Source organism: Girardinichthys multiradiatus, chromosome 5, assembly GCF_021462225.1.
Source record: "Girardinichthys multiradiatus isolate DD_20200921_A chromosome 5, DD_fGirMul_XY1, whole genome shotgun sequence".
Classification (NCBI taxonomy): domain Eukaryota; kingdom Metazoa; phylum Chordata; class Actinopteri; order Cyprinodontiformes; family Goodeidae; genus Girardinichthys; species Girardinichthys multiradiatus.
Window position 1 is genome coordinate 53,406,562 of NC_061798.1, and position 118,392 is coordinate 53,524,953.

At 43.5% G+C, this 118,392-nt stretch overlaps 1 protein-coding gene across 8 annotated transcripts; it reads right to left on the reverse strand.

Annotated features, from left to right (window-relative positions):
* Positions 1-3,849: 3,849 nt before the first annotated feature.
* Positions 3,850-88,277, reverse strand: LOC124868400 (equilibrative nucleoside transporter 1-like). Of its 8 annotated transcripts, none has more exons than XM_047365629.1 (14): positions 88,084-88,273; positions 85,476-85,771; positions 85,041-85,225; positions 84,617-84,698; positions 81,565-81,737; positions 76,187-76,326; positions 47,037-47,171; positions 46,788-46,885; positions 46,180-46,261; positions 46,020-46,087; positions 36,826-36,934; positions 36,648-36,733; positions 36,341-36,540; positions 25,855-26,324 (listed from the first exon to the last, which is right to left on the reverse strand). In XM_047365629.1, the coding sequence occupies exons 3-14, from the start codon at positions 85,064-85,066 to the stop codon at positions 26,213-26,215; spliced, it is 1,311 nt and encodes a 436-aa protein (XP_047221585.1). In that variant the 5' UTR covers positions 85,067-85,225; positions 85,476-85,771; positions 88,084-88,273; the 3' UTR covers positions 25,855-26,212. The 8 variants fall into 8 exon arrangements, with proteins under 8 accessions (XP_047221590.1, XP_047221591.1, XP_047221585.1 ...); XM_047365628.1 differs by having other exon boundaries at positions 85,476-85,787; XM_047365632.1 differs by lacking the exon at positions 25,855-26,324 and adding an exon at positions 34,518-34,715 and having other exon boundaries at positions 85,476-85,787; positions 88,084-88,277.
* Positions 88,278-118,392: the final 30,115 nt, after the last annotated feature.

A 118,392-nucleotide genomic window follows, 5' to 3' on the forward strand; every position in this document is an offset into this window, starting at 1 on the left:
ATTTCCTGTACACGCCTGTGCACGGTGGCTCTGGATGTTTCTACTCCAGACTCAGTCCACTGCTTCCGCAGGTCCCCCAAGGTCTGGAATCGGCCCTTCTCCACAATCTTCCTCAGGGTCCGGTCACCTCTTCTCGTTGTGCAGCGTTTTCTGTTACACTTTTTCCTTCCCACAGACTTCCCACTGAGGTGCCTTGATACAGCACTCTGGGAACAGCCTATTCGTACAGAAATGTCTTTCTGTGTCTTACCCTCTTGCTTGAGGGTGTCAATAGTGGCCTTCTGGACAGCAGTCAGGTCGGCAGTCTTACCCATGATTGGGGTTTTGAGTGATGAACCAGGCTGGGAGTTTTAAAGGCCTCAGGAATCTTTTGCAGGTGTTTAGAGTTAACTCGTTGATTCAGATGATTAGGTTCATAGCTCGTTTAGAGACCCTTTTAATGATATGCTAATTTTGTGAGATAGGAATTTTGGGTTTTCATGAGCTGTATGCCAAAATCATCCGTATTAAGACAATAAAAGACCTGAAATATTTCAGTTAGTGTGCAATGAATCTAAAATATATGAATGTTAAATTTTCATCATGACATTATGGAAAATAATGAACTTTATCACAATATGCTAATATTTTGAGAAGGACCTGTAATGCATTGCTTACTGAAAATTGATTGGTTCAATCGTGGTTCAAAAGACCTTTGATTAGAAAGCTGATCAGAGATGGGAAAACAAACAAGTGCAAAAAATGAGACTGCTTAGTTATAATAGACACACATTTTAAAATGACAAGCAGAACTAAAAAGCTCTAAGATGATCCATCAAAGTTACCTTGTAGTATCGTAACAATTTGAAGACGTACACGTAAAGCCACATTTTTAGCAAGAATGTACCGCTTATGAAATAAATATTAGTCAAAAACACATTCGCTAGGGGGGCTTGTGGCTCAGTTGGTGGAATGAGCACCGTGTGCACAGGCTATAGTACTTGATGTGGTTATCCTGGGTTTGGTTCCCGGTCTCAAGTCATTTGCTGCATGTCTTCCCCTTCTCTCTCCACACACTTTCCTGTCTGATTACTGTGCAATAAAGGCCACTAGTGACAAAAAACACATTCACTAGAGAGAAAGAGAGCAACATTTTATAGTGTGATGAATAATCTGTTAATTATTCTTTTGAGTCTAGGAACCACGTACAGTTTTTTAGATGACCTCAAAACACTCAATATAAGCCAAAGTACGCTGTAAAGCATGGTGGTACCAGCATCACGATATGGGGGAAATTTCTCATACTATGATTTTGGTCCTATTTCTCACATAATTGAAAAGGCCATGTTGTCTTACGCTAAAGAGGAGATGCCCTGAAATGGCTTTTTCAACAAGACAACAACCCAAAACACACCAGCAGGTGAGCAGCATCTTGATCCAGGCCAAAAAGGTTAATATTATAGAGTGGCCAGTTCTGTTTCCAAACCTTGATCCAAATAAAACCTAACTTGTGGGTTTTATTTGGATTAAAAAGGCATCAAACATGCCTTTTTGATACAAAACGCAGAACAGTGCAATGTTGTCCAAATGTCCTGTGCTGGGGTACCTGTGCCAGAAGTTGGTTTAATCCATGCAGCACAGACGTGAAGCACTTCTGAGACACAGTGTTTATACAACTAAATATTCCCCCAGACTCACTCCTCATTATTGAAGGAAAATGTAACAACTCAAACGTTTTGGATGAATTCAGTGATTTAATGAGGGAATCATATTTACTGCGGACAGAATCTGAAAAATTTTGTCAAAGGCGAATTATTGGTAAACGGTAAATGACCTGTACTTATATAGCGCTTTATCAAGTCTTTATTAAGTTTGTTAAGCTCACATCTTGTTTTATATTGTTTTTCATTTAATTCGAGTCTGAGACTGTGTAAATGGAATTCTGCCATTTTCTTCTAAAAACATTTTAAATGTCCTAAATGTATTGTTCTAAATGTGTAAAAAGTCTCCCAACCATTGAGAATTTTATTGTGGAATATTGTTAGAATTCAATTTGGGTTTCCAGATTTCTGTTTCAGGATTTTGTGGGTGTGTCTGAAAGGGCGGCCACGTGTTGTGCCTTCAGCATAACCTCGCCCCTGCTGCTCCAGCGGAATAAAAACATAACGTTCGGTAGCCTTGGTGGTTCTCCCGCTCACTTGCGAGTCACAGATGGCGCCAAAGACAGTTTGCTGCTTGCCAGCTTATTAATTATGCCTCATTCACCTCGTTCATGCATCTTCCCTGGATGCTACAAAGTGCAGGGTAGCAGCTTGGTGACTAAGTTTCAGAGAGATGACCACCTGAACAAACTCTGGACCGATTTTGTAAAGAGGAATGGAAACATCAAGATCACCACCAACACTTGCCTCTGCAGTGCCCACTTTTCCCCAGACTCTCATCTTCCCTGACGACGCAGCCCTCAACATCGGCATCGCCGGCATCTCCTAAGGCAGGATTATACGTCCGACAAATGGAGCAAGACTCTTTGTGTGCCTAATTTAAATATTCTAAGTGCTGCCAGCCAACCGAACATTGCCTCTTTTTCATTACTTTTGAGACCTAATGTTATATGCTTAGCTGTGTTTTTAATCATTCAAATTTGGCTGGGTGATTAATAACACATTTATTGTCGCTTTACGTGGACTTTCAGCTATTTCTTACGGTTGGCACAGCACTTTTTTGGATGGTGTTAAACTTCAATCCCCTTGTTAGTAGTGTTCATCAGGTTTTCCCATGCTAATGTAATTTTGCAATGCCTTTTTGTTTTTATTTAAGGTGTGCATGTGGAAGTCTCGGTGTTTGAACTGCTGTGCTGAAAATATTCTTGTTTTGAACAGAATAAATCTGCCCTGTCAGCTGCAACATCTTAGTCCTTGTCTGCCGGTTCTTTGGTCAACAAGGACACACAATGCAGAGTACGTTCAGAAAGAGGAGCCAAGAGACCTCGGTTACACTCACCTTCCCCTGATCCTCAGCTTGCTCAAAATCTTCATCAGCTGGTTCTCTGATTTTCTGGGGAATTTCTGCATCTCCAGGATGTCTTTCTTTTGAACAAGAAAGTTATTTTTCTCTGCGTTGTTTTCAAGTATTGTTGAATTCATTTGAATTCAGATATTTGACTATTTCGTTGTGTTTTCCCCATTTTATTGATAGCTGACAGATATTTAACCTTCTATCTAACCCTAACGCATTGAAAGTGTTTCAGCCAACCGCAAGAATGTGTGGAATTTCATTGGTGTCCTTTATTCTTCGTCTTCTTGCGTGCCGCTCGTAAGCAGGCTTTTTCGAGCCATGTCGTTACAATTTAACAGAACATCATGAAACACAAGTAGTTACTCTCCCATTGATTTTAATCGGGATATTTTGCAATGAGTGGAAACAAATGAAACGTAATGGTACGTGTTTTAAAGGCTGGCTGCTGACGGGAGCGCCAGGCTCCAAGGGGGTAGAAGTAAGGCGAGAACGATATGCTACAAAAAAACCCAGGCTGTTGAGAAATGAGTAAAAAGGAGTAATTACTGAATGAGTAAAAAAAAGCCATTTATAAACAGATGTCGTGTTTAAGACTGCATATTGCTAACGGATCTATCTTCTGACCCAATGTGCAGCTGTGACTGGTTCTGTTTAGGACAGCAAGAAAGACTGGAATGCATTAAAATAGGGAAAGGGGCTATCTGGATGCGGGCGTGCACCTGATGGTGTTCTGTGCTTAACCTACCATCCCAAAATCCTTCATGACTACTGTGTAGTTAAAGTTTGACGACCAGGGTAAGGGTTCAACGCCATGCAACCATGACTTTGAAAGGAAGAAAGGAAAATAAACAGGTGTTTGTAAAGAGTTTACAAAAAGGAGATATTTTATTTCTTAATTTTGATACTATACAATATTTATCCATAAATCCTTATGAATACAGTTTTGAAAAAGACATTTAAATCCTACATTGAACAATTTTTAGAGAAGAATCATCAAATATGATGCTTCCTGAGATGCCCTTACAAAGCCCGACTCTTAATATTTGACTGAACGTGTTTTAACTGGAGCAATGTTATCTGCTGGCAGTTTACAAATTAGGCTGAAATAATTTTAGTTTGAGATTTTTGTTTGTATCCTTTGCAGTGTTTAAACAATTATTCATGAACCAATCAGCTGAAACTGTTAATGAGCTGCAGGTTGATGATCTTGTAACTGCAGAGCTGTCAGAGCATGCTCAGTAGCGGGTAGAGAACCCGTGGATCTCTGGTTTGGAAATGTCTCTCTCATTGGAGAAAATAGCTTGGTCAATCCGAGAACTTGGACTGCCGACGTTCTTCAGCCACAGTTTCCTGCAAAACACACAAAGAGGGTGACTCATCAGCATTGTTTGTCTAAGAAACTAATAATCTGATAAAAAAGCTGAATATCTAGAGACTGCACATGCTGCCTACAGAAACTGAAATGTCAGAACAAAAAAACTGGATGTTCATCTCTCAAACTCTATATCTTTGCCCACCTGACCCAACCTGACTAAGACTCACCTTAACTCACCCACCTGACCTGCAGGTGAGATATACCACAGTTCCGTCCCCTAATCAACAGCAATCCATTCACTCTTTCTATTTTTGTTTTACGTGACAGCTGATTTTGCACTAAGTCCAAAAAAGGCCTTTCTGACAAATTCATTTTGAGGCTCGGTGTAAAAACATGAAATGAAAAAATAGGCCGCAGGATGTGATTGGTTGGGCTTAGGTGACTCTGAAATTATTGTGCACGAGCTGAAGTGTGAGTAATGTCATGAAACCATGGCTGTACTGGAACAACACATCAATTTAATGACAGGTTTATTCATTTATTTTTAATGTTGAGGTTGCAAATAGACAGTTAGACATGAGCCAAGGTTAAAGGTTAAAAGCCTCATCTGGTCTGGCTCTGTGTCTACCTGTGACACCTTTCTGGAGAGGGGAATCATCCGAGCTTCTGCTGGCAGCAACTTAATGCTCACCTTCTACAGATGATCCACATGGCCCTGTCTTTCAGTGTTTAACCCTTTCTCTCTCCTAGACATGGCTACTGACTGAGCTTCTACTGTGACTAACTCTATGTTCTCTCTTTCAGACTCTAACCTTGAAAACTGGCTCGTGGTTCATCTGCTTAGCTGTCTTTCTCTCCTAGATGAAGCCTCTAAAGGAGCTACAACCATTAATGTTTCACTTTTCCTTCCCATACAAAGTACTCCTGGATCAGTGCTTCTCTGTTTTCACGGATACAAGCGGCCGAAATGAGTTTCCACTGCAGGGTGTCTGGGCTCTCCCTTAGAGATAGGGTGAGAAGCTCTGTCATCTGGGAGGGACTCAGAGTAGAGCCGCTGCTTCTCCACGTCGAGAGGAGCCAGTTGAGGTGGCTCAGGCATCTGTTTAGTATGCCTCCTGGACGCCTCCCGGGTGAGGTGTTCCGGGCACGTCCCACCGGGAGGAGGCCCAGAGGAAGACCCAGGACACGCTGGAGGGACTATGTTTCTTGGCTGGAGTGGGAACGCCTTGGGATTCCCCTGGACGAGCTGGCCCAAGTAGCTGGGGAAAGGGAAGTCTGGGTCTCTCTGCTTAGGCTGCTGCCCCCGCCACCCGACCCCGGAAGAAAATGGATGGATGACAATATATAGGTTGCGTGCTAGGGACAAGCAAATTTATGGAGAGTGGCCCATGTTCTGAGATGACTGTACTTCCATAATCACACATTGTTATTAGCTGCAAGATTCTCTTTTGAAGAAATATGTAGTCTATATGTGAATATGTTTTATGGACTCAAAAAAAAAAAGAATACATTGTGGAAGTAGGGTTGCGAAAGCATCAGATATCAACCTTATTGTAGTGTTCAAGTAACGAGTTAATAGATTGGGCAGATTTTGACAGGGGTGCCATCAGGAGTGAGTTCTGATCTAATTGAGAGAGCATGCAGTTAGCATCCCCCGCCATTATAAGGTTATGTGTTGATATATTTGGCAAATTTGAAAATAAATTATTACAAAATATTGGGTGGTCCCAGTTTGGGGCATTGAAGCAGCCTAATATTACTGCTAGTGAATATAATATTCCAACTCTGAGCCAGTTTTCAAGGTTAGAGTCTGAAAGAGAGCACATACAGGTCCTTCTCAAAATATTAGCATATTGTGATAAAGTTCATTATTTTCCATAATGCAATGATGTAAATTTAACATTCATATATTTTAGATTCATTGCACACTAACTGAAATATTTCAGGTCTTTTATTGTCTTAATACGGATGATTTTGGCATACAGCTCATGAAAACCCAAAATTCCTATCTCACAAAATTAGCATATTTCATCCGACCAATAAAAGAAAAGTGTTTTTAATACAAAAAACGTCAACCTTCAAATAATCATGTACAGTTATGCACTCAATACTTGGTCGGGAATCCTTTTGCAGAAATGACTGCTTCAATGCGGCGTGGCATGGAGGCAATCAGCCTGTGGCACTGCTGAGGTCTTATGGAGGCCCAGGATGCTTCGATAGCGGCCTTTAGCTCATCCAGAGTGTTGGGTCTCGAGTCTCTCAACGTTCTCTTCACAATATCCCACAGATTCTCTATGGGGTTCAGGTCAGGAGAGTTGGCAGGCCAATTGAGCACAGTGATACCATGGTCAGTAAACCATTTACCAGTGGTTTTGGCACTGTGAGCAGGTGCCAGGTCGTGCTGAAAAATGAAATCTTCATCTCCATAAAGCTTTTCAGCAGATGGAAGCATGAAGTGCTCCAAAATCTCCTGATAGCTAGCTGCATTGACCCTGCCCTTGATAAAACACAGTGGACCAACACCAGCAGCTGACACGGCACCCCAGACCATCACTGACTGTGGGTACTTGACACTGGACTTCTGGCATTTTGGCATTTCCTTCTCCCCAGTCTTCCTCCAGACTCTGGCACCTTGATTTCCGAATGACATGCAGAATTTGCTTTCATCCGAAAAAAGTACTTTGGACCACTGAGCAACAGTCCAGTGCTGCTTCTCTGTAGCCCAGGTCAGGCGCTTCTGCCGCTGTTTCTGGTTCAAAAGTGGCTTGACCTGGGGAATGCGGCACCTGTAGCCCATTTCCTGCACACGCCTGTGCACGGTGGCTCTGGATGTTTCTACTCCAGACTCAGTCCACTGCTTCCGCAGGTCCCCCAAGGTCTGGAATCGGCCCTTCTCCACAATCTTCCTCAGGGTCCGGTCACCTCTTCTCGTTGTGCAGCGTTTTCTGCCACACTTTTTCCTTCCCACAGACTTCCCACTGAGGTGCCTTGATACAGCACTCTGGGAACAGCCTATTCGTTCAGAAATTTCTTTCTGTGTCTTACCCTCTTGCTTGAGGGTGTCAATAGTGGCCTTCTGGACAGCAGTCAGGTCGGCAGTCTTACCCATGATTGGGGTTTTGAGTGATGAACCAGGCTGGGAGTTTTAAAGGCCTCAGGAATCTTTTGCAGGTGTTTAGAGTTAACTCGTTGATTCAGATGATTAGGTTCATAGCTCGTTTAGAGACCCTTTTAATGATATGCTAATTTTGTGAGATAGGAATTTTGGGTTTTCATGAGCTGTATGCCAAAATCATCCGTATTAAGACAATAAAAGACCTGAAATATTTCAGTTAGTGTGCAATGAATCTAAAATATATGAATGTTAAATTTTCATCATGACATTATGGAAAATAATGAACTTTATCACAATATGCTAATATTTTGAGAAGGACCTGTAGAGACAGTGGACAGTCACTGGCGTTAACTTTGCAGCAATCCCTCATACTGAGCATGCATGTAGCGACAGTGGAGAGGAAAAACTCCCTTTTAACAGGAAGAAACCTCCAGCAGAACCAGAACCAGGCTCAGTGTGAGCGGCCATCTGCCACGACCGACTGGAGGTTTGAGAGAACAGAGCAGAGACACAAAGAGACCAAAGAAGCACTGATCCAGGAGTACTTTCTATGGGAAGGAAAAGTAAATGTTAATGGATGTAGCTCCTTTAGTCGTTTCATCTAGAAAGAAAGAACAGATAAACTCTGAGCCAGTTTTCAAGGTTAGAGTCTGAAAGAGAGCACATAGAGTTAGTTACAGTAGAAGCTCAGTCAGTAGCCATGTCTAGGAGAGAGAAAGGGTTAAACACTGAAAGACAGGGCTATGTGGATCATCTGTAGAGGGTGAGCATTAAGTTGTTGCCAGCAGAAGCTCGGACGATGCCCCCCTCCAGAAAGGTGTCACAGGTAGACACAGAGTCAGGCCAGGTGTAGCTTCTAGGAAGAGAAAAGAGAGAACATAAAGTTAGAAGCTGAAATAACAGCAAATAATGCAAAATTGGAGAGTAGTGTGAGAATGTATCAGAGAGGGTGAAAGTGGTCATTATTTCCTCCAGCAGCCTAAGTCTATAGCAGCATAATTACAGAGCTACAGAGACTGAATCAGAATAAGGCTGCAGGTCCAGATCATGTCAGCCCTAGAATCCTGAAGGTCTGTGCAGAGCAGCTCTGTGGGATTCTGCAGCACCTCTTCAACCTTAGCCCGGCCCAGAAGAAGGTTCCGGTGTTGTGGAAGACCTCCTGTCTTGTTCCGGTACCAAAGAAAACTCACCCATCAGTCCTCAATGACTATAGACCTGTTGCCCTGACATCTCACATCATGAAGGTCCTAGAGAGACTCCTGTTGGCCCACATGAGTAAACAAACAGTAAACCATCAGGACCTCCTTCAGTTTGCTTATCGCTGTGGAGTTGGAGTTGAAGATGCCATCAAACACCTGCTTCAACAAACCCACTGTCATCTGGACAAAGCCAGCAGCACTGTGAGGATCATGTTCTTTGATTTCTCCAGAACATTTAATACAATCCAACCTGATTTGCTTTGTCAGAAACTCCAGAAGACTCAGGTGGAGGCCTCAACAATCTCCTGGATCAAAGACTACCTGACAAACAGACCACAGTTTGTGAGACTGAAGGGTTGTGAGTCTAACCAGGTAGTCAGCAGCACAGGAGCACCACAGGGGACGGTAATCTCACCATTCCTTTTCACTCTGTACACTTCAGACTTCCAGTACAAGACAGACTCCTGTCATCTGCAGAAATACTCAGATGATTCTGCAGTCGATGGATCAGAGATGGACAAGAAGCTGAGTACAGGAAGGTGGTGGACCGCTTTGTGGCATGGTGTGGAAACAATCATCTCATTTTGAACGTGACTAAAACAAAGGAGATTATTGTAGATTTTAAGAGAAACAGGAATAAGTCAAAAACTATTTCTATCATGGGAGAAGAAGTGGAGGTGGTGGAGGAGTATAAATACCTCGATGTTCATCTGGACAACAGACTAGAGTGGAGATGCAACTGTGAAGCCATCTACAAGAAGGGACAGAGCAGACTGTACTTCTTGAGGAAGCTTAGGACCTTCAGTGTTTGCAGCAAGATGCTGCATATCTTCTATAAGTCTGTTGTGGAGAGTTTGATCTCTTCTACCATCATCTGCTGGGGAAGCAGCATCAGAACCAGGGACTTAAAAAAGCTCAACAAGCTGATAAAGAAGGCTGGTTCTGTTCTGGAGACTCCTCTGGAACCTCTGGAGATCATTGTGGAAAGACGGATTCTTCATAAAATGAAGAACATTATGGAGAACCCTGATCATCCTCTTCATGAGACTGTCCTACAACAACAGAGTGTCTTCAGTCAGAGGCTTCTTCAGATCTGCTGTAAGACGGAGCGCTACAGGAGATCCTTCCTGCCCACAAACATCAGCATCTACAACGACTCTTTGAAGAAACCTTCATAATATGAGCTACAACAACATTTAATTTCCCTTTGGGATTAATAAAGTATTTTTGAATTGAATTGAATTGAATCCCAATCCTTGTGGTTTTTAGTATAACAATGACCATCAATGGGACCCTTTGTGGGGTTCCTTGAGACGACATTGTTGTAAATAAGCGCCGTTTAACTAAATAATCTGAACTGAAACTATCTGTGTAGTTATGCTGCTATAGGCTTAGGCTGCTGGAGGACATAATGACCACTTTCACCCTCTTCGCTACATTCTCACACTACTCTCCAATTCTGCATTATTTGCTGTTATTTCAGCTTTTAACTTTGTTCTCTCTTTTCTCTTCCTAGAAGCTACACCTGGCCTGGCTCTGTGTCTACCTGTGACACCTTTCTGGAGAGGGGCATCGTCCGAGCTTCTGCTGGCAACAACTTAATGCTCACCTTCTACAGATGATCCACATAGCCCTGTCTTTCAGTGTTTAACCCTTTCTCTCTCCTAAACATGGCTACTGATTGAGCTTCTACTGTGACTAACTCTATGTTCTCTCTTTCAGACTCTAACCTTGAAAACTGGATCAGAGTTTATCTGTTCTTTCTTCCTAGATGAAGCCTCTAAAGGAGCTACATCCATTAACATTTACTTTACCTTCCCATAGAAAGTACTCCTGGATCAGTGCTTCTTTGTTCTCTTTGTGTCTCTGCTCTGTTCTCTCAAACCCCCAGTGGGTCGTGGCAGATGGCCGCTCACACTGAGCCTGGTTCTGGTTCTGGTGGAGGTTTCTTCCTGTTAAAAGGGAGTTTTTCCTCTCCACTGTCGCTACATGCATGCTCAGTATGAGGGATTGCTGCAAAGTCAACACCAGTGACTGTCCACTGTCTCTACATGCTCATCCAGGAGGAGTGAATGCTGCAAGTCTCTGACTGGATGCAATCTGCTGGGTTTCCTTAGATAGAAAAACTTTTTATCCAATTTGAATAAATAACTGAATCTGACTGAACTGTTCAATGGTTAGGATTAATTGGAATGTATGAACCTGACTTGAAATCTATATAATTCGATGGAATTGACTGAGCCCATTTTAAATCTTTCACACAATGCAACAGGAAACAACACTCCAATTATTCTTACCTCCGCCTTCCTCCCTCCCTGTTGGTTGGAGTAAGGGGGAGTCAGGTTTAGCCTAAACCGGCTCAGTTATGGTTGAGGTGCAAACACACCCTCCATTTCTGCTACCTGTATGACCCCTTCTCTTTTCCAACGGTTATAATCAGTCTGACAGAGAGAGGTATCCCAATCCTTGTGGTTTTTAGTATAACAATGACCATCAGTGGGCTCTAGATGGACAAACTTTATCAGTTTATTATTTTACTTAGTACCCCTGCACATAGCCCATTCTAAAATGGCCAAACTCTAACATTCAGTAGTTTAATCTAACCTCCCCAACAACCCTCACCATTCCTAACCCTTTGTGAAGACCCTTGAGACGACATGGGTTGTGAATTGGCACTTTATAAATAAAACTGAATCGAATTGAATTGAATTGAATTAAAAAATGAATAGTAAGTTTAGTCTAGTCCTTGTAAAAACAAAAGCCAGAATCAAGTCTAGAGCAAACCTTGATTAGAGAAGCAATGCAAAGAAACACGAAGAAAGCTAGAGCCAGTGATGATTTTGACAAAGTATTAGAAACAGTCTGTGGCTCAGTAGGAAGAGTAGTTGTCTTGCAATCAGAAGGTTGTGGGTTCGATTCCAGCTTCCTCCTGCCATATGTTGATGTGCCCCTGGGCAAGGCACTTAACCTCAAGTTGCCTATGAATGTGTGAGCGTTAGTGAGTGCGATTGGGTGAATGTGGCTCTAGTGTAAAGCGCTTTGAGTGGTCTGTATGACTGGAAAAAGCACTATATAAGTTTGGTCCATTGACCATTTAACAATAGCACAGGAAATACCAACAATATTCAAGTAATTAGTACATTGGTGCGTTTGATCTAGGAGGGTGGAGTGACTCGATATAGTCCCTGGCACCTTCAGGTGAATTCAGCTGCATCGGTCTTCCCTCACTGGTCATGATAAACAGCTTGACTGGTATGTCAGTCACTGTTATGTTAACTTGCCTCCCATCTCCTGCGCTTTGCATATCACAAGCTCCCCGGTTTAATAATTGTGGAGGCAGTTAACCACTAAACTGGGTTTTTTGCTGTGGCCCAGCATCACCATTAGTGTCTGATGTGCCCAGTGTACGTCTGGAGCCTTTTCCAGTGTTTCCTCCCCAAAGACATCCAGATGTAGCTGAGTGAAAAATACTGTAGGGTGTCTCTTCTATACCCTCATGGAAAAGCCACAAGTCTAGCATCATTGCGGGAGCTCCAACCTTCCAAGTCAATAAGCTTAGCTTTCAACTTGCCATTCTCTCCAGCCATTGTAGCTAGCCTAGCCTCTATTACTTTCAGATCTTCACTCATGGCAGTGGTAGTGGCTGGCTTCCTATGACCAGATATGCTGGTTGTGGGTATAGATGGTGGTTTCAAACCAGTTTTGTTTCAAGTTTTGTGAACACTGCATTGAACTCCGCTAAGAGTGATTTCTTGAGATCCGCTAGCGTTGTTAGCATAGCCATGATGGCCATGTCCTACTTTTTCTGCTTGATCTTTTTTGACCTACATTGTTTTACAGGCTTTGGTTGCAGCTCTGAAAACCCATGATAACCATTCTTTAGTTCAAGAACATGTAGTTAAGTTATAATAAAGTAATAATGCTAAAGGTGGGAGCCTTAAAAAATGCAACTACTCCCTCTCGTCTTACTGTTTACCCAGAAGTCCCAGAAAAACGTCTTGGTCAAATTAAAATAGCTATAGTGTAAATCTGACAGCTGTATGAATAACTGTGAGCTTAAGTGTAACAAGTCAGCATAGTTTACAGTCATCTGATCAGCATTTGTATGAAGGTAAGAGTTCTCTGATTGTTCGGTCTGGACTTACATGTTGCTGACTCTATCAGCAGGTCCTTGGATCTGGCCAATCACAGTCCCCTGTCGGGTGTTCTTCACCCAGCCACTGAGTCCCAGACTGCGACCTTGATCCTCGGTGTACTAAAACCGGAACCAGAACACAGTTGGTCATTCTGGATCAGCATTTCTCAATGTGTCTTTAAATCTGTCAGGAGCTGATTGGGTCTGAATCCCCTGCAGGAACATTGATCGCTGTCAGTGTTATCAGCCGATCAGCTAATCAGCCCAGTAAATAAATCAATACCAGCTACAAATCTCTGATCGTCAGCTACAATGAGAGCTTTTTCTAATTGTCTGACCCAGATGAAAGAGAGCATGAAGATAGAAAACAGATCATGTTTAGATGTTTGCTTTTCCTTTATGGATGTGTGCATAGATGAGCAGGCAGAAGTTGTCTAGAGCTAAAGAAAGGAAGAGGTATTAGAAACATTGTTTTATCCATCACCAGCAACAGCTGCTTGGCGGTCACAGATGCAGGAAGTTATGTTACGCTCTGAGAGGCAGAAGATCAGTTGTTTTCCACACTTTGCTCTTGGGAATCTTTTAGAGTTTCACACAATTTTTATTTCTTTCCAAAAATTAACAGCTCTTGATCTCACTGTCGCCACCTGCTGCTCAGGAGGAGTGAACACTGCAAAGATAACTATTTGATGAAATTGGCTGGAGAGAAAACGTTTTACCAATATTTAGAATGGACTGAATGTCAGTGTTTTAAAACCCGGATTGAAACGGAACCTGTGTAACTGAATGGGACATTTGTTGTGAATTTATGCTATATAAATAAAATGTGTTTGAGTGATGGCTGTTTGTGAGGCAGGAAGTGATGTCATGTCTGAGAGGAAGTGAGCTCTTTCTATGTTCAATGCTCTTTGTTTCTGATTGCCGTTTGACTTATAGAGGATATGCATCTATGTTTGTTGTATATCCTAAAGTTTGAACAAGCATCTGAACAGGTAATCAGTCAATGTTTGAACGGATCTCATAAAGTTACACTATTCTGAGTTTTAATTAATTTTATATGTTTAAGTATAATTGATCTGATTTAACAGCTGGGCAGATGGAAATTCACGTTAGCATGTTTAGATTTTTACCACAAATCAAATCTAACTAATGAACAGTTTCACCATTAACTCAGCTAATTATTTGTCTGGAAAAATCACATCTGGAATAAAAATTCACAGGAAAAGCAGGTAGCTACCAGTAGTTTGTGAAGAAATTCAGAGACTTTGATAAATGTCATTAAAGCCATCAGAGGTGTTTATGGCCTGCAGGCATTTAAAAACACAGACTGGAGCCGATGACCTGGATAGGAATGATGAGAAAGGAGGGTGCGAGAAATTTTACCACTTAAAAGGAGAATAAGACATTGTTTATTGGTGGGATGAGGTCAGAAAAGGCCTTTCAGAGTGATCTGGGTTTATTACTTTTTTTCAGCTGATAACCTAAACAAGCAGTGAATAAATATAAACCACCAGATTTCACTAGATGGTTCATAGAGATCTTGGAGTGATCATTATGAATCATTGACTTTATTTATTAATATTTTGATTTTCTTGCCCAGATTGCAGTCACATGGTCCAAGTTGGTTTTTGCTGCTCCACCCTGAACAAGGCATCCTGGGAATATTTCAGCTAATGCACTGTTTAAAATTCTGTGCAAACCAGAGGTGCTGTTGGATCCATTTTACTGAGGCCGTACCTCAAAACATAACATCTGTGTCCCAGTTCTGAGTACAGTAGGAATTCTGGAAATATCCAGAAGCAACTATAACAACCATCAACAGTAGGTGATATGCCTAGTTTTAGACCAGCCCAGGAGAAATGCTGAACCATGTTAAGCATAGCTCAGAAAAATAATATCGAAGCAAGTAGCAGGTTTGGTCCCTAAGGGAAGCATCTACAGTGCACTGACCTGACCTGCTGCTGATGCAGCAAACTTTAACAAGTATAGAAACCAACAAAGGACAAAGAGCTGGCTGGTAAGCAGTAAACAAAAGCAGAAAGACTGAGGGAACTGCAGGACCCCACGGGAAGTTAAACCAGAAGAGCATCATCATGTTGTTCATGATGATGGTCAGAGAGGAGAGTTCACCTGAACAACAGGTGAGTGACGAGGCAGTCAACAGTCGGACCCCTCAGTCAGCTTTTAGCTGTATTTACCTAATGATGATGGTAAAACACAATTTACTGAATGATGTCGTAATTAATAGATTAAATCTTAAATGTAGAACCAAAATGTTAGAAAATAATTCCCAAGATCATCTCTGTACACCGAAAAACATGGCACTGAACAGAACTGGAAAACGGGAAACATCTACTGATACCAGTCTGAGACATGTTAGGCAGGGCAGCATAGTGTCAGATATATCTCCATATTCAGCCAAACATTTGAGGAGAGAATCTGTTTCCATGTAATTGATGTTGGTTCCCCCCTCTCTGTTCTCTGCCATGTTTCTGCAGTGGATTCTAGCATAACACTTAACATACAGGCAGGGGTGAAAGTAGTTTTAAATTCTTGCTGGTACTCATGGGCGGAGCTAGAGGGGGGGCTGGGGAGGCACTGGGGGCATATATGCATATATATACAGTACAGACCAAACGTTTGGACACACCTTCTCATTCAAAGAGTTGTCTTTATTTTCATGATTATGAATATTGTAGCTTCACACTGAAGGCATCAAAACTATGAATTAACACATGTGGAATTATACAGGTCCTTCTCAAAATATTAGCATATCGTGATAAAGTTCATTATTTTCCATAATGTCATGATGAAAATTTAACATTCATATATTTTAGATTCATTGCACACTAACTGAAATATTTCAGGTCTTTTATTGTCTTAATACGAATGATTGTGGCATACAGCTCATGAAAACCCAAAATTCCTATCTCACAAAATTAGCATATTTCATCCGACCAATAAAAGAAAAGTGTTTTTAATACAAAAAACGTCAACCTTCAAATAATCATGTACAGTTATGCACTCAATACTTGGTCGGGAATCCTTTTGCAGAAATGACTGCTTCAATGCGGCGTGGCATGGAGGCAATCAGCCTGTGGCACTGCTGAGGTCTTATGGAGGCCCAGGATGCTTTGATAGCGGCCTTTAGCTCATCCAGAGTGTTGGGTCTTGAGTCTCTCAACGTTCTCTTCACAATATCCCACAGATTCTCTATGGGGTTCAGGTCAGGAGAGTTGGCAGGCCAATTGAGCACAGTGATACCATGGTCAGTAAACCATTTACCAGTGGTTTTGGCACTGTGAGCAGGTGCCAGGTCGTGCTGAAAAATGAAATCTTCATCTCCATAAAGCTTTTCAGCAGATGGAAGCATGAAGTGCTCCAAAATCTCCTGATAGCTAGCTGCATTGACCCTGCCCTTGATAAAACACAGTGGACCAACACCAGCAGCTGACACGGCACCCCAGACCATCACTGACTGTGGGTACTTGACACTGGACTTCTGGCATTTTGGCATTTCCTTCTCCCCAGTCTTCCTCCAGACTCTGGCACCTTGATTTCCGAATGACATGCAGAATTTGCTTTCATCCGAAAAAAGTACTTTGGACCACTGAGCAACAGTCCAGTGCTGCTTCTCTGTAGCCCAGGTCTGGGGAATGCGGCACCTGTAGCCCATTTCCTGCACACGCCTGTGCACGGTGGCTCTGGATGTTTCTACTCCACACTCAGTCCACTGCTTCCGCAGGTCCCCCAAGGTCTGGAAACGGCCCTTCTCCACAATCTTCCTCAGGGTCCGGTCACCTCTTCTTGTTGTGCAGCGTTTTCTGCCACACTTTTTCCTTCCCACAGACTTCCCACTGAGGTGCCTTGATACAGCACTCTGGGAACAGCCTATTCGTACAGAAATTTCTTTCTGTGTCTTACCCTCTTGCTTGAGGGTGTCAATAGTGGCCTTCTGGACAGCAGTCAGGTCGGCAGTCTTACCCATGATTGGGGTTTTGAGTGATGAACCAGGCTGGGAGTTTTAAAGGCCTCAGGAATCTTTTGCAGGTGTTTAGAGTTAACTCGTTGATTCAGATGATTAGGTTCATAGCTCGTTTAGAGACCCTTTTAATGATATGCTAATTTTGTGAGATAGGAATTTTGGGTTTTCATGAGCTGTATGCCAAAATCATCTGTATTAAGACAATAAAAGACCTGAAATATTTCAGTTAGTGTGCAATGAATCTAAAATATATGAATGTTAAATTTTCATCATGACATTATGGAAAATAATGAACTTTATCACAATATGCTAATATTTTGAGAAGGACCTGTATACTGAACAAAAAAGTGTGAAACAACTGAAAATATGTCTTATATTCTAGGTTCTTCAAAGTAGCCACCTTTTGCTTTGATTATTGCTCCACACACTCTTGGCATTCTGTTGATGAGCTTCAAGAGGTAGTCACCTGAAATGGTTTTCCAACAGTCTTGAAGGAGTTCCCAGAGATGCTTAGCACTTGTTTGCCCTTTTGCCTTCACTCTGCGGTCCAGCTCACCCCAAACCATCTCGATTGGGTTCAGGTCCGTGATTGTGGAGGCCAGGTCATCTGGCGCAGCACCCCATCACTCTCCTTCTTGGTCAAATAGTCCTTACACAGCCTGGAGGTGTGTTTGGGGTCATTGTCCTGTTGAAAAATAAATGATGGTCCAACTAAACGCAAACCGGATGGAATAGCATGCCGCTGCAAGATGCTGTGGAAGCCATGCTGGTTCAGTATGTCTTCAATTTTGAATAAATCCCCAACAGTGTCACCAGCAAAGCACCCCCACACCATCACACCTCCTCCTCCATGCTTCACGGTGGGAACCAGGCATGTAGAGTCCATCCGTTCACCTCTTCTGCGCCGCACAAAGACACGGTTGTTGGAACCAAAGATCTCAAACTTGGACTCATCAGACCAAAGCACAGATTTCCACTGGTCTAATGTTCATTCCTTGTGTTCTTTAGCCCAAACAAGTCTCTTCTGCTTGTTGCCTGTCCTCAGCAGTGGTTTCCTAGCAGCTATTTTACCATGAAGGCCTGATTCACACAGTCTCCTCTTAACAGTTGTTCTAGAGATGTGTCTGCTGCTAGAACTCTGTGTGGCATTGACCTGTTCTCTAATCTGAGCTGCTGTTAACCTGCGATTTCTGAGGCTGGTGACTCGGATGAACTTATCGTCCACAGCAGAGGTGACTCTTGGTCTTCCTTTCCTGGGTCGGTCCTCATGTGAGCCAGTTTCTTTGTAACGCTTGATGGTTTTTGTGACTGCACTTGGTGACACTTTCAAAGTTTTCCTAATTGTTCGGACTGGCTGACCTTCATTTCTTAAAGTAATGATGGCCACTCGTTTTTCTTTACTTAGCTGCTTTTTTCTTGCCATAATACAAATTCTAACAGTCTATTCAGTAGGACTATCAGCCGTGTACTGTATCCACCTCCTGCACAACACAACTGATGGTCCCAACCCCATTTGTGAAGTGAAAACCATTTCAGGTGACTACCTCTTGAAGCTCATCAACAGAATACCAAGAGTGTGTGGAGCAGTAATCAAAGCAAAAGGTGGCTACTTTGAAGAACCTAGAATATAAGACATATTTTCAATTGTTTCACACTTTTTTGTTCAGTATATAATTCCACATGTGTTAATTCATAGTTTTGATGCCTTCAGTGTGAAGCTACAATATTCATAGTCATGAAAATAAAGAAAACTCTTTGAATGAGAAGGTGTGTCCAAACCTTTGGTCTGTACTGTATATATATATATATATATATATATATATATATAATATGTGTGTGTCCAAGTAATTAAAACATATCAATATTTTACTTTACTGAACGCTGTCTGTATAAGGCAAAAATTAGAATAACTTGACAATGTAGAATATATATATATATATGAAACAATCCTTTGCTATGAAACAATGATAAACGATTTTCTGATGCATAACTTTTCATCTTCAGTTTCCGTCTTTTCTTTTGAACAAAGACGTTATTGTTCTCTTCTTTTTGGTCAAGTTTTGATTTCATTTAAATAAAAAATTTGAAAGTTCGGTTGTTTTCGCGGTTTTTATTTAAAGGTCTGTAAATGGTGATTTATTGTTCATCCTGTCCTAAAGCAATGTCTGTGCACCACCTGTGTAAAATTTCCCAGGCTATTAAATCGAAAGTACCGATCTCCTTGGCAACGGTTCTGTTTTGGGGGTAAGTGCACATGCGCTCTCATGTATCGTATGTGAAACCTCTGGTCATAAGTGGTGTTTTCGAGCTGCACTGTGTTGTTGTAATTCATCAAAATAACATGAACCACAACTAGTTTCTCTCCCTTTGCTTTTAACTGGGGTATTTAGCAGCGAGCAGACAGACATTAAACATAGCGGTGTTCGTTTTAAAGGCTGGCCGTTAACAAAACCCTCAAGCTACGAGGGGAGAGAAGCAAAGCAAGTGCAGGTCGCACAGCGCATGCTCGCCGACCAGATACTGAGTGTGGAGCGGACCAACCCGGACTCCTTAGTTATCGTCGTTGGCGACTTTAACAAAGGTAATCTCACCCACGAACTCCCCAAATACAGACAGTTTATTAAATGTCCGACCAGAGAGGACAACATTCTGGATCACTGTTACACCACCATTAGAGACGCTTATCACGCCGTCCCACGTGCTGCACTGGGCCAATCCGACCACATCATGGTCCACCTGATTCCTGCATGCAGGCAGAAACTAAACTCTGCAAACCTGTTGTGAGGACGACAAGGAAGTGGAGCAGTGAGGCTGTGGAGAATCTCCAGGCGTGTTTAGGCTGTACAGACTGGGATGTGTTCAGGACTACTACCAACAGTCTGGACGAGTACACAGAGGCTGTGACTTCCTACATCAGCTTCTGTGAGGACAGCTGTGTACCATCATACACCAGGGTGAGTTACAACAACGACAAACCCTGGTTCACAGCTAAACTCAGAAGGTTAAGACTGGATAAGGAAAAGGCCTTCAAGAGTGGGGACAAAGACATATACAGAGAGACAAAGTACAAGTTTGGCAAGGCAGTGAAAGAGGCCAAACGACTGTACTCTGAGAAGCTCCAAAACCAGTTCTCAGCCAACGACTCTGCGTCTGTCTGGAAAGGGCTCAAGCAAATCACCAACTACAAGCCGAAAGCCCCCCACTCCATCAACGACCGACGCCTCGCCAACGACCTGAACGAGTTCTACTGCCGCTTTGAAAGACAAAGGGACAGTCCTGCAACCATCTCCCACGACGCCCCCCAACAGCTGCAGCCACAATCCACCACCCCCATCTCTCCAACCTCAAGAGGGGTCTTGGCACCTCCAACCCCCACCCTGAAGTTCCCCCCCACCAGCCCCCTACCCACGCCGAGGACGGCTCTTTCCATCCAGGAGAGGGACGTCAACAAACTCTTCAGGAGACAGAACCCCCGGAAAGCTGCTGGTCCGGATTCTGTCTCACCAGCCAGCCTGAAGCACTGCGCTGATCAGCTGTCTCCAGTCTTCACAGACATTTTTAACACCTCACTGGAGACATGTCATGTGCCAGCCTGCTTCAAGTCCTCCACCATCGTCCCTGTTCCCAAGAAGCCAAGGACCACAGGGCTTAATGACTTCAGACCCGTCGCCCTGACCTCTGTGGTGATGAAGTCCTTTGAGCGCCTTGTGCTCTCACACCTAAAAGACATCACCGACCCCCTCCTTGACCCCCTGCAGTTTGCCTACAGAGCCAACAGGTCTGTAGATGATGCAGTCAACCTAGCCCTTCACTTCATCCTCCGGCACCTGGACTCCACAGGAACCTACGCCAGGATCCTGTTTGTGGATTTCAGCTCTGCCTTCAACACCATCGTCCCAGTTCTGCTACAGGAGAAGCTCTCCCAGCTGAGTGTGCCCGACTCCACCTGCAGGTGGATCACTGACTTCCTGTCTGACAGGAAGCAGCGCGTGAGGCTGGGGAAGCACGTCTCTGACTCCCTTACCATCAGCACCGGTTCCCCCCAAGGCTGTGTTCTCTCTCCTCTGCTCTTCTCCCTGTACACCAACAGCTGCACCTCCAGTCACCAGTCTGTCAAGCTTCTGAAGTTTGCGGACGACACCACCCTGATCGGACTCATCTCTGATGGTGACGAGTCTGCGTACAGATGGGAGGTGGACCATCTGTTGGACTGGTGCAGCCAGAACAACCTTGAGCTCAACGCTCTAAAGACAGTGGAGATGGTTGTGAACTTCAGGCAGAACCCAGCCCCACCTGCCCCCATCACCCTCTGTGACTCCACAATTGACACTGTGGAATCTTTCCGCTTCCTGGGAACCATCATCTCCCAGGATCTCAAGTGGGAGCCAAACATCAGCTCCCTCATCAAGAAAGCCCAGCAGAGGATGTTCTTCCTGCGGCAGCTGAAGAAATTCAACCTGCCAAAGACTATGATGGTGCACTTCTACACAGCCATCATTGAGTCCATCCTCACCTCCTCCATCACCATCTGGTACGCCGCTGCTACAGCCAAGGATAAGGGCAGGCTGCAGCGTGTCATTCGGTCTGCTGAGAAGGTGATTGGCTGCAGTCTACTGTCGCTCCAGGAACTGTACACCTCCAGGACCCTGAAGCGGGCAGGGAAGATTCTGGCTGATCCCTCCCACCCCGGTCACAGACTCTTTGAGACTCTCCCCTCTGGCAGGAGGCTGCGGTCCATCCGGACCAAAACCTCACGCCACAAGAACAGTTTTTTCCCATCTGCCACCAGCCTGGTTAACAAAGCCCGGAAACCACCCTGACACTCTCCCTTTCCCCCACACCCCCCCTTTTTTTGCTGACAGGACACTTGTAACTTGTAACTCTATGAGTTACATTAACGCTCAGCTTGGACTCCTGCTTTACTTGCACTGCTTTACTTGCACAATGATCACCTGCACTGTTGTATTGCTCTTGCATCTTATACTGCTCTATATTTACTCTCACTCACTTAAAACTGTGCACATATATTTATATTATATTGTAGATATGTTTATACTGTTTAATTTGTATTGTATTGCACCGACTACGCCAAAACAAATTCCTTGTATGTCCAAAAACGTACTTGGCAATAAAGCTTTTCTGATTCTGATTCTGATTCTGATTGAGGCTCCATCATAGCAGAACAGTTCAGACACAATTTGGAATGATGGAAAAATAACTATATTTATGTTTTAGACTGGCTTTTGGAAGCGGATCTGATGTTCTTTGTGTGCTCCTGAATTTTTGCAGCCGTAACTGGTTCTGGATGACGGCTTCATAGCAGACAGCCGTTCCTCCCTCTTCCTGGTACTGAGTACCGGTGAAGAATCTTTTAGTGGTACGCAGTACCGGACTGTACCGGCTCACTTTCACCCTTGCATACAGGTCTGCAGGCTGTTTGAAGTTCCATAATAGCTGCAGGGCAAAAGATCAGAGTGAGGAAGAAAGAGGTTCTTTGTCACATCGTTTTAAACAGCTGAAGTTACTATCCTGTCTCTGTAAACAGGACCGACTGTTGGTCAGAGGAAAGTGTTTCCTTCACTGGTGGACAGAGCAGAAAAATCTCAAGCAGAGCAGCATGGAGGGAGCAACATGCAGAAGCTTTCTATTCATTGACTCAAGATTAATTATATTGGGAGATACATATCGGGACTGCTCTTTTTTTAATATTCAGTACACAACCAGAAAGTAGACCTAGGAAGACCTAGTGGTTTTTGGACCCAATCTACCCCTGGCTCCCTCCAGTGGGACTGGATTATTTGGGCCATATAAATTCCAAGCAGCTTTTGTGTGTCTCTGCAGTCTTATGTTGAACGGAGTCAGCATAGTCAGGAGCATAGAGGCTCTTTGCTTGGTGGGACAATGCCTACCCTGTGTCCTGACGCTCAGAGCGTACCTGGTAAGAACATGGTGGGTCAGAACAAAGTCTATCTGATGAAGTATGTATTCAGTGACTAACAGTGGGCATAACTGTTTAATGCCTTGGCTAGTTTCAGTCCCTTTGTTGTTATTCTCTAGTTGGAGCCGCCTGGACCCTCACTGTCACATTATTTATACATGTTCTTTCCTTCCAGCCTTATGGCTGTATTTCAGGTTATGGTTCTTTAACCAAGGCTGCACCCTGGCCTTTGTGTCTAGATGTCCACAAAGTTTTTCTCACTGTTGGCTGATTGTCATCTTCTCACCTGCTCTACTCAGCCAATCAGTTCCCCAATATGTATACTGCACCATCTCGTCTGAGGCAGCCGGGTCGGCACTTTAATGAAATGTAAGGATTAGGTTTATGTTCCTGGTGGAATGAGCAAAGGGTTTTCCTCAGTTTTTATTCTCAAGATGCAGCAAACCTTTCACCAGTCGGTAGATTTTCATATTCAGAGTTTCATTGTTTAATGAAAGGAAACTGATCTTCTACAGAAACATGGTGACATCAGAACAAAAACAAAATCCAGGTTCTAAGCGTTCAGTCATTTTAACCACCTGAATCCTCCATCTGTCTCTGCCTTTTAGCTTTCCTGAGTTTGTGTCTTATTGTGAAAAATAACCCCTTTACATTGCTTGTGTAAAGCCCAGGACGTGTTTCAATACACATTTGACTGGGTAATTTCACCTTTCTGGGGCTTTACTTTCATGGGTAGAAGGTCCTACTCTGGGATAGGAGTTTTCAGATTGCCCCAGGATGGTTAAAGGGGCGGGGTTGTGTGCAACCGTTGTATTGCTAGACTAGCAGCAGTAATGGCAACACTGAGTGTACAAATTTATTTTTTAAGTTTTTACACCATTAATTTGACGCAAAAAGTAGACCACAAACGTCATCTGTGCAGTCAGTTCATCAAGAATGAGCCGACTTTGGAGTTTTTTTTTGTGGATATTTTGAAGCAGTGGAGCTCCGCTTACAGGCTGGTTTGCCTGCTAAACTAAGCTAGGCTAAGCTAACCAGGCGGGTGGATGGGGACGTATTCCTTTGAATAATCACCAAAATCATGTTTTTGATTCTCACGTTTGTCTCTATGCAGGATTAAAGGGATGATCCTAGGCTGTATCTCAACTGGTTTCCGTCTGAAAAAGATGTTCATTTCAGAGGGTCGGGAGTAGATCACTTCTCCTGTTCTTGGGCTTGTAATGACTCCAGGTGCAGCTGATTTGTTGTATTATATTGATTATTATGGTAAAAGAAATGGACGGAACTTATATAACAATTCTCCAGTCATACAGACCACTCAAAGCACTTTACACTAGAGCCACATTCACCCAATCGCACTCACATTCATACACCGATATGCAGATCGGTAGGCAACCTGAGGTTAAGTGCCTTGCCCAGGGGCACATTGACATATAGGAGGAATTGAACCCACAACCTTCTGATTGCAAGACAACTACTCTTCCTACTGAGCCACAGTTGCCTCATTATATGGTTTTATACATGGTCCTATATGAATTGTTCTGAATTTGTCAAGATTTTTGTTGCAGCATTTGTAATGCTTTAACAATTTACTCATTTTGACTGATTAAATCAGTTTTACTGAAAAACGTAAAAACATCGCCGAGATGTCCGTGGCACAGAAGAAACTTACCATCCTGAAGCAAACACCTGAACGAGCAGAACAAACTCAGTGTCAGTCTCATAACATTATTCACAAAACTCATCATGTATGACATCACTGGTCACGTGACTCACCCTGCACGTTCCCAAAAATCTCAAAGTCGACTGAAATCTGTTTGTTTTCAGACATGACGAAGTTAAAGACACAGATTATCAGCACACAGAGCAGCATGTCTCTGCGGTTATTTTTATCCTGATATATGAAACTGCTCTAAGAGCAGTCGCAATAAAAGCATCTTCCTGTTACAGTCTTCAGAATAAAAGCATCAAAGAGAAGGATTTTACTCTGAAGGTCAAAAAAACCCTAAAATTCCTCCTCCTCCCTCCTTTATCTCTACAACAAAGGCTTGAGATTTAATTCTCTGTTTACCTGAAGGGGAACCGGAGTTTGGTTCTGGAGTAGTTATATGGACTGAAAATGTCTTTTATGAGCAGATTATTAAGGACAACTGAGCAAAGCTGCACCCGAGCAAGGTGAAATGAACTGTGCATATGGGCATGGCTTTAATCATGACAGACAGGTAGTGTCATGATCTACAGCTATTTGTGTTTTTGTTCTTGGTTGTGTTTGTTTTTGGTGTTCTCATTAGGATTCCTCCATATCAGTGCATTTCTTTGTATTAAATCTCTTAGTAGTTGTCCCATTCTGTGCTTTTTGGTTTGGATTTTATGTTTTAGTCCTTAGCTTAGGGTGTTTACACCTGCAACTGAGATTTTTTTCAAGGTGCTGAAAACCCTAAACATCTGAATGATCCTTTGTTCAGTCAAAACCAGGTGTGACTGTAGATTGTGATGTTTTCACACACACAACATCATACAGACTTACATTTTTCATCTTTCAAACATCCAGAACACTTCCTGACTTGGATTCATGCTCTGATATCTAGTCCATCAGAAAACAATGACATGTTTTGTTGGAATATTAAAACAGTCAGTAAATAAACCTGATATAAGTTGATATAAATCAATAATAATAATTCAATCTACAGCACTTAAAGTATCCCTATTAACTGGCTTCCTGGTAAACAAAGAACTGATTTAAAAAAACATATCAAAGAAAAGATTTGGTCTTCATAGCTGGAACCAACTAAACTCTGGTTCTTTCAGCATTTGTCTTATCAAGCTTTCAGTTGGGTTCAGTGAGATAAAAAAGTTCGAATGGTTTATCTGAAATGGAGAATCAAAGGGTAGGCACTTATAAGCTGAATAGCTTCAGCCTAACCCACCTTTTTGATATTTGTAACACTTATGGATTAAATCTGAAATAATAAATGTACTTTTGTATGTTTATGGATTGTTGATTGATCTCTAACCCTAACAATTTGTGCTCAAGACCAAATAACTAAAAATGAATGAATGAAGGTTCATGTATTGTAAAGACTTTTGAATCTTTCATTCATTTTTATTTTTTAATGTTGATTTTCTTTGTGATTTTTGTTTGTTTTATTTTTATGCTGTGTCTTTGCTGCTTCTGCTTTTCTACATTTTTATTCTCTTTTAAACACATTTAGTACATGACAGATGGATGAAATGATCTTTAAAGAGACAGCAGACTTAATGTGTGCTGACCTTTGGATGTTTGCTATAATTGGTAGAGATTGAAGTTTAAAAGTATTTATTTCCTAAGGGTCACTTCAGACAGCATGTCAGGTCCAAGTGGGTTTCTGCAAGATGTCATCTTGTTCATCTTCTGCATCACATCAGTCAACATATCTTCACAGTCAGACCCAGTCTGACAGTAAATCCAGTTATAGAGGATTGTTTTAAGTAGAACAGAAAATCCAGTCCATTAAAAACACATCGGCCAGCAGTAAAATGAAGGTGTCCCAGTTAAACCAGTGCTCTGAATAGGAAGGAGACAGCAGCTCCTGAAGCCAAACCCAGAGCCAAGAAGAAAGCCATGATGGCTCCTGCAGTTTCCGCTTCATGAGGAAGAACGTTCCTGCAGAACATCAGAACAAAATTTCATCACATGATTAGAGATGAACATTTAAAGGTGTAAGAATTGATCTGTGTGCAACATAAACCTAATTTAATATTAAAATACAATATAATACAAATTAAATTCCTGTTGTTTTCAGCTATATTGCTGATGAGTATTTCGCAGGCTGGTCACACCTGTTTATATTATGGATTCTCATTAGCTACTTCATGGTACCTCAGCCAATTGCATTTGAGCACCTCCATGTTGCCATGTTTAGGCACAAGGAAACCGGTCTACGCAAAACATACAGTTTGAGCTGTGGAGGGAATGAAAAGAAGCAAAACTGAAATAATTTCTACAACCCAAAATCCCAATTTACCTCAAAAAGGCTTAGAAACCACAGAGACAGGAGGTGACAGGACTGTCACCTGATGCTGAACATATTAACACACCTTAAAAATTTTTAATAATTAATAGCTTAGTAAAAAACTGTTGTTCCACTTTCAGTATTTTACCTCTCAGCTATAATTTGATCAGCAGCAGCCCTCCTGACAGAGAAATGGGTTACCGGAGAAACACAACGTTATATACAAATCATTTATTGATGTAGATTTACTGCTAAACTCACCAGGGGAGTTTTTATCAACTCTCCTGGTGAGTTGGTGGTTCTGGAGGTTACTTTTTCTGTGTTGAGCCACCCACAGTGCTCTCTCTGTGCACTGTACAGGCTGACAAGCCCGGCTGCTGTAAATGAGGAGCAGTGGCCTTTAACCTGTTAACTTCTACTGGTTTAGTGAAGGCCCACCTCTTCCACAACATGTAGATTCTTGGTAGAAGGACTACATGGTATACAGATGCCTCTATACTGAAACATGGAATAGAGGTTCCATTGAGCTCTGCCTCATTTGTCCACCAGGTGGGCTGGGGTTAGGGTAATTGAAGTGAAGTGAAAAGAGACATTCCTGAGACTTATCTGACAATGGAGAAGACCCAGCCTTACCCTCTGTCTCTATCAACTCTTTGAATTTTTGAACAGGATTAATTTGGACCAGTACTGAAAAGTACTGATGGTAAAGTGGCAGCCGCATCAGAGTGACATTGGGGTGCTGGTGCCATCCAGAGGTCATTTTGGCGATGGGCAGGGGAATGGATTCCAGTCCATTACAGGGCAAGATAGAGACACAAACACCAATTAACCAAACAGTTATGTTTTTGGACTGGAAGCCAAAGTACCTGGAGAGAAATCATGCATGCATTGGGAGAACATGCAAACACCATTCGGAAAAAGCCCTGGCCGGGATCCGAAGAATCGAGAAACAAGCACACAAATCACAAGACATCTAACAGTGACACTTCTAAGTGACATATTATTATAATTCTGGTATATCCTTTTTAGACATGATTGTCCAAGCAGCCCCAAACAAAGAGGTACTGGTTGGTGTCCAAATCTTCCCACCATTGGTGTCTGCTTTGTCAAATATTATTTCAGGCTTTTAAGCTACAACTTCCTCTGATGTCAAATGAAACTAAACATGAAGTTGTATATTTAGAATAGACTAGAATAAAAAAAAACTTTGTCTGTCCCAGATAGTGATGAATTTTTTTTTTGACAGGGCTCCTACAACAGCATTACTGCAAATAAAATAAACATGTTAAGATGATTAAAAGCAACAGTTAAAAATGTGTAAAAGTACTGTTCTTATTTTAAAATGTCCAAGGTGGATATTGAGAACCAAATAAATGACTTTTTGTAAATTACTTTCCAGGCCAGGGGGACTTTAAACCTCAATATCAGCACCTCTCTAACAGCATGGTGGGAATATCGAAAAATGACAGGGTCTTCACTAATCCCATGCAGACGTACACCCATCTGGAACAACCCTGACATCCTACAAAAATATAATATGATAAACTTTCAGATTGAAGGAGTAAGATAATTGAATACCTGGAAGATATATTTAAAGGAATTCAGTTCGTGCCGTTTAACAGATTAATTATACAACATGGGATGGACAAGAAAACATTTTTAGAATATCAACAAATTAAATCTATAATAAAAAAATAAATTTAGGCTCAAAAACATTGGGTTACAAATGCCATCAAGTACACTAGAGTTCCTAAAACTCAACCCCCCCAAAATAATGTCTAAAATATACAGGACACTGTTTAATATAGATGAATCAATGTCCCTTCCCATTTTGAAATGGGAGGTGGATTTATCAGTTAGCTTTGACCAAACATTTTGGTCTCAGATATGTTCCAGAACTTTTAAAATGACTAGTAACCCCAGTTTACAATTAATACAATATAAAATCCTTCATAGAGTATACTATACAGGTCAAGGGATGTTCAGGATGGGTTTTGCACCATCTAATACTTGCTTACACTGCACAGGCAATATACCAGACAATTACATCCATGCACTATGGTTATGTACACCTGTTCAGAGGTTCTGGTGCCTGATATGTGAAGACTTATCAAAGTGTCTGAGATGTAATATTTCACCTTCCCCCTCAGTTTGCTTGTTGGGCAACTTAGATTATGTCACCATAGAGACAAATACAGTTTACATGGTTTTCACTGCCTAATGTATTGCTAAGAAAACTATCCTCATGAATTGGAAAAATAAAAACCTTATTAATATTAACCAGTATAGAAACCTTCTGTTGGATTATATAAGTCTTGATACAGGTTCTGTCTCCACATCAGATTAATCTCTCTGGCCTCCTGTAATCGACTCCATCATCTAGTGAGGGTGGAGCACCTTTGGCTTCGTCCTGTGGGGCGTTGTGGTGGATGCGGGAGGGTGTCTGGGTTTGGGGCATTTGGAGTATCCCTGGGAGGTCTGGCACTGGGGGCTGTAGTCCCAACTGGGGTGGAGCTTTGGTGGCTCTCAGGAGTGGCATCTGGTGGCTGCATGCGATGCTTTTGGGAAGCCTGTGCTGGTGGACATAGGTTACTGGCCTGGTAGCCTTGCTGCTCCTGGGCGGGTGTGGGGTGGGCTTGGGGGCTCTGGGTTGCTGGGGCTTGTCACCCCCCGGCTGGGGTCCTGGCTGGGCCAAGGGGGCTTGGGTTTGGGTGGGTATATTGCCAGGATTTTGGGCCAGACCATGCTCTGGCACCCGGCACTGGCCCGGGGGCCTTCAGTGGGTATAGGGGCCTGCTAAACTGGCGGGTAGGTACAATCTCATTGCAGGTACTCTCTCCTTCAAGGAGTGCATTCTGCTGGCGGGGTGGATAGTCTGTGGGAGGGGGTGGGGCGGAGTCAACCTGGGTGTCTAAGGTTTTCTGTGTTCTGGGAGTTGTTTGAATGTTGGGGTGGGTGTTGGTTTTCTTCTAGGGTGGAGGTGGGTGTTTGGCCTTGGGTGGGGATGCGCATCACTTGGATTGGGGTTTTCCAGTTCCGATTGTGGTTCCTTGTCTGGGTTCCAGTTCCTGACACTGGTCCCGGTACTGTCTGGGGGAGGGGAGTCGGTGGGGTCTGCATGGTTAGGGCGGGCGGGCTGGCCAGGGTTAATCTCTGGGAGGACTGGTCTCATCTTGGTGGGTTTTGGTTTTGGCTCTGTGGGTTATCTGGTGGTGCATCACAGGGTCTGCGTGACTGCCTGGCTAGCCCTGGGGGTTTCGATTCGTTTGTTTCTATGGGGGTGCCTGTGCCTTTGTTGGCTCTGAGCTTGCATTTGGGTAGGCCTGCCATTTTGGGTCGGGTGTTACTTATTGGCGGCCTCGTGTTGGTGTGGGATGTGTTTTGTTGCCCCGCTTGCCTGGTTGTGGCTGCGGTCCGGTGCCGGGCATCGGGGACTGGATGCTCTGTTGGCTCTGCCCCATGGGTTTGGGGGTGGTTGGGCCTATTGGTCATGTGCCATACTTTGTGTGGCGCATTCTGGTTGCGCTGGGCCGGCTGGTCTGCTCTTTTTTCTGTAGTGGGGCCGCACTCTTGGTCACTGCTGCGCGTGCTTCCTGCTGGCGCTTTTATTTGGGGGTCGGTGGCTTCTTTGGGCAGCGGACTGGGTGTCGGGGCTGGGGATCGGGTTTGAGGGTGTGGGTGGTTGCCGGGTAAGTTTTTCCTGTTTTGGTGTTGGGTCGGGAGTTCCGTTATGGGCGTTGTTAAATAAATGACACTGCTTCCCATAAACAAAGACAGTTTACATCAAAAAGAAAAGTGAGTAGGCAGAGAGGCGGAAGCAGAAAGCTTTCTAACTAAAGTTACAAAAGTTATTTTAGTATTTTTATTTTCAGGATCTCTGGCTGAAATCACTTCTTCCTGTCTCAAATGAACACATATGGGTGATAGCATGATGAGTCAGAACTGTGAAAGAGAAAAAAATAATTCCCAAATACCACACAAGCCCAGTTCAAAAACAGTCTAGATAAGGAAATGTTCTTGGCGTAAGGAAAATTAATTGTTTTCTTATTTGAAAAGGAGCACGTAGGCCTGTTTAGAAATAGTTCCAATATGGCAATACGCCATTCCTTGTATCAAATGTTGGGACTTTGGACTGTTGTGATTTTTTGATGATGTTTAAGCAGGTTGAAGATGTTGCTTTGTAATAAAGTGCCCTGTGATTGGCTCTGAGAGAAGAACAATTTTGTTTGTTTAATTTCATTATTTAAGACTATTTTGTGCCACTGCCTTCTCTGATAGAATGTAATGAGAGAAAACCATGGTTAGAAAGAGGCTCTTTGCCTCTGAAGAAAATCATTCGGATCAAGCAGTGGTTAAACAATGTTCAGAAACATTTGTGATACATTATTTTTTTCACCTGATATGTTTACATTTATCAGACAGAGAAACATACATTGTTGGCCAATAATTTTCTTTTTGCAGGTCTACAGTAGATATGGAAGTTAAAATAGGACATTTGTTACTTCTATCATTAAAGCAGTGATGTTAACTGTACATCTTTACATTTGTTTTTTTAATTTTACATTTATTTTTGGCTTTTTGAATCCAAACATAATGCTCATCTTTGGAAGAAATGCATTTTTTTAGACCCAGTGGGTTATTGAGAAACAATAGCAATTTATTTAAAAATATATGTTCATATGTACAATGTACACTACAAAGGTTTTAGAAACCCTTTCTCATTTCATTGTTTTCTTTATGTTTATGACTGTTTAAATTGTACGTAGATTCTCACTGAAGGCATCAAAACAGTGAATGAACACATATGGAATTATGAAGCAAACTAAAAATTGCAAAATAACTTTAAATATGTTTTATATGTTAGATTCCTTAAAGTAGCCGCCCTTTGCTGTGATGACTGAAATATTAACCTCTGGCCGTCTCTCAATAAACCTCTGGGAAGTTCTTTCAAGACTCTTTGGAAAACCATTTCAGGTGACCACCTCATGAAGATCATGGAGAGAACGCCAAGAGAGCAAAGCAGGAATCAGAGCAAAGCGAGGCTATTTGGAAGAATCTATACAATATAATAATAATATAAAAATGAACAGTTATTTCACACTTTTTGTTTACTACATAATTCCATGTGTTCATTCATAGTTTTGATGCCTTTGCTGAGAATCTACAATGTAAATAGTCATGAAAATAAAGACACCCATTAAGTGAGAAAGTGTATCTAAAACTTTTGACCGGTAGTGTATCTATATTAGAATTCAGTATTTCATATCTTGAAATGTAACGACAGTGTAACATCTAAATAAGATGTTTGTTTTTGGTTCTTCTTTATGGTAACTCACTAATTCTGAAAGCTTTTATTAACCAATCTGGGACAAAACAGCAAGGTACCAATGTAACCCACTGCTGTGTTCACCTGACCTAGTCCTCTATCACATTGTTCCTACCTTTTCCTACCTGTTCCTGCTTTCCGTGAGGGGTTCGAGGATGAACCGCCTCAGTTTCCAGAACCTTGACCACAGCACCACCACAGATCATCTGGGCTCCGCCACAGCAGTTCATCATGACTCCGCCACCGCAGATCTTCAGGGATCCCCCTCAGCTGATCTTCAGGGCTCTGCCACCACAGATCTTCAGGGCTCCATCGCAGATCATGGGTTCAAGTCTCCGGAGCTCCTATGTGGTTCAAAACCTGTTGAGCCACTCCTGGCTCCCAGAAGGTCCTCTATGCTCCGTGGCCGTCCTCCAGACCACCTTTTCTGAGGAAAGTCTTCACTCCATGGCCAACCTTTAGAATTTCATGGACTTTGTAGGGGCATCTAGTATCCACCTTTAAGGGGGGGCAATGTCATGATCCACCTGTGTTAGGTTTGTGTTTACTTTCCCTGCACAACCAGATTCCTCTCTGTGTATCTCAGGTTATTAGACTTTGTTCGTTTAGTTTTTGGTTCTTCCTGGATTCTTGTGTTAGATGTGTTTAGTTATAATTCTTTATAGATTTGGTTTCCCCTTGTTTATATCCTCTCTTTATTCCCTTTGTTTATTTAGACATGTCCTGTTTCCTCCCTGCTTTCCTGCTCATTTGTGTTTAATTAATCATTCTCCTCCTGTATTGTTCAGGCTCCTTTGTTCCCACCTGTTTCTGATTCTTCTGATTAGCTCCCCTCCTAGTCCATTGATTCACACTCTCACTCCCTCTGTATTTATGCTCCCCTTTTCACTGTTTGTCTCCGGTTCCTCATGTTATCTCCTCGTCTTGACCCCGTTAACTCCCTGTTCCCATTCTGAGATCTACCCTGTGTGCTCCTTGTTCCTGTCCTGCCGTGGATCTTGTCCAGCTTGTTTGTAAGTTCTTGGTCATTAAATCCATTATTCACTTACCATGCTTCTCCCTTGCTCTTTCCTGCACTTTCTTCCTACTCTGTTTGAAGCAATTGACATATATCACACTATCACAACCTGCCTTCCCTATTTTCTCTCTCTCTCTCTGATGAGCTGCATGTTGCTGCATGTTTGATATGTTGCGGTTGTGGAAACCTAAGTGAAATTCCTTCTTTATGGCACAAACCTGGCCAATAAAGTTAACTGTGACTCTGATGGTGACGTGGAAGTTTGTGCTGCCTTGCTTACATCATCCTTGTCTGTGACATCAGAACTGCAATGAATGCTGGGAGGTGTAGTTTGATCAGCCCTTCTTCCAGTAAAATGGCCCAACCATATTTTGGGACAACTTTGGGTTTCAACAGCATGTTGATTTCTCCACTCACTCCAAAGGTCATATTTTGGACCTGGTCTGCTGCTCATGTGTAACTCCTGAAAACCGATCTGCTGCTGATTTTTCCACTGCAGATCACATGCTGGTATCATTCAAGTTGAGTTTAACTTTTTCCACAGCTAAACAGTCACGTATCATCTCCTGTCACAATCTCATGACTCACATCAGGAATAGACTACCTTCTCCATATCAGTCACTCCTCCTCTCTTGATGAACTGATTGCACACCACAATGGTCTCTATACTCCGCTGGTTTCACTTGCTCCTTTAAAACTTGAAGTGTTTCTTTTTCCCACTCCACTCCCTGGTTTTCTCCTCTGCTACGTCTACTCAAAGTTGAGGGATGTCAACTCGAGCAGCTTTGTAGTAAAACCTGTCTTGCTGTTCAGAAACAACTGTATCACTCCCATATTTTTATTATAAAGCCCCCCACTCCTCTGTTAAATCCCAGTACTACAAAGCTCTTATCAGTGCTGGTGTTGGAAATACTAAAGCTGTTTTTATTGGTCAACAACACATTGTCTTCATCCATCTCAGTGTGGCTGGGTTCATCATCAAAACAGGACAGGTCCAGACTGCAACGAACAATCAGGTCTGCAGAGAGAATCATCAGGACTGACCTTCCCTCCATCCAGGACTTATACAGGTCAAGGGACAGGAAACGGGCAGCTAACATCTCTTCAGACCCCACACATCCTGCACACAAACTGTTTAGGCTTTTACCTTCAGGTGGTGCTACAGAGCACTGTTTACTAAAACCAGCTGCCACAGAGACAGTTTCTTCCTCCAGACTGTTTCTCTGATGAACACTTGACAGTTAGAGCTCCAGAACAACACCATGCATACTTGGACTGATCTCACATCATATTCTATTGGAAAGTCAATTGTGTTTATATGTACATTAAAAAAGATATTCTTTATTATTGTGATCAAAGTGTACCGGAGTTAAATTCCTTGTTTGTTTGCACAAACTTGGCAATAATGCTGATTTTGATTCTAATATTTGGCATCACCAAAATGTGACATGTTATCAATAAGCATACTCGACGTGTGTTGAGTATGCCTTTTGACGCAAGTCGAAACTGGGAAATGCAGCACATGGGACGTGGAATCTGAGGAACCCAGTTCTGCGGTCAGGTTCTCCACAGCAGCTGACCGTGCTCAAGAGGAGGTGCCTGGATCAGAGGCATCATGTGTTGGTTGCAGGACATGAGTCCACCTGGGCGCTCCGCAATGCTGGGCTGCGCTCACATTGTTCAAACCATGAGGGATATCTGCACCGAATTATAGAAAACCAACAGCTTCTTCAGTGACATCAGCAACTCCTTGATAAAACTGGCTGAAAATAAAAAGGTTTTGTTCCACAATGTCTTCATTAAATCCTAATGGTGCTGTCTGCTGCATTGGGATCAATTATAGGTGCTGGCCCAGGGTCTGGTTCATCGTTGTGGACACCTACATCTGGCAGAGGCACACCACAAAGGTTTGCTACCTTTTACAGCAGGACTTCACCACTCTTGTCTAGGCAGCGCCCTATGGTGCGTTTCTTTAACAGACCGGGCACGGCCATGCAGCTCCTGTTCTGAGGTTCAGGGATGACCGTTAAATACCCGACCTGTCAGTCAGCTCCCTCTGAAAAGCTCTGGTTGAAAGGACCGCAGGGTAGTGAGAACTGGTACTGGAACCGGGGATGCTCCAGCTGTGCCAAAGCTGCCATCGTTTTATATTTATGCAGCTTTTTATGGACATGTGTGATTGTCTTCAGCTTAGGAATCATCAAACCTGACTTGTTAGGAGTTAATCTGCTGATCTGACACCGTTTTATTCTCAGTGAGAATGAAAGTGTTCCTTAGATGATTCTCATGCATTTTATGCTCCTCAGCGCTCAGACGGATGAACATCTAGATCTACAGATGAAGAACAGTTTACATTGAGGCCGTTTCCATCATTTTCTGAGGTGTGTTACGTTATGCTGAATGAGGCTAAATGTGGTTCAGTTTCATCATTCGAGTTTAACCCATAAAAGCTAAAACATCAGGTTCTGATGCTTCATTTTAAAGAACTGAATGGGGTCATGTTTCAGTGTATTTAGGTGAGTTTTAGTGCTTTGAGGTTTGATACTGTCGACTGAAAAGGTTTGTGTGGCTGTTGCACCTTTTCACGACAGGTCAAAAGGTTTTGTATATTTAAGCACTGTTCATTTTAATACATCCTGACTTGTGCGTGAAACATGGCACTGCAGCGTTTTTTTGTGCATACGTACTGTTTGTACATGAGGCCCCAGTGCACTAAGGTGCAGAAACGTCTGCATAAATTACATTCATTATTACAAATGGGTATCTGTGAATGAGGACACCAAGGGTTGGCATGAGAACTAGAAAGAACAGGTAACAGAAGAGAGGGTAGGTCGGATTACCACACTGGTGAGCTATAACTATCTGGCATCTGCATCAGGGAGTCTGCTCCTCTCTATGCTCCTTTCTATGCTTTTCCTGATTAGCGTAGATCATCTGCAGTTGCAGATCTACGCGAGCAGACCTGGCTGTCACACCCTCTAATGAAGAGATGAGGAGAGACATACACACTTACACATGGGCAGCACACAGCTCTGTGGATATGACAGTTTCAGTGATCAGCACTGAACTGTTGAAATGTTCTCTGTTCTTCCTAATTTGCCGACTGAGAATATTGAAAATGTTCAAAATTAAGAAAACTTACACATCTTGGTACACAGATCGTAATCAAAGGTCCTGGTTTAAAGATAGCGCATAGATTCCACCACTCCACCAACCCTAACCCTAACCCAACAACACCACCCCATCCACCTCAGATTGTTCATCCTCAACTTTTTGGCTAATTGTTCTAGCGAAGTAACTTGTGTGTTTTGTCAGTTTCTTACTTTGGTCCGTAGCACATGCAGAGACTGGCCAGGTAGCCGTTACTGAAGGCGAATAGAACAATGAAGGCAATAAAGAAGCCGTCATGTTGGAAGAAGACGGGCAGATGGAGGCGAGGCTGAACGTTACAGAGCATAAAGAGCGGAATGAAGAGGACCCGAGCCACAATCGAAACGGGTAGGACTAGGCTGTCTCTACCAGGCTGCAGAGAAAGAATCATCATGAGCTTACTTATAACTAATCTGGCCATTGGAAACCAATCAGTTTATTGATTAAACAAAGAGGAGTGAAGACCGGTCAGAAACTCACCCACATGCAGACTGCTGTTAGGCTCCGTCCAGTCCAGTCACACAGGTTAAAGAGCAGGAAGCAGCTGACGGGGATAAAGTACACCTCTGTGGAAAAAACAGGAAGATTAATCCTCAGAGCTAGGTGTCACCTGAGGCGGGTGAGTAAGAAGTCATGAGACCACCCAGTGATGACTAACCCCAGGAGCCGCCTTCAGCAAGCGTTGACTGAGTGTCAGCGGTGATGGCGGGAAAAGTGCCGATGGTGACAGTGAAGGTGAAGCAGACTGAAAATGCCAGGACCCAAATCTGAGGATCAAAGGTCACAATTTAAAGGAAGGTCAAATGTTTTTCAAAGATCAGAGCCAAAGGTCACATGTCTGGATCAGAGTTTGTCCTTTCTGGGTTCCTTTAATAATGACAAACACTGCAGGTGTGAAGTGACCTGCATTGTTTTTGTATAAGATAATTAAAATGAAACAATGTTGCAAATTAACCAGAAAAATCCAAAAAATCTCTTTAAAATTTCATTAATTCAGCAGGTGATGTAAACTCCACTCTTTTCTATTAGATTTTTTGGATTTATTTGGATTGGAGGCTACTGTGATTCACTGGGAAGAGTAGTCGTCTTGCAATCCAAAAGTTGTGAGTTTGATTCCAGCTTTCTCCTGCCACATGTTGACATGTGCCCCTGGGCAAGGCACTTAACCTGAAGTTGCCACTGATCGGTGTATCGGTGAAAATTGATCTATAATTTCAGGCCATTTAGATTTTACTCCAAAACTGTGCTATTTTTTTTATGCTGATTGATCAAGTTTGTTATGCTTGACACAGAGGCAATGGAAATAACTGAAGGGAAACCTGACTGCCTACAAGAGCCCCTCCACCCATCCTGAACAGAGTCGTCTCCTGGCCAACCGTCTGAATGGCTTCTACTGCAGACATGACAAGAAGCCATTCACACCTCAAATCATCTCCTCCATATCCCATTCAGGAACAAATTTGACCCGTAAAACAACCAACCCCCTACCTTCAGATCCTCTGCCAGCACTAAAGATCTCCGAGGAAGAGGTAAAGAGGCTCTTTGAGTGCATGAAAACAAAGAAAGCTGGAGGACCTGCTAACGTCTCCCCATCATGTCTGAAAGCCTGTGCACATCAACTTGCTCTGATCTTCACAAGGATCTTCAACAAGTCACTGGAGAAATGTGAGGTCCCCTCCTGCCTCAAACGATCCACCATAATCCCGGTTCCCAAGAAACCCACCATCCTAGGATTAAATGACTACAGGCCTGTAGCTCTGACGTCTGTGGTCATGAAATCCTTTGAGTGGCTGGTGTTGAAGCACTTGAAAGACATCACAGGCCCCCTGCTGGACCTCCTGCAGTTTGCTTACCGAGCAAACAGGTCGGCAGATGATGCTGTTAACTTAGGTCTACACTTCATCCTGCAACACCTCGACCACCCAGGGACGTACGCCAGGATCCTGTTTGTAGACTTCAGCTCCACCTTCAACACCATCATACCAGACATCCTCCACCAGAAGCTCACCCAGCTCAACGTCCCAGCCTCCACCTGTCAGTGGATCAACAGCTTCCTGATGGACCGACAGCAGCAGGTGAGACTGGGGAGCATCTTCTCCCGATCCAGATCAATAAGTACTGGTGCCCCCCAGGGGTGTGTTCTATCCCCACTCCTCTTCTCTCTGTACACAAATGACTGCACCTCATCGGACTCGTCCGTGAAACTCCTTAAGTTTGCAGATGACACCACTGTCATTGGACTGATCCAGGACGGTGATGAGTCTGCATACAGACAGCAGGTGGATCGGCTGGTACACTGGTGCAGTCAGAACTACCTTGAACTGAACCCACTCCTGACTGTGGATATGGTGGTGGACTTTCGGAGAACACCCCCCCCCCATACACCCCCCTCACCATCCTCAACAACACTGTATCGGCCGTGGACCACTTCAGGTTCTTAGGAACCACCATCTCTGAGGACCTGAGATGGTCTTCACACATAGACACTGTTCGAAAGAAGGCCCAGCAGAGACTGTACTTCCTGAGGAAACTCAAGAAGTTCAACCTTCCACAGGAGCTGCTGGTCATCTTCTACACTGCCATCATTCAGTCTGTCCTGTCTTCATCCATCTCAGTGTGGTTTGGATCATCCACAAAACAGGACAGGTCCAGACTGCAACGAATAATCAGGACTGCAGAGAGAATAATCAGAGCTGACCTTCCCTCCATCCAGGACTTATACGGGTCAAGAAAAGAGCTGCTAAAATCTCTGCAGACCCCACACACCCTGCACATAAACTGTTTAGAGTTTTACCTTCAGGTGGCGCTACAGAGCACTGTTTACTAAAACCAGCCGCCATAGAGACAGTTTCTTCCCCCAGGCTGTTTCTCTGTTGAACTTTCAATAGAGTACAGAACAACAGCATACAGATGTTGCAAATGCACCTATTTTATTAGATATGTGTATATTGTACATTGTAAATATGTATATTCTGTAATGCAGAAACAAAACCAAAGAGCAAAGTGTACCAGAGTCAAATTCCTTGTTTGTATGTACGAACTTGGCAATAAAGCTGATTCTGATTCTGGAATATCAATGATACATATAACCTACCATGGACGCTGTTACTAAGCGGCTTGATAGCCTCAAAGATGAGATGATGACTGAATTCAGGAAGCAGGAAAAAGCGTGATCAGGTTTGTTTATTCTATTCTGGATAACTACAGAGCCATTTCTAATCGACCATTTCTAGGGAAACTACTTGAAAAAGTGGTGTATCATCAACTTCATATGCATTTAATCCAAAACCCTTTATTTGATATGTTCCAGATTGGGTTTAGAACCAATCAGTACAGAAACAACACAGGTTAGAGTTGTTAATGATCTGAAAATTAGTCTTGACCAACATAAGGTCTGCCTTGATTCTCCTTGACCTTAGTGCAGCTTTTGACACAGTTGACCACGCTATACTCCTTAAGCGTCTTGAACATCTTATAAGTCTAAATGGTCCTGTTTTTAATGGATTGCATTCATATCTCATGTGTAGAACATTTTCTGTTTCTGATTGCGTGGTCCACAGGGATCTGTTCTGGGGCCTCTCTTGTTCAATTTATCCATGCTTCCCCTTGGTTTCATTATTAGACACCATGGTATCTCTTATCATTCATATGCTAATGATACACAGCTGAACATATCTGCTTATACTGATAACATGAGCCCTGTTAACAATTCAATTCAGTTTTATTTATATAGCACCAATTCACAACACATGTTGTCTCAAGGCACTTCACAACCGTCAGGTTCATACATTCCAATTAATCCTAACCATTGAACAGTTCAGTCGGATTCAGTTATTTATTCAAATTGGATAAAAAGTTTTTCTATCTAAGGAAACCCAGCAGATTGCATCCAGTCAGTGACTTGCAGCATTCACTCCTCCTGGATGAGCATGTAGAGACTGTGGACAGTCACTGGCGTTAACTTTGCAGCAATCCCTCATACTGAGCATGCATGTAGCGACAGTGGAGAGGAAAAACTCCCTTTTAACAGGAAGAAACCTCCAGCAGAACCAGAACCAGGCTCAGTGTGAGCGGCCATCTGCCACGACCGATTGGGGGTTTGAGAGAACAGAGCAGAGACACAAAGAGAACAAAGAAGCACTGATCCAGGAGTACTTTCTATGGGAAGGAAAAGTAAATGTTAATGGATGTAGCTCCTTTAGTCGTTTCATCTAGAAAGAAAGAACAGATAAACTCTGAGCCAGTTTTCAAGGTTAGAGTCTGAAAGAGAGCACATAGAGTTAGTCACAGTAGAAGCTCAGTCAATCGCCATGTCTAGGAGAGAGAAAGGGAAGACAGGGCTATGTGGATCATTGGTAGAAGGTGAGCATTAAGTTGTTGCCAGCAGAAGCTCGGACGATGCCCCTCTCCAGAAAGGTGTCACAGGCAGACACAGAGCCAGGCCAGGTGTAGCTTCTAGGAAGAGAAAAGAGAGAACAAAGTTAAAAGCTGAAAAAAAAAAAGTTATACTAAAAACCACAATGATTGGGATACCTCCCTCTGTCAGACTGATTATAACCATTGGAAAAGAGAAGGGGTCATACAGGTAGCAGAAATGGAGGGTGTGTTTGCACCTCAACCATAACTGAGCCGGTTTAGGCTAAACCTGACTCCCCCTTACTCCAACCAACAGAGAGGGAAGAAGACGGAGGTAAAAAATAAGGAAGATAGCTCAGGATAAACTAAGCCACTCTAACTATAAGCTTTATCAAAAAGGAAAGTTTTAAGCCTAGCCTTAAAAGTAGACAGGGTGTCTTCCTCACGGACTAAAACTGGGAGCTGGGAGCTGGTTCCACAGGAGAGGAGCCTGATAACTAAAGGATCTGCCTCCCATTCTACTTCTAGAGACTCTAGGAACCACCAGTAAACCTGCAGTCTGAGAACAAAGTGCTCTGTTAGGAACATATGGACCAATCAGATCTCTGATGTATGATGGAGCTAGATCATTAAGGGCTTTATATGTGAGGAGGAGAATTTTAAATTATATTCTGGATTTAACAGGGAGCCAATAAAGGGAAGCTAAAATAGGAGAAATATTATCTCTCTTTTTAATTTTCATCAGAACTCTTGCTGCAGCATTTTGAATCAGCTGAAGGCTTTTAACTGCATTTTGTGGACATCCTGATAGTAAAGAATTACAATAGTCCAGCCTTGAAGTAACAAATGCATGGACTAGTTTTTCAGCGTCACTCCTGGACAGGATATTTCTAATTTTGGCAATGTTCTGGAGGTGAAAGAAGGAAATCCTAGAAACCTGTTTAATATGGGATTTAAATGACATGTCCTGGTAAAAAATAACACCAAGGTTTTTTACTTTATTATCAGAGGTCAATTTAATGCCATCCAGGTTAAGTGATTGACTAAGCAGTTTATTTTGGCTTGTTGAATGCCTCACTGATGTTAAAAACTGGCTGTCCAGGAATTTTTTAAAGATGAATGAGGACAAAACTGAGATCCTTCTTGCAGGCCCTGACAATCTGAAAAATCTCACTTGTCCTCTTTTGAACTCTCTGTTGGTTAAACCACATGAGCATGTTAAGATCCTAGTTGTGACCTAAGATTGCAACCTCAGTGTTTAAAAACACATCCATAGCATATCATGGCCTGCATTCTATCACCTCAGGACCATTTCTAAAATTACATTCCTCTTGTCACAATCCGACCTAGAAAAAACTGATTCATGCCTTTATCTCTAGTAACTTCTGTCTTGAAATTTCTTTACTGGTTACCAGTTGAACTGAAGTATTGATTTTAAAATATTTCTAATTGTTTTTAAACCTTTAAATGGTCTGAACCCTTCTTATATTTCTGAGATGCTCATATATCCATATAGGCCATTAGTGTTATTATTGTGGGCTGTGTTGTCGGCACTGCCTTTGTCTGTCTGCTGATCATCTCTGTGCTGAAGCTATTCTGATGATTGCATTCACCTGCTCCATCCCAGCCAGCTCCCTAATCATGCCTCACCCGCTCCACCGGTTCAGCTGGCTTTATAAGAAGCACACTGGCAGACAAACAGCGCCAGATTTCGAAAGCCTCAGTGTGAGTACATGTCCAGCGTTCACTTAAATCACCTTTCTTCCCCATTCTGATGCTCGGTTTGAACTGCAGCAGATCTTGACCATGTCTACATTTTTGGGACCCACAGCCATGGATTTCAACTTTAAACTCTGGTGCATACTTTTCTGGAACTTTCCAAATAAATTGCATTTAACAGACTTTCAGCACAACTTCAGAAGGGGGAAAGGGGGTAACAAAGGACTTCCCATGATGCCACTGCCCGCATAAAACCCCCCACCTTCCCACAAGTCTTTCTCTTCCACACCGGTGATCATCGAGATAGGAGGGGGACAAAGTGCGCTAATGTCTTTTGCTGGCAAAAAGACATAAACTCTTCAAACTGGATCCAAAAGTGTCATAAGATCACGCGATCATATGCACAAGATAAGTATGAGTGGAGCACTGTTTGTGTACCTGGTGATTTCATTCATGAACGGGGAAATTAAGGTGTAAGAGTTGCTTACCTTTTCTCTCCGAAGCCCCCGCAGAAGCAAAACTGTGTCGCAGAGAAATCCCCAGTAGAGAAGCTGTTTCTACAAGCCGAGTCTGAAGGAAGGACAACGGCCTGCACCGCTGTGTTTACGGTAATGAACAGCTGGTTGACGGACAGAAGGAGCCGTCTTTCAAGCCACAGCTCCGGAGGTCAGGTTAGCCGCATGTTGACTGTGGACGTTTCTTCAAACTTCGCCCTTGGACAACATTTCCTCACCATGGTCAGAGGTTAGGTTTGGGCAGATTAACAGTTAGGATGAAATAATCTGAACGTTTTCATTTATGAAATTTGTTTTTGTGAAACTCGGCTATCTTAGTGCTAGCAGGCTATCTGCAGCAGACGTGCCCTGTTTGTGTTCTGTGTTTGTGTGTTTTAAAGTTAAGACAAACTTTACTTGAAGGGTGATTTTAAACACAGAAGATTGATCATAACGCGCCATCCGCGCTTATGCATTTTAACCCTTATATTAACCGAGGTATTTTAAAGGTATGTGTTTGTTTCTTGTGCTAAGCTATCCGCTTCTTTGTTAGCTCAACTGCTAACTGAGGATCAGCTCCTCCAAGTCCGAGGCCATGGTTCTCGACCGGAAAAGGGTGGCTTGTCCTCTTCAGGTTGGAGGGGAGTTCCTGCCTCAAGTGGAGGAGTTCATGTATCTCGGGGTCTTCTTCACGAGTGAGGGAAGAATGGAGCAGTAGATGGACAGACAGATCGGTGCGGCTGCCGCAGTAATGGGGGCGCCATAACAGTCCGTTGAGGTGAAGAGAGAGCTGAGCCGAAAAGCGACGCTCTCGATTTACCGGTCGGTCTATGTTCCTATGAAATGCGCTTCCCCCGTAGGGTGGCCGGGCACTCCCTTAGAGATAGGGTGAGGAGCTCGGCCATCTGGGAGGGGCTCGGAATAGAGCCGCTGCTCCTCCACATCAAGAGGAGCCAGTTGAGGTGGCTCTGGCATCTATACTGGATGCCTCCTGGACACCTTCCTCGGGAGGTGTTCCAGGCACGTCCCACCGGGAGGAGGCCTAGGATATGGCCCAGGACACGCTGGAGGGACTATGTCTCTCGGCTGGCCTGGGAACACCTTGGGCTCCACCCGGAGGAGCTGAAGGAGGTGTCTAGGGAGAGGGACGTCTGGGTGTCTCTGCTGAGTCTGCTGCCCCCACGACCCGGTCCCGGATAAAGCGAAAGACGATGAGTACGAGTACAAGTACTTCATTTAATAAATTATTATTCCATCCATCCATCCATCCATCTTCTACATATCCAAAATGGTGTCGTGGGGACAATTGTTCCAGGAGGGACCCCAGCTATCCCTTTCCTCTAGGACATTATTCTGCTAATTCTGGAGGATCCGAAGGCGTTCCCAGGCCAGACAGGGTATATAGTCTCTCCAGAGGGTCTCCTCCCAGTAGGACGTGCCCATAAGACCTCTGAAGGTAAGTGCGTTGGAAGCATCCTAATCAGATGATCGAGCTACCTCAGCTGACTCCTTTTGATGCAATGAAGCAGCATCCTTGTATACTTGCTGTAAGTTTACAAGTATACCCCCATATTCCCCAGCACCCCCTACAAACCTTGGAGGACATAGTCTTAGACCTTTTACAGATCCAAATGTAGACCGGAGAATTGTACTCCTATAACCCCCTCAACAATTCTGCGAGAGGAAATATCTGGTGAACATTTTCATGGCTAGGACAAAAGCCACATTGCTCCTCCTGGATCTGAGGTTCAACAATCAGTCAAAGCCTCCTCTCCAATACCCTACAGTAAGTTTTCCATGGGAAGCTGAGAAGTGTGACCTCACTAATTGGAACACAGATTCTGGTCCCCTTTCTTAAAAATTAGGACCACCACACTAGTCTGCCACTCCAACGGTACTGTCTCAGTCCTCCATGCGACACTGAAGAGGCATGTCAACCATGGGTGCCCCACAACGTCAGAACCTTCAATATCTCAGGCGAAATCTCATCCTTAACTGGCAGAATGCCACCGGGGAACTTTTTAACTATCTCAACAACCTCTGCTACAATGATGGAATTGCATTCTCTCTAGTTTCCAGGCTCTGTCTCCTCCAAAAAGGCATGGTGACCAAATTGAGGAGATTGTCAAAGTGCTTCTTCCACCCCCTGACGATGTCCTCAGTCTGGGTTTGCAGTTCCCGTCCCCAAGCGTACACACTTTGGGATGGGACTGTAAGTATTATTATCGTTATTATTATTACAGACCATTGTTAACTGCATAGTCTGAGACCAACATACATTAAATGATGCAATCTGCTGGGTTTCCTTAGATAAAAAAACTTTTTAACCAATTTGAATAAATAACTGAATCTGACTGCACTGTTTGATAGTTAGGACTAATTGGAATGCATGCACCTGACTTGAAATCTGTATGATTCGATTGAATTGACTTTGTAAAGTGCCTTGAGATGATATGTATTGTTAATTGGCACTATATAAATAAAATTGAACTGAACTGAAATGCCAAAAGTACTTGTCAGTCATGTTCTTGTACCACAAATTCCCTTATCCATTGGTTTATAGACCTTTCTTTGTCAACCAGTGTTCAGTCATATTATAATAATGTTGGACCATCCCCAAACTATTTTCACAAAGTTATACCATAATCTGCTTGTGTTAAAGGTTTTGAGTTTTAGTTACTTGTTTGTTCTCTCTGCTCACATTCTTCAGTTGCTGTTAATTCAGTTCATTCATATTGATTAGATTCATTCATTCATTCTTGTGTTTAGATTACCTTCTTGGAGTCGGTGTTAGCTGCTTTTAGTTTGTATTTCCATGTAAAACTGGTTTGCTACCTGGCTACTACCAGCTCCATATCTGATTCCCTGCCTGTGTTTCGTGACTTTGGCTGTAAGTTTACCATTTCCCATCATTAAACATTCTACTCACCATGCGGCTCCCGTCTGCACTTTGGTCCAGCAAAACCCAAACCAGACTCAACATGAAATTGTCCAAAATTTCTTGGTGGGGAAGCATAAAGGGTTTCTTTCAAAGGAAGCTTTGTTTTTGAGTATATTTTGATATGAACTGTAAACCTTTTTATATAATTTGAACTAAGACAGCTGTAGGGGGGGGCAAAGAGCAAAATCTGAACGTTTGTGGTCTTGCTTTAAATATATGATGTAGGACATTTATTCTGAAAGGAGAATCCAGATTTTTTTTTTTTATGTTTCTGTCAATACTGATTTTGTTGAATGAGTGATTGATTATAAATAAGTTGGTAATGTGGATTTAGTGTCTGACCTTTTTAAAAATCTTCATCGTGGAGGTGCTATGAAGTTCCTTCTCATCGGCTGCTGCATCTTTAACTTCTGAAGAACAACATCTCTGACTTAATAATCTGAATTCCTTCCTCCAGACAACATGAACTATGATCATCCAGTTATTGACATGAGCTCCATACCTATGTTCATCAGAATAACTGTATTCTGCTCATCGTCCGATGTTTGTTTCCTGATTCTCTCTTGATAAAACTGGAAGAACTTCTGAAATAAAAGTTTTTTTTACACATTAGCTATCAAACTTAGAAGATACGGTTTCACATTAAAAACAGCCCAGGACCATTCAACATGATTTATGATCCATGGTCAGACACACAAACAGATTCTATTCTTCCTGATAAAAAGAGGTTTCCTGATTAATGGAAGCTGCTCTCAGATCTCTGGTTTTACTTTTGTTCCACATAAATAACGGCACATTAAAATACTGAAATATGATCCTGCTGATGTGATGCTAATCAGTGGAGCTCTGTTCAGCTAGTCACATTTAAAATGAGCCTGTTACTGATAACCTGCCGAATGGTTCACTATCTAACATTTAATTTGGCTTAAAGAGTTTTTGCTTAAATGTTTCCTAAAGTTTAACTGAAAATTATGAATATTATTCTTCTGTGAAATCAAAAGTGCCCAGTAAGTTTTACAGACCATAAAATAACTGTAGCTTCAACATGTTTGAGACAGAAACAAACTAAAAAAAAGTAGCTAAAAGTGTAAGTGTAAAGTCTAACTTTACCAGTTTGGGCAACAGGATATAGGACAGGATGGACAGGAAAACAACAACACAGGCTACGATGAAATAACCGAATGCTGCATCCTCCAGTTCAGAGCCGCCTGCAGGAGATCAAAACTCCCGATTAAAATGTTCATTATATGTAATGTCACATTTAAACTGTTGTCAAGCATTTATATTAACAAGACAGACAAAACACATTTCCATTTAGGGTGATGTTGCAAATCAGTGAAGAAAGATTATTTAACAGACTTGCAATGGCGCAGATCATAGCAAAGGCAGCAAAGGTTCCGGCGAGTCCTTGACCACTCATTATGGGAGTCGTGTATGAAGTTGGAAGCAAACCCGCCATCCCAAAGAGACTGCCCTGCAGTACCGCCCCAAATGCTGTAAACCGAAAAGCAAACAGGTAAACAAATAAATAAGCCGATAATTCAAATCAGGTATTTTATATAGTGCCAATTCACAACAGATTACGTCTCAAGGCACTTTACAAAGTCAATTCAATCATACAGATTTCAAGTCAATTACATACATTCCAGCTGATCCTAGTTATTAAACAATGTAGTCAAATTCAATTTATTATTGGTTAAAAGTTTTCTATCTAAGGAATCCCAGCAGTTTTTATTGAGTCAGCGACTTGTAGAATTCCCTCCTCCTGGATGAGCATGTAGAGACAGTGGACAGTCACTGGCATTGACTTTGCAGCAAATCCTCATACTGAGCATGCTTCCTGTTAAATCCAGAATAGAATTTAAAATTCTCCTTCTCACATATACAGGTCCTTCTCAAAATATTAGCATATTGCGATAAAGTTCATTATTTTCCATAATGTCATGATGAAAATTTAACATTCATATATTTTAGATTCATTGCACACTAACTGAAATATTTCAGGTCCTTTATTGTCTTATTACGGATGATTTTGGCATACAGCTCATGAAAACCCAAAATTCCTATCTCACAAAATTAGCATATCATTAAAAGGGTCTCTAAACGAGCTATGAACCTAATCATCTGAATCAACGAGTTAACTCTAAACACCTGCAAAAGATTCCTGAGGCCTTTAAAACTCCCAGCCTGGTTCATCACTCAAAACCCCAATCATGGGTAAGACTGCTGACCTGACTGCTGTCCAGAAGGCCACTATTGACACCCTCAAGCAAGAGGGTAAGACACAGAAAGAAATTTCTGAACGAATAGGCTGTTCCCAGAGTGCTGTATCAAGGCACCTCAGTGGGAAGTCTGTGGGAAGGAAAAAGTGTGGCAGAAAACGCTGCACAACGAGAAGAGGTGACCGGACCCTGAGGAAGATTGTGGAGAAGGTCCGATTCCAGACCTTGGGGGACCTGCGGAAGCAGTGGACTGAGTCTGGAGTAGAAACATCCAGAGCCACCGTGCACAGGCGTGTGCAGGAAATGGGCTACAGGTGCCGCATTCCCCAGGTCAAGCCACTTTTGAACCAGAAACAGCGGCAGAAGCGCCTGACCTGGGCTACAGAGAAGCAGCACTGGACTGTTGCTCAGTGGTCCAAAGTACTTTTTTCGGATGAAAGCAAATTCTGCATGTCATTCGGAAATCAAGGTGCCAGAGTCTGGAGGAAGACTGGGGAGAAGGAAATGCCAAAATGCCAGAAGTCCAGTGTCAAGTACCCACAGTCAGTGATGGTCTGGGGTGCTGTGCCAGCTGCTGGTGTTGGTCCACTGTGTTTTATCAAGGGCAGGGTCAATGCAGCTAGCTATCAGGAGATTTTGGAGCACTTCATGCTTCCATCTGCTGAAAAGCTTTATGGAGATGAAGATTTCATTTTTCAGCACGACCTGGCACCTGCTCACAGTGCCAAAACCACTGGTAAATGGTTTACTGACTATGGTATCACTGTGCTCAATTGGCCTGCCAACTCTCCTGACCTGAACCCCATAGAGAATCTGTGGGATATTGTGAAGAGAACGTTGAGAGACTCAAGACCCAACACTCTGGATGAGCTAAAGGCCGCTATCGAAGCATCCTGGGCCTCCATAAGACCTCAGCAGTGCCACAGGCTGATTGCCTCCATGCCACGCCGCATTGAAGCAGTCATTTCTGCAAAAGGATTCCCGACCAAGTATTGAGTGCATAACTGTACATGATTATTTGAAGGTTGACGTTTTTTGTATTAAAAACACTTTTTTTTTATTGGTCGGATGAAATATGCTAATTTTGTGAGATAGGAATTTTGGGTTTTCATGAGCTGTATGCCAAAATCATCTGTATTAAGACAATAAAAAACCTGAAATATTTCAGTTAGTGTGCAATGAATCTAAAATATATGAATGGAAAATTTTCATCATTACATTATAGAAAATAATGAACTTTATCACAATATGCTAATTTTTTGAGAAGGACCTGTAAAGCCCTTAATGATCTAGCTCCATCATACATCAGAGATCTTATTGGTCCGTATGTTCCTAACAGAGTTTGAGTTGAGTTTGAGTTTATTTAAAAAAAAAAGGGGGGACAATGCATATTTATGGACATGTCCATGTAAATATGCCAGATTATAGCCAACGGCTAATTTCCATCTGTAGTCCCTTCAGCAGGTTGAATCAACGACATAAAGTACTAAAATCAATAAAACAACAGTAACAACAATTAGAATAGTAAGCCATCATGACTGTGAGCAATGTAAGCAGGTAGAGTAAGTACACAGAGAGATAAAAGTTCCTTAAAAACAATACGATAAAAAATAGAAAAAGAAGCAAGAACAATGAAAAATATAGTGGATCATAACATACAGGCCAAGTGTGTCAGGGCACCGTATGTATTTTACTAGTGTTAAAAAGCTAAAATTAAATATCAAAAGACTGATTGAAGTGCAGAGTGCAGAAAGTATATGCCCGTAATAGACAAATATACAAGTTTAGTCATGGTTGTGGCAACAGTACTGTTCTTCCAATAGCCAAGCTTTAAGATGTTTGGTAAAAGAAGTCAGAGTCAGAAGTTCATGTGTTGAGTTTAGTTTTGAATTTCAGGTGCGAGAAGCACGAACAGAAAAAGTGGCTTGACTAAAGGCAATCTTTCTAAAAGGAACCACACAGTCACCACTAGCACCAGCACTTATTGATTGTTTGAGTTTGTTTCACAAACTCCTGTAACGGAGAAGGTGCTTTGCCATGAAAGATTTTCTAAATCAAGATAGCATCGGTGTGTTTAATAATATTGTCCCAGTTTAAGCGCTCATGTTTTTTTAATATGTGACAGTGAAGGTACGTTTTTGGTTTTTTATCCAATATTTTCAGAGCTTGTATATAAACTGTTTCAATCGGCTTTAGTGTCGTCTTACAGGCTGATGCTCAACTTGTTATGCAATAGGACATGTGGGATATGATCATAGTATCAAAATACAATTTTGCTGACTCAAGGGTTAGATTGTGTCTAATAAACCTAAAGTTGGACAAGTTAAATTTAATTTTGTTTACAATATTTTTTATCTGTTGTTTAAAAAGAAGTTGAGTCAAGAGTGATTCCTAAGTATTTAAACACTTGTGCAACATCAATTGTTTTACCTTGCACAAAAATGATAGGATCAATGTCACTATTTGCTCTTTTTGAGAAGTACATACACACAGTCTTGGATATGTTCAAGCATAGTTGGGATTTCTCAAGCCAGTTATAGACATTTATCATAGCATCTGTCAGCTTAAGCGCAGCGTGTTTTTTGTCCTTTGCATGAACATACAGAACAGCATCATCAGCATACATTTGGCGGATTACATTCAAAGGACAACAACGTGGCAGATCATTTATAAACAAACTGAAAAGCAGTGGACCTAGCACTGACCCCTGCGGTACCCCAAGATTGTTTTTGCGTGATGTTGACTTCATGTTCTGTATCCTAACACCCTGTGATTTTGCAGATATATATGATTCAATCCAATTCAGAGTACTTGGGGAAATGTTAAAACTAGACAATTTAGTAAGCAGTATCTGGTGATTAATGGTGTCAAACGCTTTTCTGAGATCTATGAAGACAGCACCTACACCACCTGCATCCAATTTTGATTTTATGTTTTCTAAAAAGAAACAAACTGCTGTCTCAGTAGAATGATGTTTTCTAAAGCCAAACTGCATCCTGTTCAAGGCATATGGACTATTGTGTGGAGCGGACCAACCCGGACTCCTTAGTTATCGTCGTTGGCGACTTTAACAAAGGTAATCTCACCCACGAACTCCCCAAATACAGACAGTTTATTAAATGTCCGACCAGAGAGGACAACATTCTGGATCACTGTTACACCACCATCAGAGACGCTTATCACGCCGTCCCACGTGCTGCACTGGGCCAATCCGACCACATCATGGTCCACCTGATTCCTGCATACAGGCAGAAACTAAAGCTCTGCAAACCTGTTGTGAGGACGACAAGGAAGTGGAGCAGTGAGGCTGTGGAGAATCTCCAGGCGTGTTTAGGCTGTACAGACTGGGATGTGTTCAGGACTACTACCAACAGTCTGGACGAGTACACAGAGGCTGTGACTTCCTACATCAGCTTCTGTGAGGACAGCTGTGTACCATCATACACCAGGGTGAGTTACAACAACGACAAACCCTGGTTCACAGCTAAACTCAGAAGGTTAAGACTGGATAAGGAAAAGGCCTTCAAGAGTGGGGACAAAGACATATACAGAGAGACAAAGTACAAGTTTGGCAAGGCAGTGAAAGAGGCCAAACGACTGTACTCTGAGAAGCTCCAAAACCAGTTCTCAGCCAACGACTCTGCGTCTGTCTGGAAAGGGCTCAAGCAAATCACCAACTACAAGCCGAAAGCCCCCCACTCCATCAACGACCGACGCCTCGCCAACGACCTGAACGAGTTCTACTGCCGCTTTGAAAGACAAAGGGACAGTCCTGCAACCATCTCCCACGACGCCCCCCAACAGCTGCAGCCACAATCCACCACCCCCATCTCTCCAACCTCAAGAGGGGTCTTGGCACCTCCAACCCCCACCCTGAAGTTCCCCCCCACCAGCCCCCTACCCACGCCGAGGACGGCTCTTTCCATCCAGGAGAGGGACGTCAACAAACTCTTCAGGAGACAGAACCCCCGGAAAGCTGCTGGTCCGGATTCTGTCTCACCAGCCAGCCTGAAGCACTGCGCTGATCAGCTGTCTCCAGTCTTCACAGACATTTTTAACACCTCACTGGAGACATGTCATGTGCCAGCCTGCTTCAAGTCCTCCACCATCGTCCCTGTTCCCAAGAAGCCAAGGACCACAGGGCTTAATGACTTCAGACCCGTCGCCCTGACCTCTGTGGTGATGAAGTCCTTTGAGCGCCTTGTGCTCTCACACCTAAAAGACATCACCGACCCCCTCCTTGACCCCCTGCAGTTTGCCTACAGAGCCAACAGGTCTGTAGATGATGCAGTCAACCTAGCCCTTCACTTCATCCTCCGGCACCTGGACTCCACAGGAACCTACGCCAGGATCCTGTTTGTGGATTTCAGCTCTGCCTTCAACACCATCGTCCCAGTTCTGCTACAGGAGAAGCTCTCCCAGCTGAGTGTGCCCGACTCCACCTGCAGGTGGATCACTGACTTCCTGTCTGACAGGAAGCAGCGCGTGAGGCTGGGGAAGCACGTCTCTGACTCCCTGACCATCAGCACCGGTTCCCCCCAAGGCTGTGTTCTCTCTCCTCTGCTCTTCTCCCTGTACACCAACAGCTGCACCTCCAGTCACCAGTCTGTCAAGCTTCTGAAGTTTGCGGACGACACCACCCTGATCGGACTCATCTCTGATGGTGACGAGTCTGCGTACAGATGGGAGGTGGACCATCTGTTGGACTGGTGCAGCCAGAACAACCTTGAGCTCAACGCTCTAAAGACAGTGGAGATGGTTGTGAACTTCAGGCAGAACCCAGCCCCACCTGCCCCCATCACCCTCTGTGACTCCACAATTGACACTGTGGAATCTTTCCGCTTCCTGGGAACCATCATCTCCCAGGATCTCAAGTGGGAGCCAAACATCAGCTCCCTCATCAAGAAAGCCCAGCAGAGGATGTTCTTCCTGCGGCAGCTGAAGAAATTCAACCTGCCAAAGACTATGATGGTGCACTTCTACACAGCCATCATTGAGTCCATCCTCACCTCCTCCATCACCATCTGGTACGCCGCTGCTACAGCCAAGGATAAGGGCAGGCTGCAGCGTGTCATTCGGTCTGCTGAGAAGGTGATTGGCTGCAGTCTACTGTCGCTCCAGGAACTGTACACCTCCAGGACCCTGAAGCGGGCAGGGAAGATTCTGGCTGGTCCCTCCCACCCCGGTCACAGACTCTTTGAGACTCTCCCCTCTGGCAGGAGGCTGCGGTCCATCCGGACCAAAACCTCACGCCACAAGAACAGTTTTTTCCCATCTGCCACCAGCCTGGTTAACAAAGCCCGGAAACCACCCTGACACTCTCCCTTTCCCCCACACCCCCCCTTTTTTTGCTGACAGGACACTTGTAACTTGTAACTCTATGAGTTACATTAACGCTCAGCTTGGACTCCTCAGAATCAGAATCAGAATCAGAAAAGCTTTATTGCCAAGTACGTTTTTGGACATACAAGGAATTTGTTTTGGCGTAGTCGGTGCAATACAATACAAATTAAACAGTACAAACATATCTACAATATAATATAAATATAAGTGCACAGTTTTAAGTGAGTGCTTTACTTGCACTGCTTTACTTGCACAATGATCACCTGCACTGTTGCATTGCTCTTGCATCTTATACTGCTCTATATTTACTCTCACTCACTTAAAACTGTGCACATATATTTATATTATATTGTAGATATGTTTATACTGTTTAATTTGTACTGTATTGCACCGACTACGCCAAAACAAATTCCTTGTATGTCCAAAAACGTACTTGGCAATAAAGCTTTTCTGATTCTGATTCTGATTCGGGTTAAGATGATCTACAATTTGCTCCGCTACTATTTTTCCAAAACTTTTGAGACTGCTGGAAGTATGCTTATCGGTCTGTAATTGGTGGTTATTGCAGAATTACCTGACTTAAAGACTGGTGTAATGACAGAGCACTTCCAGGGTTCAGGGAAGGAACTTTCATTTATGGATTTATTTACAATAGTAGTTAAGGGTGCGATGAAAGATTCTTTGTGATATTTTGGAAATGTTACATCCATACAAAATGCATCTTTGGCTTTAGAGCTTTAAAGGCCACACACAGCTTTATCAACTAGTGACTGTGACACAACGCACAAATTAAGAAAGGGTTTGTCAGCGTTTAGTGACATTGGTGGGGGCCATTCTATCTGGGGACAATTGCTTCGAGCCAGTTTCTTAACTGAGTCTATAAAATAATCGTTCAAAGTTGTTGCAATGTCCCTTGGATCATGAATGACTTTCTGCTCTAGCTGTAGCTCGGTAATTTCTCTGTGCACTATACCATTTCTGGTTAGTTTTTGTTATGTTTGGCCAGATATCTTTAGCATTTCCTCTTGCAGTACTAATTACATTAATAAAAAAAATAGCTTTTGCGGATCAAGTTTCCTTTTTATTATTTTATTTATTTCTAAGAGAAGTACATGTCTGTCTATCGTTCACCCTTTTCCTTTTAAGTGATATTTTAAGAGCATGATCTTGTTTTTTCAGTAATGTCCGTATGATTTCATTCAACCATGGGAGGTGATTCTTTTTTAATGGTTTTGCTTTGATTTTTCTAGTAAATGCAGACATTGTGTCCTGGATAACGGTCATGAATACATCACAATTGTCACTAACATGATTATGGGTGAGATAGTTATCCCAATTGATATTGTTTAGCGCCTGAGTCAAAATTGGGGATCTCCCTCCTTGGTACTCTCAAATGTTCTGATATTGTTTTCTTAGTATAAGAGAATCTATTTTTAGATAGAGAACAGAATGAAGTTATGGTCTGACAGACCTGTGATCATATTGAACATCATATTGAATTCTGTCACACTTATTAGAAAAGACGAGATTTATGCATGTTTCAGAGGAAATAGTTAGTCTAATAGGACCTTTAATTAATTGAGTAAAGTTAAAATTAGTCAATAATGATTTTAACTGTCTCTGAACCGATTTGTCAAGCCAATTTATATCTAAATCTCCAAGCAAGATATCTTAATTTTTTGTGTCACATTCCTTAAGTAGAGCCTGAAGCTCCGCATAGAAAGCACTTGAGGCTGATGGAGGTCTATACATCCCAATCAGCGTTATCGACATTTGCGGAGCGAGAGCTCTTTTAAGACAAATACATTCAAGGTTGTGTACACTGACCCAATCTATCGGTTTGCACTTTAAATGTTCCCTTACATAAAATATTACCCCTCCACCCCAATGTCCCACCTTGTCTTTCCAAAAGATATTGAAGCCTGGTATATGCAATCCAGCCATCGGTAAATTTATATTTAGCCAGGTCCAAGTTCGAATTACTTAGTAAGTGATTAACTTGGTCACACTTGGGCAAAATGCTTCTAATATTTAAATGTCCACCAAGCAGACCTCTTGGCTTATGTTGTGGGTCCCAGATTACCTTAGCTTGGTTAAGGGTGCAGTATAGATTTGCAGATCGTTGTTTTTTGAACACAGGATTCCTGGGGCATAACCTACTCTTGGACTCATTCACTGCAACACTGCTGATGGAGTCTGAAAGAACTGCTAGCAGTGTTGGAGGTCCCACTGGTAGTGATGGCAACCCATCTAGCTGAGGTGGAAGTCCAGTTAGCGGAGGTGGAGGCCCAGGCAATGGACGTGAAGGTCCAGCTGGCTCAGGTGGAGGCCTAGGCAATGGAGATGGAGGTCCAGCTACCTGAGGTAGAAGTCAGGTTAGCAAAGGTTGGGGCCCAGACAGCAGAGTTGGAAGCCCAGCTAGCTGAGGTAAGAGCCCAAACAACAGAGGTGGAAACCTAGGCAGCGGAGGCGAAGGCCCAGCTAGCTGAGGTGGAAGCCCAGGCAGCAAAGGTAAAAGCCTGGGCAGCAGAGGTGGAAACCCACACAGCAAAGGTCGAGGCCCAGCTAGCTTAGGTAGAAGCCCAGCTGGCTGAGTTGGAAGCCCAGCTAGCCATGGTGGAAGTCCAGTTAGCTGAGGTGGAATCCCAGCTAGCTGTGGTAAAAGTCCAGTTAGCTGAGGTGGAAGCCCAGGCAGCAGAGGCTGAGGCCCAGACAACCAAGGTGGAGGCCCAGTTAGTTGAGATGAAGGCTCAGGCAGCAGAAGTGACACAGGACCAGGATTTATCTCAACATCACCAGCCAAGATCAATATCAATAGAAACAGTACAATTCCCAAGAGTGGTTTAGAGGATTGTCCATTTTTATCCTGAGATGGCCTTGCATGGCCATCATCCAATATTTTGATAAACGGAAAGTGTTAAGACCTCTTGGTCAGGCAGAGAACCTGATTTTCATCCATTCTTTGAGGACAAGTTGCGCACACCAACAAATATAAGAGTATAAAGGCAAATAACAAATAGGTTGATGACGTATCCCATGATCTTTTTGTGCTTTTAAAAAGCTAGGGTAGCAAACACACAGGACCTGCCAGACAGTGTGACTGCACCACGGCAGCCATCTTGTTGTTGTCTTCCACTCTATTCCGACACCCTTGCCTCCAAAGCAATTGGTTCTCAGACTGCAGGTTTACTGGTGGTTCATAGAGTCTCTAGAAGTAGAATGGGAGGCAGATCCTTTAGTTATCAGGCTCCTCTCCTGTGGAACCAGCTCCCAGTTTTAGTCCGTGAGGCAGACACCCTGTCTACTTTTAAGGCTAGGCTTAAAACTTTCCTTTTTGATAAAGCTTATAGTTAGAGTGGCTTAGGTTATCCTGAGCTATCTCTGTAGTTATGCTGCTATAGGCTTAGGCTGCTGGAGGACATAATGACCACTTTCACTCTCTACTACATTCTCATACTACTCTCCAATTATGAATTATCTGTATTTATAGCTGACATGTTCTTCTCTTCCTGTTTTTTAATTTCATAAAAGCTACACCTGGTCTGCTATTTATGATTACCTGTGACACATTCCTGCAGGGGAGTATATTTAAGGTTTTTTAAGTTGTTGACCATTTCTCTTTCAAAGACAGATTAAATGAAGAGAAACTATAGCAGGAGAAATATGATCTCTATTTATTATTTTCATCACAACTTCAGCTGCATCCTTCAGTTGAAGACCTTTAACGGTATTTTATGGACTTCCTGAGAGTAAAAAATAATAATAGTCCAGCCTTGAAGTAACAATGCAAGGACTCATTTTCTGAAGAACCCTGTGAAATTTCTAATTTTGGGAAAATTTGGGAAACAAAAGAAGGAAGTTCCATGAAGCTGTTTAATAACATGTCCTGATCAAAGATAAAACCAATGTTCTATACCTCTTTATCACTCAAGGTCAATTTAATCTTCTTTCTACTTCTGTTTATGTCAGCCTTTCCCTATCAGGGATTACAACAGTGAGTCATTTGTCTTCTGCATCTTATTCTCTTACACCCACTCTCTTCATGTCATCTTTCACTCCATCCATAAATCTCCTCTTTGGTCTTCCTCTAGGCCTGCTGCCTGGCCATTCCAGCCTCAGCATCCTTCCGTTGTGCTCACCATACTTCTCTTTACATGCCCAAACTATCTCAGTCTGGCATTTCTGACGTTATCTCTAATATGTTTAAAATGAGATGTCCCTTTGATGTACTCATTCCTGATCCCTTCCATCCCCGTCACTCCCAAACCTCAACACCTTCATCTCTGTTACCTCAAACTGTGCCTCCCGTCTCTTCTTCAGTGCCACAGTCTTTAAACCATGCAACATTGCTGCTCTTACCACTATCTTAAACACCTTTCCTTTCATTTTCACTGATACTCTTTTATCACACAACACACCTGACACTTTTCTCCACCAGTTCCTCCCTGCTTGGACACGTTTCTTCAACTGTTTTCCTAAGTAATTAGATTTCTTTATCTCTGTTCCCTGTCCCCTCATGACTCCACATGGGTCCCACTCATTCACACACATGTATCCTATGTTGCTCCAGCTGCATTCCTCTGCTTTTCAAGGCAAACCTCCATCTCTCTAGATTTCCCTCCTGTTACCTGCTGTCACCACAGATCACAATGTCATCTGCTAACATCATAGTCCATGGAGGTTCCTGTCTAACCTCCTCTGTCAACCTGTCTATCACCACAGCAAACAAGAAGGGGCTCAGAGCCGATCCTTGATGCTCTGTAAGAGCTCATTGAACAGCCTAGTAAAAAATTATACTGCCGCCCATGAGGCAGGCACCTTATGAATTTCTCCACTGTGGGACATCTTTATGGACCAGCAGCAAAGTAAAAAGAAAAATACAAGCATAATGGTACTTACAAACATAAAAGACTATAAAAATCAAAAAGTAATAATAGACTGTACAGTAAAGGAAAAAATACAACATGAGAAAAAGAAATACTGTACAGTCATTAAAAAAGGCATGCTTAGATTAATGAAATGTGCAACTGAGTAGTGTTGGAAAATATTCATGCTATACTTATAGGATCTGTATTGCTATGCTCAAGTATGTTTAATAATGTGTGAAATAAAACATATTGTGTAACTTAGAGGCCTGCAAACAGGCTTCTCTGTGTGTGTAGGACTTAGATATCATCTGCCCAGTAACAGAAGATATTTCTGTATGTAAGACTTCTGCCCTGCAACAAGAATATATTTGTATATGTCTGTAGATAAAGGCCAAAAGTGGAAAAACAGGAAGTGCTGAAAAGGCAGCTGAATGTCAGAGTGCCAGACAGCTCCGATATGAAATCAGACGGTCAACTGACACTTGATTAAAATGTATTTTTGTTCACGCCTTGTTTTTGAATATAAACTGCTGTTCTGGGGGAAGTAATCAGAAGTTTCAGAAGTATTCGGACGAGCTTCTCCCTGTACAGGCATCTAAAGACTGCGCAGTCTCCGTGTTTCTTTTATTACTTTGTTTTATTAGTAACAGTATAGGATGTCTTAGCTTTACCAAACAAACGAACACGCAGGAGTTAAGGGAACAACCCCATCAGTAGTGGGATCTGAAAATGTCCAAATGTGCATGTATAATTGTGCATAAAAAAACAACAACAGAATATTTACAAAAATTTAAAAACGGTACAACTGTGATTGAGCAGTTATTGAGTTTGTTGAGACCGGTGACTGTTATAAAGTCTTAACAGCTGCTGGACGGAAGGACCTGCAAAAATGCCCCTTTGTGCAACTAGGATGCAGCGAGGAGCTCTCCAGTTCTGCAACAGCTTCATGCATGGGATGTGAAACACTGTCCCACAGTGGGGTGGGAGACATTGTCCAACAGTGATGTTAATATTCTTTCTATGTCTCCCACCACCTGGATCAAGGGGGCATCCTAGGACAGAGCTGACCTTCCTGATGACCTCATCTAACTGCATTTGGATATACCACTGATATTGGCCAGAATCCAAGAAGCTCTAAAAAGCATGCCCAATAAAAAGGCTCCAGGCCCAGATGGATTCCCAACAGAATTCTACAAAGAATTCTGGAATATTTTAGCTCCAATATTCCAAAGAATGTTGCAAGAAACCGAGGAAAATGGCAGACGTCCACCAAATATAAATTCTGCCAACATCTCTCTCCTGTTAAAACCAGAAAAAGACCCAATACTACCTGCCGGCTACCATCCCATATGCCTTTTTAACGTTGATCTCAAAATAATCTGTAAAGCCCTCACAAAAAGACAAGATAAGGTAAATCCTCTCATAATACATCCTGACCAAACTGGTTTCATAAGAGGGAGACATTCATCCACAAATTCACGCAGATTACTTAATTTAATAGACTATTCGTACAGAAAAAATATTGAGACCAATATATTATGTCTAGATGTAGAAAAAGCACTTGATAGACTTAACTGGAAATTCTTGTTTGCAACCTTGACTAAATTTGGCTCTGGAAACTGTTTCATATACTGGTTAAAAATATTATACATTTCCCCAGCAGCATGTATCAGGACAAATAACCAAACATCTTCCAGTTTCTATCTTCAGAGGGGCATCAAGCAGGGATGCCCACTTTCCCCCCTCATTATTTGCTCTTTTTATTGAACCACTAGCGGCAGCAATCAGGCAAACTAAAGATCTGACCGCTGAGTGTGGGTGCTGCGAGGTGGGCATCGCTGAGTGTTTGCATCAGGCTTCTCGACCTTATACTGGGGTTGGGTTTGCTTGTCTTCTAGGTGGTTCCTGGTGGGTGGTATGTGCTTGGGGTTGGTGGTCTTCATCGTGCCCCTACCGACGTATGGAAGGATGTGTGGTGTTGCTGTGGCGTTGGCTTGAGGAGAACTGTGGCTTGGCTTGGCTCTCTTGTTTTTGCTCGGCTGGCCTGGATGTTGATGGTTCTGAGTCTGTTCGCTGTGCATGCTGTGGCCTTTCGGCGGCGCCCTTCGGCTTGCTGGGCCAGCGTCTTTCCCACGGTGGTGGGTGGGCGTGGTGCGTCGCAGGGTCTTCTTGACTGCCTGGCTGGCCCTGCTGCTTTTGGTTTGTTTGTCTGTGGGAGGGTGCATGTGCTTATGCTGGCTCGCAGCTTGCATTTGGTTGGGCCTACCATTTTGGGTCAGGTGTGGCTTATTGGCGGTCATGGTGTTGGTGTGGGATGTGTTTTGTTGGCCTGGTTGTGGCTGTGGTCCGGTGCCGGGCATCAGGGACTGGGCACTCCATTGGCTCTGCCTTGTGGGTTCGGTGTTGGTTGGGCATCTTGGTCATGTGCCCTCCTTTGTGTAGTGTATTCTTGTTGCACTGGGCCTGCTGGTCTGCTGTGTGGTCTGCTGTGTGGTAGAACCTCTTCCCCAGGTTCATAGCTCGTTTAGAGACCCTTTTAATGATATGCTAATTTTGTGAGATAGGAATTTTGGGTTTTCATGAGCTGTTTGCCAAAATCATCTGTATTAAGACAATAAAAGACCTGAAATATTTCAGTTAGTGTGCAATGAATCTAAAATATATGAATGTTAAATTTTCATCATGACATTATGGAAAATAATGAACTTTATCACAATATGCTAATATTTTGAGAGGGACCTGTAGTAATGCTTTTGTAGGTGTCAGTAACAGCTTAAATTGGACAACACAAAATAATTTCAATAATAAAAATGAATGAATCAACTCAACCTGTCTTTCTCTGATGCTGAAACTAGTGGGTTTGAAGAAGCTTTGAAGACGGAGGCTCATCCATGAACCTGATGGAGAAGAATTCTTCTGGTAACAACGAGTGGTTTCTTGAAGGAAATACGACTTAATCTTCAGTTTTCTTCCTTTAAGTGACAGGTACTGATGCTCCAGACTTTGATGGTTAAACAGGATCTTTGTTGTCATATGTCTCCGAAGACAGTAGTTTCCAGAGGCTGAAGAGTTGAAGGAAACCCGGAGACATAAATGAGGTTGATTCAGGACTTCCAGAAGCCTGAAACTTAGAGCAATCAGCTGTTCACCGATCAAGTTCACTTCTGTTGTCTGGATAAAAAGGCTTTAGATGAAATCAGATTCTTAATTGTGAGGCACAGTCCTTTCTGGGCTCACGGGTTGATCCTCTTTTTAATGCAGTCGATCAGTGGGGCTGTGTCTCTGTTCCTTTTCCATCCAAGCTTCTTTTCTCCATCCGATCTTGTTCGCTGGTCTTCTGCGAGGAAACAACAACGTTTCTGCTCTCATCATTGTTTTTATAGCGCTTGATGCCTTCACCGGTCAGGCCCTTATTAGTCTTCTTAATTATTGCGCAACCTATTCAGCTCAGCTTCTTGATTATTGCTCAATACTTTAGTCATGGTCATTGTGACCTACTGATTCTGCTTCTCAGCCTTGGAGATGCCAAAAATAGCCACGCTGGTCTGTAGTCGCATCCTCCCATCGCTGTCAGCATGCAGCTGGCTCTCGTTACTCCTAGTCATCCTCCAGTTCTTTCCCTAATCTGCTCACTTTTAAACTTTACACAGTATTACACATTTCATTCTTCAGCTTCCAGCATTCACTTTAAAACACCGTTGCAAAACCATCACTTCATTCTTTTTATTCATGCTTTACAAATGATTAATGTTATATTTCTTTCATATATAGCTGATTGAGAATGTCAAACCTTAATGTTTTTTCCTCTAATTCTCAGTTCTTAACCACATTTCAATCATACATCTTTTAACTTGTTAATCTAAGATTACTAATTTTATTCAATACATCTGAAAGAATATAAAATCATCATACATCATTTCTTTGGATATACTTGTTCATATTTTTGCAAAAGATAAGACAGATAACATGTGGCAGATAATATGTGGCTCCACACAGGCCTCTCCAGTCTCTCAGCTCCAGAATATGAGAACATGCTTGTTTCACTCCTCACTGCTTCAACTGTGTTTTAATAATTATTGCATGGATTACACATAAGGATATAAGGATATTTATTGTAACTTTTATGGAGTTAACTGTGAGCAGTTACTAAATGTTGCATAGATTACATGGAAAGATCTCACCTTATTTTGACAAACCCCTGTATGTTTTATGCAGGTGTAGAAGCAAGCAGGGTGTTATCTTGTAATCTCTTCATCCTTTCTTTCTCTCCTCCTTTCTTTTCTCCTTCTCTCCCTTTTTCCTTTTTGCCCCACCTTTCTCTCTTTTGTGCTTCTTGTTTTTTTCCTTTTCATTTCTGTCTCCGTGTCCATAACAACTGAAATAATCCCAAAGAAGTTTCTAATAAAGTTTATTTTATAAATATCAAGCAGAGCTTTAAAGCGTCGCTGTAATGCTCCACTTGTGAAAGTAAATCTGTTGGGCTTTTTCTTGGCATTCACACAACAGTTGTGAGCTACTCTGCCGGCCAGAGTTACCAATACATAAAATAAATGTATGATGGTAAGTTTATTACTGATGTCATATTTTGTCTATAGCAACGGTATCAGTGTCAAAATTAAGACTTCTGTGCACCCAGCGGTGGCTACTTCCTTGTTGCAGGCGATCATACAGTATCTATTCTGCAGCCAGCTACTGATCTGGGCTTCTTCGTGACACTCAGACAGCAATTCTGAGTGCTACTCTGCCAGAGAGGACAAGGTTACAAAAATTAAAAAAATAAAAATTTCTGTGCTTTATGATTAAAAGGTTGATTTGCTTGCAGAATCATTGGGGATTTATTGGATTGGACGCATTATCCTGGTGCCATTAAACTAGCTGACAGTTCAAAATATACCAAAAATAAGAATACAAGTCATGCTTTTATATTTAGAGGGAAATAATAACTAGGTTCAACTTGTAGGCTATATGCATTAAAATTGCGTGACAAGTTTCTTTTAATTTTGATTTACTCATCTTTATTTTTATTTATTTTTGTTCCAGAGAGGGCGCCATGTACAAAAGAGGGGTCCACATGGTCACAACTAGTCCGCCAACCTGAGCCGCCCCGGGATGAAACAGTCCTATTTACTCACCTTTATACAAGACAAATCAAGATGATGTGACTCATTTATAAGAGGAAGATTAATGAACTGCATAACATTAAAGGAGGTATAGCGGTATAGTAAGGCCCCCACCAGGATATATGAAGCCCTTTAATGACAAGAGGAGATTCTGATCTGCCCCGGATGGTCTGAGAACTGTGGTAACTGCTGTTTGGTAGGACAAGCTATGTGTTTTTTTCCACTTCTGCATAGCCTGCAGTAAGAAAGACAACTTGGACTGAGACACATTTCCTGGTGTGGATTAACACCACACAAACTGAGAGAAATCCTCTGGGGGTATTTTATTTAATTTTATGTGTTTTTTCTTTCCTTTTTTAAGTTTATGCTTTGGGTCCATCTTTTATTTCTGTAAAATGTTAATTCACCTCAATGTATGTGGAGACCTCGGCAGCCCGATCTCTGGATGCTTAGGCTGACTCTAGGGACATGGAATGTCACTACGTTGGGGGGAAGGAGCCTGAGCTTGTGCGAGAGGTTGAGAGATATCAACTAAAAATAGTCGGGCTCACCTCCACGCATAGCGTGGGCTCTGGAACCCATCTCCTCGAGACTCTCTTCTACTCTGGAGTGGCCCACAGGGAGAGGCAGTGAGCTGGGTTGGGTTTGCTTGTTGTCCTCCGGCTCATGTTGGGGTTTAACCCAGTGGATGAGAGGGTTGCATCCCTGTGCCTTGGTTGGGGATAGGTCTCTGACTGTTGTTTCGGTCTACGGGTCAAGCGGTAGTGCGGCGTACCTGGCCTTCTTGGCGTCCCTGTCAGGGGTGCTGCATAGTGCCCCTCCCAGGGACTCCATTATTCTGCTGGGGGACTTCGACGCCCACGTGGAAAACTATAGTGACACCTGGAAAGGCGTGATTGGGAGGAATGGCCTCCCCAATCTGAATCTGAGTGGTGTTTCATTGTTGGACTTCTGTGCTAGTCACGGATTGTCCATAATGAACACCATGTTCAAGCATAAGGGTGTTCATCAGTGCACTTGGCACCAGGACACCGTAGGCAGTAGGTCGATGATCGACTTTGTTGTCATGTCTTCAGACCTTTGGCCGCATGTTTTGGACACTCGGGTAAAGAGAGGGGCTGAGGTGTCCACCGATCACCACCTGGTGGTGAGTTGGATCTGCTGGTAGAGGAAAAAGGCGGACACACCAGGCAGGACCAAGAGTTTAGTGAGGGTCTGCTGGGAATGTCTGGCGGAGCCCTCGGCCAGGGATGTATTCAACTCCCACCTCTGGGAGAGCTTTGACCAGATTCCGGGTGAGGAAGTTGTCGATGCTGCTACCTGTAGCTGTGGTTGTAAGGTCTGCGATGCCTGTTGTGGTAGCAATCCCCAAACCCAATGGTGGACAGCAGCAGTAAGGGATGCTTTCAAGCTGAAGAAGGAGTCCTATTGGCTGTGGTTGACCTGTGGGACTCTTGAGGCGGCTGATGGGTACCGTGAGGCCAAATGTGCCGCGGCCCGGGCTGTGGTAGAGGTAAAAACTCGAGCCAGGGAGGAGTTTGGTGAGGCCATGGAGAAGGACTACCGTTTGGCCACAAAGTGATTCTAGCAAACCAACCAGCACCTCAGGAGAGAGAAGCAGGTCGTCACTCCTCTTCAACATTGGGTGGTGGTTGGGGACAGTGCCTCTGGACTGGCAGACCGGAGTGGTGGTCCCCTTCATAAGAAGGGTGACCGGAGGGTGTGTTATGTTCCGGGCATGTTCCACTGGGAGGAGGCCCAGGGGAAGGCCCAGGACACGCTGGAGGGACTGTTTCTCGGCTGCTCCTGCAACCCGGTCCCTGATGAAGCAGAAGATGATGAGTACGAGTATGATGAGTTAATTCACCTGAATGTACCTTATCTGTAAGTTGTACTAATTTCAAAATTAATTTAATACATGGTTGAATTTGACTGCGTCATCAGTCACTTTCTACTGCAGCAGTTGAATCCTAGAACTGGTTCAATATTAGCCTGAGACATAATGATTTAAATTCTGTAATCTGAGAGAACTGTTACAGTAGGTTTCATTTTGTTTAGGTGAAGTGAAAACACAGAATAGTTCCTTTATTTTATGACTGTTGAAGGCCATGGAGAAATCTGTTATGGTTTGCAAGATATTGGACCCCAGAATGCAGACGAGCAGGCATTGTGATGGTAAGTGAAAATAGGTTTAACTACGAAAACTCACACTCAGCAGGAGGCAGGAACTAAACAAACGGGCAGGCAAGACTGGCATGATCAAAAAGACAAGACTTGGTTTGCGAACAAGACATGAGCATGAGAAATGTTTCCGCCATGACTAACTGAACAGGTGTGTATATATGGAGTGAAAACAAGGGGGAGCAAGGAGACAGATTAACTTGGACAGGTGAACCGAATAAACTTAATTAACAGAACAAAACGTGACTGGAGCAAAACAGAGACTCTTGAACACAAACTAGAAAAATATGAAGCAAAAGCATAACCAGATCCAAAAACCAAACTTGACAAAACATGAACAAGACGACAAAACAAAAGCAAGACCAGGAAAATAAACAGAAACATGATTCAAAATCTAAGAAGAATAATAACAAAAGAACAAGTCAAAACCTTAACTGTGAAAAACATAAGAAAAAATCAGAAACCAAAAACCAAACAACCCCAAATCATAACAAAATCATAATTGCTCTGGGAATTTTCAATAAAACTTTATTTTAGGGGAAAACAAATTATGTCAAAAATATCTTTTATAAAGTTTTAGAAATTGGAAATATTAACAGGATGCTCTTCTTCTGCCTTGAATATTACTACTGTCAGGATGTGGTTTGCGGGCGGACAAAAGTGCAGACAAGAGCTGGGCAGCAGCATGTTGTAAAAGGTGTTCAGCTTTATTTCCAGAGGTTATCAAAGAAACCAAACAAGGCACTGCAGATACAAATAAAGTCCAGATCCAAAAACGTACAAGAGGTTCTGCAGGAACATGGAAAAACTCAGCACAAATACGTGGGTTGAGAACGGGGTATGACAAACACAAGGAACCAGCGATGAACAGAGACACCAAACCAACTAATATCCTGGGGAAAGACAAAGGCAGGTAATCAAGGGAACTGAGAACAGGTGTGACAAGGAGGCAGGGAAGCAGAAGGAACAGGTGAAACAAATACAAAGACTGAGGATGGGCAAAGTAACTAATAAACAATAAACAGAAACACAGACCAAGCAAACCTATAGACAAAGATAAATAATCAAATGGGGAATAAGAAAACTAGAATAATCATGACTAAAGTAAACAGAGAAACTAGAGGGAACATAGGAACAACAATAACAACCTGAGAACAAACAAAGAACCCATAAAGAAAACCTGAATACAAAAGTAAAGAAACCTAACCACACTGACTGAATTAACTGGAAAGGAAACAGAAAATAAACTAGTAAACAAGAAGAGTGCAAAGGAACAAATAATAAAACACAATTAAACACAAAGATACTAAAGAGAAATAAAACTAGAGAATCCAGGGAAGACCAAGAACTATAATAATTACAATAATAATAATAATAATAAACCATACAAAGTAATAAGAAAACAACCATAAAAAAATTTAAGAAGTAAACACTAGGAGGAGGAAGAGAGAGAAAAGAAAACATGATACAAAAACTAAAATAGAAAAATCGAAGCAAAAGGTGAACAAACACAAAGCCACAAGCAACGTCCAAAAATGTCACTCCGTGACAACTACTAATAATGCTGCAGCTTAAATGTGAGACAAAAAATGTTTGAAGCTAAATATGAACTTGCTCCACCATACTTTAACAGTAGAGCTATTACTTTAGAAGGTTGTCTGCAACCTTATTTCAAGCTTTTTCTCCAGATGCGAGCTGTTTGCCCTTAGCAGGATGCAATCGTACTACACCAGCTTCAGCAAGGTTATTGGATCAGCCAAGGAGGAGACATCGAAAGTCAAACAGGGGCTGTTCCTAGGTGCTGCTGGCAACTCAAACAATAGCCACTAACTGTCGACGAGTTCCTAATCTGCCAGACGACTCCACTCCTGAGGGACATCAGCCCAAGCCAATGAGCTAGAGCACTGGACCTGCCCCAACGATCACAGGAAAGATCACGCCATGAAGGACAGCAGCCCACCACCAAATCAAAAGAACTGTAAGCTAATCACTGATTACATGAAACTCAATAACAGTGGAAAAACCCACGGGACATATAGCAGAATGTTGCAGAAGCTGGAAAACAAGCTTGACACCATGCAGACAAAGGGTGGTGAAACCTATTTATGGAGAGTTGTAAATGTTATCTTTCAGAATATACTTTGTTTTACATGAGGTATAGTTGACCACATAAAGGCCGCTGTGTGAGTGTGGGGATAGGAATGTGTAAATTGTCTTGCAGAAGATGATGGTAAGATTGCACAATAAGTAGGGGTGATGACAGAACAGAGGTCTCCTGGAATGCAGCGCTGAATCATCAGGGAATGTCAATAGTCTAAGCTCGACCCGCTGACTGGACACTGGCTGTTTGGGGAAGAAGAGGAAGAAGAAGAAGAGCGAGGAGAGAGGAGAAGAACTTGACTGTCGACGAGGGATTAGACTACGTCGAAGAAAAACAGTTTTGGTGCAGCGCGGGAAAAACAAAGCATAGAAATATATCGGATTTGGAAAAGGTGGATTTGGGCATAAACTGGTATGTGAATGGTTCGGTTGGAAATGGAGACCGGAAATGAGGAAGACATGGATTTTAAAGGGTGGACGCCAGTGGGGAGAGGAAGAGGGAAGGGACGTGGAAGAAATAAAATAGATGAAGGAAAGGGAATTGGTGATATTCAAGGTAGTAAATGAGAATTGGAAGGAAGTTCAGAAGAAGAAAGGATAGTTAGGAGGAAAGTTATGAGGGAGGAATTTAAAATAATATTAAAACTTAAGAATGAGGAAGAACAGGATAACATCAGCCCCATTGTGTTGTCAAGAGAGATAAAAAAAGAAAATTGGAGATGTTGAAATGGTAAAGATTTTGAGAGATGGAAACTTATTGGTAGTTTGTAAAAATGAAGAACAAAAGAATAAGGCTTTAAAGGTGGATAATATCTGCAAACAAAACTGTTGGAGAAAAAAATCATGGGAGAAAATAAAAATATTAGAGGAGTGATTTATGGGATCCTTCTAGATGAAGATCTTGATAAATTTAAGAGAAGTATTATAGGTGCAAAAGTGAATAACTTGAAGAGATTGTCAAAAACAATAAATGGAGGAAAAGTAGGAAGTATGTCAATACTCATTGAATTTGAAGAAAAAGAGTTGCCACAAAACATTAAAATAGGTTATCTCAGCTTTCAGGTTAGACCTTACTGGTCCTTCTCAAAATATTAGCATATTGTGATAAAGTTCATTATTTTCCATAATGTCATGATGAAAATTTAACATTCATATATTTTAGATTCATTGCACACTAACTGAAATATTTCAGGTCCTTTATTGTCTTAATACGGATGATTTTGGCATACAGCTCATGAAAACCCAAAATTCCTATCTCACAAAATTAGCATATCATTAAAAGGGTCTCTAAATGAGCTATGAACCTAATCATCTGAATCAACGAGTTAACTCTAAACACCTGCAAAAGATTCCTGAGGCCTTTAAAACTCCCAGCCTGGTTCATCACTCAAAACCCCAATCATGGGTAAGACTGCCGACCTGACTGCTGTCCAGAAGGCCACTATTGACACCCTCAAGCAAGAGGGTAAGACACAGAAATAAATTTCTGAATGAATAGGCTGTTCCCAGAGTGCTGTATCAAGGCACCTCAGTGGGAAGTCTGTGGGAAGGAAAAAGTGTGGCAGAAAACGCTGCACAACGAGAAGAGGTGACCGGACCCTGAGGAAGATAGTGGAGAAGGGCCGATTCCAGACCTTGGGGGACCTGCGGAAGCAGTGGACTGAGTCTGGAGTAGAGACATCCAGAGCCACCGTGCACAGGCGTGTGCAGGAAATGGGCTACAGGTGCCGCATTCCCCAGACCTGGGCTACAGAGAAGCAGCACTGGACTGTTGCTCAGTGGTCCAAAGTACTTTTTTCGGATGAAAGCAAATTCTGTATGTCATTCGGAAATCAAGGTGCCAGAGTCTGGAGGAAGACTGGGGAGAAAAAAATGCCAAAATGCCAGAAGTCCAGTGTCAAGTACCCACAGTCAGTGATGGTCTGGGGTGCCGTGTCAGCTGCTGGTGTTGGTCCACTGTGTTTTATCAAGGGCAGGGTCAATGCAGCTAGCTATCAGGAGATTTTGGAGCACTTCATGCTTCCATCTGCTGAAAAGCTTTATGGAGATGAAGATTTCATTTTTCAGCACGACCTGGCACATGCTCACAGTGCCAAAACCACTGGTAAATGGTTTACTGACCATGGTATCACTGTGCTCAATTGGCCTGCCAACTCTCCTGACCTGAACCCCATAGAGAATCTGTGGGATATTGTGAAGAGAACGTTGAGAGACTCAAGACCCAACACTCTGGATGAGCTAAAGGCCGCTATCGAAGCATCCTGGGCCTCCATAAGACCTCAGCAGTGCCACAGGCTGATTGCCTCCATGCCACGCCGCATTGAAGCAGTCATTTCTGCAAAAGGATTCCCGACCAAGTATTGAGTGCATAACTGTACATGATTATTTGAAGGTTGACGTTTTTTGTATTAAAAACACTTTTCTTTTATTGGTCGGATGAAATATGCTAATTTTGTGAGATAGGAATTTTGGGTTTTCATGAGCTGTATGCCAAAATCATCCGTATTAAGACAATAAAAGACCTGAAATATTTCAGTTAGTGTGCAATGAATCTAAAATATATGAATGTTAAATTTTCATCATTACATTATAGAAAATAATGAACTTCATCACAATATGCTAATTTTTTGAGAAGGACCTGTATATCCCTCCGCCACTTCGTTGTTTCAAATGTCAAAGGTATGGACACATGGCAGCAGTTTGTAAAGATGCAGAGATGTCCAAAATGTGGTGAAGATCACAAGTTAGAAGAATGTAAAGAAGAAGTACAAGAAAAATGTTGTAACTGTGTTCATTGTAAAGAAATTACAAGAGGTTATTATTGAAATAGAGAAATGGGCGTTACAATGGGGATTTAAGTTTTCAGATGAAAAAATCAAAGTAATGATATTTAATTAAAAAAAAATAAACAAGGAATTAAAATTAAAATTATATAACCAAGAATTAGAGCAAGTAAAGTGCATAAAATTTTTAGGATTATGGTTTGATGAAAAACTAAAATGGAATATACAAGGGTCGGACAATGAAACTGAAACACTTGTCATTTTAGTGTGGGAGGTTTCATGGCTAAATTGGACCAGCCTGGTAACCAGTCTTCATTGATTGCACATTGCACCAGTAAGAGCAGAGTGTGAAGGTTCAATTAGCAGGGTAAGAGCACAGTTTTGCTCAAAATATTGAAATGCACACAACATTATGGGTGACATACCAGAGTTCAAAAGAGGACAAATTGTTGGTGCACGTCTTGCTGGCGCATCTGTGACCAAGACAGCAAGTTTTTGTGATGTATCAAGAGCCACGGTATCCAGGGTAATGTCAGCATACCACCAAGAAGGACTAACCACATCCAACAGGATTAACTGTGGATGCAAGAGGAAGCTGTCTGAAAGGGATGTTCGGGTGCTAACCCGGATTGTATCCAAAAAACATAAAACCACGGCTGCCCAAATCACGGCAGAATTAAATGTGCACCTCAACTCTCCTGTTTCCACCAGAACTGTCCGTCAGGAGCTCCACAGGGTCAATATACACGGCCGGGCTGCTATAGCCAAACCTTTGGTCACTCATGCCAATGCCAAACGTCGGTTTCAATGGTGCAAGGAGCGCAAATCTTGGGTTGTGGACAATGTGAAACATGTATTGTTCTCTGATGAGTCCACCTTTACTGTTTTCCCCACATCTGGGAGAGTTACGGTGTGGAGAAGCCCCAAAGAAGCGTACCACCCAGACTGTTGCATGCCCAGAGTGAAGCATGGGGGTGGATCAGTGATGGTTTGGGCTGCCATGTCATGACATTCCCTTGGCCCAATACTTGTGCTAGATGGGTGCGTCACTGCCAAGGACTACCGAACCATTCTTGAGGACCATGTGCATCCAATGGTTCAAACATTGTATCCTGAAGGCGGTGCCGTGTATCAGGATGACAATGCACCAATACACACAGCAAGACTGGTGAAAGATTGGTTTGATGAACATGAAAGTGAAGTTGAACATCTCCCGTGGCCTGCACAGTCACCAGATCTAAATATTATTGAGCCACTTTGGGGTGTTTTGGAGGAGCGAGTCAGGAAACGTTTTCCTCCACCAGTATCACGTAGTGACCTGGCCACTATCCTGCAAGAAGAATGGCTTAAAATTCCTCTGACCACTGTGCAGGACTTGTATATGTCATTCCCAAGACGAATTGATGCTGTATTGGCCGCAAAAGGAGGCCCTACACCATACTAATAAATTATTGTGGTCAAAAACCAGGTGTTTCAGTTTCATTGTCCAACACCTGTACATATTCAAAAAGTTGTTGATAAATGTAAGAACATTTTAAATATTATGAGATGCTTGGTTGGCAGTGACTGGGGCCCAGATAGGAAATCACTAAAACAGATTTACACAGGAATGATAAGATTTAACATAGACTTTGGTTGTATAGTTAAGCAGCTAAAAACACATTGGGTTAAATTAGATATTATCCAACATCAGGCATTAAGATTATGTACTGGAGCATTTAAAACTACACCAACAGCAGCAATAGAAATAGAAATGGGAGAAATGCCGTTAAGAGTTAAGAAGAATAAAACTAGAAATAAATTATTGGTTAAATTTACAAGGTAATAACTTGGATCATCCAATTTGGGAAATTTTAAATCCGTGTTCGGAAAAAGAAAATAAAGAAATTAAGAGTTTTGGATGGACAATTGAAAAGAAAATAAAAGAATTTAAAATGATTGATATAGAAATTAGTCAAACAACACCAATATCAATTATACCACCATGCAACAGTAGATATGTCAATAATGGAAAAGAAGCAAGATAAATCTTACATCGTAGATAGTTATTCAGTACAGATACATTTAAATAATTATTATTGATATTGTCAAAATAAGGTGAGATCTTTCCATGTAATCTATGCAACATTTAGTAACTGCTCACAGTTAACTCCATAAAAGTTACAATAAATATCCTTATATCCTTATGTGTAATCCATGCAATAATTATTAAAATACACAGCTGAAGCAGTGAGGAGTGAAACAAGCATGTTCTCATATTCTGGAGCTGAGAGACTGGAGAGGCCTGTGTGGAGCCACATATTATCTGCCACATGTTATCTGTCTTATCTTTTGCAAAAATATGAACAAGTATATCCAAAGAAATGATGTATGATGATTTTATATTCTTTCAGATGTATTGAATAAAATTAGTAATCTTAGATTAACAAGTTAAAAGATGTATGATTGAAATGTGGTTAAGAACTGAGAATTAGAGGAAAAAACATTAAGGTTTGACATTCTCAATCAGCTATATATGAAAGAAATATAACATTAATCATTTGTAAAGCATGAATAAAAAGAATGAAGTGATGGTTTTGCAATGGTGTTTTAAAGTGAATGCTGAAAGCTGAAGAATGAAATGTGTAATACTGCGTAAAGTTTAAAAGTGAGCAGATTAGGGAAAGAACGGTAGGATGACTAGGAGTAACGAGAGCCAGCTGCATGCTGACAGCGATGGAAGGATGCGACTACAGACCAGCGTGGCTATTATTGGCATCTCCAAGGCTGAGAAGCAGAATCAGTAGGTCACAGTGACCACGACTAAAGTATTGAGCAATGATCAAGAAGCTGAGCTGAATAGGTTGCGAAATAACTAAGAAGCCTAATAAGGGCCTGACCGGTGAAAGCATCAAGCGCTATAAAAACAATGATGAGAGCAGAAACGGGGTTGTTTCCTCGCAGAAGACCAGCGAACAAGATCGGATGGAGAAAATAAGCTTAGATGGAAAAGGAACAGAGACACAGCCCAACTGATCGACTGCATTAAAAAAGAGGATCAACCCGTGAGCCCAGAAAGGACTGTGCCTCACAATTAAGAATCTGATTTAATCTAAAGCCTTTTTATCCAGACAACAGAAGTGAACTTGATCGGTGAACAGCTGATTGCTCTAAGTTTCAGGCTTCTGGAAGTCCTGAATCAACCTAATTTATGTCTCCGGGTTTCCTTCAACTCTTCAGCCTCTGGAAACTACTGTCTTCAGAGACAAATGACAACAAAGATCCTGTTTAACCATCGAAGCCTGGAGCATCAGTACCTGCCACTTGAAGGAAGAAAATTGAAGATTAAGTCGTATTCCCTTCAAGAAACCACTCGTTGTTACCAGAAGAAACATCTCCATCAGGTGCATGGATGAGCCTCCGTCTTCAAAGCTTCTTCAAACCCACTAGTTTCAGCATCAGGGAAAGACAGGTTGAGTTGATTGATTCATTTCTATTATTGAAATTATTTTGTGTTGCCGAATTGAAGCTGTTACTGACCCCTGCTAAAGCGTTACTAATTAAAGAAAGCATATAAAATTCTAGTTAAATCGTGGACATTCAATTATTTGAGTCACCGTATTGTTGGTTTTTCATTGGTGGTAAAAAGTCTTGTTGCCTGGTTCTAAGATATTTTAGGAGGTTTTTATAGGTTGCCTTGGTCAAGTTTGTTAAAACAGCGCCCTTAGGGCTCGTGCTGAGCTACTAAAATTAACTTAGCCCATATACCAAGAGCCAGTTGTTAATTAGGGAATGAGCAGCCGTGAACAAAAGTGACTGTCGAAGGTGTGGATGACTGCGATAGGCTACTCGGTCGCCCGGACTACCAGTTGAAGAAGGGCGAGACTTTTGGATGAAGGCTGTCAGAAGCTAGGCGAGACATTTCCCGACACCAGCTTAAACAGAACTTTCAGTAAACCTGCTTAGAAAGATCTTTCAGGTTTAGGGAAGTCCGGACCCGTTAGATGGAGAGCTGGGTTGAGCAATTCCTTTAGACATAGGGAAGTAGGAGGGAGGGGTTAGCTCATCGGACAATGAAAATATATTCAAATATATACAGATGCATTCAAAAATAAATGGAAAAGTAGGAATAGCTTTTGTAGTACCAGAATTCAATATAAAAAAGGAAAACCAATTACAGACGGCTTATCAGTATGCACAGGAGAAATGTTGGCATTATTATTAGCTTTACTATGGGTAGAAGACATAAAAACATTAAAAACAGAAATTTGCTCAGATTCAAGCTCTGCATTATTAACTTTAAAATATAATCAATCAGATAGTAGGATGGACATTTTATTAGAAATATTTTATACATTATACCGAATAAAAAAAATGGGCTTGATAGTTATATTTGTGTTGGTTCCAGCACATATTGGAGTAGAAGGAAACGAGAGGGCAGATAAAATAGCAATGAAGGTAATTCAAAATCCTATTAGTTTTATAGTTAAAACAAGTAAATCTGAGGGAAAGAGTATTGTTAAAGGAACGCTAATGGAAAAATGGCAAAAAAGGTGGGATGAAGGAAAAACAGGAAGATGGTTTTGTAAAATTCAGAAGATAGTAGGAGAAAGAAGAAATGGAAGACGAAATAGAAAGGAGGAAAGAGTGATAACAAGGTTAAGATTTGGGCATACAGGACTTAATTATACACTTTTTAAAATTCAAAAGCATAATACTGGTAAATGTGATTACTGTGGAAAATATGAAACAATAGAACATGTTATATTAGAATGTCATAAATATGAAAGAGAAAGATATATGAGGAGAGAGTTTGAAGGTATTAAGGAAAAGGTTAATTTATTAGATATTTTGAGGAAGAATTTAGGGAGTAAACATATACAAATAGTGATTGGATTTTTAAAGAAAACTAAATTGTTTCATAGAATTTGATTATAGTAGATAAATTTGTGAAAGTATGGAGGATATAGATGGGTAGAATACAACGTAATGTGTATGTATATTTGTATATATATATAGGTAGGATTTATTTATTTATTTAATTTGTAGAATTTAAATATATATAGTGGGTCGCGGGGGAGCTGGTGCATATCTCCAGCAGCCCATGGGCGAGAGGCGGGGCACACCCTGGACAGGTCGCCAGTCCATCACAGGGCAACACACACAAACAACCACGCACACACTCATTCATACACCTAAGGGCAATTTAGAGTGACCAATTAACCTAACAGGCATGTCTTTGGACTGTGGGAGGAAGCCGGAGTACCCGGTGAGAACCCACGCATGCACAGGGAGAACATGCAAACTCCATGCAGAAAGACCCCTGGCCGGGAATCGAACCAGGGGTTGCAAGGCAACAGTGCTACCAACTGCGCCACCGTGCAGGGCTGCACGGTGGCGCAGTTGGTAGCAGTTGCAGCAAGAAGGTCCTGGGTTCAAATCCCAACTGGGGGTCTTTCTGCATGGAGTTTGCATGTTCTCCCTGTGCATGCGTGGGTTCTCACCGGGTACTCCGGCTTCCTCCCACAGTCCAAAGACATGTCTGTTAGGTTAATTGGTCACTCTAAATTGCCCTTAGGTGTATGAATGAGTGTGTGCATGGTTGTTTGTGTGTTGCCCTGCGATGGACTGGCGACTTGTCCAGGGTGTACCCTGCCTCTCGCCCATAGACTGCTGGAGATAGGCACCAGCTCCCCCGCGACCCACTATGGAATAAGCGGTAGAAAATGACTGACTGACTGACTAAATATATATATATATATATAAATAGATAGACCGACACGAACCACACTCCATACCAGTAAGTGGCAGTAATGCTCTATAAATGTTGAGATGTTGACTGCATGGTAACATTACTCTGGTTAATATAAAATTATATAAAATTATAATCATAATAATGTTGAATAGGCTTACAGTTGTTGATGATGATTTTCACCACGGTTATAGAGAAGAAAGGCAGCGGCTTCAGGGGAACTTTGACAAGGACGGCAGTGATGATGAAGACAAACAAGATGATGAAGAGACTTCCCATCACACGCAGACGCTGAGGAATGCTGACAGAACAACAGGTAGAAGGGGCGAGTTTCAATCCAAACAAATCCAGCTTAATTTGTAAAGCACTTTAAAACATCATAAGACAAAATAATTGAATGACATGTTAGCTGCTGTTGAAACTAAGCTAATGAAGATGTGAACAATTCTGAAATAAAGGGAACAAACAACCTTTTGGGTTTTCAAAGGTTAACATGGGTTTTTAGGGCTCTTTTTTGGTTCCATCAATCTGTTCTCTATCTGTTCATTTTGAACCTGATCCTTTCCTTTGACTTTTCATTACTAATTCTTGTCTGTCTAAATTTTATAGTAATTCCTCCTTAGCAGCTTTGCTCTGATATTTTTAAGAGGTGTCATTTCATTTAAAACATTGTCTGCATGATGTATGTTTGCTTGGTTGTGTCACCCTATTTAGTATACTGTGTATGGGTTTTAGTTGAAAAAAGTATTTGTTTGAGATAGAGGGTGTTTTTAATTCTATGAAGAACTAAGAGTTGTGGTTGATTGTCAGTACTTTGTTGTAGTACTCTTAATTAAATTAAATTTAGTTCAAAATACTTTAATAATCCCAATGGGAAATTAAATGTTGGAACTTATATTATCCAAGTTTCTTCAAAGAATAGTAGATGCCGATAGCTGAGGGAAGTATGGAACTCCTGTAGCAGTCAGTATTACAGCAGATCTAAAGAAGCCTCTGACTGAAGACAATGTTGTATGACAGTCTGATAAAGAGGATGCTCAGGACTGTCCATAATGTTCTTTATTTTATGAGGAAATCTCTCCACCATCATCTCCAGAAGTTCCAAAGAAGTCCCCAGAACAAAACCAGCCTTCTCTATTAGCTTGTTGAATTTTTTATGTCACTGGCTCTGGTGCTGCTACCTCAACAGATGATGGCAGAAGAGATCACACTCTCCATAGCAGAGTTCTAGAAGATATGCAGCATCTTGTTGCAAACAGTGAAGAACCTAGCGTCCTCAAGAACTATAGTCTGCTATGTCCCTTCTTGTAGATGGCTTCACTGTTGCATTCTACTCCAGTCTGTGATCCAGGTGGACACAGAGGTATTTATACTCCTCCACCACCTACACCTCTCCTGAAATTTACAATCTCTTTGTTTTATTCATGTTCAAGATGAGATAATTGTTTCCACACCATACCACAAAGCGGTCCACCAGCTCCCTGTACTAAGCTTCTGGTCCATCTCTGATCCACCCCACGACTGCAGAATCATCTGAGTATTTCTGCAGATGACAGGAGTCTGTCTGGTCCTGGAGGTCCGAGGTGTACAGACTGAAGAGAAATGGTGAGAGTACCGTCCCCTGTGGTGCTCTTGTCCTTTCTTCCTGTTAAAAGGGAGTTTTTCCTCTCCACTGTCGCTACATGCATGCTCAGTATGAAGGATTGCTGCAAAGTCAACGCCAGTGACTGTCCACTGTCTCTACATGCTCATCCAGGAGGAGTGAATGCTGCAAGTCACTGACTGGATGCAATCTGCTGGGTTTCCTTAGACAGAAGAACTTTTTATCCAATTTGAATAAATAACTGAATCTGACTGAACTGTTCAATGATTAGGATTAATTGGAATGTATGAACATGACTTTGTGAAGTGCCTTGAGACAACATGTGTTGTGAATTGGAGCTATATAAATAAACTGAATTGAATTGGCTTGTTGAACATCTCTTTCATCAAAATCTTAGTAAATGATTTGATTTGTGATAATAAGATTGATTTATTTTTCCTCACAGAAACCTGGCTGCAGCAAGAGGATTATGTTAGTATAAATAAGTCAACCCCTTCTAATTATTAAAATTTTCACATTCCTGGAAATACTGGGCACGAAGGAGGAGTAGCAACCATCTTTCAGTCCGATTTATTGATTAGTACCAGGCCAATTATTAGCTACAACTCTTTTGAATATTTAATCCTTAGTTCAATCATCCAAATTGCAAAACACTAAAACCACTTCTGTTTGTTGTCTTGTACCGTCCACCAGGCCCTTATTTTCAATTTTTAGATCAGTTTTTACACTTCTTATCTGATATAGAGTTAAATACAGATACGGTCATTATAGTGGGGGATTTTAACATTCATACTGACACTAAAAGTGATAGCCTAAATATAGCCTCTGATGCTATTTTTGACTCAATTGGCTTTACTCTAAACATCCGCAGACCTACCCACTTTTGCCTTTATACTCTGGACCTTGTGTTGACCTATGGCATTCAGTGTGAAGAAATAACAGTATTTGCTCATAGCCCTGTCCTGACTGACCATTTTTTTAATAACCTTTGAGTTTAATGTAACAGAATACCCCACACCTGAAAGAAAATGTCATTATAGTAGATCATTATTAGACAATGCTGTAGCAACCATTTAAAGAATTTGTTCCATTTTTAAATTCCTCATGATCACAGAAAAACACAGTGGAGGGGAGTTATTTAATTTCCCTTTCACAAATCAATGTTCGTGTTCATAGTGTTACTTCCTCATTGCGTGCTGCATTAGATAATGTAGCCCGCTTAAAACAAAGGTAATTATTCCTGCAGACTGGCTGTTTTAGTTGAGAGCTGCATATTTTAAAGCAAAATGGCACTCTATACAGCTAGAGGAGTACACCCTAATCTTGAAAAGTAGTCTACTGTTATATAAAAAGATGTTTTGCCAACCTAGAACAGCTTATTTCTCATCATTAATAGAAGATAACAAGAATATTCCTAGGTTTCTTTTCAGTACAGTTGCTAAACTTAGAGTCATAGCTCTGTTGAGCCATCCATTCCCTTGGTTCTCAGCAGTTATGACTTTATGGGATTCTTTATAAATAAAACTGATCCTATTAAAAATAAAATCATTGGCATCCCCCCAAACATGATTACTTCATCCTCAGTAAGGGTTAAGGTTAGACAGTATTGGAGATAACTTTTAAACCCGATCTGTATTTGTCTGTTCTGATCCAGCGGAGTTTTCCGACTCATCAAAAATATTAGCCTCATCTAGACAATTTTGTTAGACTCAATCCCAGCCAAATTATTTAAGTAAGTTTTGCCCATGATTACCACCCCCACTTTAGTAAATTGATCAGAACTACAGGCTTTTAAGGTTGCTGTAATTGAACCTTTATGTGATAAACCTCTGAATTTCCACTATTATGCTGATAACCCTCAGCTATATCCCCTTGGTGTTATCTTTGACTAGGGCATGTCATTTAGATTTAGATTCAGATTCAATACTATTATTTATCCCAAAGGGGCAGTTCTGTTTGGCATTCCACCTGGATATTACAGACAATCACAATCACAAAAAATAGCAAAAACAACCTTGTTACTTTACACATTATGAAATGCCTCCCAAAATGCCTTGCCCAAGTCACTTGGTGGACCAACTGACTTATCCTAGATGCATTACTCTAAAACACAAGCATGGTTCAGCAGCCTAACAGCCAAAGGGATAAAATAATTTAAAAATGCATTGGTTCTCCCAAGCGGCGTGCAAGCATTAGGGTACATTGTGTAATATTTCATGTGCCTCTCCAACACAATGTACAAAAGTCCCTTTGCTGAACACTAATTATCTTGCAGCAAACCTTGACAGTGCTGTTGTCAAGGTTTTAAAAACTTTAAAAACTGCATAATTTTCCTTACACTCCACTGTTATGCACTACTTTGTGTTGATCTATTATATTAAATTCCAATAAAACACATTCAGGTTTGTGCTTTTATTATGACGAAATGTGGAAAAGATCTAGAGCTATTCAGTCTTTTGCCATATAAGAAAGGTTTCTAGGATTTCCATCTTTCACCTCCAAAATATTGCCAAAAATAGGAATATCATGTCCAGGAATGATGAATGCTGAAAATGCTGAAAAACTAGTCCATGCATTTGTTACTTCAAGGCTGGACTATTGTAATTCTTTACTATCAGGATGTCCACAAAATGCAGTTAAAAGCCTTCAGCTGATTCAAAATGCTGCAGCAAGAGTTCTGATGAAAATTAAAAAGAGAGATCATATTTCTCCTATTTTAGCTTCCCTTCATTGGCTCCCTGTTAAATCCAAAATAGAATTTAAAATTCTCCTCCTCACATATAAGGCCCTTAATGATCTAGCTCCATCATACATCAGACATCTGATTGGTCCATATGTTCCTAACAGAGCACTTTGTTTTCAGACTGCAGGTTTACTGGTGGTTCCTAGAGTCTCTAGAAGTAGAATGGGAGGCAGGCTCCTCTCCTGTGGAACCAGCTCCCAGCTTTAGTCCGTGAGGCAGACATCCTGTCTACTTTTAAAGCTAGGCTTAAAACTTTCCTTTTTGATAAAGCTTATAGTTAGAGTGGCTTAGGCTATCTCTGTAGTTATGCTGCTATAGGCTTAGGCTGCTGGCGGACATAATGACCACTTTCACTCTCTGCTACATTCTCATACTACTCTCTAATTATGAATTATCTGCACTTATTGCTGATATCAATTTCTCATTAATAAGTGACACACACACGCCCTTGTTACTGCCCTTTTTGCTTATTTGGTCAGAAAAAAAGAAAACTATCACAGGGAGTAGCATTTACTTAACACAGATGTGCCAAATGGACTCTTCAAGGTGTGCCCACAACAGAAAGGAAGAAACTAGCCAACTTAAGTTGGTGAAACCTAATATAACAGAAGCTAATCGGTTTCCAACGTTAGGGAAGATACTAATACGCTGAACAAAAACTTAGTTTCACTATTAGCTGTTAGTGGAACTGTGCCCATCACTGACTATAGATTTTGGCTGCTAGAGGACATAATGACCACGTTCTCCTACTACTCTCCAATTTTGCATTATTTGCTGTTGTTTTAATGGCTTTTAAGAATTGTTTTTTTTTTTTTACACTAGTGGCCTTTATTGAACATTAGTTTGACAGGAAAGATGGTAGAAAGAGAAGGGGAACATATGCAGTAAATGGCCCAAGACCAGGAATTAAACCCAGGACCACTGCGTAGAGGACTATAGCCTCTGCACATGGTGCATCTGCTCTATGTTCGTTTTCTCTCTTTCTCTCTTCATAGAAGCTACATCTGGCCTGGCTCTTTGTTTAGCTGTTACACCTTCCTGAAAGGTAATGGAATATTGATCTGTCCATATGACTGGATTGAACTGACTGTCTGTTTATAAAAAATCTTTGCCTAAGAGACTTAAGAAAATATTTGTTGTGAATAATCTGACTTGAATTGGTATAGCAGTCAGTGCTATGGTGTAGTACTCACAGTGAATGCAGGAAGGAGTTGAGGCAACTGCAGAGCAGCAGCGGCAGCATGGCACAGAGCGTCATCATGTTATTGAATTTGGCCTCTAGAATGCTGTGATTGTCACCTGCTTCCTTGCTCTGATTGGCTGAAACCTCAGTGGACAAAGGTTCCTTCAGACGGCTTTGAAAATACTGCATGGAAACAATTAGACATCTGTTCATGTACAAACAATTTCAGTCAGGACCACAAAGAATGAGTTGGGAAATTAATTAATGCTTATTTAGTAACAGAACCTTTGTCATGGTTTTGAACCTGAATGCTCTCGCTACCACTTTTTTAAGGGTTGACCATGTATTTGTTGATCTTTTTTTTTTATCACCCTGGATGTCATAAACACAGACCTTTTGGAGGCTGAGGAGTGTGATTCCCCTATAGTTGGAACACACCCTCCGGTCACCCTTCTTATGAAGGGAGACCACCACCCCGGTCTACCAGTCACAATGTTGAAGAGGCGTGTCAACCATAACAGCCCCACAACATCCAGAGACTTGAGGTACTCAGGGCGGATCTCATTTACCCCTGAAGCCTTGCCACCGTGGAGCTTTTAAACCACCTGGGTGACTTCAGCCTGGGTGATGAAAGTGTCCAACCCTGAGTCCCCAGCCCCTGCTTGCACCAGGGAATGCGTGACGCCAGGATTGAGGAGATCCTCGAAGTACTCCTTCCACCACCCGATAATGTCCCTAGTCGAGGTCAGCAGCTAGACAGTGGGGGTTTACAGAGTTATCCTTATTTAGTAAAATACTCTTTAAGAAAATACTGTTTTCTATATTGGAAACTAATAACATTTCTGGATATTTTATTCTTAATGTCTTAACTAGTCATCACATGGGGTAATTGCCTACTAAAATGGTGATGAGGAATGTCTATGGACCTAAAAGATGGTGAACAGTAGGTAAATATTTTATCTGCGTGGCACTTTGTTAGCAGTTGTAGCTAACAAAGGAAAGCTTATAGCTTGTTCACCACTTCTTTAAAGTGAAACATGTACCTTGAAATACCATCAATACAAAGATTAAAATGCATATAAGCGTTGATGGCGCTTTATGGCCAGTCTGTGTTTAAATCCACCAATCAATTAAGTTTGTCACAACTTTAAACACAACACAGACAAATAACTAGCCTAAAGGCTGAGAGACTTGTTCACATTAGATGAGCAGATAGCCTGCTAGCACTTAAAGTAGCTTAGGATTTGCACCACAAACAAAAGCAAAACATCATGAAATAAATAGTATCTAGATTATTTCATCCTAAATTAATTTTTTCTGCCCTAACACCACTTCTTATGTGAACCGTTCTGAAGCATGGGATCCAAAGGGCACTGGCTTTGGGAAGTGAAATTGGTCCGATTCAGACATTAAGGTGGGCACGAACAAATGAATGTGGCGTCTACTCTCAGTAGCAGTGGGGGTTGGGCTGCATCTGCATGCAGAACTGTGGTTCCAATTCCTTCTGCTGGTTGTGGGAAAAACCGCTTCATTCGATGTGATTAGAGACAAGGTCTCTGCTGGGAACTCTGGTGGCACACTGGTTGCTTCTCAGTAGAACCACAGAAAAGAAAGTTCAAGGCATACATGTCTTAATTACTACTGACGTATGAACGCTGGATTACTTGGGAAGCAAATTATACTTAACTTTGTTGCAGTGATCAATGGATATTTCTGCCAGGAAAAAGACATTCACACGAGTTGCCTCTCCTGTCCGGTCTCTTAGAGAGTGACATTGAAGAGAACGAAGTTTGACCAGTAAAGTGTTTTTGATAGTGGCTGCATGACATCACAGGGATTCCAGCTGTGACTCCTTCCTGGCTGGAGTAATGGTGGGTTGATACGTGTATTTAAGGGTACAAAGATGTTTCTACTGACATCATTGTGTACAGTTCAGAGTCCAAGTTTTATCCATGTATTTATCCATGACTGGGGCACAGCACATTTAAACAACATATTTATTACAGTTAATAAAAAGGCCCCTAAAATACCATTAAAATTCCATTTGATTTTGTTTGTTGAGCTGCTCCTGAATGCCCCACCTCTGCAGATCTCTGAGTGGGCGATTGCCTTAAAGTGCCTGTGACAAGCTTTTTTCACAAATGCAGATATTGAATTGACATTATGTTAGGATTAAAGACGTGATAAAAGACAACTATCACACAAAATAGGCATATTTTGTTGTAAAAATTTGCAAGTCCAAAGTCACCCGGAAATAATGTGAAAGGGGGAATCTTGGGTCATTCATTGTGTGAGCATCAATGATAAACTGTTCAGGTAGAAGCCAGGTTGCGTTAAAAACAGTGTTAATATGGTGAAATGGTGCGTTGATGGAGGTCGCAGCAACACTACAACAGCAGCCGTTAGTCTGCACTACTTTCCTGAAGGAAAGAGGTTCAGAGCTGCCTGGATCAGAGCTGGAAAACTGAGGAGGAACAGATGGGCTGGTCCCACCAAGCACAGCCAGGTGTGATCGGAAGACTATTCAGCAAACCGCTTCGAACAAGAAACCTCTGAATTCACCAGAGAAATTATGTCAAAGGTCAGGATATCTGACAGACGAAGGAGAATGTTGAAGCAGATGCTATAGCCTCGCTGTTCCGAGCATCTGATGGGAAAAGATCACCAAAGAAAAGATTGTTGTTGCTGTTGCTAAACGGATCAAGGCTCAGCAGGTAAGAAATCTGCGTTGTTGCAAAAGTACATTTAGATATCGGCAGTTAGTGTTAATTATTAAAAAAACTAAATTAATATCATTAAAATCAGATAAATTACACACGCATACAATATATTGAAATAAATGTTTCTAATATAGAGTTTGATATAAAATTTAAACACCAGGTAGTGTCTTCAAATCTTGAAACATCTATTGTGTCTGCTGCAACTGTTCCATGCTGCTCAGGGGGTAGATGAATGGGCAAAAACAAGGAGTGTTTACTTAAGTGATGTGTGTGGGAATATGCATTTTACATAAAGTGTGATTATTAAAAACAAGTAACGTAAAACAGAAGATGGTGTTTCACCATGGTAGCAGTCATGAAAAAGTTCCAGGGCAGCAATGTTCCCAGACCGAGCATGAAGAAGATCATCCACACGGCAAAATACCTGCAGGAAATAAAACTGAATGATTTGGTCCATGGCTGTCAGTGAGAGCTCAATTAACTGTACTTGTTCAATGAATTTTAAAACTGTTTCACATCCTGAGTTTGTATGAGCTGCAGGCTACTGAAGCAACATTGATGCACACTTCTGAGTCAAACCGACATTAAGCTGTTTGCTGAATCAATCAGTCAATCGTCAGTTCATGTAACTTTTGACATCTGTTTTTGCCTTAATTATTGAAACAGCCAGATCTTTTGTAAATCTTTACAAGTATTGATCATTACATTGATCATTTTGTATTGTTACCTTCCAAAAATATACAAATAAATGTCTTCTCTGAATTACCTGTCTTTGGGTGAGCTGGTAGCCATTGTCACTGAGTAACGAACTAGCTAAAGAACTGATCAATTGAACTGGAGATCCAAATGAAGGCTGCAGGGTTGGAATGGAGCCTAATCAGGAAGACCACCAGAGGAAGACAGGAAACCTGAAGGAGGATCAGGAAGACCACCTGAGGAGGATCAGCAGACCTGAAGGAAGATCAAGAGGACCACCAGATAATGTTTAGGATGACCAGAGTAGTATACATTAAAATGACACAGTTTAAAACTGGTCCTGTCATGCTGACCATTGTGCAGGCAAACCACTACAGACAACAGAAAGTGGTTTAATGAGTAAGTTCATGTTTTCTTCAGGGTATGGGTAAACGTCCAGGACAGCACTAGGAATGAGAGGTAAGAGTTAGTGAAGGAAAAGAAAGTGAAGTGTTAAGTTTCTTACTGTTTCTGGAGATGATGGGGTTTCAGGAGGAGAGTGAATGTATCCAAAGAACCTGAGGTTGGTGGGATGTCGTTAGCAGTTTGGGTTGGCTATGATCCCTTGCTCTCTGTTATGGACGAAGGTGGATATGGCAGTGGGGCTTTGGTGGGCAGACGGGTAGGTAAGTGATGATAAATGAGTGTGTGGTGGAGTCCAGACACTGGATCCAGACGGACAGAGGGCTTTCCAGATTGAGTTTTCCAATGGATACTGATGACTAGGAGGCATCAGAGTATGATGCAGGAAGGAACTGTGGACTGGAAGCAAGGGCAACTGTGAGGAAGACAATAAGGAGGTAAGCAAAAGAACATAGATAATTTGAGCCTTAATACTACAATGTCTGATTGCCACTTGGCAATAAAGAAGTAATGCCACACACACAGACCCACACACAGCCCTGTGGATATGACAGCAGCCCCCGAATGGACCCCTCCAGGTTGACAATCCGGGCTGTAAGTCAAGGAGTTCTCATAATCAGATATGAGGTCAGAATCAATAATAAATAGGTGAAGAACCCAGGAGCAATCCTCAGGACCATACCTTTCCCAGTCAACTAAGTACCTGTATCCATGTCCATGACACTGGGCATCAACAATGTGGTGAACCGTGTAAGCAGAATAGAATGGTGAGATACCAGAGGTGGCAGAGATGTGTGAATTGTGTGCATACCCCACCCAAGTGAGATGTTGGTTTCAGGACGCTGGGTCAGTGGAGCACACACACTGCAGGGTATTTTCCAGTTCTTGTTTCATATATTTTTGCATTGTCTATTAGTTTGTGTGTGGAAACCTAAAGTGAAGCGAGGTTTGGCACTGAGGGTGGAACAGAAGTATTTTGAAACTTGACCAATGCCATGGAGTCTCAAGAAATGATGAATGAGTAGTCTGGCGGTTTCAGTAACAGATGGAAGGTTAAAAGAGCTGTAAGATGACAAGTCACTGAAAACTGATTGATGATATTAAGGCCTGACTCAGGACAATGACAGGTTTAATTTCTGGCACAGATGGTAACGGTGAAAATGTAATCTTGAACATCTTTATTGAGGGACTGCCACCAGACGTAGCAATAGAAGAAATCAATGGGTTTTTGCTAATTCCAGGGTGGCATAAAAAACAGGATAGGTGTTCCCAGTGGGTGTAAAATGGTCAGGTGGTCTTCCTCTGGGATCTAGTTCATCCTGTAGAGAGCTTTAAGTTTGATGTTACGGGAACTAGGGTGGTATGTGATGTTGAAATTGAAATGTGAGAAGAATAAGGACCAACGGGCATCTGGAGGTTATAACAGTCCCATGAGAAAGGTTCTCGTGATCCGTCCAGACAATGATTGGTTATTCTGTTCTTTAAAGCCAGTGCCTCCCCTCCTCAAGTGCCAGCTTGATGACCAGAAGCTCATGGTCTCCAATGTTTTAGTTCCTCTCAGCAGGAGAAAAGCATTTGGAGAATAGCATGGATGGAGATTAGAATCATAGAAGCCCTTTTGATCTTATTCTTTTTTTCCTAACAAACTCTTGTGGACAGTAATTGCCTTTATTTTTTTATGTGGGCATGTTACCATTCAATTTAATATATTTTTTGATAAAGTGTTCTTAAGGCCCTTTGCTAATTTCTCAGCCTTGAGGTTGTAACTATGATATGGCTTGAATATAGTATGGGGCCACCCTACTTGTACTTGAAAACAGTAAAAATAATAGATTGCATTTGTTACATATATTTTTTAACTTGGTTTATGTTTTTTTATTGAACAGTAATTTGGCCATTATATTACTGATTATTGTTAGGCAGACCAAGCAGCCTTCTCTATTTTCTCTTTATAGAATAACGGGACTGGGAGGATGGTGTAGGTTTAAGTTTATTAGACAAGTACATATACATCAACAAGACAGTGTGCTAGCACTGTCTTGAGACTTTATTTTATTTTTTCCATTCATAGGCTTCATTGTCTTTCAATCAATACCTGGTGGGCGAGTCTGTGCTCAAAATGGCCTGGCCAATTTTTTGTCCCAGTCCAGCACTGGGTACAATATAAGTAAACCTTATGGAACTGTACCAGAATCTGAGCTCTAAATGTAGATGAGAAGCATTGATTGTTTCTGATCGACTAAATCTTTATCAGAAAAAAATGGATCAAGGGATCCAGGGCAATTATCAATAACACAAACCTTTCAAAATATATCAAAAAACATCAGATAAAGCAAATAATGAAAAGTGAGGACAAAACCTGGATTGTGATTTTTTTAATGACCTCATGACTTATCTGGACTCCTATTGGGTCCTTTTCCGTGAGAGATTCCATTTAACGAAAAGTGATTTTTTTTTCTCTAAAGTAAACATCCAAACTCTCCTCATGCTGATCTATTCTGATACCAAAGTGCACAAATGCTGATTTGTCAATGACTTTAAAACAGTAAAAATAATAGATTTATTTTTACTGGAATAAAACTGGTCAAACACATTACAGTGGGTTACCTCTCTCAATCAGCAGTTATCAGATGATTAAACAAACCCAGACAGGACATAAAGCTAAGAAACAGAGCAGGAGGGTCACATTAGAAACCTGGTTCAGGTTTTACCTTTAGTGTTTACAGCAGCCAGATGTTTATCCTTCCCTTTCAGTTGTTATCATAGCAGATATTGTTGATCGTTCTGTGTAACTTTCCCTGTGCATGCAGTTGCTTATGAAATCCTTCCTTCTCTGTCACGTTCCTGTCTCAGAGCTGTTCCTCATGGTGAACTGCCTGTTCAGCAGAATCACTTCTTCCTCTTCAGTGGCCTTTAACCTGTGATATCAGCCTGTTCTCTGGACTTTGGTTCTGTGCAAATAACAGATAGCAGAACATTGTCAACCTGTGGATAGTATAGGAGATTTGTTTTTAATCAGGATTATATTTATTTCAATGTCTTTATGTTGTAGGGAGCTTTAATACCTAAAACAGAAATGTGCACTCAGATTTAAACAAGGGTTAGTATTAAAATAGTCTGCAGTGGTTAGTGAACTTGATTTCAGCCCAGAGTTTAAGCAATCAGCAGGGTTGTATCAGTTTACCCTTAACAAAAACAAGTTCTAAATTCAGTTTTATCACGTTTAAAGTGTCATGATCTGTTGGTGTTTGACTTTTGATTTACTTTTGTGGGTATTTTGACCAATTCTTTACTGTTTGTTTATAGAGTTTTCCTTCTTACAGTTATTTTCCTTGTGCTTGTTGTTAGGTGTTTTCCTTATCAGTTTATACTTGTTTTTTAGTGTTCAAATCCACTTGAGTTAAGTATCTGTTAGTTTTCTATTTCCCCACTGGACTTTTTTGTGTTCTTGGTCATCTGTGTTATTTAGCCTCCCTTCTTCAGTTACCTTGCATTCTCCCTGCCACCAGCTGACCACTTGAATTAGCTATTCTGGTTAGGGTTAGGGGTTAGGGTTAAGGCAAGAACACCACCTGAGGATCGGTCAGGGTCAGGGTTAGGGTTAGGATAGGGGAACTGATTCCTCCTCCCGTAGGAGAAGGGAGGTGCACTGTCCATCAACCCGTCAGGTCCCCCGCGCCAACGACTTTTGTTTGGTTGACGGCCTCTTTGTCGTCCGCCACCATAGCGGACCGTAGTCCATTCGTCTCCCATGAAGTGGGTTAAAGCTTTTTTGTTTTTATAAATTATTAAAACCAACAACTAAGGGAGGGTTTCCCAAATGGGGAAACAATACGTAAACTAAAGCTTGTTTTTTTTAAGAAAAATAATATATATGTGTGTAAATGAACTAAAATTTGTTATGCCAAATTAAATGAAAGGTGTTAAACCAAGGTAGTGTTTCCCAAAGGGGAAGCAGTCTTTTCCAATAGGAAAAAAACGTATTTTGTTAATGCACTTCTTCGTGTTTTTATATTTTTTTAATTTTATATATTTTTTTCTTTTTTTAAATTTTTAAATTTTTTTATGCTTTTTTTTTTTTTTTTTTTTTTTTTTTTTTTTTTTAGGGTTAGGCAATTTTTCTCTCTCGGTGACTCTCCCCAACTCGTCCAGCGACTGAGTGGTTGAAACTGGAAAGTCAAAGGTAATGCACTGGCCGTCGCACGCCGTCCGCAGCTCTCATGTCCTTGGACGCACCCAAGCAGAGGAAATAGTAGTAATAATAGTAATAATAATAATAATAATAATAATAAAGGGCTAAAGTCAGAGTTGTATAACATGCTAAGGCTGTATAAGCTCTCCTTCAAACAAGCTAACTTACTAAATAAATGCTGAGGTCCTAATCCCACTGTAAGATAAGTCCTGAAAGGCTGGTTACTGAAAGACTAAAATTGTGGAAAGATTCTATTTCCCAGTGTAAAATACAGAAAAATCAGTAGTGAGGAAAAGAAGAACAGCAGTCGAAAACATGAAATTGAAGAATAGCTCAGGATTGAAGCAAAATTAAGTTAAAAACGCCTATAGTTGAACCATAAATGGTAAACATTTAATATGAAATATTGAATGGTTAGAGATTAAACATTAAAGGAGTAGACACATCATCAGTAGTGGACCTCTGGGTCATTGAGTGTTTCGGCCATTTATCACTATATAAACAAATATATATTAAGAAAATTATATAAAAATTATTAATCAGACACAAACTCAATAATTTTAGGTTTTTAGGCATCAAGCCCCAAAATACAATAAGCCAAACTTTTAAGTTTAGGCATTAAAACACCCAGTGAATTTAGGTTTTAGGCAATAACCCTGAAACCTTAGGTTTAGGGTAAGACATCAGGGTAGGCCATAAATTGAAAGATAAAAAGTATATAAACAAATATATATTAAATATTATATAAAAAATTATTAATCAAACACAAACTCAATAATTTTAGGTTTTAGGTATCAAGTCCAAAATACAATAAGCCAAATTTTTAAGTTTAGGCATTAAAACACCCAGTGAATTTAGGTGTTAGGCAAGAACAAGCATTAAGGGTATGAAACTCAAGGGATTATTAAGGATTACACATAAAAAAGAAAAGGGGAAGAGAAGAGTAAGTCGAGGAGGACAGAGGTCAGGGAGAACCGCCTGAACGGGCTGCATTCTCCCCCGCCGGATCGGGCCGTTACTCTGCCCCCCTCTACTCCCTCAAGGCAAGACCTGAGGGAAAAGAGGTGAGGAAAGGGTGAAAAACCTACCAGTAAAAATCACTAAACTCCTTCCAATGAGTAGTATACTATTACTAGTATTTGGATCAATATTATCACCATTAACAAACCCAGTAAGGTCACAAATTGCAAAGGTGAGAAAACAGCTAAGTGTGAGTTATGGGTTAGGGTTAGGGTTAGGGTTAGGGTTAGGGTTAGGGTTAGGGGTTAGGGTTAGGTTAAGGCAAGAGGGTTAGGGTTAGGGTTAGGGTTAGGGTTAGGGTTAGGGTTAGGGTTAGGGTTAGGGTTAGGGGGTTAGGGTTAGGGTTAGGGTTAGGGTTAGGATAAGGGATGAAAGCCAAAAAAAAAGTTTGCACGTTCTCAATAACTCGAAAAGTAAAAGTCCTAGGGAGCTGAAAGTTGGGCTGTAGCACCCTCTAGGGGGGCCCCAGGTACCCTGTGAATTTGGTGGATGTAGCCCCTTCCTTTGACATAGCTGCCATAGACACCCACTGATTGAAAAAAGTTGCACGTTCTCAATTACTCGAAAAGTATAAGTGGTAGATGGACCAAAGTTGGTGTGTATACTCCCCTGGGGGGCTGCCAGGTCCCCAGGAAGTTTGGCGTCTCTAGGTGACTCCCTTCATATAGCTGCCATAGACTCCCATTGATTTTGGGGCCAAGTCCAAGTCTGGGTAGGAAGGTGGTATGGAGTTGGGAGTTGGTTCTTGGTGCTCAGGGGGTCCCCCTGAGTAAAAGGAGGGGTGACATGCCTGGGTCCTTGAACCTTTGTGAAATGTTGAAAAATGGGTGCAAGTGTGGGCGTGGCCAAGTGTGAGAGGTGTATGGCAGAGTGTTGTGGGGTGTGATTGTGGGTGTTTAAGAGTGTGTTGTGTATCAAAGTGTGAGTGGGTGGTTCCAAGTGTGTGAGTGGGTGGGTGAGTGGGTGTGTCCTGAAGTGAGTGGGTGTGTCCTAAGGGGTGATTGGGTGGGTTAATATGAGCAAGTGTTAGTGGTAGTTTGCCAGCAGTCCTGTGACCTTAGGTTTAGTAAAAAGGGTCATGTGAGGTGATAGATGAGTGTTTTGGGTTTAAAAGAGGTGAAGTAGGTGTTTTGAGGTGACTTGACCTTTGGTGACCTTTGTCCGTAACTCTTGAAGTGAGCGTGTTAGAGAGTTGGGAGTAGCAGGGTTGGATCGGGCTCGAAGAGCTCTATAAGATATGTGAAAATGAAGTTTGTAGTGTTTGTCTTTGATATTGATCTCCACTATGAAGAAGGGTGTTGGGTGCGAAGGACCTGAGAGGCTGTTGTGGGAGTGTGCGAGGGTTGTGAACTTTGGCACGGTAGGTGGTAGGATGACAAGTGAGGCATGTATGGAAAGGCCTTGTCTCCCTGAGTGTGGCTGCAGTGGAATGGTGTGTGCAAGTGGTTCCACTTTGCTGCTAGAAGGGGTGAAAGTTGTGTAAATTTGAGTGTCTTTTAATTTTTCATTTGCTTATAGTAAGGGGTAGAGGTATGAAAGTAGTATATTGGGGTACTGTAGGTGAGTCCGAATGACATATATTTCGTTGGTTTCCGTAGGCCTTTTAGAACCTGTAGATTGGGCATAAGGGTTAGGGTTAGGGTTAGGGTTAGGGTTAGGGTTAGGGTTAGGGTTAGGGTGGGTTAGGGTTAGGGTTAGGGTTAGGGTTAGGGTTAGGGTTAGGGTTAGGGTTAGGGTTAGGGGTTAGGGTTAGGGTTAGGGTTAGGGTTAGGATAAGGGATGAAAGCCAAAAAAAAAGTTTGCACGTTCTCAATAACTCGAAAAGTAAAAGTCCTAGGGAGCTGAAAGTTGGGCTGTAGCACCCTCTAGGGGGGCCCCAGGTACCCTGTGAATTTGGTGGATGTAGCCCCTTCCTTTGACATAGCTGCCATAGACACCCACTGATTGAAAAAAGTTGCACGTTCTCAATTACTCGAAAAGTATAAGTGGTAGATGGACCAAAGTTGGTGTGTATACTCCCCTGGGGGGCTGCCAGGTCCCCAGGAAGTTTGGCGTCTCTAGGTGACTCCCTTCATATAGCTGCCATAGACTCCCATTGATTTTGGGGCCAAGTCCAAGTCTGGGTAGGAAGGTGGTATGGAGTTGGGAGTTGGTTCTTGGTGCTCAGGGGGTCCCCCTGAGTAAAAGGAGGGGTGACATGCCTGGGTCCTTGAACCTTTGTGAAATGTTGAAAAATGGGTGCAAGTGTGGGCGTGGCCAAGTGTGAGAGGTGTATGGCAGAGTGTTGTGGGGTGTGATTGTGGGTGTTTAAGAGTGTGTTGTGTATCAAAGTGTGAGTGGGTGGTTCCAAGTGTGTGAGTGGGTGGGTGAGTGGGTGTGTCCTGAAGTGAGTGGGTGTGTCCTAAGGGGTGATTGGGTGGGTGAATATGAGCAAGTGTTAGTGGTAGTTTGCCAGCAGTCCTGTGACCTTAGGTTTAGTAAAAAGGGTCATGTGAGGTGATAGATGAGTGTTTTGGGTTTAAAAGAGGTGAAGTAGGTGTTTTGAGGTGACTTGACCTTTGGTGACCTTTGTCCGTAACTCTTGAAGTGAGCGTGTTAGAGAGTTGGGAGTAGCAGGGTTGGATCGGGCTCGAAGAGCTCTATAAGATATGTGAAAATGAAGTTTGTAGTGTTTGTCTTTGATATTGATCTCCACTATGAAGAAGGGTGTTGGGTGCGAAGGACCTGAGAGGCTGTTGTGGGAGTGTGCGAGGGTTGTGAACTTTGGCACGGTAGGTGGTAGGATGACAAGTGAGGCATGTATGGAAAGGCCTTGTCTCCCTGAGTGTGGCTGCAGTGGAATGGTGTGTGCAAGTGGTTCCACTTTGCTGCTAGAAGGGGTGAAAGTTGTGTAAATTTGAGTGTCTTTTAATTTTTCATTTGCTTATAGTAAGGGGTAGAGGTATGAAAGTAGTATATTGGGGTACTGTAGGTGAGTCCGAATGACATATATTTCGTTGGTTTCCGTAGGCCTTTTAGAACCTGGGTTAGGGTTAGGGTTAGGGGTTAGGGTTAGGGGTTAGGGTTAGGGTTAGGGTTAGGGTTAGGGTTAGGGTTAGGGTTAGGGTTAGGGTTAGGGTTAGGGTTAGGGGTTAGGGGTTAGGGTTAGGGGGTTAGGGTTAGGGTTAGGGTTAGGGTTAGGGTTAGGGTTAGGGTTAGGGTTAGGGGTTAGGGTTAGGATAAGGGATGAAAGCCAAAAAAAAAGTTTGCACGTTCTCAATAACTCGAAAAGTAAAAGTCCTAGGGAGCTGAAAGTTGGGCTGTAGCACCCTCTAGGGGGGCCCCAGGTACCCTGTGAATTTGGTGGATGTAGCCCCTTCCTTTGACATAGCTGCCATAGACACCCACTGATTGAAAAAAGTTGCACGTTCTCAATTACTCGAAAAGTATAAGTGGTAGATGGACCAAAGTTGGTGTGTATACTCCCCTGGGGGGCTGCCAGGTCCCCAGGAAGTTTGGCGTCTCTAGGTGACTCCCTTCATATAGCTGCCATAGACTCCCATTGATTTTGGGGCCAAGTCCAAGTCTGGGTAGGAAGGTGGTATGGAGTTGGGAGTTGGTTCTTGGTGCTCAGGGGGTCCCCCTGAGTAAAAGGAGGGGTGACATGCCTGGGTCCTTGAACCTTTGTGAAATGTTGAAAAATGGGTGCAAGTGTGGGCGTGGCCAAGTGTGAGAGGTGTATGGCAGAGTGTTGTGGGGTGTGATTGTGGGTGTTTAAGAGTGTGTTGTGTATCAAAGTGTGAGTGGGTGGTTCCAAGTGTGTGAGTGGGTGGGTGAGTGGGTGTGTCCTGAAGTGAGTGGGTGTGTCCTAAGGGGTGATTGGGTGGGTGAATATGAGCAAGTGTTAGTGGTAGTTTGCCAGCAGTCCTGTGACCTTAGGTTTAGTAAAAAGGGTCATGTGAGGTGATAGATGAGTGTTTTGGGTTTAAAAGAGGTGAAGTAGGTGTTTTGAGGTGACTTGACCTTTGGTGACCTTTGTCCGTAACTCTTGAAGTGAGCGTGTTAGAGAGTTGGGAGTAGCAGGGTTGGATCGGGCTCGAAGAGCTCTATAAGATATGTGAAAATGAAGTTTGTAGTGTTTGTCTTTGATATTGATCTCCACTATGAAGAAGGGTGTTGGGTGCGAAGGACCTGAGAGGCTGTTGTGGGAGTGTGCGAGGGTTGTGAACTTTGGCACGGTAGGTGGTAGGATGACAAGTGAGGCATGTATGGAAAGGCCTTGTCTCCCTGAGTGTGGCTGCAGTGGAATGGTGTGTGCAAGTGGTTCCACTTTGCTGCTAGAAGGGGTGAAAGTTGTGTAAATTTGAGTGTCTTTTAATTTTTCATTTGCTTATAGTAAGGGGTAGAGGTATGAAAGTAGTATATTGGGGTACTGTAGGTGAGTCCGAATGACATATATTTCGTTGGTTTCCGTAGGCCTTTTAGAACCTGTAGATTGGGCATAAGGGTTAGGGTTAGGGTTAGGGTTAGGGTTAGGGTTAGGGTTAGGGTTAGGGTGGGTTAGGGTTAGGGTTAGGGTTAGGGTTAGGGTTAGGGTTAGGGTTAGGGTTAGGGTTAGGGGTTAGGGTTAGGGTTAGGGTTAGGGTTAGGATAAGGGATGAAAGCCAAAAAAAAAGTTTGCACGTTCTCAATAACTCGAAAAGTAAAAGTCCTAGGGAGCTGAAAGTTGGGCTGTAGCACCCTCTAGGGGGGCCCCAGGTACCCTGTGAATTTGGTGGATGTAGCCCCTTCCTTTGACATAGCTGCCATAGACACCCACTGATTGAAAAAAGTTGCACGTTCTCAATTACTCGAAAAGTATAAGTGGTAGATGGACCAAAGTTGGTGTGTATACTCCCCTGGGGGGCTGCCAGGTCCCCAGGAAGTTTGGCGTCTCTAGGTGACTCCCTTCATATAGCTGCCATAGACTCCCATTGATTTTGGGGCCAAGTCCAAGTCTGGGTAGGAAGGTGGTATGGAGTTGGGAGTTGGTTCTTGGTGCTCAGGGGGTCCCCCTGAGTAAAAGGAGGGGTGACATGCCTGGGTCCTTGAACCTTTGTGAAATGTTGAAAAATGGGTGCAAGTGTGGGCGTGGCCAAGTGTGAGAGGTGTATGGCAGAGTGTTGTGGGGTGTGATTGTGGGTGTTTAAGAGTGTGTTGTGTATCAAAGTGTGAGTGGGTGGTTCCAAGTGTGTGAGTGGGTGGGTGAGTGGGTGTGTCCTGAAGTGAGTGGGTGTGTCCTAAGGGGTGATTGGGTGGGTGAATATGAGCAAGTGTTAGTGGTAGTTTGCCAGCAGTCCTGTGACCTTAGGTTTAGTAAAAAGGGTCATGTGAGGTGATAGATGAGTGTTTTGGGTTTAAAAGAGGTGAAGTAGGTGTTTTGAGGTGACTTGACCTTTGGTGACCTTTGTCCGTAACTCTTGAAGTGAGCGTGTTAGAGAGTTGGGAGTAGCAGGGTTGGATCGGGCTCGAAGAGCTCTATAAGATATGTGAAAATGAAGTTTGTAGTGTTTGTCTTTGATATTGATCTCCACTATGAAGAAGGGTGTTGGGTGCGAAGGACCTGAGAGGCTGTTGTGGGAGTGTGCGAGGGTTGTGAACTTTGGCACGGTAGGTGGTAGGATGACAAGTGAGGCATGTATGGAAAGGCCTTGTCTCCCTGAGTGTGGCTGCAGTGGAATGGTGTGTGCAAGTGGTTCCACTTTGCTGCTAGAAGGGGTGAAAGTTGTGTAAATTTGAGTGTCTTTTAATTTTTCATTTGCTTATAGTAAGGGGTAGAGGTATGAAAGTAGTATATTGGGGTACTGTAGGTGAGTCCGAATGACATATATTTCGTTGGTTTCCGTAGGCCTTTTAGAACCTGGGTTAGGGTTAGGGTTAGGGGTTAGGTTAAGGCAAGAACACCACCTGAGGATCGGTCAGTCGGCAAATAACTCGTGAACGGAAAGTGGTAGAGGGATGGAACCAGTGTCTAGGGGGGGGTTTTGGGGGGTTCCGGACGTCCCAGTGAAGACCCCATGTCGATAGCACTTACGGTTCCCGAGATAGTCCAAAATTGGGCAAAAAGGATCGGTCGCTGAGGACATAAGTCTCCGTAGGATGGTCCGACAGGGCTGGGAGTTTGCCCAGATGCTCAGTTCCTCCTGGCGAGTAGATAGACACCCTACATGGCCTATTTCTGAGAGGTGTGAGGATCGGTCGCTTTTTGTCCCAAGTGTTTAGAGTGTGGTAAAGTGTGGGAAAAGCGGTTGTGGGCGTGTGTGAGGGCCAGTATGCGTTCCTGTGCGTGATTGTGAGTGTCCAAGTGTGGGTTGGTGTGTCCAAGTGTGAGTGGGTTAGTGCAAGTGTGTGAGTGGGTGGGTGAGTGGGTGTGTCCTGAAGTGAGTGGGAGTGTCCAAGTGTTAGTGGTAGTTTGCCAGCAGTCCTGTGACCTTAGGTTTAGTAAAAAGGGTCATGTGAGGTGATAGATGAGTGTTTTGGGTTTAAAAGAGGTGAAGTAGGTGTTTTGAGGTGACTTGACCTTTGGTGACCTTTGTCCGTAACTCTTGGGTTAGGGTTAGGGGTTAGGGTTAGGGTTAGGGTTAGGGTTAGGGTTAGGGTTAGGGTTAGGGGGTTAGGGTTAGGGTTAGGGGGGGGGTTAGGGTTAGGGTTAGGGTTAGGGTTAGGGTTAGGGTTAGGTTAAGGCAAGAACACCACCTGAGGATCGGTCAGTCGGCAAATAACTCGTGAACGGAAAGTGGTAGAGGGATGGAACCAGTGTCTAGGGGGGGGTTTTGGGGGGTTCCGGACGTCCCAGTGAAGACCCCATGTCGATAGCACTTACGGTTCCCGAGATAGTCCAAAATTGGGCAAAAAGGATCGGTCGCTGAGGACATAAGTCTCCGTAGGATGGTCCGACAGGGCTGGGAGTTTGCCCAGATGCTCAGTTCCTCCTGGCGAGTAGATAGACACCCTACATGGCCTATTTCTGAGAGGTGTGAGGATCGGTCGCTTTTTGTCCCAAGTGTTTAGAGTGTGGTAAAGTGTGGGAAAAGCGGTTGTGGGCGTGTGTGAGGGCCAGTATGCGTTCCTGTGCGTGATTGTGAGTGTCCAAGTGTGGGTTGGTGTGTCCAAGTGTGAGTGGGTTAGTGCAAGTGTGTGAGTGGGTGGGTGAGTGGGTGTGTCCTGAAGTGAGTGGGAGTGTCCAAGTGTTAGTGGTAGTTTGCCAGCAGTCCTGTGACCTTAGGTTTAGTAAAAAGGGTCATGTGAGGTGATAGATGAGTGTTTTGGGTTTAAAAGAGGTGAAGTAGGTGTTTTGAGGTGACTTGACCTTTGGTGACCTTTGTCCGTAACTCTTGAAGTGAGCGTGTTAGAGAGTTGGGAGTAGCAGGGTTGGATCGGGCTCGAAGAGCTCTATAAGATATGTGAAAATGAAGTTTGTAGTGTTTGTCTTTGATATTGATCTCCACTATGAGGAAGGGTGTTGGGTGCGAAGGACCTGAGAGGCTGTTGTGGGAGTGTGCGAGGGTTGTGAACTTTGGCACGGTAGGTGGTAGGATGACAAGTGAGGCATGTATGGAAAGGCCTTGTCTCCCTGAGTGTGGCTGCAGTGGAATGGTGTGTGCAAGTGGTTCCTCTTTGCTGCTAGAAGGGGTGAAAGTTGTGTAAATTTGAGTGTCTTTTAATTTTTCATTTGCTTATAGTAAGGGGTAGAGGTATGAAAGTAGTATATTGGGGTACTGTAGGTGAGTACGAATGACATATATTTCGTTGGTTTCCGTAGGCCTTTTAGAACCTGTAGATTGGGCATAACTTGGGATAGAAAGGTGGGATTGAGGCAAGGACATGGTGGTTGTATTTGGCATGGGATGCCGAGTTGTTTGAGTACAAACATGACTCCATTTGGAGACATAAGTACTTTATTATGGGGCCCCTTTGTGTTGTTGTATCTGTGGGTAGGAAGGTGCTATGGAGCTGGGAGGTGGTTCCTGGTGCTCAGGGGGTCCCCCTGAGTAAAAGGAGAGGTGACATGGGTGGGTAGAAAGCGCTTCCTGAAATGGTCCATAATGAGTGAAAGTGTGAGTGGGTGAGTGGGTGTGTCAAAGTGTGAGTGGGTGTGTCCTAAAGTGAGTGGGTGTGTCCTAAAGTGAGTGGGTGTGGCTAAGTGGGAGTGTCTAAGTGTGAGTGGGTGTGTCCTGGGTGAGTGGGTGTGGCCAAGTCCTGTGACCTTAGGGTTAGTAAAAAGCATCATGTGAGGTGATAGATAGTGTGAGTGGGTGTGTCCTAAAGTGAGTGGGTGTGGCTAAGTGGGAGGGTTAGGGTTAGGGTTAGGGTTAGGTTAAGGCAAGAACACCACCTGAGGATCGGTCAGTCGGCAAATAACTCGTGAACGGAAAGTGGTAGAGGGATGGAACCAGTGTCTAGGGGGGGGTTTTGGGGGGTTCCGGACGTCCCAGTGAAGACCCCATGTCGATAGCACTTACGGTTCCCGAGATAGTCCAAAATTGGGCAAAAAGGATCGGTCGCTGAGGACATAAGTCTCCGTAGGATGGTCCGACAGGGCTGGGAGTTTGCCCAGATGCTCAGTTCCTCGTGGCGAGTAGATAGACACCCTACATGGCCTATTTCTGAGAGGTGTGAGGATCGGTCGCTTTTTGTCCCAAGTGTTTAGAGTGTGGTAAAGTGTGGGAAAAGCGGTTGTGGGCGTGTGTGAGGGCCAGTATGCGTTCCTGTGCGTGATTGTGAGTGTCCAAGTGTGGGTTGGTGTGTCCAAGTGTGAGTGGGTTAGTGCAAGTGTGTGAGTGGGTGGGTGAGTGGGTGTGTCCTGAAGTGAGTGGGAGTGTCCAAGTGTTAGTGGTAGTTTGCCAGCAGTCCTGTGACCTTAGGTTTAGTAAAAAGGGTCATGTGAGGTGATAGATGAGTGTTTTGGGTTTAAAAGAGGTGAAGTAGGTGTTTTGAGGTGACTTGACCTTTGGTGACCTTTGTCCGTAACTCTTGGGTTAGGGTTAGGGGTTTGGGTTAGGGTTAGGGTTAGGGTTAGGGTTAGGGTTAGGGTTAGGGGGTTAGGGTTAGGGTTAGGGGGGGGGTTAGGGTTAGGGTTAGGGTTAGGGTTAGGGTTAGGGTTAGGTTAAGGCAAGAACACCACCTGAGGATCGGTCAGTCGGCAAATAACTCGTGAACGGAAAGTGGTAGAGGGATGGAACCAGTGTCTAGGGGGGGGTTTTGGGGGGTTCCGGACGTCCCAGTGAAGACCCCATGTCGATAGCACTTACGGTTCCCGAGATAGTCCAAAATTGGGCAAAAAGGATCGGTCGCTGAGGACATAAGTCTCCGTAGGATGGTCCGACAGGGCTGGGAGTTTGCCCAGATGCTCAGTTCCTCCTGGCGAGTAGATAGACACCCTACATGGCCTATTTCTGAGAGGTGTGAGGATCGGTCGCTTTTTGTCCCAAGTGTTTAGAGTGTGGTAAAGTGTGGGAAAAGCGGTTGTGGGCGTGTGTGAGGGCCAGTATGCGTTCCTGTGCGTGATTGTGAGTGTCCAAGTGTGGGTTGGTGTGTCCAAGTGTGAGTGGGTTAGTGCAAGTGTGTGAGTGGGTGGGTGAGTGGGTGTGTCCTGAAGTGAGTGGGAGTGTCCAAGTGTTAGTGGTAGTTTGCCAGCAGTCCTGTGACCTTAGGTTTAGTAAAAAGGGTCATGTGAGGTGATAGATGAGTGTTTTGGGTTTAAAAGAGGTGAAGTAGGTGTTTTGAGGTGACTTGACCTTTGGTGACCTTTGTCCGTAACTCTTGAAGTGAGCGTGTTAGAGAGTTGGGAGTAGCAGGGTTGGATCGGGCTCGAAGAGCTCTATAAGATATGTGAAAATGAAGTTTGTAGTGTTTGTCTTTGATATTGATCTCCACTATGAGGAAGGGTGTTGGGTGCGAAGGACCTGAGAGGCTGTTGTGGGAGTGTGCGAGGGTTGTGAACTTTGGCACGGTAGGTGGTAGGATGACAAGTGAGGCATGTATGGAAAGGCCTTGTCTCCCTGAGTGTGGCTGCAGTGGAATGGTGTGTGCAAGTGGTTCCTCTTTGCTGCTAGAAGGGGTGAAAGTTGTGTAAATTTGAGTGTCTTTTAATTTTTCATTTGCTTATAGTAAGGGGTAGAGGTATGAAAGTAGTATATTGGGGTACTGTAGGTGAGTACGAATGACATATATTTCGTTGGTTTCCGTAGGCCTTTTAGAACCTGTAGATTGGGCATAACTTGGGATAGAAAGGTGGGATTGAGGCAAGGACATGGTGGTTGTATTTGGCATGGGATGCCGAGTTGTTTGAGTACAAACATGACTCCATTTGGAGACATAAGTACTTTATTATGGGGCCCCTTTGTGTTGTTGTATCTGTGGGTAGGAAGGTGCTATGGAGCTGGGAGGTGGTTCCTGGTGCTCAGGGGGTCCCCCTGAGTAAAAGGAGAGGTGACATGGGTGGGTAGAAAGCCCTTCCTGAAATGGTCCATAATGAGTGAAAGTGTGAGTGGGTGAGTGGGTGTGTCAAAGTGTGAGTGGGTGTGTCCTAAAGTGAGTGGGTGTGTCCTAAAGTGAGTGGGTGTGGCTAAGTGGGAGTGTCTAAGTGTGAGTGGGTGTGTCCTGGGTGAGTGGGTGTGGCCAAGTCCTGTGACCTTAGGGTGAGTAAAAAGCATCAGGTGAGGTGATAGATAGTGTGAGTGGGTGTGTCCTAAAGTGAGTGGGTGTGGCTAAGTGGGAGGGTTAGGGTTAGGGTTAGGGTTAGGTTAAGGCAAGAACACCACCTGAGGATCGGTCAGTCGGCAAATAACTCGTGAACGGAAAGTGGTAGAGGGATGGAACCAGTGTCTAGGGGGGGGTTTTGGGGGGTTCCGGACGTCCCAGTGAAGACCCCATGTCGATAGCACTTACGGTTCCCGAGATAGTCCAAAATTGGGCAAAAAGGATCGGTCGCTGAGGACACAAGTCTCCGTAGGATGGTCCGACAGGGCTGGGAGTTTGCCCAGATGCTCAGTTCCTCCTGGCGAGTAGATAGACACCCTACATGGCCTATTTCTGAGAGGTGTGAGGATCGGTCGCTTTTTGTCCCAAGTGTTTAGAGTGTGGTAAAGTGTGGGAAAAGCGGTTGTGGGCGTGTGTGAGGGCCAGTATGCGTTCCTGTGCGTGATTGTGAGTGTCCAAGTGTGGGTTGGTGTGTCCAAGTGTGAGTGGGTTAGTGCAAGTGTGTGAGTGGGTGGGTGAGTGGGTGTGTCCTGAAGTGAGTGGGAGTGTCCAAGTGTTAGTGGTAGTTTGCCAGCAGTCCTGTGACCTTAGGTTTAGTAAAAAGGGTCATGTGAGGTGATAGATGAGTGTTTTGGGTTTAAAAGAGGTGAAGTAGGTGTTTTGAGGTGACTTGACCTTTGGTGACCTTTGTCCGTAACTCTTGGGTTAGGGTTAGGGGTTAGGGTTAGGGTTAGGGTTAGGGTTAGGGTTAGGGTTAGGGTTAGGGGGTTAGGGTTAGGGTTAGGGGGGGGGTTAGGGTTAGGGTTAGGGTTAGGGTTAGGGTTAGGGTTAGGTTAAGGCAAGAACACCACCTGAGGATCGGTCAGTCGGCAAATAACTCGTGAACGGAAAGTGGTAGAGGGATGGAACCAGTGTCTAGGGGGGGGTTTTGGGGGGTTCCGGACGTCCCAGTGAAGACCCCATGTCGATAGCACTTACGGTTCCCGAGATAGTCCAAAATTGGGCAAAAAGGATCGGTCGCTGAGGACATAAGTCTCCGTAGGATGGTCCGACAGGGCTGGGAGTTTGCCCAGATGCTCAGTTCCTCCTGGCGAGTAGATAGACACCCTACATGGCCTATTTCTGAGAGGTGTGAGGATCGGTCGCTTTTTGTCCCAAGTGTTTAGAGTGTGGTAAAGTGTGGGAAAAGCGGTTGTGGGCGTGTGTGAGGGCCAGTATGCGTTCCTGTGCGTGATTGTGAGTGTCCAAGTGTGGGTTGGTGTGTCCAAGTGTGAGTGGGTTAGTGCAAGTGTGTGAGTGGGTGGGTGAGTGGGTGTGTCCTGAAGTGAGTGGGAGTGTCCAAGTGTTAGTGGTAGTTTGCCAGCAGTCCTGTGACCTTAGGTTTAGTAAAAAGGGTCATGTGAGGTGATAGATGAGTGTTTTGGGTTTAAAAGAGGTGAAGTAGGTGTTTTGAGGTGACTTGACCTTTGGTGACCTTTGTCCGTAACTCTTGAAGTGAGCGTGTTAGAGAGTTGGGAGTAGCAGGGTTGGATCGGGCTCGAAGAGCTCTATAAGATATGTGAAAATGAAGTTTGTAGTGTTTGTCTTTGATATTGATCTCCACTATGAGGAAGGGTGTTGGGTGCGAAGGACCTGAGAGGCTGTTGTGGGAGTGTGCGAGGGTTGTGAACTTTGGCACGGTAGGTGGTAGGATGACAAGTGAGGCATGTATGGAAAGGCCTTGTCTCCCTGAGTGTGGCTGCAGTGGAATGGTGTGTGCAAGTGGTTCCTCTTTGCTGCTAGAAGGGGTGAAAGTTGTGTAAATTTGAGTGTCTTTTAATTTTTCATTTGCTTATAGTAAGGGGTAGAGGTATGAAAGTAGTATATTGGGGTACTGTAGGTGAGTACGAATGACATATATTTCGTTGGTTTCCGTAGGCCTTTTAGAACCTGTAGATTGGGCATAACTTGGGATAGAAAGGTGGGATTGAGGCAAGGACATGGTGGTTGTATTTGGCATGGGATGCCGAGTTGTTTGAGTACAAACATGACTCCATTTGGAGACATAAGTACTTTATTATGGGGCCCCTTTGTGTTGTTGTATCTGTGGGTAGGAAGGTGCTATGGAGCTGGGAGGTGGTTCCTGGTGCTCAGGGGGTCCCCCTGAGTAAAAGGAGAGGTGACATGGGTGGGTAGAAAGCCCTTCCTGAAATGGTCCATAATGAGTGAAAGTGTGAGTGGGTGAGTGGGTGTGTCAAAGTGTGAGTGGGTGTGTCCTAAAGTGAGTGGGTGTGTCCTAAAGTGAGTGGGTGTGGCTAAGTGGGAGTGTCTAAGTGTGAGTGGGTGTGTCCTGGGTGAGTGGGTGTGGCCAAGTCCTGTGACCTTAGGGTTAGTAAAAAGCATCATGTGAGGTGATAGATAGTGTGAGTGGGTGTGTCCTAAAGTGAGTGGGTGTGGCTAAGTGGGAGGGTTAGGGTTAGGGTTAGGGTTAGGTTAAGGCAAGAACACCACCTGAGGATCGGTCAGTCGGCAAATAACTCGTGAACGGAAAGTGGTAGAGGGATGGAACCAGTGTCTAGGGGGGGGTTTTGGGGGGTTCCGGACGTCCCAGTGAAGACCCCATGTCGATAGCACTTACGGTTCCCGAGATAGTCCAAAATTGGGCAAAAAGGATCGGTCGCTGAGGACATAAGTCTCCGTAGGATGGTCCGACAGGGCTGGGAGTTTGCCCAGATGCTCAGTTCCTCCTGGCGAGTAGATAGACACCCTACATGGCCTATTTCTGAGAGGTGTGAGGATCGGTCGCTTTTTGTCCCAAGTGTTTAGAGTGTGGTAAAGTGTGGGAAAAGCGGTTGTGGGCGTGTGTGAGGGCCAGTATGCGTTCCTGTGCGTGATTGTGAGTGTCCAAGTGTGGGTTGGTGTGTCCAAGTGTGAGTGGGTTAGTGCAAGTGTGTGAGTGGGTGGGTGAGTGGGTGTGTCCTGAAGTGAGTGGGAGTGTCCAAGTGTTAGTGGTAGTTTGCCAGCAGTCCTGTGACCTTAGGTTTAGTAAAAAGGGTCATGTGAGGTGATAGATGAGTGTTTTGGGTTTAAAAGAGGTGAAGTAGGTGTTTTGAGGTGACTTGACCTTTGGTGACCTTTGTCCGTAACTCTTGGGTTAGGGTTAGGGGTTAGGGTTAGGGTTAGGGTTAGGGTTAGGGTTAGGGTTAGGGTTAGGGGGTTAGGGTTAGGGTTAGGGGGGGGGTTAGGGTTAGGGTTAGGGTTAGGGTTAGGGTTAGGGTTAGGTTAAGGCAAGAACACCACCTGAGGATCGGTCAGTCGGCAAATAACTCGTGAACGGAAAGTGGTAGAGGGATGGAACCAGTGTCTAGGGGGGGGTTTTGGGGGGTTCCGGACGTCCCAGTGAAGACCCCATGTCGATAGCACTTACGGTTCCCGAGATAGTCCAAAATTGGGCAAAAAGGATCGGTCGCTGAGGACATAAGTCTCCGTAGGATGGTCCGACAGGGCTGGGAGTTTGCCCAGATGCTCAGTTCCTCCTGGCGAGTAGATAGACACCCTACATGGCCTATTTCTGAGAGGTGTGAGGATCGGTCGCTTTTTGTCCCAAGTGTTTAGAGTGTGGTAAAGTGTGGGAAAAGCGGTTGTGGGCGTGTGTGAGGGCCAGTATGCGTTCCTGTGCGTGATTGTGAGTGTCCAAGTGTGGGTTGGTGTGTCCAAGTGTGAGTGGGTTAGTGCAAGTGTGTGAGTGGGTGGGTGAGTGGGTGTGTCCTGAAGTGAGTGGGAGTGTCCAAGTGTTAGTGGTAGTTTGCCAGCAGTCCTGTGACCTTAGGTTTAGTAAAAAGGGTCATGTGAGGTGATAGATGAGTGTTTTGGGTTTAAAAGAGGTGAAGTAGGTGTTTTGAGGTGACTTGACCTTTGGTGACCTTTGTCCGTAACTCTTGAAGTGAGCGTGTTAGAGAGTTGGGAGTAGCAGGGTTGGATCGGGCTCGAAGAGCTCTATAAGATATGTGAAAATGAAGTTTGTAGTGTTTGTCTTTGATATTGATCTCCACTATGAGGAAGGGTGTTGGGTGCGAAGGACCTGAGAGGCTGTTGTGGGAGTGTGCGAGGGTTGTGAACTTTGGCACGGTAGGTGGTAGGATGACAAGTGAGGCATGTATGGAAAGGCCTTGTCTCCCTGAGTGTGGCTGCAGTGGAATGGTGTGTGCAAGTGGTTCCTCTTTGCTGCTAGAAGGGGTGAAAGTTGTGTAAATTTGAGTGTCTTTTAATTTTTCATTTGCTTATAGTAAGGGGTAGAGGTATGAAAGTAGTATATTGGGGTACTGTAGGTGAGTACGAATGACATATATTTCGTTGGTTTCCGTAGGCCTTTTAGAACCTGTAGATTGGGCATAACTTGGGATAGAAAGGTGGGATTGAGGCAAGGACATGGTGGTTGTATTTGGCATGGGATGCCGAGTTGTTTGAGTACAAACATGACTCCATTTGGAGACATAAGTACTTTATTATGGGGCCCCTTTGTGTTGTTGTATCTGTGGGTAGGAAGGTGCTATGGAGCTGGGAGGTGGTTCCTGGTGCTCAGGGGGTCCCCCTGAGTAAAAGGAGAGGTGACATGGGTGGGTAGAAAGCCCTTCCTGAAATGGTCCATAATGAGTGAAAGTGTGAGTGGGTGAGTGGGTGTGTCAAAGTGTGAGTGGGTGTGTCCTAAAGTGAGTGGGTGTGTCCTAAAGTGAGGGGGTGTGGCTAAGTGGGAGTGTCTAAGTGTGAGTGGGTGTGTCCTGGGTGAGTGGGTGTGGCCAAGTCCTGTGACCTTAGGGTTAGTAAAAAGCATCATGTGAGGTGATAGATAGTGTGAGTGGGTGTGTCCTAAAGTGAGTGGGTGTGGCTAAGTGGGAGGGTTAGGGTTAGGGTTAGGGTTAGGTTAAGGCAAGAACACCACCTGAGGATCGGTCAGTCGGCAAATAACTCGTGAACGGAAAGTGGTAGAGGGATGGAACCAGTGTCTAGGGGGGGGTTTTGGGGGGTTCCGGACGTCCCAGTGAAGACCCCATGTCGATAGCACTTACGGTTCCCGAGATAGTCCAAAATTGGGCAAAAAGGATCGGTCGCTGAGGACATAAGTCTCCGTAGGATGGTCCGACAGGGCTGGGAGTTTGCCCAGATGCTCAGTTCCTCCTGGCGAGTAGATAGACACCCTACATGGCCTATTTCTGAGAGGTGTGAGGATCGGTCGCTTTTTGTCCCAAGTGTTTAGAGTGTGGTAAAGTGTGGGAAAAGCGGTTGTGGGCGTGTGTGAGGGCCAGTATGCGTTCCTGTGCGTGATTGTGAGTGTCCAAGTGTGGGTTGGTGTGTCCAAGTGTGAGTGGGTTAGTGCAAGTGTGTGAGTGGGTGGGTGAGTGGGTGTGTCCTGAAGTGAGTGGGAGTGTCCAAGTGTTAGTGGTAGTTTGCCAGCAGTCCTGTGACCTTAGGTTTAGTAAAAAGGGTCATGTGAGGTGATAGATGAGTGTTTTGGGTTTAAAAGAGGTGAAGTAGGTGTTTTGAGGTGACTTGACCTTTGGTGACCTTTGTCCGTAACTCTTGGGTTAGGGTTAGGGGTTAGGGTTAGGGTTAGGGTTAGGGTTAGGGTTAGGGTTAGGGTTAGGGGGTTAGGGTTAGGGTTAGGGGGGGGTTAGGGTTAGGGTTAGGGTTAGGGTTAGGGTTAGGGTTAGGTTAAGGCAAGAACACCACCTGAGGATCGGTCAGTCGGCAAATAACTCGTGAACGGAAAGTGGTAGAGGGATGGAACCAGTGTCTAGGGGGGGGTTTTGGGGGGTTCCGGACGTCCCAGTGAAGACCCCATGTCGATAGCACTTACGGTTCCCGAGATAGTCCAAAATTGGGCAAAAAGGATCGGTCGCTGAGGACATAAGTCTCCGTAGGATGGTCCGACAGGGCTGGGAGTTTGCCCAGATGCTCAGTTCCTCCTGGCGAGTAGATAGACACCCTACATGGCCTATTTCTGAGAGGTGTGAGGATCGGTCGCTTTTTGTCCCAAGTGTTTAGAGTGTGGTAAAGTGTGGGAAAAGCGGTTGTGGGCGTGTGTGAGGGCCAGTATGCGTTCCTGTGCGTGATTGTGAGTGTCCAAGTGTGGGTTGGTGTGTCCAAGTGTGAGTGGGTTAGTGCAAGTGTGTGAGTGGGTGGGTGAGTGGGTGTGTCCTGAAGTGAGTGGGAGTGTCCAAGTGTTAGTGGTAGTTTGCCAGCAGTCCTGTGACCTTAGGTTTAGTAAAAAGGGTCATGTGAGGTGATAGATGAGTGTTTTGGGTTTAAAAGAGGTGAAGTAGGTGTTTTGAGGTGACTTGACCTTTGGTGACCTTTGTCCGTAACTCTTGAAGTGAGCGTGTTAGAGAGTTGGGAGTAGCAGGGTTGGATCGGGCTCGAAGAGCTCTATAAGATATGTGAAAATGAAGTTTGTAGTGTTTGTCTTTGATATTGATCTCCACTATGAGGAAGGGTGTTGGGTGCGAAGGACCTGAGAGGCTGTTGTGGGAGTGTGCGAGGGTTGTGAACTTTGGCACGGTAGGTGGTAGGATGACAAGTGAGGCATGTATGGAAAGGCCTTGTCTCCCTGAGTGTGGCTGCAGTGGAATGGTGTGTGCAAGTGGTTCCTCTTTGCTGCTAGAAGGGGTGAAAGTTGTGTAAATTTGAGTGTCTTTTAATTTTTCATTTGCTTATAGTAAGGGGTAGAGGTATGAAAGTAGTATATTGGGGTACTGTAGGTGAGTACGAATGACATATATTTCGTTGGTTTCCGTAGGCCTTTTAGAACCTGTAGATTGGGCATAACTTGGGATAGAAAGGTGGGATTGAGGCAAGGACATGGTGGTTGTATTTGGCATGGGATGCCGAGTTGTTTGAGTACAAACATGACTCCATTTGGAGACATAAGTACTTTATTATGGGGCCCCTTTGTGTTGTTGTATCTGTGGGTAGGAAGGTGCTATGGAGCTGGGAGGTGGTTCCTGGTGCTCAGGGGGTCCCCCTGAGTAAAAGGAGAGGTGACATGGGTGGGTAGAAAGCCCTTCCTGAAATGGTCCATAATGAGTGAAAGTGTGAGTGGGTGAGTGGGTGTGTCAAAGTGTGAGTGGGTGTGTCCTAAAGTGAGTGGGTGTGTCCTAAAGTGAGTGGGTGTGGCTAAGTGGGAGTGTCTAAGTGTGAGTGGGTGTGTCCTGGGTGAGTGGGTGTGGCCAAGTCCTGTGACCTTAGGGTTAGTAAAAAGCATCATGTGAGGTGATAGATAGTGTGAGTGGGTGTGTCCTAAAGTGAGTGGGTGTGGCTAAGTGGGAGGGTTAGGGTTAGGGTTAGGGTTAGGTTAAGGCAAGAACACCACCTGAGGATCGGTCAGTCGGCAAATAACTCGTGAACGGAAAGTGGTAGAGGGATGGAACCAGTGTCTAGGGGGGGGTTTTGGGGGGTTCCGGACGTCCCAGTGAAGACCCCATGTCGATAGCACTTACGGTTCCCGAGATAGTCCAAAATTGGGCAAAAAGGATCGGTCGCTGAGGACATAAGTCTCCGTAGGATGGTCCGACAGGGCTGGGAGTTTGCCCAGATGCTCAGTTCCTCCTGGCGAGTAGATAGACACCCTACATGGCCTATTTCTGAGAGGTGTGAGGATCGGTCGCTTTTTGTCCCAAGTGTTTAGAGTGTGGTAAAGTGTGGGAAAAGCGGTTGTGGGCGTGTGTGAGGGCCAGTATGCGTTCCTGTGCGTGATTGTGAGTGTCCAAGTGTGGGTTGGTGTGTCCAAGTGTGAGTGGGTTAGTGCAAGTGTGTGAGTGGGTGGGTGAGTGGGTGTGTCCTGAAGTGAGTGGGAGTGTCCAAGTGTTAGTGGTAGTTTGCCAGCAGTCCTGTGACCTTAGGTTTAGTAAAAAGGGTCATGTGAGGTGATAGATGAGTGTTTTGGGTTTAAAAGAGGTGAAGTAGGTGTTTTGAGGTGACTTGACCTTTGGTGACCTTTGTCCGTAACTCTTGAAGTGAGCGTGTTAGAGAGTTGGGAGTAGCAGGGTTGGATCGGGCTCGAAGAGCTCTATAAGATATGTGAAAATGAAGTTTGTAGTGTTTGTCTTTGATATTGATCTCCACTATGAAGAAGGGTGTTGGGTGCGAAGGACCTGAGAGGCTGTTGTGGGAGTGTGCGAGGGTTGTGAACTTTGGCACGGTAGGTGGTAGGATGACAAGTGAGGCATGTATGGAAAGGCCTTGTCTCCCTGAGTGTGGCTGCAGTGGAATGGTGTGTGCAAGTGGTTCCACTTTGCTGCTAGAAGGGGTGAAAGTTGTGTAAATTTGAGTGTCTTTTAATTTTTCATTTGCTTATAGTAAGGGGTAGAGGTATGAAAGTAGTATATTGGGGTACTGTAGGTGAGTCCGAATGACATATATTTCGTTGGTTTCCGTAGGCCTTTTAGAACCTGTAGATTGGGCATAACTTGGGATAGAAAGGTGGGATTGAGGCAAGGACATGGTGGTTGTATTTGTCATGGGATGCCGAGTTGTTTGAGTACAAACATGACTCCATTTGGAGACATAAGTACTTTATTATGGGGCCCCTTTGTGTTGTTGTATCTGTGGGTAGGAAGGTGCTATGGAGCTGGGAGGTGGTTCCTGGTGCTCAGGGGCTCCCCCTGAGTAAAAGGACACCTGACATGGGTGGGTAGAAAGCCCTTCCTGAAATGGTCCATAATGAGTGAAAGTGTGAGTGGGTGTGTCTAAGTGTGAGTGGGTGTGTCTAAGTGTGAGTGGGTGTGTCCTAAAGTGAGTGGGAGTGTCTAAGTGTGAGTGGGTTAGGGTTAGGGTTAGGGTTAGGGGGTTAGGGTTAGGGTTAGGTAAGGGGATGAAAGCCAAAAAAAAAGTTTGCACGTTCTCAATAACTCGAAAAGTAAAAGTCCTAGGGAGCTGAAAGTTGGGCTGTAGCACCCTCTAGGGGGGCCCCAGGTACCCTGTGAATTTGGTGGATGTAGCCCCTTCCTTTGACATAGCTGCCATAGACACCCACTGATTGAAAAAAGTTGCACGTTCTCAATTACTCGAAAAGTATAAGTGGTAGATGGACCAAAGTTGGTGTGTATACTCCCCTGGGGGGCTGCCAGGTCCCCAGGAAGTTTGGCGTCTCTAGGTGACTCCCTTCATATAGCTGCCATAGACTCCCATTGATTTTGGGGCCAAGTCCAAGTCTGGGTAGGAAGGTGGTATGGAGTTGGGAGTTGGTTCTTGGTGCTCAGGGGGTCCCCCTGAGTAAAAGGAGGGGTGACATGCCGGGGTCCTTGAACCTTTGTGAAATGTTGAAAAATGGGTGCAAGTGTGGGCGTGGCCAAGTGTGAGAGGTGTATGGCAGAGTGTTGTGGGGTGTGATTGTGGGTGTTTAAGAGTGTGTTGTGTATCAAAGTGTGAGTGGGTGGTTCCAAGTGTGTGAGTGGGTGGGTGAGTGGGTGTGTCCTGAAGTGAGTGGGTGTGTCCTAAGGGGTGATTGGGTGGGTGAATATGAGCAAGTGTTAGTGGTAGTTTGCCAGCAGTCCTGTGACCTTAGGTTTAGTAAAAAGGGTCATGTGAGGTGATAGATGAGTGTTTTGGGTTTAAAAGAGGTGAAGTAGGTGTTTTGAGGTGACTTGACCTTTGGTGACCTTTGTCCGTAACTCTTGAAGTGAGCGTGTTAGAGAGTTGGGAGTAGCAGGGTTGGATCGGGCTCGAAGAGCTCTATAAGATATGTGAAAATGAAGTTTGTAGTGTTTGTCTTTGATATTGATCTCCACTATGAAGAAGGGTGTTGGGTGCGAAGGACCTGAGAGGCTGTTGTGGGAGTGTGCGAGGGTTGTGAACTTTGGCACGGTAGGTGGTAGGATGACAAGTGAGGCATGTATGGAAAGGCCTTGTCTCCCTGAGTGTGGCTGCAGTGGAATGGTGTGTGCAAGTGGTTCCACTTTGCTGCTAGAAGGGGTGAAAGTTGTGTAAATTTGAGTGTCTTTTAATTTTTCATTTGCTTATAGTAAGGGGTAGAGGTATGAAAGTAGTATATTGGGGTACTGTAGGTGAGTCCGAATGACATATATTTCGTTGGTTTCCGTAGGCCTTTTAGAACCTGTAGATTGGGCATAACTTGGGATAGAAAGGTGGGATTGAGGCAAGGACATGGTGGTTGTATTTGTCATGGGATGCCGAGTTGTTTGAGTACAAACATGACTCCATTTGGAGACATAAGTACTTTATTATGGGGCCCCTTTGTGTTGTTGTATCTGTGGGTAGGAAGGTGCTATGGAGCTGGGAGGTGGTTCCTGGTGCTCAGGGGCTCCCCCTGAGTAAAAGGACACCTGACATGGGTGGGTAGAAAGCCCTTCCTGAAATGGTCCATAATGAGTGAAAGTGTGAGTGGGTGTGTCTAAGTGTGAGTGGGTGTGTCTAAGTGTGAGTGGGTGTGTCCTAAAGTGAGTGGGAGTGTCTAAGTGTGAGTGGGTTAGGGTTAGGGTTAGGGTTAGGGGGTTAGGGTTAGGGTTAGGGTTAGGGTTAGGGTTAGGGTTAGGGTTAGGGTTAGGGTTAGGGGTTAGGGTTAGGGTTAGGGTTAGGGTTAGGGGTTAGGGTTAGGGTTAGGGTTAGGGTTAGGGGTTAGGGTTAGGGTTAGGGTTAGGGGTTAGGGTTAGGGTTAGGGTTAGGTAAGGGGATGAAAGCCAAAAAAAAAGTTTGCACGTTCTCAATAACTCGAAAAGTAAAAGTCCTAGGGAGCTGAAAGTTGGGCTGTAGCACCCTCTAGGGGGGCCCCAGGTACCCTGTGAATTTGGTGGATGTAGCCCCTTCCTTTGACATAGCTGCCATAGACACCCACTGATTGAAAAAAGTTGCACGTTCTCAATTACTCGAAAAGTATAAGTGGTAGATGGACCAAAGTTGGTGTGTGTACTCCCCTGGGGGGCTGCCAGGTCCCCAGGAAGTTTGGCGTCTCTAGGTGACTCCCTTCATATAGCTGCCATAGACTCCCATTGATTTTGGGGCCAAGTCCAAGTCTGGGTAGGAAGGTGGTATGGAGTTGGGAGTTGGTTCTTGGTGCTCAGGGGGTCCCCCTGAGTAAAAGGAGGGGTGACATGCCGGGGTCCTTGAACCTTTGTGAAATGTTGAAAAATGGGTGCAAGTGTGGGCGTGGCCAAGTGTGAGAGGTGTATGGCAGAGTGTTGTGGGGTGTGATTGTGGGTGTTTAAGAGTGTGTTGTGTATCAAAGTGTGAGTGGGTGGTTCCAAGTGTGTGAGTGGGTGGGTGAGTGGGTGTGTCCTGAAGTGAGTGGGTGTGTCCTAAGGGGTGATTGGGTGGGTGAATATGAGCAAGTGTTAGTGGTAGTTTGCCAGCAGTCCTGTGACCTTAGGTTTAGTAAAAAGGGTCATGTGAGGTGATAGATGAGTGTTTTGGGTTTAAAAGAGGTGAAGTAGGTGTTTTGAGGTGACTTGACCTTTGGTGACCTTTGTCCGTAACTCTTGAAGTGAGCGTGTTAGAGAGTTGGGAGTAGCAGGGTTGGATCGGGCTCGAAGAGCTCTATAAGATATGTGAAAATGAAGTTTGTAGTGTTTGTCTTTGATATTGATCTCCACTATGAAGAAGGGTGTTGGGTGCGAAGGACCTGAGAGGCTGTTGTGGGAGTGTGCGAGGGTTGTGAACTTTGGCACGGTAGGTGGTAGGATGACAAGTGAGGCATGTATGGAAAGGCCTTGTCTCCCTGAGTGTGGCTGCAGTGGAATGGTGTGTGCAAGTGGTTCCACTTTGCTGCTAGAAGGGGTGAAAGTTGTGTAAATTTGAGTGTCTTTTAATTTTTCATTTGCTTATAGTAAGGGGTAGAGGTATGAAAGTAGTATATTGGGGTACTGTAGGTGAGTCCGAATGACATATATTTCGTTGGTTTCCGTAGGCCTTTTAGAACCTGTAGATTGGGCATAACTTGGGATAGAAAGGTGGGATTGAGGCAAGGACATGGTGGTTGTATTTGTCATGGGATGCCGAGTTGTTTGAGTACAAACATGACTCCATTTGGAGACATAAGTACTTTATTATGGGGCCCCTTTGTGTTGTTGTATCTGTGGGTAGGAAGGTGCTATGGAGCTGGGAGGTGGTTCCTGGTGCTCAGGGGCTCCCCCTGAGTAAAAGGACACCTGACATGGGTGGGTAGAAAGCCCTTCCTGAAATGGTCCATAATGAGTGAAAGTGTGAGTGGGTGTGTCTAAGTGTGAGTGGGTGTGTCTAAGTGTGAGTGGGTGTGTCCTAAAGTGAGTGGGAGTGTCTAAGTGTGAGTGGGTTAGGGTTAGGGTTAGGGTTAGGGTTAGGGGGTTAGGGTTAGGGTTAGGGTTAGGGGTTAGGGTTAGGGTTAGGGTTAGGGTTAGGGTTAGGGTTAGGGTTAGGGTTAGGGTTAGGATAAGGGATGAAAGCCAAAAAAAAAGTTTGCACGTTCTCAATAACTCGAAAAGTAAAAGTCCTAGGGAGCTGAAACTTGGGCTGTAGCACCCTCTAGGGGGGACCCAGGTACCCTGTGAATTTGGTGGATGTAGCCCCTTCCTTTGACATAGCTGCCATAGACACCCACTGATTGAAAAAAGTTGCACGTTCTCAATTACTCGAAAAGTATAAGTGGTAGATGGACCAAAGTTGGTGTGTATACTCCCCTGGGGGGCTGCCAGGTCCCCAGGAAGTTTGGCGTCTCTAGGTGACTCCCTTCATATAGCTGCCATAGACTCCCATTGATTTTGGGGCCAAGTCCAAGTCTGGGTAGGAAGGTCGTATGGAGTTGGGAGTTGGTTCTTGGTGCTCAGGGGGTCCCCCTGAGTAAAAGGAGGGGTGACATGCCGGGGTCCTAGAACCTTTGTGAAATGGTGAAAAATGGGTGCAAGTGTGGGCGTGGCCAAGTGTGAGAGGTGTATGGCAGAGTGTTGTGGGGTGTGATTGTGGGTGTTTAAGAGTGTGTTGTGTATCAAAGTGTGAGTGGGTGGTTCCAAGTGTGTGAGTGGGTGGGTGAGTGGGTGTGTCCTGAAGTGAGTGGGTGTGTCCTAAGGGGTGATTGGGTGGGTGAATATGAGCAAGTGTTAGTGGTAGTTTGCCAGCAGTCCTGTGACCTTAGGTTTAGTAAAAAGGGTCATGTGAGGTGATAGATGAGTGTTTTGGGTTTAAAAGAGGTGAAGTAGGTGTTTTGAGGTGACTTGACCTTTGGTGACCTTTGTCCGTAACTCTTGAAGTGAGCGTGTTAGAGAGTTGGGAGTAGCAGGGTTGGATCGGGCTCGAAGAGCTCTATAAGATATGTGAAAATGAAGTTTGTAGTGTTTGTCTTTGATATTGATCTCCACTATGAGGAAGGGTGTTGGGTGCGAAGGACCTGAGAGGCTGTTGTGGGAGTGTGCGAGGGTTGTGAACTTTGGCACGGTAGGTGGTAGGATGACAAGTGAGGCATGTATGGAAAGGCCTTGTCTCCCTGAGTGTGGCTGCAGTGGAATGGTGTGTGCAAGTGGTTCCTCTTTGCTGCTAGAAGGGGTGAAAGTTGTGTAAATTTGAGTGTCTTTTAATTTTTCATTTGCTTATAGTAAGGGGTAGAGGTATGAAAGTAGTATATTGGGGTACTGTAGGTGAGTACGAATGACATATATTTCGTTGGTTTCCGTAGGCCTTTTAGAACCTGTAGATTGGGCATAACTTGGGATAGAAAGGTGGGATTCAGGCAAGGACATGGTGGTTGTATTTGGCATGGGATTCCGAGTTGTTTGAGTACAAACATGACTCCATTTGGAGACATAAGTACTTTATTATGGGGCCCCTTTGTGTTGTTGTATCTGTGGGTAGGAAGGTGCTATGGAGTTGGGAGGTGGTTCCTGGTGCTCAGGGAGTCCCCCTGAGTAAAAGGACACCTGACATGGGTGGGTAGAAAGCCCTTCCTGAAATGGTCCATAATGAGTGAAAGTGTGAGTGGGTGTGTCTAAGTGTGAGTGGGTGTGTCTAAGTGTGAGTGGGTGTGTCCTAAAGTGAGGGTTAGGGTTAGGGGTTAGGGGTTAGGGTTAGGGGTTAGGGTTAGGGTTAGGGTTAGGGTTAGGGTTAGGGTTAGGGTTAGGGTTAGGGTTAGGGTTAGGGTTAGGGTTAGGGTTAGGGTTAGGGTTAGGGTTAGGGTTAGGGTTAGGGTTAGGGTTAGGGTTAGGGTTAGGGTTAGGGTTAGGGTTAGGGTTAGGGTTAGGGTTAGGGTTAGGGTTAGGGTTAGGGTTAGGGTTAGGTAAGGGGATGAAAGCCAAAAAAAAAGTTTGCACGTTCTCAATAACTCGAAAAGTAAAAGTCCTAGGGAGCTGAAAGTTGGGCTGTAGCACCCTCTAGGGGGGCCCCAGGTACCCTGTGAATTTGGTGGATGTAGCCCCTTCCTTTGACATAGCTGCCATAGACACCCACTGATTGAAAAAAGTTGCACGTTCTCAATTACTCGAAAAGTATAAGTGGTAGATGGACCAAAGTTGGTGTGTGTACTCCCCTGGGGGGCTGCCAGGTCCCCAGGAAGTTTGGCGTCTCTAGGTGACTCCCTTCATATAGCTGCCATAGACTCCCATTGATTTTGGGGCCAAGTCCAAGTCTGGGTAGGAAGGTGGTATGGAGTTGGGAGTTGGTTCTTGGTGCTCAGGGGGTCCCCCTGAGTAAAAGGAGGGGTGACATGCCGGGGTCCTTGAACCTTTGTGAAATGTTGAAAAATGGGTGCAAGTGTGGGCGTGGCCAAGTGTGAGAGGTGTATGGCAGAGTGTTGTGGGGTGTGATTGTGGGTGTTTAAGAGTGTGTTGTGTATCAAAGTGTGAGTGGGTGGTTCCAAGTGTGTGAGTGGGTGGGTGAGTGGGTGTGTCCTGAAGTGAGTGGGTGTGTCCTAAGGGGTGATTGGGTGGGTGAATATGAGCAAGTGTTAGTGGTAGTTTGCCAGCAGTCCTGTGACCTTAGGTTTAGTAAAAAGGGTCATGTGAGGTGATAGATGAGTGTTTTGGGTTTAAAAGAGGTGAAGTAGGTGTTTTGAGGTGACTTGACCTTTGGTGACCTTTGTCCGTAACTCTTGAAGTGAGCGTGTTAGAGAGTTGGGAGTAGCAGGGTTGGATCGGGCTCGAAGAGCTCTATAAGATATGTGAAAATGAAGTTTGTAGTGTTTGTCTTTGATATTGATCTCCACTATGAAGAAGGGTGTTGGGTGCGAAGGACCTGAGAGGCTGTTGTGGGAGTGTGCGAGGGTTGTGAACTTTGGCACGGTAGGTGGTAGGATGACAAGTGAGGCATGTATGGAAAGGCCTTGTCTCCCTGAGTGTGGCTGCAGTGGAATGGTGTGTGCAAGTGGTTCCACTTTGCTGCTAGAAGGGGTGAAAGTTGTGTAAATTTGAGTGTCTTTTAATTTTTCATTTGCTTATAGTAAGGGGTAGAGGTATGAAAGTAGTATATTGGGGTACTGTAGGTGAGTCCGAATGACATATATTTCGTTGGTTTCCGTAGGCCTTTTAGAACCTGTAGATTGGGCATAACTTGGGATAGAAAGGTGGGATTGAGGCAAGGACATGGTGGTTGTATTTGTCATGGGATGCCGAGTTGTTTGAGTACAAACATGACTCCATTTGGAGACATAAGTACTTTATTATGGGGCCCCTTTGTGTTGTTGTATCTGTGGGTAGGAAGGTGCTATGGAGCTGGGAGGTGGTTCCTGGTGCTCAGGGGCTCCCCCTGAGTAAAAGGACACCTGACATGGGTGGGTAGAAAGCCCTTCCTGAAATGGTCCATAATGAGTGAAAGTGTGAGTGGGTGTGTCTAAGTGTGAGTGGGTGTGTCTAAGTGTGAGTGGGTGTGTCCTAAAGTGAGTGGGAGTGTCTAAGTGTGAGTGGGTTAGGGTTAGGGTTAGGGTTAGGGTTAGGGGGTTAGGGTTAGGGTTAGGGTTAGGGGTTAGGGTTAGGGTTAGGGTTAGGGTTAGGGTTAGGGTTAGGGTTAGGGTTAGGGTTAGGATAAGGGATGAAAGCCAAAAAAAAAGTTTGCACGTTCTCAATAACTCGAAAAGTAAAAGTCCTAGGGAGCTGAAACTTGGGCTGTAGCACCCTCTAGGGGGGACCCAGGTACCCTGTGAATTTGGTGGATGTAGCCCCTTCCTTTGACATAGCTGCCATAGACACCCACTGATTGAAAAAAGTTGCACGTTCTCAATTACTCGAAAAGTATAAGTGGTAGATGGACCAAAGTTGGTGTGTATACTCCCCTGGGGGGCTGCCAGGTCCCCAGGAAGTTTGGCGTCTCTAGGTGACTCCCTTCATATAGCTGCCATAGACTCCCATTGATTTTGGGGCCAAGTCCAAGTCTGGGTAGGAAGGTCGTATGGAGTTGGGAGTTGGTTCTTGGTGCTCAGGGGGTCCCCCTGAGTAAAAGGAGGGGTGACATGCCGGGGTCCTAGAACCTTTGTGAAATGGTGAAAAATGGGTGCAAGTGTGGGCGTGGCCAAGTGTGAGAGGTGTATGGCAGAGTGTTGTGGGGTGTGATTGTGGGTGTTTAAGAGTGTGTTGTGTATCAAAGTGTGAGTGGGTGGTTCCAAGTGTGTGAGTGGGTGGGTGAGTGGGTGTGTCCTGAAGTGAGTGGGTGTGTCCTAAGGGGTGATTGGGTGGGTGAATATGAGCAAGTGTTAGTGGTAGTTTGCCAGCAGTCCTGTGACCTTAGGTTTAGTAAAAAGGGTCATGTGAGGTGATAGATGAGTGTTTTGGGTTTAAAAGAGGTGAAGTAGGTGTTTTGAGGTGACTTGACCTTTGGTGACCTTTGTCCGTAACTCTTGAAGTGAGCGTGTTAGAGAGTTGGGAGTAGCAGGGTTGGATCGGGCTCGAAGAGCTCTATAAGATATGTGAAAATGAAGTTTGTAGTGTTTGTCTTTGATATTGATCTCCACTATGAGGAAGGGTGTTGGGTGCGAAGGACCTGAGAGGCTGTTGTGGGAGTGTGCGAGGGTTGTGAACTTTGGCACGGTAGGTGGTAGGATGACAAGTGAGGCATGTATGGAAAGGCCTTGTCTCCCTGAGTGTGGCTGCAGTGGAATGGTGTGTGCAAGTGGTTCCTCTTTGCTGCTAGAAGGGGTGAAAGTTGTGTAAAT

Coding starts and splice junctions, on each gene's coding strand:
- LOC124868400 (XM_047365630.1), bottom strand. CDS start 85,066: ATGGCTACCAGCTCACCCAAAGACAG. Junction 36,734..36,825: donor TGCTGAAGGCGGCTCCTGGG/GTTAGTCATCAC, acceptor TTTTTTCCACAG/AGGTGTACTTTATCCCCGTC. Junction 26,325..36,340: donor TGCATGTGCTACGGACCAAA/GTAAGAAACTGA, acceptor GATGTTCTGCAG/GAACGTTCTTCCTCATGAAG.